General features: G+C 34.4%; 9 protein-coding genes across 23 annotated transcripts; 4 read left to right on the top strand and 5 right to left on the bottom strand.

The window, feature by feature from the left end:
* The first annotated feature begins 4,566 nt into the window (after positions 1 to 4,566).
* On the top strand, positions 4,567 to 8,339 carry LOC108330103 (protein Asterix). 2 transcript variants are annotated; one of them, XM_052877181.1, is made up of 3 exons: positions 4,567 to 4,777; positions 4,876 to 4,976; positions 5,075 to 5,114. In XM_052877181.1, exons 1-3 carry the CDS (start codon positions 4,637 to 4,639, stop codon positions 5,091 to 5,093), a joined length of 261 nt encoding a protein of 86 aa, XP_052733141.1. In that variant the 5' UTR covers positions 4,567 to 4,636; the 3' UTR covers positions 5,094 to 5,114. The 2 variants fall into 2 exon arrangements, with proteins under 2 accessions (XP_052733141.1, XP_017420084.1); XM_017564595.2 differs by lacking the exon at positions 5,075 to 5,114 and adding an exon at positions 8,110 to 8,339 and having other exon boundaries at positions 4,568 to 4,777.
* Positions 8,340 to 15,965: 7,626 nt separating this feature from the next.
* Positions 15,966 to 48,465, bottom strand: LOC108331620 (pre-mRNA-splicing factor ATP-dependent RNA helicase DEAH1). Of its 4 annotated transcripts, XM_017566429.2 has the most exons (29): positions 48,336 to 48,465; positions 48,099 to 48,241; positions 45,885 to 45,989; positions 45,645 to 45,772; positions 45,323 to 45,523; positions 45,137 to 45,208; positions 44,587 to 44,673; positions 43,763 to 43,796; positions 42,208 to 42,262; positions 41,169 to 41,228; positions 40,939 to 41,010; positions 40,302 to 40,365; positions 39,871 to 39,950; positions 39,681 to 39,748; positions 39,554 to 39,611; positions 36,839 to 36,896; positions 36,694 to 36,762; positions 36,125 to 36,193; positions 35,877 to 35,966; positions 35,407 to 35,493; positions 35,082 to 35,197; positions 34,934 to 35,000; positions 33,114 to 34,154; positions 32,808 to 32,870; positions 32,010 to 32,133; positions 31,831 to 31,931; positions 17,828 to 17,890; positions 17,668 to 17,740; positions 15,966 to 16,345 (listed from the first exon to the last, which is right to left on the bottom strand). In XM_017566429.2, exons 3-29 carry the CDS (start codon positions 45,982 to 45,984, stop codon positions 16,293 to 16,295), a joined length of 3,153 nt encoding a protein of 1,050 aa, XP_017421918.1. In that variant the 5' UTR covers positions 45,985 to 45,989; positions 48,099 to 48,241; positions 48,336 to 48,465; the 3' UTR covers positions 15,966 to 16,292. The 4 variants fall into 4 exon arrangements, with proteins under 4 accessions (XP_017421918.1, XP_052733139.1, XP_017421919.1 ...); XM_052877179.1 differs by lacking the exons at positions 48,099 to 48,241; positions 48,336 to 48,465 and adding an exon at positions 46,974 to 46,994; XM_017566430.2 differs by lacking the exons at positions 45,645 to 45,772; positions 45,885 to 45,989; positions 48,099 to 48,241; positions 48,336 to 48,465 and having other exon boundaries at positions 45,275 to 45,412.
* Positions 48,466 to 56,635: 8,170 nt separating this feature from the next.
* On the bottom strand, positions 56,636 to 59,414 carry LOC108330017 (uncharacterized). Of its 11 annotated transcripts, XR_008248643.1 has the most exons (5): positions 58,491 to 59,232; positions 57,972 to 58,313; positions 57,625 to 57,653; positions 57,385 to 57,430; positions 56,636 to 57,158 (listed from the first exon to the last, which is right to left on the bottom strand). XR_008248643.1 is itself a non-coding variant. In XM_017564460.2 (3 exons), the coding sequence occupies exons 1-3, from the start codon at positions 58,806 to 58,808 to the stop codon at positions 57,154 to 57,156; spliced, it is 369 nt and encodes a 122-aa protein (XP_017419949.1). In that variant the 5' UTR covers positions 58,809 to 59,232; the 3' UTR covers positions 56,636 to 57,153. The 11 variants fall into 11 exon arrangements, 3 of the variants coding, with proteins under 3 accessions (XP_017419949.1, XP_017419947.1, XP_017419948.1); XR_008248638.1 differs by adding an exon at positions 59,343 to 59,414 and having other exon boundaries at positions 57,385 to 58,313; positions 58,491 to 59,140; XR_008248639.1 differs by adding an exon at positions 59,240 to 59,259 and having other exon boundaries at positions 57,385 to 58,313; positions 58,491 to 59,140.
* A 6,006-nt stretch (positions 59,415 to 65,420) lies between these two features.
* LOC108332192 (plant intracellular Ras-group-related LRR protein 7) lies at positions 65,421 to 76,226 on the top strand. The gene is made up of 9 exons (XM_017567374.2): positions 65,421 to 65,754; positions 66,360 to 66,429; positions 66,586 to 66,632; positions 67,458 to 67,566; positions 67,677 to 67,762; positions 68,325 to 68,415; positions 73,863 to 73,948; positions 75,627 to 75,713; positions 75,804 to 76,226. The coding sequence occupies exons 1-9, from the start codon at positions 65,656 to 65,658 to the stop codon at positions 75,915 to 75,917; spliced, it is 789 nt and encodes a 262-aa protein (XP_017422863.1). The 5' UTR covers positions 65,421 to 65,655; the 3' UTR covers positions 75,918 to 76,226.
* A 10,683-nt stretch (positions 76,227 to 86,909) lies between these two features.
* On the top strand, positions 86,910 to 90,627 carry LOC108331910 (uncharacterized). The gene is made up of 3 exons (XM_017566915.2): positions 86,910 to 87,654; positions 88,464 to 88,620; positions 89,068 to 90,627. Exons 2-3 carry the CDS (start codon positions 88,470 to 88,472, stop codon positions 90,489 to 90,491), a joined length of 1,575 nt encoding a protein of 524 aa, XP_017422404.1. The 5' UTR covers positions 86,910 to 87,654; positions 88,464 to 88,469; the 3' UTR covers positions 90,492 to 90,627.
* Positions 90,628 to 99,098: 8,471 nt separating this feature from the next.
* LOC108329901 (uncharacterized) lies at positions 99,099 to 101,985 on the bottom strand. The gene is made up of 3 exons (XM_017564280.2): positions 101,547 to 101,985; positions 101,402 to 101,425; positions 99,099 to 99,658 (listed from the first exon to the last, which is right to left on the bottom strand). The coding sequence occupies exons 1-3, from the start codon at positions 101,752 to 101,754 to the stop codon at positions 99,357 to 99,359; spliced, it is 534 nt and encodes a 177-aa protein (XP_017419769.1). The 5' UTR covers positions 101,755 to 101,985; the 3' UTR covers positions 99,099 to 99,356.
* A 13,338-nt stretch (positions 101,986 to 115,323) lies between these two features.
* Positions 115,324 to 131,829, top strand: LOC108331476 (FIP1[V]-like protein). Its single transcript, XM_017566181.2, has 9 exons — positions 115,324 to 116,184; positions 117,468 to 117,721; positions 119,597 to 119,723; positions 119,800 to 119,868; positions 119,978 to 120,124; positions 120,340 to 120,441; positions 121,177 to 121,523; positions 127,432 to 129,049; positions 130,597 to 131,829. Exons 1-9 carry the CDS (start codon positions 115,450 to 115,452, stop codon positions 131,164 to 131,166), a joined length of 3,969 nt encoding a protein of 1,322 aa, XP_017421670.1. The 5' UTR covers positions 115,324 to 115,449; the 3' UTR covers positions 131,167 to 131,829.
* A 1,465-nt stretch (positions 131,830 to 133,294) lies between these two features.
* Positions 133,295 to 134,858, bottom strand: LOC108330587 (temperature-induced lipocalin-1). The gene is made up of 2 exons (XM_017565078.2): positions 134,373 to 134,858; positions 133,295 to 133,701 (listed from the first exon to the last, which is right to left on the bottom strand). Exons 1-2 carry the CDS (start codon positions 134,742 to 134,744, stop codon positions 133,516 to 133,518), a joined length of 558 nt encoding a protein of 185 aa, XP_017420567.1. The 5' UTR covers positions 134,745 to 134,858; the 3' UTR covers positions 133,295 to 133,515.
* Positions 134,859 to 137,597: 2,739 nt separating this feature from the next.
* On the bottom strand, positions 137,598 to 138,612 carry LOC108330192 (temperature-induced lipocalin-1). The gene is made up of 2 exons (XM_017564697.2): positions 138,107 to 138,612; positions 137,598 to 137,926 (listed from the first exon to the last, which is right to left on the bottom strand). The coding sequence occupies exons 1-2, from the start codon at positions 138,476 to 138,478 to the stop codon at positions 137,741 to 137,743; spliced, it is 558 nt and encodes a 185-aa protein (XP_017420186.2). The 5' UTR covers positions 138,479 to 138,612; the 3' UTR covers positions 137,598 to 137,740.
* Positions 138,613 to 144,179: the final 5,567 nt, after the last annotated feature.

Below are 144,179 nucleotides of genomic sequence, written 5' to 3'. Positions count from 1 at the left end.
AGAAAACACTGCAGCTCAACAATTAAAACACGGAAGGAAGACAATGTATATGCGTCCTCAGCGATTTTTACAATCTAATCATCCATATCGAAGGTTAAAGAAAACATTCAATGGAGAACAAGAGAAAAACAATGCACTCATTCCACTTACTGGACTTGAAGTTCTTGAAAAAGTTAATAGAGTACATCATGTATTTGGGAAAACGTCCAAGAAGTCTTCTGTAACGACCCCTTGGAAGAAGAAATCAATATTCTTTGATCTTTCATATTGGTCAAAGTTAGATGTTAGACATTCCATAGATGTCATGCATATAGAGAATAATGTTTGTGGTAGCTTGATTGGTACACTACTAAACATCCAGGGAAAAACAAAAGATGGAATGAATGCGCGTTTGGATTTGGTTGACATGAAGATCCGAGAAGAGTTAGCACCAAGAGAGATTGATAAACGTACTTATTTGCCCCCTGCATGTTACACAATGTCCAAACAAGAGAAGATAAGTTTTTGTCTTTGTTTAAAGAGTATCAAGGTACCACAAGGATACTCTTCAAATATTAAGAGCTTAGTGTGAATGCAGGACTTAAAGCCTGTTGGACTCAAGTATCGCGATTGCCACATCTTAATGCAACAATTGTTACCGGTGGCAATTCGTGGAATTTTGCCCAAAAAAGTTAAGCAGACCATAACTCAATTGTGCTCATTTTTCTCGTCAATTTGTAGTAAAGTCATCGATCCTACAAAGTTCGATGAACTTCAAAGCGACATTATCATCATCATGTGTCAGCACGAAATTTTTTTCCCTCCATCCTTTTAAGTCCTTCGTCGCCTGGCCTAGACATTTGGTTGGTGATGTATCTGATCCCCCGGTAAACACTTCTACTATATACTTCTCAATTTTAATATTTACTTCTAATTGACATCATAACATAACCATTTTTTCATGTAACAACAGATAGGTCAAGAGGGAAGTCCTACACCGAAGAAGACTCATTTATCTGAGGACGACCCTCTTGGTGCGTTAGACGAGCTTGCTAAAATCATTTCAGATGCGCCGATGATTGTACAGTAGGATTCTACAACATTTGGAAGAGAAGCTTAGATCCCATTGTACTTGCATCAGCAAGATGTTAGGGAACTTGTGTCGGGGAGAGAAGAAATTATTATTACACTCATTCAGCTGTGGATGATGTAAGTTTATGAGAACTTTTTTATATAATTCTTTTTTATCAAGTTACTTATATCAGATTATTTCTTCATTTTAGGTATATGTTTGATGTCAGTAACAAGAAGGAGTTCAATGATGTATATGGGTTTATTGACCCTTCTATGACTCATGAAAGAAATAAATTTGATGATATCCAAACATACATCACCACCTGTTTTGAAATGGGGAAGGAGATATATTTTCTCCCGTATATACTTGGGTAAGTGAAGTTTGTTAACTTTAAAGTTTCATTTATTAATTTTGGTATATGACAATTAAGTTATTACCAATTTCAAGCGACATTGTCAGCTACTTGTGATCTCCATACCGGAGAACACTTCTATCTAGTTTTGTTCATTGCACAAGTCTCCTCCCAGCCCTCTTAGACATGTAGTAGATTGGTAAGAACCTCAATATTTCAACTTTCTTTATTATATAAATGTATGCTAAAACAAGTTTTTTTAATAGTTCCCTTGCAACACATATGATGTTATCTGGGAGATCTACTGCTACAGCTAAAAAGCTTGCATGGGTTGCCCTTAAGGTTTGGTATTTAGTCCATACTTTGTTACATTTTTTTCCATTCCAATGATGTTACTTAACATTTTATAATTATGATGATATATTGTAGTATAATAGACAAACAGGGTCATATGAATGTGGTTACTACGTCATGTTTTGGATGATGACCATTACTCGTGCACATTACACCAGTGAATGGCAAACGGTAATATTTAGGTTTGAATTTTATTTTCTCTATAGTTTAGATTTCATATACACTAATTAAAATCATTGTGTTTTATGCAGAGATTCAATATGACTGCTCTAATTCTAGAGAAGTCACTTTAACTCGTGAGGAAAACACTAGCTAAATATGTCATTCAATTATATAATAGTATGTAGTAGATATTAGGATATAGTAAGTTCTATGTTTATGTTTCTAAGTTGTTTTATGCTTTTGTACATTATTATTAGTTTAACTTTGTACATTGCATTGATTTATGCTTCAAAGTTGATTTATGATTACATTGGATTGATTTATGCTTCTAAAAAGTTGATTTATGATTACATCGAATGTATTTATGTTTTAATACAATTTTCATTCAAAATATACGCTTCTGGGTTATTTTGGACTGTTCTAGCTGTAAAATTATGTGCAGGTCTGTTTCTGCAGTTGGGAATGTAACAAAAACAGACCTGATTTAAAAAAAAAAATAGGGGAATATGCCTCGGTTGAGACCATAACCGAGACAGAAAACCTCCTATGGCCTCGGTTAAGGTCACAACCGAAACAGAAAGGCTGGCGGATGAAAAAAAAAACAAAAAAGGACTCTACTGCCTCGGTTCAGAGGGAACCGAGGCATAAAGTCCTGCGAAAAAAAATTAAAAAAATTAAAACATCTACTCCATCGGTTAACGTTGAACCGATGCAAAATCCTACCCTTTTATGCCTCGGTTCAGAGACTTTTTGCCTCGCCTTGATATGCCTCGGTCAGGAACCGCTGCCTATTGGCGAAAGTAACCGTTGTCGTTTCCTCTTACTACACTAGTGTTACAAGTTAATTTTGTATGGTTGAGATAGATTTAAAGTTTACTTCTTAACATGATATCATAATCCCGAGTAAAAATTTATCATAGTGAAGTTTGTTGCTTATTGAATTTTTTGTTTCACCCACTATTGGGTCATTGTCGTACCACCCATTAATATTTAGTTTTACGTTCAAGATGTATATGTCTCGACGTGATAGGGTGTGATTGAAGTCCCACACTGACTAGTGATAAGCCCAATTTACAATATATAAGCAGGTGCAAACCTCACTTTACAAGGCATGTAATAAGTGGGTTCAAACCTCACTTTAGAAGTCAGGTAAGGTTGAGTTAGATTTAAAGTCATTTTCTTAACATTTAGAAAGAACAATTACCTTGTGTTTGGATGAAAAATTTCAATAATTACAATAAATTAAAATAAGGCAATTTAATTTCGAATTTAAGGCAAACTCAACTCTATCTTGAGCCTGAGTTGAGTTAGCTCGACCTTCGATCTAGGACGACTCGTCTCGACTTTCGATCTGGTCGACTCCCGAAGATTTAAGTGGGGCCAGCTCATGTGAGGCACATGCTAACTTGGCTCAATCTTTAGCCTAAATTGACTTGACTCGACCTTCGGTCCAGGATGACTCGTTTTGACCTTCAGCTCAGGCCGACTTGACTTGACCTTCGATCTGGAAGACTCGTTTCGATCGTCGACTCGACTAACTCGTCTCGATTGTCAGTTTTACCTAACTCGTCTCAATCGTCATCATAAGCTGACTCAGCTTGTCCTTTTGTCCTAGACCAACTCAACTCGATCTTCGTTTCAAACTAACTCAGTTCAACTTTCATCCTAGGTCAACTCATCTCAACCTTCGTCTTAGGTCGACTTGTCTCGAACATCACAAACAGAATGGTAAGAGAGTGGAAAGGAGTAGAATTTCAAATTTTTTATACTTTTCAAGGTATTTGAAAATTTTCTATTTTATTCATTTGAATTACATTTCAAAATTTCTTAAATTTAAATTTATTTTTAATTACGTTATTCAAACAAATTATTTTAGTTCATTTTTTATTTATTTTTAAGTAAATAAATTATCTTTTTAAATTACCTCGAACAAACATAAGGGATGCATGAAAACAAAATTTGTACTGTTATAAGAACTTGATTTTTTATCCGGAGATTGAAAAATCTTATCATATCATTGTTTAAAAATAAAAGTTCAATATATTATAGAATTGTACAATTATAAAACTTTTAAAAGAACTTATTCATCCCATTATGTAGTAAAAATTTAACTTACATAAAATCTTTCTTACATTAATCCAACTAATTATATAATTTTAAGTTTTTATTTTTATTTTTATTAATACATATTTACAAATTATGATCATATTTTTATAGCTCTTATTAGAATTGTCAATATTTAGAATTAGTTACTACGATAAAAGAAATAAAAATTAACTTTCTTTAATTATTATTAAAAAAATGTTATTAAATTTATAAAAGAATATTCACAAGAAAATACTTATAAAATAAACATTTTAAAAAAAACATTTTTTTTATTACAAATAGTTAATTGAGTTAAAAAAATTATTATAGTATTTAACAAATAAAATTATTTATATTGATAAATATAATTATACTCAATATATATATATATATATATATATATATATATATATATATATATATATATATATATATATATATATATATATCCTTCTTTAATAGGTAAGATAAGAGATAAAATTACAGATTAATTAATGAAATAATTTTTGTAATATAATCCTTTATATATTGCAGATTTCGCACTATAAATATTAAAACAATAAGTAAAAGAAAATTTACTGAGAAACTCGTCAACACCTGTCTCTGGCTTTCGAAGAGAGAAATCGGAGATGTCATCGCACACTAACGATCCCCGTCAGCCATCGGCGGCGAGACCCTACGTGGCACCGCAGATTGCACCGCAGGACCTGCCGATCGATTACGCCGGATTCATCGCCGTCATATTTGGCGTCGGCGGCGTTATGTTTAGGGTTTGTATTTGAAGCACCTCTTCGCCATCGATCTCACTGCAGAATTTTCGTTTCGATGCGTTAACACTTTTTTCTTATTGTGTTATTTGTGAAATCAGTACAAACTGAGCTCCTGGCTGGCACTCATATTCTGCGCGCAATCCGTAGCGAACATGCGGAATGTCGAGAACGATCTCAAACAAGTTATGATGGCTATGATGTGAGTTTCTTCGTTTTCCTCTATTTGAATTCCCGTTTTCTTTTATTTTAAGTGATTTGTTCGTGGATCTGATTGTGTGAGCTGTTCTTTTAAAATAGAAGCATAGCAAAAGGTTGAATAAATGTTCTTGGATTTGGGAGGTAGTGTATTTTCCACCGTTTCATATTTTTTTTTTCAAGTTTCTGAATTACATATAGACTTAGGGCTCGAAATAATAGGTACATGCGTTCTTAAGGGTACGGAATCAGGAAAAAAATGTAGGCAAAATCAACGAAGTCAGATTTGGAGGCTTAGGGCGTGATGAATAGGAAATTGAAATCGGCAGTAAGGATCTTTCCCTTCCTTTTTTTGGAAGTTAGTATTCTTTTACTCATTTGTTCCAGAAGTGTCAGTAGTATAATCGAATGAAACTTTTATTTTTATAAGGTTCAGTGTCGATTATCCTTGAAGACAGGAACCTGCTAAATAGATGACACTCAATATTAGCCTTTGTTAGGGATTGGATCATAATGAGAGGATTGATGTTTAATGTAGAATTCTAAATGTTCGACAAGCTAATTGATTACATTAATCTGGCCTCTGATATCTGAACCGTTCGCTTGATGACATTAATTTGTCAGCGTTTATTCGTCTCACCAATCCATCTACTTCTAAAATAAAACTAAAAGGACGGATCACCATGGATAGTGAACCACCAACCATCCCACATGCTTTATAATCCATTGGATCAGCATGAGATATTCCAAAATTCATTGGTTGGACATAGAGAGAATGAGTCTGAGACTCAAAGGCTATTTGGGAGTAAGAATGTGTATAAATATCGAACATTATTTTCAAAAAATATTTTAAAACAATAAAATACAACATAGTTTTTCTTTTTTTTATCAAACGAGTCATGGATGATGAATTGCATTTTTCTTTTTTCATTTTACTGATTACAAATTTTAGATGTTTTAATTATGTATGTTTTACAATGCATTTCAATTCAATTCAAAATGCATCTTAATAAAATGTTTGGGTGTTTTATAGAGAAGGAGAAGAATCGCTCATAATGGAATAGAACATGTTGATCTATTGTTTGGTTGCTTATTTTTTTTTGTCAAGGAACGGGACTAGGATTTTCTCCCTTTCCATTCCGCCCCCTTCTGTAACTTAACTCCACAACTGTGTTTAAGTATGTTTTCCCTTTCATCCTCTATTGCTCACCCTATTTCCAGCTTTCCAAACATAGCCCTCAACAAACAACAAGGACACGACAACCTTATTTCACTAGATAGGTTATATGAATAACAGCCTATTGGGCTTTATCAAAAAATCATATTTTCATGAATTTTATCCATCATGAGATCCTATTTCATAACTTCTTTCAATGTCATTTTTGTTTCCCTCTACTCGTTATATACAGAAGACAAGCTTCTGGTTTTTTTCTTTCAATTCTTCAGGGCACTCCCAACCTTTTTCATTCAATAGATTCCTTTTACTGCAGAATTTTTTACTTTAGTGGAGTATATGCTTTGCCCCAATCATAGATTAAGTAAATGTTGAATCTTGTTCAGTCGAGTAGATAGGACAGCTACTTCTCACAGGTGATTCCTTCACCTGAAATAGTTATAGGATTGCTGACCAAATCATTTAAGTGCATCGTAATCTTGGTCATTATTTTTAACTGCTTACTATGTAGGTATTCCTATCAAGTAACAATGTTCTTGTGTATGGATTGTTAAAAAGTAACCAATATTATATGTGGTTTGTAACGTCCCTGAAACTTTCTGAAGCATGTTTCAACTCTTACAAGGTTTTTCTCTTTTGTTCTGCTTGTATCTGTTGTACTGCGTGCAAGTTCTTCATGTTCTTACTATAAACCCTGATGTCTCAATTATGTAACATTTAAGGCTTATACAACTAAAGATTGACTTAAAAAATGGCTGGCCCTTGAATTTGTTTCCTAAGTTTGAGACTTCTCTCATGACATGCCTAAATACCTAGCAACACAGAACAGTAGTTAGAGATGGAGAGCACATGTTTAAGGGGGTATTTGAAGTACATAGAGATTTTGGACGGAAATGTCGAAGTATAAGACAGGTAACTTTACATCTGGATAAATGAGTATATATGGATAGCGTTTACTAGTTTTAGGAATGTTTTTCAGAATTCAAATAATGGGAGAAAGAATGTCCGGTATAAAGAAGTGGGGACTGAAAGCCAATAGTCGGGTAGAAAATTACTTGCATTCCCATGTCATGGTAAAACTGCATGTCTTTCCATTATGACAGGGTTAAAAGTCAATGAAAACATGAGAATGGTACTTTTCGAGAAAGAAAAAATGCCCCAAAGATGTTGTGAAAACTCGTTTAAAATATTGAGGATGTTGTGTTGTTTGCTTTTTTGGAGAATAGTTTAACATTCTTTGGAATAAATGCAACCATAGAGCTTAGGAAACTGGTAGGATAGTAATGTCATTTTGCTTTTCTTTGGAGCTAGCATTAGATGGAAGTGTCGTCATAGTTGTGGTTCATCAATTAGGCTTATAGGTTCAAGTCTCCTTAAAACTCTATGGACAGGAAATCCTCTTCAAGATAGGTCCCGGAAAATAATCTGTAAAATGTTATTGAAAAATGTTAAATTGTTGTTTACTGAGTTATTTTACGTTGACAAAAAACTGCTAAAGTTTGATAACTTGTTCCCGCACAAAAAATACATTGCATAATAACCTTTTTTGTTCTGTTTTGATTTTTCACTGCACACATAGAATAGAGGCAAAGGTTTTGGATATATATATTTTATGATAAGAATTTTGCCTGTAAGAATGGTGAATCTAATCTTTTATACCACCATACTAATATACTAAACACAACAGTTTGGTTACTTGCACCTTTTTAGAAGTATATGATTTGGGTATGGCTGAAATTCTCCAAAGGTTTAACTTGCTTTAGTATTCTAAAAAGCAAGTGATAGTATATTAGCAGTTACATGCACACATAGAAAGACATGTGATTTGCAGCATTTTATTTTTCTTCATTCTTCTGTGGCAACGTGAACATAAAATAGTTTGTCCTCAATTTTCATCTATTATAAATTTCGACAGGTTTTCCTGAGTTTAAAATTATTGACTTGATGTTAATCTGAACCTCAGGTTTTCTCTAATGGGATTGATAACAAACTACTTTGGACCTCCCAGACCCGGCAAACAAAGCTGAAATCTCAAGATTTTGAGGTAGAAATACGCCATTTTTTTAAGTGAGGGAAGTTTAAGTTATTCAGTGTTTCCCTTTTCATTATGTCGTCTGTATTAAAGATGCTTGCCAAGTCTGGATAATTTGACGTTTTTCTGATTATATATTAAAAAGATAGTTTACTATGGAATCGAGAGCTACAACATTTTGCACATTTGTTTTTCTAAACATGATTTTAAAAATTAGTTTCAAATGAAATGACTTACATTTTAAATACATTCGTGACTTTTGTATATAATCTCATTCTCGACCAAAAGAAAAAGTCTTATATATATTATTGTGTTCCTTTGATGAGAAATTTTAAAGAAAAAATAAATTTTATTATTTTATAAAAGTAAATGGATTAGTGTATGAAATGATTCAACTTACCAAATTTGCCTTTTTCCTTTTAAAGTTTTTTTGCTTCATTTTATTTGGTTAGAGTGTCGTGAACTTGATTAAAATTCATATTATTGGCTTCATTATATTGTTAGCTTAATTAAGATTTCATATCATAATTTTAAAATTTACCAATAAATAACTTTAATATTTCTCATAATTAGGATTTTCTCGATTAATATCAAATTTAAGAATTGTAGACAAGAAAGAAACAAAACTATGAATTGAAATTGAGAATAAAAGAAACGAAACTATAAATTGAAATTAAGAATTAAAGAAACAAAACCATGAATTGAAATTAACAATAAAAGTAACAAGGTACATGCAGCAGCAAACTAAGGCAAATTTCAATCAAATGGAAGTACACTGATTCTTGCTTCAATAAATGACTTTTACATTATTGAATGAGCTTTTTAAAAATGTTTAATCAATACGATTGTTTCTATTTTTGTGGAATTGTTTTAAATAAGTCATTGTATTTTATTGGATCTCAGTTAGGTTCTTATTTTTATAAAATTAACTTAATTAAAACCTTACCGTTAATTGGAGTAGACAACGTTAAAATTTCTATTGATTGACTTGGTTAGTGCGCAATTTTTATGAAGTGACACGGGTGGAATTTATTTTATTTTAAGTTTTAAATAAAACATAGACGTGTTGACTCCGGTGACTCCTTGCCACGCTCTAGGGGATCGACTTCGATGGTTCACCGTTGCTACAATCGGTGGTTGTCTAAACCCAGTTTCAATCTGTTGTCTCTAAGGAGTAAACATACTTTATCAGAATCAGACCCTTCTAAGTTCGAAGAAAACAAGGTTGGGTAAACTGGGTAAGATCACGGTGATGAAGATTGTGATTTCTTTGATCATATTGTTTGTGGGTATAGCGATTTTGGTGGTTATCCATGTCTGCATAGTGGGGAGAGTCTTCAGAGGGAACAATACTGATGAAGAAGGTACTCAACAGGGGCAGAACATGAGTGGTATGAAAAGAATGTTGGGTGAAGACAACATTAGTGACCTCAAAAACCTTCCTTGCTTTGTGTATGACGAGGCAGAAGCAGCATCAGCAGAGAGAAGAGGTGCAGCAGCCCCGTCGATTGTGTTGTTTGCTTAGAGAGTTTCAAGGTTGGTGATTTATGCAGGTTGTTGCCCAATTGCAATCACACCTTCCATCTACACTGTATAGACTCGCGGATTCTCCACACACCCATCTGTCCCATTTGCAAAACATGGGTTCTAATTCAAAGACCTTTTGCTAATCAAGAACAAAAACCTCAAGAAAAATCCCAACTCCTCCAATCGCAACATCAAAAAAATCAAGAAAAAAACCCATCGCAACATCAAAAAAATCAAGAACAAAATCCCCAAAGGAAAAATCCCAAATTTAGAAACCCTAATACCCAATTTCAACATCAGAACGCAAGAAGCAAAAACCCCAATTTGCAGGAATAAATTTCAAAACCTCCAAAATTCTCAAATTTCCAATTCCGAAAATCTTAATCCCCAAATTCCCAAAACACGACAATCATCAGATCTTCTTCTTTGCGGCTCAATGTGCAAGAAACACAACATAAAACACGACAGTAGAACCCTATGAATCCACCATCGTTCATGCCGGATCGCACCACCATGAAGACATCATCGAACCCAGACCTCAAAGTAAAGATAGAAGAAAGGTGTTTTCTCCTTCCTGCGGAGCCGCAACAATACCAAGAAAAAGAAAGAAGAATGGTTCTCTACAAGCCGAAGTCAATCTCCCTGGAGCGCAGCGAGGAGTCGCCGGAGTCAGGTCTATGTTGTATTTAAAGTTTAAAATAAAATAAATTCCACCTAAGGCAAGTGTTATGTTATTAAAAATTGCGCGCAAGCCAACCCGCATAAATTTTAAGGTCGTCTAGTCCAATTAATGAAAAAGTTTTGATTAAATCAATTTTACAAAAACACGAACCTAATCGAGCTCAAATTTTATTTGAGATAATTTGGGATATCCAAAATGATTAAACCATTTAAAAAAGGAAAATGTTATTTGGACAACGAAATTTTGACACACATTTAACAACGTCACGTGTCAGCTCTGCATTGGATAAATAATTTGAAAATAAAACAGAGAAAGGGTTACGGGGTGAGGGGTATTTTGGGATTTCCAGGGTAAAATTTAAAGAATTGAGTTTGGGCGGTTTAGGGTGGGAAAGAAGTTCGTTCAACCCTTCCATATTGTGTCTCGCTCTCTCGCTCTGTCGTTCGTCTTCGAAGCTTCCATCTTCGCTGTCGTTATCTCGCTCTCTCGCTCTATCATTTTTACTTTGTGTTAATCTCACTTATAATGACAAAAGTAGTGATTGAAAAATGAACGCAACATTATAATAAGAATTTGAAAAGTACGAGACCATTTTCAATAAAATTAATGGTAATTAATGGGAATGAGTTGATCAAATTCAGAGTGGGGAGATGGGTGTTGGTCATTGATGTAAACGCAAGAAGTGTGGAGTGACCCATGATGAGTAGGGGGACAAAGTAGTGCAAGGGATGAGTCAGAGTGTTGAAAAAATGGTCTGGTAATCGTTTACAGAATCCTGGTAAACGATTACCCGAGAGAAAATTGGATTTTGTACATAAAGTCCAACACAGGTAGTCAGCCAGGTGAACAGGGGTCACCATTGGAAAAAAAGCTCAGTTTTAGGCACTTCTGCACCTGTCTGAGGCTGGTCCAGGTGTTTCAGTGGTGGGAGAGGGTGGTTGGTGATGTGATGTGAGTCCAAGGAGTGTGGGGTCACCCCTCATCAGTTGGAGGAGCAAGCTCTGCAAGGGATGAGTGAGGGTGTTCAAAAAAGGGTATGGTAATCGTTTACAGCATCCTGGTAAACGATTACCCGAGACAAAACTGGATTTTGTACAGAAAATCCAACACAGGTAGTCAGTCAGGTGAACAGGGGTCACCATTGGAAAAAAAGGTGACTTTTATGCAAATCTGCACCTGTCTGAGGCTGGTACAGGTGTTTCAGTGGTGGGAGAGGGTGGTTGGTGATGTGATGTGAGTCCAAGGACTGTGGGGTGACCCCTCATCAGTTGGAGGAGCAAGCTCTGCAAGGGATTTGTTGACCAAAAAACCTTACAAGTGAATTTAAGGGTCATTACTGGTTGGGAGGTTATGTTTGATGACCCCAAGAAGTGGGGAAGAAGTCATTCTTACTGAGGGGACCAAGTTGGACAAGTGCAGAGCTAATCTGCAGAAAAAACATTGTCGTAATCGTTTACAGTGGCCTCGTAAACGATTACACGAGAGAAATCACTGTTTTGTACAGAAAGTTGAACTGAAGTAGTCAATTGTAGTGTCCTGGGTGATCATTGGCAAAAACTGTTAATTTAAAGCACAAGTCCACTTGTATTTACTTGGTGTTGATGTTTGACTGGTGATAGAGGGTGGTAGGTGATGGGAGGTGACCCCAAGAAGTGGGAAAGAAGCCATTCTTACTGAAGGGACCAAGTTGGACAAGTGCAGACCCAATCTGCAGAAAAAACACTATGGTAATCGTTTACAGTATCCTTGTAATCGATTACAGTGTCAAAAAAGGTGTAAACTTGATTTCTAAGGCATAATTTGAAAGGTCTTTGAGTATAGATTCCAACAAAACAAGAATCAACTCATTTGGAGTTCGGTGGAGAAAGTTATGAGCAAAAGAACAAGCAAAGGTTAGAGTTGGCAAAAATATATGAAACGCTAACTTGAAAGAATAAACTGTACCAACTCAGATGTCCAAAAATTACAAATTAGTATTCATTGGAAAGATTTTTGAGTCTAGTTTCTAATAAAAAAAGAATCACATCATTTGGAAGTCGGTGGGAAAAGTTATCAGTAAAATAGCCAGCAAAGGTCAAAGTTGACAGCATGTTATCTCACCCAAGTTGCTCATCTCATAAACATTGTTTTTTTCCTCCATCATGGGATGCCAAAACATCACTTCCCACCATTGAAACACCAGGACCAGCCTAAGAAAACTGCAAAAGTGCTTAAAACTCACCTTTTTGGCCAATGGTGACCCCAGTTCACCTGACTGAGTACTTGTGTTGGACTTTCTGTACAAAATCCAGTTTTGTCTCGGGTAATCGTTTACAGTGTCCTTGTAATCGATTACAGTGTCAAAAAAGGTGTAAACTTTATTTCTAAGGCATAATTTGAAAGGTCTTTGAGTATAGATTCCAACAAAACAAGAATCAACTCATTTGGAGTTCGATGGAGAAAGTTATGAGCAAAAGAACAAGGAAAGGTCAGAGTTGGCAAAAATATATGAAACGCTAACTTGAAAGAATAAACTGTACCAACTCAGATGTCCAAAAAATACAAATTAGTAGTCATTGGAAAGATTTTTGAGTCTAGTTTCTAATAAAAAAAGAATCACATCATTTGGAGGTCGGTGGGAAAAGTTATCAGTAAAATAGCCAGCAAAGGTCAAAGTTGACAGCATGTTATCTCACCCAAGTTGCTCATCTCATAAACATTGTTTTTTTCCTCCATCATGGGGTGCCAAAACATCACTTCCCACCATTGAAACACCAGGACCAGCCTAAGAAAACTGCAAAAGTGCTTAAAACTCACCTTTTTGGCCAATGGTGACCCCAGTTCACCTGACTGAGTACCTGTGTTGGACTTTCTGTACAAAATCCAGTTTTGTCTCGGGTAATCGTTTACAGGGATGCTGTAAACGATTACCAGACCCTTTTTTCAACACCCTCACTCATCCCTTGCAGAGCTTGCTCCTCCAACTGATCAGGGGTCACCCCACACTCCTTGGACTCACATCACATCACCAACCACCCTCTCCTACCACTGAAATTGTCCTTCAAATTAACTGGTTTTGACATTGGTCACCATGTTATCCAAAATGACCACTCAAACACCAACATCTTACAAACAAGCCTGCAACTTACGAGACAAAAAAAATGACCACATTCTGAAATCCACAAACTCACAACTCATAATAACAATGGTAGTGAATAAATAAAATATGAGACCAATTCAAACCAAAACTCAAATTTTATTTCATTGCACTAAATCGGATACATTAAACTTTGTTTTCTTAATCTATTTACAATTATTACAATTATCATTACTTTCCAAATAACATTTTCCATCAACTAAAATACACAGATCACTCATTTTTTATTCTAAGCACTACGGTTCCGGTGTATGGAGTCCTAAGTGCTCTTCCCTTGTAACGCCTTCGTGATCCAACCCTAACATACGTCTTCAAAGGTTGTTCATTTCCGTCAATGTCAGTAGGGGATACAAAACCAGTGTTCACAGATGGTTCTGTACGAGGCACACTTTGTCCAACGTCATCTTTATTTTGCCTTCTTGCCTTCTCTTCAGCCAATTGTGCCTCCAAATTTGCAACTCTCCTTTTAAGTTCTTCAATTAGAAATTTTTGTTCCTCTAAGGCACGCATAAAAGTTTCTCTGCGAATTCTTTTTTGTTTCTTCTTTCCTCTTGGTTTAGCATCCTTTCTCGTCTGTCAAGCGTTCGTTCAAAGTACATATATACTTTGTCGAAAAAGAGTGACGAACACTCAACTGCATAAACCAAAATAAATTGATCAAAACAACGAAACCCAATAACCCAAGAACCACAACACAAGGATACGAACCCCAAACCTTAACCCAAATCAAATAAGCATGCTACGATATGCCCAAACCGAATAACCAAGCTACGACATGGAATGGAAAATCACTTACCTTCGTCGGCGGACAATCGTCACCGGAACTTGCCATTCCGCACGATAACAGGAGACGAAACTGGCCGGAGACAACACCATGCAAATGGAACGAAGCGACACGAAACGCGACCTTCGACCTCTCAAGAGAACGGACCTTCGTTTCCAATGGAACAGAGAAAGGGGTATTTTAGGATTTTCACTCAAAATAAGGGTTACGGTCATAGGTTTTAAAAAAGAAATTTTTTTAAACAAACCAATCAGGTGACGACACGTGGCGTTGTCAAAATAGTGTTAAAAATGCGTTCTTGGAATATCGCGGTCCTTTAAAAAAATTAATAACATGAATCATTCATAGTACTACTTTATCGCCTTCTTCTATTTTATTTTTATTTTATTCAAAATTCTCAATTGCTTTATCAGGGCTTAACATTTGCAATGGTCCAGCCCGGTAAAAATGACAATAAGACAAGGGAATTGTTTTCTCAGTGCTTCACCCTTACCGTCCAACATCTCATCCTACGTCAACTTTTTAAAAATATTTATTTTTAATTTTAATAAATAATTTTATTCTTTTTCTTTTTTATTAAAGTCACAACGAGATTTCCAAATCTAATTTATAAGTTTTCTCAAATTTCATTTTTGGATTTAAAATTTAATAATAATTTAATTTAAAATTTTAATATTATTTAATATATGTTTATATCTTAATAATTATTAAAATATAATTTCTATTATTATAATAATATATTAAAATAATAATAATTAAAATAAAATAGTAATAATGAAAAAAAAATTGATTTAATATATTTAAATATATTTAAATATTAAATTAAATTAAACAATTATAAAATTTTAAATAAAAAAACAATTTTAAGATATCCAAATCGGTTAACTTACATTAACAATTTTTCTTTAAAATTTTGTTTTTTATTTAAAATTTAATAATTTTTAATCTAATTCAATATTTTAATATATTTTAATATATTTAAATATACTACATCTTATTTTTAATTATTATTTTTATTTATTTTTCTTTATTTCCATTATTATTATATTTATTTTAACTTTTCTAATAAAACTATTATAAAAATATAAATCATTTGATAATTATTAAAATATAAAATACTATAAATAATATTAAAATTTTAAATAAAAAACAATTTATTTTGCAGCAAATAAAGGATAAGAAATGGTTTAAATATTACGCACTGGAGCCATTTGTTGAAAGATACGTGGTCGCACAAGTCAATAAACCTAAATTCTCCATTATTGTATTATTGTAGTATAAGGACAACCTAGAGTCTAATCCGTAGACTTGATACTTTAAGATAGAATTGTAGAATTATAACTTATTTATTTAGTAAAACTAGGTGGGGAAAGAAAAATTAATTGGAATCTAAAAAGAAAAACTAAAAGAATTAATATCTAAGTAAAACTAATGAAAAAAAAAACAATACATGATATCTAATATAATGATACATATCATTCATCCATCTTGTTCCAGATATGGGGACAAAACATCTCAACCATAGACTGATAGGAAACTATTTGCTAGATCAAATGAATTTGTTCATGCTGCTTCCAAAATATTGTGTTACCGTTGTGAAATTCGTTAGTATCAAATAGCAATAACAAAATTGAAACAGAATTCACTTACAAAAAAAATGAAAAAACAACCTAACAGAGCAAAATTTGTTGGTAATTAGTAATGAAGTCAGCACAGGCATGGAGATACAACGCTATAGTACAATATGTACAGTACATATCCCATGATTATAATCTTTTGACATCTCAATTAGACTAATATGCCAAAAGTACCTAAAATATCATTACAAACAAAAAGAAGATACACCCCAGTATGATAAAAGTCCAACCTTATATAAGTTGGCATAGTCGTGTATCATTTAATCACTTCTGTGTACTCCTGTGGAAGACACGCCTAAACATATCCCATGTTTCAGAGACAATTTTTTCTTCTTCCAAAAGTGTCATTTATTTGTCCTCTTGTACCCGGCCTGCTCCTCGGGGCATTTTTTTCGAATACGCTGCCATAAAATTTGATTCAACTCAATAGCTATATGGCATAAATAACATTCTTATAACAATCAAGAAATTCAAAGTTGACTAATAATATGCTATATGCTACTTGAGCAAAATATTTTCCATAGGTCACAATTTGCATATAATTATCCTTTTTTCACTTTTGGATTAAATTTGAGTTTACTGACTAAAATCTTAAACAAAACGATAATTCACACCTCAGGCATTCTAATTATAAAAGAAAGGATTTGTCAAATAACTATTCATAAAGTTCAGCAAAATATATGTCAAATAAAACAAAATAATATCTAAAACAAACAGATTTAATATATCTTTGAAATAGTTTACTTTATTTTTTAATACTATGATAATATTTTATTATTGTTTATGGGTGAGTTTTTAATACTCTCTTGATGGAAAAAACTGGGAATGAAAAACCCCGCTGAATTTAATTGGGTCCATGAACCTAAAAAATAGCGAGAATTCTTGATTTCTCTCAATATCTCTCTCGATTCGAAAATCCAAGATTTGAATCGAGGTCCTTTCATCGAATCCTCCTAATTGCATTGATTTATCCGAAAGATTTCACTTCAATTGGAATTTGGTTATTCACCATGTACGAAGATTCCCGCTAAGCATTCATGGCTGAATGGTTAAAGCGCCCAACTCATAATTGACGAATTTGTAGGTTCAATTCCTACTGGATGCACGCCAATGGGACCCTCCCTCCAAAAAGTCTATCGGATTTTTGTTCAAGAATGAAATCTTATTGGATCGGTCTAGTTCACCCTTTGGAATCATATCACATCTTCGATAGGATGAAATAGGATGAATTGAGACCGTATTTTGTAAGTACATAATTATCTTGAATAAATTCACTATTTTTTTCTTTTCCGATCGCCTAAACCTAGTTTCTAGAAGGATGCTTTGTGTTAAACCTAGTTTCTAGGAACATATTCTAGAACCATCTAGTTTTCCCTCTCATTCACAGTATTTGATGTATCTCAAAAACTACTATAAATAAATATGAAAACCTAAGAGAAGGCAATACATACTCCCAAATTCATTCTAATTTATTTGTATTTTTCTCACGTACTACTAAACAGCTAAAGATGCATTAACAGTATGACAACCAATAAATTAGAATCATCATTATTAAAACATGTGGGATAACATCCACAAACTAATGGCAGGATCATAGCTAGAATCCAATAACAGGACTCTTTATGATATTTATAAAGAATACTTGATTAATGCTCAAAGGGGAAATGTTGTTAACTCCTTCTAAAAATATAATAGCAATATGAGAAAGAGAGAGAAAGCATACAGTCTTCAACATCCTTAAGCTGGTAATAGTGGGGCGCAATCTCCACCAACCACTCCGGCTTTAATTCTGTCACCTGAAACATGAGTATTCAGTTTCAGCTATTGTCAAATATCCATCGAAAAAAGTCATGAAACATGAAATAGGTAACAGTTGAAATTACCTGTCTCATATATTCCTTGGTTGTGAGTACTAGTTCATGGTATATAACCCATCTAGGAAGAACCTATAAGAGAAACCAAATGATGAAAGAAACAATTAGATCTTTTATACTGTTAGAATGTAATCAGCTATTACAGATTTGAGGAAATTAACCCCTACATAATATAGGAAATTAGGATGATCGATTCCTAATTATTAAGTGTTTTTATTATAATTGATTCTGTAAAATAGTATAAATACATACTGTGTTGATCTACATTAGATACACAATACATTCAAAACATATATAATTCTATATGGAATCAGTTGCGTAGGGTTCAGTCTTGGATATTTTTTTACAGGTGAACAATGGCCACTATGTGCTCGTGTCATCTATCACTGAGCCTATGGTGACCACTACAATCAAGACCATCTTTCTCTAGTGACCACCATGCTTAATTTGCCGCTCTGATCATGTTAGGAAGCTAAAAGTATATAAGAGGAGTAAGGACCGAACGGTATATACATTGATACCGAACGGTGGATATGAAAGGAGGAATAGAAGAGGAGGGCCGATCGGTAACGTTGAAGGCCGAGTGGAAATGTTGAAGTAATATCCGAACGGTAATGTGTTCACACCGAACGGTGTTGCATTGGAGGAGGGAGCTAATGACCGAACGGCTCAATAACAGGGAAGTTTGTTAGTTGTTCATAGAGAGAGAGTATAAATAATTTCAGAATAGGGGAAGAGGGATCATCATATATTTTCATTTTGGGTATAGACTGGCCATATTTGCCAGTGGAGGAGGATAGGCCTCTTTGGGGAAGATTATACTTGTATTTTCTTTCATGTTACAGAACCAATAATACATACATACATACTTTCATTTTTGTTGTTTGAGTATTTGAGTGAGAAGAGAAGGTAGATTTAGGTTACTCGTATAAAGTAACCTAACAATTGGTCCGACCTACCGGATCCAAATCGGAGGGAGAGCAAGATGGAAGGGAGGATTGGAGAACCGAATCGAAGGGAGAATGAGCGCGTTGGAGTTGGCGGGAGAAGAATTGAAGGCAGACAATATGGGCATTCGCCAAGACTTGAAAGAGTTGACGCGAGTGGTAGAGAGGTTGGCGCGAGATCTAGAACGGAATTCGGAAGGAAGTCAGGGGTCAATTAATGACAATCGGCGGAGGAGAAGAGAGAGCTCGGAGGGGAGAAGAGAGAGCTCGGAGGAAGAATTGGAGGACGACCAGAGAGACGCACCACCTAATTGGGTGAAACAGGTAGAATTACCCACTTTCGAAGGGCTCGACCCGATGGGATGGATTGCTCGAGCAGAGAAATTCTTCGAGATCCAAGGTGTAGGGGAAAAGGAGAAACTCTGATTGGCCTTTGTCTGCATGGAAGGCAGCGCCAACTACTGGTTTCGATTTTGGAAGACGAAGGTAACGGAACCCAAGTGGGAAGAATTTTGTGACGCTGTGGTGCGGCGGCTCGGTGGGAGAGAGCGGGGAACTGTGTTCGAAAAATTAGCATCGCTGCAACAACGAGGGTCTGTGGAGGATTATGTGACGGAGGCACAACTGATGGGTTATTTTATCGCAGGGCTACAGAATGACAATTGTAGCCAGATCAGACCTCACAATCCTAAAGACTTACTCACGACAATCGAGGTGGCGAGGGATGTAGAGGAAATCGGCAAGAGCACCAAAACAAATAGCGAGACAATGGACAGAAGTAATACAGGGTGGAGCAAGTATCAGGGAGGAGCAGGAACGGTGGCCAGATTTGAACCGTTCAAGGGGGGACAGAGTAGGACAAACGCTTCAAAGAATGTAAGTGCGCCAAAGAAGGAAAGCATTGGAGGCACGACGGCTTCGAGAAATGGTAGCAATTACCAGGGCGAGACTCGAGGGCGTGGAGTAAGGAATCTACCTTACCCAAAATATATTAAGAGGAGGGAGGGAGGTCGATGCTTCCACTGCGGCGGTCCATACAGCCCGGGGCATGGTTGTCCAAAGAGGAGTATGAGGGTGACCATTTTGGCGGAAGACGAGGAGGAAGAAGAAGGGGAGAACGAGTTAGAGAAGGAACCGGAGCCCATGAAGTTGTCCTATTTTTCAGTAGGGGGCCTCACTCAACCGAAAACTATGAAGCTACAAGGATGAGTGAATGAGAGAAGAGTCCTAGTATTAATTGACATCGGCGCGAGCCACAATTTTATTTCAAACCGATTGGTGGAGGAATTGGGATTGGAAGTAAGTAAGACACCACCTTACAAGGTGAGTCTGGCGGATGGGCAGAAAAAAATAGCTCAGGGATGCTGTAGGGGGGTCCCCTAGTTTTGGAAGGAATGGAAGTGAGAGAGAAATTCTACGTCTTTGACTTGGGAGGAGTAGAGGTGATTTTAGGGGTGGCATGGCTAGCAAGCCTGGGAGAAATTAAGGTAAACTGGGGAGAACTGACGATGCGATTTGCGTTAGAAGAACAGGAAGTAGAAATTCAGGGGAATCCAACATTGACATGTAAAGTGGTGACTCCTGAGGCACTGTTAAAGGAGAGGGAGATAGAAACCATGCCTCTAGTTTGGAGCTTAAGCCAAGCAGAAATGACTGAGGGAGACTGGGAAACAGAGAAAGTGGCACCAGTGCAGGAAGTGGGGTTGCAACATATTCTGGCAGATTTCAAGGGGGTGTTTCAAGAACCCCAAAGGTTGCCACCTGAGAGGAAAATAGACCATCGAATCCCATTGAAGGAAGATAGACTTCAAATTCAAATTAACTCATTACAGTTTGTGCGTGCAATGGAGGTTCTGTACACGAAGCTCCATGGACAAGTACACCGAAGTCAAGACTAAGAAACTATTTGATTGGGAACACCTTAACGAAGAACAGCTTAAATTCATCAATGGCTTGTTCGCTGCAGAAGAGGTCATAGAACAATTGAAGATCGAGAAGGAAGAGCTTCTTGGACAAGTCAATTATTTGAGAGTCGAGCTCACTTCGCTAAAGGTTGCTAAAGACAACCAGTTAGCGGACTATCAGATGCTTTTGAGGAAGGAAAGCCACCAAAATGAAACTCTTTCGGAAGAAGTGGAGAAATTGCAGCAGCTTTGCCAGGAAGGAGCATATCATGATTTGAATAATAGTAGAAGAATCGTAGCTGTAGATGATCAGTTTAAGGCTAAGTCTAATAAATCATATGTAAGAAGGACTAGAAAACGTATAGGACAGAATGCTTGGAAGGACGTAGCAAAGTTTATATCTTTTGAAAGTGATCCAGTTAATTATGTTGAGAGAGAGCCAATACACAATGCCTACAAGGAGATAGCATCTGGTATTCGGTTGGAGTGCAGTAGTGAGGCTAATGTTCTATCAGGCCTTGATTTACAAGAAACTGGACAGGGTGAAGGGCTTATTCCGGTTCTTTTGGAATATGCACTGGGAATGAAATTTTTCACTTATGGCCAAACTGGACGGATATGCCTTTCTGCACTATATCTATCAAGTGGCTACTCTTTCAATTTATCATGGATTTGCAAAGCCCTGAAAAGTGCTACAGCGAAGGAACCAGCAGCAGCCAAGGGAGGAGACACCCCAAGTCTTAATACAGAGCAAGAGGATGGTTTGGACTTCAACCTTGAGGACAAGGTTGATATTGAAGGGGAGGGTAATGTTAGGAAGCTAAAAGAATATAAGAGGAGTAAGGACCGAACGGTGGATATGAAAGGAGGAATAGAAGAGGAGGGTTGATCGGTAATGTTGAAAGCCGAGTGGAAATGTTGAAGTAATATCCGAACGGTAATGTGTTCACATCGAACGGTGTTGCATTGGAGGAGGGAGCTAATGACCGAACGGCTCAATAACAGGGAAGTTTGTTAGTTGTTCGTAGAGAGAGAGTATAAATAATTTCAGAATAGGGGAAGAGGGATCATCATATATTTTCATTTTGGGTATAGACTAGCCATATTTGCCAATGGAGGAGGATAGGCCACTTTGGGGAAGATTATACTTGTATTTTCTTTCACGTTACAAAATCAATAATACATACATACATACTTTCATTTGTGTTGTTTGAGTATTTGAGTGAGAAGAGAGGGTAGATTTAGGTTACTCGTATAAAGTAACCTAACATATCAGCTGATGCATGGACCCACAAACGGGGCCTCTTCTTGGCACATTCGTATCATGCGCCTGTCTCCACTTGCGTTTTTCTCACTATTCCAGCACAACCCACTTGCCAACATGCCCTTTGCCCCCTTCGTCAAACCCAAACACCCCTTTCTAAACCCATTTCAAGTACTTTTCCCATGGCTTCCGAAAGCTCACGCTCAAGTACCCCTTCTGTAGTTACTTTTACCACATTCCGCTGATTCCATGTGAAAAACTGATCTGGACTAGCAACTATAACTGTTGGGTTGCTGCTGTCCAGCTATGGTTTTAGGGTCAAGGTCGTGCCGACCACTTGACCAAACAAGCCAAAGATATTTCGTGTAATGATCAAGCCCAATGGATGCAAATTGATGATGTCAAATTGCAGCCTCAATAGCACACTTTTACTACTTGTTATAATGTTTGGAACAAAGCCAAGAGAGTATACTCCAACGATGTTCATCGCCTTTACATTGTTGTCTCCAACCTTATTATCACTATGAAGCTGGACAATCATGATATACTAACATATCTTGGTAAGCTCGATCACTTAATTGTTGATTTTGAGTCAATCTTGTCGTTTACTAATGATGTAGACAAACATATTGAACAACGTGGCAAGTTTTTTACGGTGCTTGCACTTGCTAAACTTCCTTCTGAGTTTGATTCTGTCCACAATCAAATCTTATCTGCCATGGTTGTTCCATCTTATGACACCTTTAGTGAACAATTACTTCGCCTCTCAGTTCCTCACATATTTGGTCATTCTCCTGCACCTCCAACTGATTCCTCTGCTTTTTACTCACTCTCAATCTTCCTACCATGGTGGACGAAGTGGAAATGGTGGTGGATATCGTGGTCAATGCACTTGTTGCAATTTTTGTCAATAGTATGGCCATACTAAGGCAGAATGTCGTACAAAGGCATGACAACAACACAAGACAACTAATATTGTTCAGGTCAATTCTTCAAAACCATCAGAATGTCGTACAAAGGCATGACAACAACACAAGACAGCTAATATAGTTCAGGTCAATTCTTCAAAACCATCAGGTTCCAATTTTCGTTGATGCCATTAATGAGTTTCTCCAATACAAGGCAGCCATGCAACTTACACAACATGTCATCATCGTTGCTCAGTCTGGTAATCATGTAGCCTGTATTTCTTAAACCTCCTTCCTTGGACCTTGGATTCTTGACTCTAGTGCCTCTGACCATATGTATGGCAACAAGTCCCTTTTCTCTCAACTGACTTATTTGGATTCTTTACCCTCTGTTACCATGGCACATGGCTTTAAAATAAAAGTTCACAGCATTAGCAAACACAACGTTCTTCTAATCTTACCCTAGATTTTGTGCTTTATATTCTCAAGTGTCCTTTCAATTTAATCTCCACAAGCAAGCTTACTCGCACCCAAAATTACTATGTTCTTTTTGCTAATAATTATGTTCTTGTTCAAGATCGGCGTACCAGACAAATGTTGGAGCATGACACAAGTCTTGAGGATTATACTATCTCTCAATCTGTCACACCAAACTCATGGCTGGTTTGAGCAAAGACACGTGAAAGACAGGGTGGATGTGGTTGTGTTGTGGTAGGAGTAATTTGTAAGCAACCTTTCCAACTCGTTACACCACTTGATAAGGTCCATAACAACGTGGACTTAATTTTCATTTGGTTTTCATGCTAAGGATTTAAATCTATATGGTTGAATCCTTAAGAAAACCCATTCCCCTTCATTATAAACCACATGACTCCTGTGTTTGTTAGCTTGAAGCTTCTTTTTCTCTTGGGCTTTGCACAAATTCTCTTTCAACTCTTTCAAAATCTCATCCCTTACTACCTTCATCTAATTAACACTTTCCACCTTGGATGGGATTGTTGTGCCTTTAAAAATGAGAGGAGGATCGCAACCATATACTTAAGATTGAAACTGTAAAATAATTCTAGAGGGCTTGATTGATCCCTCTCACAATCTTCTATTTATAAGAATAAATTGATACACAAATACATGATAAATAGGGTAACCCTAGACACAATATAATCATGATAAATAGGGTAATCCTAGACATAATATAATCATGATAAATAGGGTAACCCTTGACACACTATAATGATGATAAAATAGGATAAATATCCTAACACTCCCCCTCAAGCTGGAGCATACAAATTGTATGTACCAAGCTTGGAACAAATAAACTCAATCCGAGGACCCCTTAATGACTTGGTCAATACATCTGCGAGTTGATCGTTTGACCCAATAAACTCAGTACATATTTCTTTGGTCAACAACTTTTCACGAACAAAATGACAATCAATTTCTATATGTTTAGTCCTCTCGTGAAACACTGGATTTGATGCAATGTGGAGAGCAGCTTGATTGTCGCAATACATCTTCATAGTATGGATGTCACAAAATTTAACCTCTTGAAGGAATTGTTTCACCCATATAAGTTCACATGTTAGTGATGCCATTGCCCTATACTCGGCTTCCGCGGTTGATCGAGCTACTACATTCTGTTTCTTACTTTTCCATGAAATAATGTTTCCTCCCAGAAAAACACAATATCCTGTTGCAGACCGTCTATCAATAGGTGAACCTGCCCAATCTGCATCACAATACCCAGAGACATGAATGCTTCCTTTATCTTCATATAACAATCCTTGCCCGGGAGCCTTCTTTACATACCTTAGAATGCGAATGAGAGCATTCCAATGGTCAATACATGGAGCCTGCATGAACTGACTAACCACTCCAACTGCAAAGGATAGATCTGGCCTTGTAATAGTGAGATAAATCAGTTTGCCAACCAGCCTCCTATACCTCTCTGGATCGGAGAATAATTCACCTTCTTCTGTCCTTAATTTCTGGTTTGGGTCCATGGGACTGTCTACCGGTCTACAATCAATCATGCCTGTTTCTTGTAATATATCAAGAGCATACTTCCTTTGGGAGATTACAACTTCATCTTTTGATTGCGCTACTTCAATGCCTAAGAAATATTTGAGACTTCCAAGATCCTTGGTTTGAAAATGTCTACACAAGTACTCTTTTAGTTGAGATATTCCAACAGCATCATTTCCTGTAATGACAATATCATCAACATATACTATTAAGTAAACACATTTCCCGAGAGAAGAATGACAATAAAAAACTGAATGGTCTGCTTCACTGCGTTTTAGCCCAAATTTTTGAACAATGGAGCTAAACTTTCCAAACCAAGCACGTGGGGATTGCTTGAGGCCATATAGAGATCGATGCAATTTGCATACCATACCAGACTCCCCCTGAGCAACAAACCCTGGAGGTTGCTCCATATAAACTTCTTCCTCAAGATCACCATGTAGGAAGGCATTCTTGATATCCAATTGATGAAGTGGCCAGTGACGAATGGCTGCCATGGCAAAGAAGAGACGAATAGTAGTCATCTTGGCTACAGGAGAGAAAGTGTCACAATAATCAAGACCATAAACCTGAGTGTAACCTTTTGCAACAAGCCGAGCTTTGAGCCGATCAATTTCACCATCAGGGCCAACTTTAACTACATACACCCATCGACAACCAACCGCCTTTTTTCCTGGGGGAAGGGGCACCAGCTCCCAAGTATTACTGTGGTCAAGAGCCTGCATTTCTGCAATCATAGCTTGTCGCCATCTAGGATGATCAAGTGCTTCTTTCACATTCTTGGGTATAACAACAGAGGACACTGAGGATAAAAGAGAAAAATAGGAGGGCGACAATCGATGATAGCTTAGAAAATTATAAATGGGATGAGGGTTCCGAGTGGAACGAGTACCTTTTCTGAGGGCAATAGGCCATGCTGAATCATTTGCACCAGGAGGGGTGGGAGGAGGTGACGAGGGAGAAGAATCTGAAGTAGGAGATTCACCATTGTCTTGGGGAGGTGGACTATCCATTGGGGCCCTGTGTGGGATGATCTCAGTATGTGGAGAAACAGGTGTAGAAGGATTGTGATCATGACTGGGAATGACAGAGACAGTGGAGCTATTTGACTCAACCATTGGAATAGGAAGGACCTGCTGGAGGATAGAAACATCCTGAACAGATGGAGAGAAGTAAGGAGTCTGTTCAAAGAATGTGACATTGGCAGACATGTAATACTTCTTAGTTTCAGGAGAGTAACACCGATATCCTTTTTGAAGTCGAGAATAGCCTAAGAAGACACATTTGAGAGCGCGAGCGGAGAGTTTGTCTAGACCTGGAGACATGTCATGAACAAAACATACACAGCCAAACACTCGGGGAGATGTATGAAAGAGAGGATCATTAGGAAACAAAATGGAGAAAGGGACTTTATTATCAAGAGAGGAGGAGGGCATCCTATTAATAAGATAACATGCAGTTAAGATGGCATCCCCCCAGTGATGGACAGGAATATGGGCACCAAGCAAAAGGGTACGAGCAGTTTCAACCAAGTGTCTATTTTTTCGTTCTGCTATACCATTTTGTTGTGGTGTATGAGGACAAGTAGACTGATGTAAGATACCATGGGAACTCAAGATGGCAGAAAAGGAGGATGAAAAATACTCTTTGGCATTATCACTTCTTAATATTTTGATTACTTGACCAAATTGATTCTTGATTTCATTCAAAAAGGATGTAAAGATAGCTAACAATTCAGAACGATTTTTCATAAGATAAACCCAAGTACATCTTGAATATTCATCAATAAAGGTAACAAAATATCTATAACCAAAGGAGGAGATACGACTAGGTCCCCATATATCAGAATGGATGATGGAAAAACTAGAATTACATATTGATTGAGACCTTTTAGGAAAGGAAGATCTAACATGTTTTCCTAATTGACATGACTCACATTCTAAGGTTTGGAGACCACTAAGTTCAGGACACATCTTTTTTAATTTGGACAAATGAGGATGGCCAAGTCGATCATGTAGCACTTTAGGATTAAGAGCAGCAACACAAGACACCCTTGGACGAGATCCAAAATGGTATAATCCGCCAGCTTCATATCCTTCTCCAATCTGTCTCCCCGAACCACGCTCCTGTATAACAAAAGATTTATGATCAAAGGTTATTGAACAATTTAACATTTTAGTCAACTGGCTTAAGGAAATTAAATTAAAAGGACAATTAGGGACAAAAAGGACTGAGTTGAGATTGAGGGAGGGAGACAAAGAAACATGACCGACTCCTTTGGAAGAAGTTTTAGATCCATTTGCAAGGGTTATGAAATGAGGTTTTTCTCGAAAGGAAATAGATGAGAACAAAGAGGTATTACCAGAAATGTGATCAGAAGCACCTGAGTCAATTACCCATGAATTTTGACATTCCATAGATTGAGAAACGCAGGCTGTTGATGTATTGGGAGATTGAGATGGTTGTGCCAAGCTGTTAGACTTTAACCTTAAATACTCTTAATATTCATCCTCAGAAAACATAGAAGTAGAGGTTTCAGTTTTCAAAGTGGAAGTTTCAGTCTTCGAAATATTGGCGGTTTTGGAAGGGAAACCATGTAAGGAGTAGCAATTCTCTTGAGTATGACCCATCCTTTTACAATATGTGCATTGAGTACGTTCCTGACCTCCTCGTCCTCCTCCTCTAGTGCCACGTCCTCCTCTTCCTCGTGTGGCAACCATGACAGATGGTTCCACTAGTTCATGCGCTTCTTGAGTTTGAGATACCGGGACACGCAGAAGGCGAGTGGTCAATGTTTCCATAGAGGGGACCTCATGACTAGTTAGAAGTTGATCTCTGAGATGATCAAAATCGGGATGTAGGGCACGAAGGATCAACACCATATAGAATTTGTCTAGTTTCTTTTTTATATCCTCTAATGGATCTACTTCCAAAAACATCCTAAGTTCTTCGACAGCAGATTGGGCTTCAGTCATGAAGGACACCATATCATGGTCTGCCATTTTAAGAGATGCAAGTTTATTCGTAGTGTCATAGAGACGTTGAATATCGTTGGCATAAATGCTTTGGGCTTTCTTCCAAAAGGAGTGACAAGTTTTGAAAGCCCTCAAAGATACAAAAAGTTTGGGTTCCACTGATTGCCATAACAGGGCACACAACTGGAAATCTGCTTGTTTCCACTGATCAGCTTTTTCAGTAGGCACATGGCTTCCATCTCGCTCAAGGTGGTCATAATGCCCTTGGCCAAGGAACCACATTTCAACGGCAGCAGACCATGATAGATAATTTTTTCCATTTAGCTTCTCGGAGGTAATTGATGGACTTCCAGAGAAGGAAAGAGTACTGCCAGACGCCATTTCTGAAGAAGACGAATAGTACTAACGAAGAACAAGAAAACCCTAAGGGTTTAGACGAAGGAAACTTTGACAGTGATGGACGACGGTGGCCGGCAATGGCGGGCGGTGGCCGGCGGTGACGGTGGCCGGACGGTGGCCGGACGGTGGCCGGAGACGGTGGCCGGAGACGGTGGCCGGACGGTGGCCGGCGACGGCCGACGGTGGCCGACGGTTGACGGTGGCCGGCGGCGGGCAGCGGCAGGCAGCGGCGGGCGACAAAGAACTGTGGCGCCGGACAAATATATATTACGAGACAGAAACCAGAGCGGGATCGACCCGCTCTGATACCAACTTAAGATTGAAACTGTAAAATAATTCTAGAGGGCTTGATTGATCCCTCTCACAATCTTCTATTTATAAGAATAAATTGATACACAAATACATGATAAATAGGGTAACCCTAGACACAATATAATCATGATAAATAGGGTAATCCTAGACATAATATAATCATGATAAATAGGGTAACCCTTGACACACTATAATGATGATAAAATAGGATAAATATCCTAACACATATAAAACCTTGAATGGTTTCATCAAGGAAGAGGCGTTGTAGTTGGTGTTGAGCCAAAACTCAGCCTAAGGTAGCCAAGTGGGCCACTGTTTTGGTTGAGTTCCTGTCATGCACCTTAAATAGGTTTCGAGATAGCAATTCACAACCACCGTTTGGCCATCCAATTATGGGTGATAGGCAGTGGGTAGTTCAATTTAGTGCCTTCTTGTTTGAAAATCTCCTTCCAAAATTGGCTCAGAAAAACTGTATCTGTTTGAAACAATGGGTGAAGGAAATCCATGCAATCTGACAACTTCCTTTTCAAAAAGTTGAGCCACCTCCATTGCTGAATAAGGATGAGATAAAGCAAAAAAATGAGCGTACTTTGTGAATCTGTCCACCACCACAAAAATAGTGTCTTTTCCCTTTGCTCTTGGTAGACCTCCAATAAAATCCATGGAGACGTCTGGCCAGACTTGTGTTGGAATTGATAGGGGTTGCAATAACCCTGCAGGGGCAAAGGTTCTCTGAAACTTCACACTGCATAACAAAACTTTTTATCTATTTCCTCATGCCCTCCCAATATAAAACACCCGCGACTGGTTTAAGAGAATGAAAATAGCCATTAGGTCCTCCCATAGGTGTTTCATGCAACTCCTTAATAATTGTAGGAATTCAGGATGAATTATTAGACAACACTAATTTACCTTGGTAGTACAGTCTTCCTTTTCTAATCTCATAAAGAGGATGGGCATTAGGGTCTATCAACAAATTTGTCATGATACCACTTAATTTCTTATCTTTTCTCACCTTTTCTTCCCAACCTTCCCGTTCTTGGGGCTGCAAAATAGAGATGCTACCAATATAAGCAAATTTGGATAATGCATCAACGAGTGTTTTCTCTACTAGGTTATATCAGATTTCAAAATCAAATCCAATCAATTTAGTTGTCCATTTGAACTGCTCTTTTGTCAAGAGTTTCTGCTCAGTCAGAAATTTCAAACTTTTATGATCTGTTACAATCATGAAATGTGCCCCCAACAAATAACGTTTCCAATGATGCACTGCTTGCACAATAGCCATCAATTCCCTCTCGTAAATTGATTTGTTTTGGTCTCGTTCTGACAAAGGTTGACTCCAAAAGGCTAAGGGCCTACCATCTTGAAGGAGAACTGCACCCAATCCCTTGCTTGATGCATCTGTCTCAACCACATAAGGCTTAGAAAAATCTAGAACAGCCAAGGTTGTTAAAGTGACACTGCATCCTTTAAGATAGTAAAAGTTTATTGAGTCTCCTCAGTCAATTGAAACACATCCTTCCTCAATAGTTGTCTCAAAGATTTGGCAATGTTTCCATAATCTTGCACAAACCGCCTATAGTAACCCATGAGGCCCAAAAATCGACGTAAAGCAGTGGCATCTTATGGAGTTGGCCACTTCCACATGGAGTCGTCGAAGAATACTAGGACAAATTTCCATAGAAAAGGCCTTAGAACATCATTCATTAAGGATTGAAAAATAATTGGAGCATTTGTCAGCCTAAAAGGCATAACAAGACTTGAAGAGTTGAGGGAAGCTCAAAAGTCTTATTTTTCACTTAGAAAACCTGATACAACTTACTACTGTATTTATAGGAGACAGTAGTTTTGAAAAGTAAATGGGCAGGAAGCCCCTAACAAAACCCTAACATAAATATTAATAATAATAAAGACATTATACTTCATAACAAGGAACTCATAGTGACCTTCATGTTAGCAAAATGATGAAGATGAAGTTTTGATGATGTCCAAATCAAGTCATGAGCAATCAAAAACAAGATCATTTGAAGACTTGTATCATGTTGTAAATCTTTTGTAATAAAGTGTAATTTGTTGTATAGGTCTTAGATTTCTAGTGGTTGTTGATTCCTTGTAATAAGTCTTGTAAAAATTGTGTTTAGAGTCAAAACCGCACTGGAATAATTGATTAAATGGAGTGGTAATCGATTAGTTTTAATCAATTAACACTAGGAATAATCAATTATTATAGCAAAGTCTGAAAACTCAAAATGGCTCGGGAATAATCGATTAACAAAGGTTGTAATCGATTAACATCCATTGGAGTTTTTAACGGTCTTTAGCCGTTGGACTATCTTTCAAATAAGAATGGCTGAAAACAAAAATTAGGAGGTATCCATTGCTTAGTCTATAAATAGACTCTTATTTCTCATTCTAGGGCATCCAAAACACTTGAGAACTTGTGAATTGTCTGAACCACAACAGAAACTTGTATTCTTGTAAGGCTTGGGAAACTTGGGTGTTTGCAAAGCAATAGAGAGTACTGCTGCTGTGACTGAGGAAAAGCCAGATCATCCTTGCTGTGTCTAAGGAGGTTTTCTGAAGAAGGTGTCATGCTTTGTGTGTTGAAGGTGTCAAGAGAGGTGTATTCTAAACCTTTCAACTTGTATCTATGTGATTGTAAGTTTGTTTGGTTTTGTGACAGCGAATAGTTAGCCCTTGTTTTTGAGATTAGTAACTGGACGTAGGATTGGTAAGATTCAAATCAGTGTAAAATTATTTGTGCAAATTTCTCTCTTCCTTACTCTTTTACTTTGTTATTTTTATCTACTAAGTAAGTTTAATTGAGAGAAAATTTTAAAAGGCACAAGTTTTTGTAAGAAACCAATTCCCCTTGGTTTTTTGATAGTGAATAGTTAGTCCCTGTTTGTGAGATTAGTAATTGGACGTAGGATTGGTAAGATCCAAACCGGTATAAAATCATCTGTGCAAATTTCTCTCTTCCTTACTCTTTTACTTTGTTATTTTTATCTGCTAAGTAAGTTTAATTGAGAGAAAATTTTAAAAGGCACAAGTTTTTGTAAGAAACCAATTCCCCTGGTGTGATAGTGAATAGTTAGTCTCTGTTTTTGAGATTAGTAATTGGACGTAGGATTGGTAATATCTAAAGCAGTATAAAATCATCTCTGCAAATTTCTCTCTTCCTTACTCTTTTACTTTGTTATTTTTATCTGCTAAGTAAGCGGTCCAGTAAATCAACATACATTATCACTTATCAGCAACATACAATACCAAAATACCTCTGCCAGCCCTGCACTAGGATGTATGTGAACAGTCTGTGGATGTTTGATAGTTCGATAAGATCCATTCTTTTGGAGTCGAGCAGAGTGTGGGAAAAACCCTGCAGCAGTTAACGATTAGATTCAGTAAACTAAAAGAGTATCTGCAATGCAAGAAATTACCAGTTTTATAAGTTTACCGGAAGTAATAGATTTCTTGATGGCATCTAAATCACTTTCATTTGATATTAGTTCAATTTCAACCCTCTCTAAAAGACCTGCCAGTTGATCACGGATATCCCTTGCCCGTTTCATACTCCTTACCTGGAATCAAGATAAACACAAACAAACTAATAAACAAAAATCATTGCTAGGATGAACAAAAGATAAATAAATTCGAATAAAAGCATTTTTAATTGAGAATCATTGAGGAAATACTCCATTTATAGATCACAATGACAAGAGAACTAAATATAGGCATCAAAGTCACAAGCCTAAATTCAACAAGTTTTAAAATGCTCTTTTATAAAAAGAATACTACTATCAGCAGAAAAAAGTAAAAGGTAATAGTAGAAAGGATAAGAAAAAGCCAATCAATAAAAAGAAAACGATTAGTAATTACATCTTCTCAAAGCTATATCCACTCTATCTGCAAAAGAAAACCCTCTAAAGTAACTATTAACATGGCACATCACCACTCTCAATAATGAGAACATTGAGGTAGTATTTGGTACAATATTTTTTACACACTTCAATTTGTCAAAAAACTTAATGCTCGTCAAATGAACTAAAAAACTTAACCAAATTATATTTAGAACAAGTTAAATAAAGTATCATTTCTCCCCACCATTTTCACTCAATTCCTTAATTTTCTCAAATCACATTATCGCTACTTATCTTACTTAACAACGTATAAATGTGTATACTACTTTCTTCTAGCACTTCCACTAAATACGGACGGACACGCCAAATAATGGTTCGCAGTAAAAGGTCAATACCTGTATATAATTTTCATAACACCATTGCGTTGAATAATTGGTCTCCTTCCACGAATTATAGACCTGAGTGAAACAAAAATAATAAGGTCTAGTAAAAATTTAGAATGACCCACAAAGAACAATGTGGTCACCATGAACTCAACGGGTGATGCAGCACAGCTCACCGTCATGGTGGATGGCACAAGAAATATATCTAATCTATAATTAGATCAAATAATAGAGTCTAACATTTCACATAAAGGAAAAAATGCATATAGATAAAGTTGACAATCAACAAAATACAGAAAAAGTCAGCAGCAACGGAACCTTTAGCAATGCAATATGATCTCCAACATTTCCCGTATGAAAATTCATCCTTGCATTGTCTGCATGTACTTGTTTATCCTTTGGACGGTAAAATATTGAGTTTCCAACAGAAAGCATAGCAGCAATTGAAATGATATCATCTGAACACTTGAAGTTTTCTGAAGCCACTATCATTTTTGACAACATAGGATCAAGTGGAAACTCTGCCATCCGTCTACCGACCTTGGTTAACTCACCGAGCTTATTTAATGCACTTAATGCAAATAGAAGCTCCAAAGCTTTTAATAAGGCCTCAGCAGGGGGAGGATCCATAAAATCAAAGTTCAACAAATCATGAATACCAAGACTTTTTAAAGTCAAAACTACATTTGCAAGGTTAGTCCGCTGTATCTCAGGAACAGTGTTTTCCTCCAAATCATTGTGAAAATTATATGCGGTGTACAGTCGGAAGCACTTTCCAGGACCTGTTCTTCCAGAACGACCTGCCCTCTGATTGGCTGAAGCTTTTGATATGGGAGTTACTAGCAAAGATTCCATTCCTGTTCTAGGATTATAGCTTTTCATCTTAACGAATCCTGGATCAATCACATACTTGATCCCATCAATTGTCAATGACGTTTCGGCAATATTAGTTGCAAGTACCACCTTTCGTGCTCCTTCAGGAGTTGGTTCAAATATTTTAGCCTGTAATTCAGTTGGAAGATTGGCGTATATAGGGCATATTATTAACTCAGCAATTTTAGTCCCCAAGCCTCTAGTTCTATGCTTCAAGATTTCTTCTGCTGTTTCAATTTCTTCTTGTCCAGTAAGGAATACCAATATATCTCCAGGAGGTTGAGTGACATGGATTTGAAGCGAGGTGACAATAGCAGCATCCAAGTAGTCAGCCTCAGGAGCTTTCGTGTAGTTTATTTCAACAGGATATCGTCTCCCTGGAATTCTGAATATTGGCGCAGAATCAAAGTAATCACTGAATTTCTCAGCATCCAGTGTAGCACTTGATATCAGCAACTTGAGATCAGGCCGGAATCGAGCAATATCCTGTCACAAAAACAGAGAGTAGACAAGCAGTTTAGTCCTTGAAAGTGTATTGCTGATTGAACAATGATATTTAGTATTTAGGCACATTAATTAAAGAGAAAATTCCACCAGAAGTCGCCCAAAGAACTTTCAAGTACTCTGCTTACTTTTTTCCTACATGGCATTTGCTATATAACTTTAATATAATAGCTGCTCCTAAAAACATAATAAATGTTAACCATCAGACCCAATACAAAATACATTCCTAAATAACATAACTGAACCTAATTAAACAATACACACGTAACTTCATATTTTCAGCCAATAATTGTCCTATCTGCTCCAAATCCCATCAATAACACTGTCATACTAATTTTTTTAACCAAGAAAATTCCACTGAAAGTGCAGTCTGTCAACCACGTGAGTCAAATTCAGAAATATGACTTAAGTTACAATATAACATGTTTAGGGACCAAAATGATAACAAGTTTAACACTTAAATGAAACCATTATAAATTTCAAGGACTCATTTGAAATTTTCTTAGTTTCAAAAAATAATGTGACACTTATTGGGACCAAAATGATGATTTAGCCCAAAAATATTAAGTACACAGGAGGATATTGCAATGTAAAGAAAAACACTTGCAACAGACTCAACCAAATATATGCCCAAAGTGTCTTCAATATCAATAAAAATGCTTATTTTTCAAGGAATAGACTTCAAAACGTCTCAACGCTGAACCTGTTAGAATTATAAACAAGGCAAACAGATTTAGTTCAACACAGAATGTTCTGCTCACCTTTACTAATCCAAACAAAATATCCGTTGAGAGTGTTCTCTCGTGAGCCTCATCCACCATCACAACACTGCAACATTTGCAAACATAATAAGTAAACAATTATAATGAGTCTAACTAAACCCCAAATATGAATCCAAGAAAAGCTCACCTATAACTTGCTAGATCAGGCTCACCAAGAAATTCCCTCAGTAACATTCCATCAGTCATATATTTCAGAATGGTTTTCTCTGATGTACAATCTTCAAAACGGATGGAGTAACCAACCTAAAATTAAAAAAATTCAAATTAAACAATTAAAAGACTAAGACAAGTGAAAGAGAGATGTGCATAATCCACTTACATATTGACAAGAACTCAACATATAATGTGTATATCCATTTTCTAAAAATTGTTAAATCTTCACAGCAAATAAACTCTATAATATAATAACTACAGAAATAATGTTAAAATATTCAAAACTTAGGGCAGCTTACCTCATGTCCTAATTTAACACCCATTTCTTGAGAAACTCGGGCAGCAACACTCATAGCTGCAACACGCCGTGGCTGAGTACATGCAATCTGCAAAGAAAAATATAACCACCTTAGGTTTCGTCATTTTCAATGCCTACAATACAAAAGGTATGATACAATGTATGAAAAGTTACAAGTAATCATAATTGAATGACAGTCAAAATTAAATTATTAAACCATGGCCACTGTTCTTGAATTGTTTTTTTAGGAGTTATAGTAACATGCATGGAAAAATCAAACAGGTAACTACTTTTTCCCCAATATATAAACAATAGTTGACAAGGCCCACAAAACAAGAATAGAGAAAAATAAAACATCAGCAAAGAAGCACAGCATTGTCAATACTTGCACATTGCCAAAAAGAAGTATTAACAGGAGCATAAAATAAGGTTTTTAGATGTTGTAAGCACATGAATGCAATTGAATCACACCATTCCATGCTTTGTGTATCCAACTTCATGAAGATATTGGGGGATCTGTGTTGTCTTTCCAGAACCAGTTTCTCCAACAATTACAAGTACCTAAATAAAGAGAATATTCGAGTTTTAATTTGAATAGACACAATTGTATACAAGAAAATATTTACACAAAGGCAATGAATACAAATACAAAACAGATCATTGACAACAGAGATGAAATTCACTCGTATTCAGTAGAAAGGAATAGAAGGGGAAAATGCCTGGTGATCATGAATAGCTTGGAGCAATTCATCCCGATAGTGGTACATGGGTAACTTTTTCCTCTCCTCCTAAAAAAACAACAAAAAGGTGAATAATATAGTCTCGTTTCAAAAACTAACCCTGCCAAAAGATTGAGATTTTTAATTTTTAATCCTCAAGTTTGACTAACAGCCAACCTCCTTGTAACTTAATTTCTTTCTAAAGGAATTAAAATATAAATAGTATAATTGTTGTAATTATAGTATGAGGAAAATGATAACAGCATACCACTGTTTGATTCATATGGGTTCCATTAAGATTCAAAAGGAAGTTGTTAAACAGGGAATAGGATCCACAACATTAGTGGATCCAACAAGAATTTCACCCTATACTTCATACAGTTACATAGAAAAGCATGTTAGACATTTAATCGTTAAAGTTCCTCTTAAAATTAATCAGCTATTTTAAATATTTTATTTTCATTTATCTTAACTTCATATTAAATATTAAACAAGAAAAATGACTGGCAAGTCGGTGCCTCTCAATCTACTAGCAGCTAATAAAGTCATGAATAAATTCAAAAGGCTACCTGAAGTGCCTCCAAAGCTGACTTTGGTCTGGACTTTTCAAGAGAATCTTCCAGCTCTTCATAATCAAACTGCAAAGAGAGACTGGTTCAAACAAAAGAATATCACCACTAAATCCCATGAGTCCAGCTGCGTAAATCCACATACCTTATCTCCATCCATTACTGATGCCTTTATAAATTCAATCTGGTCCTCAAACACATACCTAAACAATTTATGAACAAGTTTAAATCAGTTACTTCTATACACAGGAATGGAGGTGATGAATAACACCCTACAATAAATCTAAATAATTAAAGAGATTAAATCACTCAGAAGGTGATAGAATTCTTAGGTAAAGAAATCAATCTTTCACTCCAACAGCACAAACACAGAATACTAGACAAAATGACTGAGATGGCTCGCCTCCAAAATGAGATGATGAACATTCAAAACACTCGCCACGAAGAAATATGTACTCATCTCAGGAATCTAGACACTAGGATTTCAGGATTAAAGCGGCACTTTAATAGTGACGCAAGTGATGATTTCTAGATCCTCTTTGTTTGTTTTGTTGTTTATCTTTATGATTGTATGCATCTTTTTTTTAAATTCAATAAAAAGTTGTTGTTCATTTCTTTTTCTTCTATGCATAATTTCTTTTTATTAAGGGGGAGCACATATTTTTTTCTTATGATCAAAAAGGGGAGAAGATAGTTTAAACTCTTTATTTCTTTATTTCTCTATTAATCTCTCCTTTCGTGAGTTGTGGTTGTTTCAGATTATTAAAAAGCTTTAAACTCAGGAGAATTTTTTATCATCATCAAAAAGGGGGAGAATGTTAGCAAAAATCAAAGATGAAGTTTTGATGATGAACAGATTTGCACAAGTCAAGATCCATAAAGACAAATTGAAGATCTCTGTATTTTATAATCAAAGTTGATGTAATAGTGCTCAAATATGTATTAGGGTTGATTCTTGTAATTTATATTTGATTTATTTACCGTTGAGAATCATCCACAAGCAGTTTCAATCGATTAAACCCAGTTTTAATCGATTAAAACGAGGCTGGCACTGAAAACCCAATTGCCCCTGTAATAATCGATTAAAGCTATTAATCGATTATTCCTGAGAATAATCGATTAACACTAGCCGTTGGGGGTTTCAGATTTGAAAAACTAGCCGTTGTACTCATTTTAATCGATTAATACTTGTGTTAATCGATTAAATGCGTTAGATGGCCCGTTTTCGAAGAATGGAAGGGTATTAGGCTGAGTCTATAAGATGTCTCACTCTTTATCTCAAAAAGAACTCTTCCCTTGTGCTAAAGACCTCTGAACTCTTTGAGAACTCTGTGAGATTGTTGAAGCTAAGGAAACTCTTGTCTGCAAAGTCCTGAAGTGCTACTGCGGTGACAGAGGAATAGCTTGTTCATCCTTGGTGTATCCGAGGAAGTGCCTGGAAGAGAATCATCCTTCGTGAAGCATTCGAAGGAGGTGGTCATCCTTTGTGAAGATTCAAAGGAAGTGTAAGTTCGTCTCTTGTGGTTTCAAGAGAGGTGGTATTTCTAATCTCTTACAAATTGTTTTTCTTTGTAATTAATATTTGTAACTGTTTTGTGTTAGTGAAAAAGGTTTATCTTGTTTGAGATAAGCGACTGGACGTAGGATCCGAGTGATCTGAACCAGGATAAAATCACCTGTGCAATTTTTCTCTTTCCCTTACTCTGTCATTTATATTTAATTATCTGCTCAGTAAGAAAAATTAAGAGAAAAATAATAAAAGGCACAATAAAAGTATATAACCAATTCACCCCCTTCTTGGTTTGTTCCACGCTAATAATTCCATTGCAGCGATTCTAACACCAATCCCGTGTTTCCCTCTTTCTTTCCTTTCATGACAGATTTTTCACTTCCTTTTGAGCCCCTTCCACGATTTATGCGTTCCTGCAGCATGTCTTTCTTTTCTTGGATGATTTCTCTTATGTCTTGCACACTGTCTTTTTTTTCTGTCATGGCTCTTCCTTGATTGTTGGCCCCTTTCTCCAAAGTATTTACTCTTTCTTCCATCACCTCCTCAGGCTCGTCCTTTGTTCCCCTTCTTTCCCCATACACCAACCCTTGACTGCCCTTCGAATTCCTGTCTAAATTCTTGGAGTTTGTCATAAAATCGCTAAACATCTCCTTGAGTTCTTGATGACCCTCTTTTAGTTCCTCTATCGCCCTTTCTACTGCGCTGATTCTTCCTTCCATTATTTTTCCTTTTCTGGATCCGACAAGTTGGACCAATTTGATAGAATTCTTTGGTAAAGAAATCAATCTTTCACTCCAACAGCACACACACAGAGAATATTGGACAAAAAGTCTATCTATTACTCTGATGAACAAGAATACAAATGTTCAGCATCCAACTCTCAAAGGAGCACTCTCCCTCCACAGGAACAACCTCCAATCTATACAACTAATATCAAAATACTCCCCCTGACACAAGACCTCCCTGTCTTCTTATAAAGGCCCCCCAACAAACTAACCAACTAACAACTCATTCCTAATTTGTTTCCTTCTATCCTACACACATTATATCCTATCACCTTATATCCCATGAGAAGGTCCATGAACTATTTAAGAATTTTTAATAGGTCCCTAAACTTCTTTTTTGTCAATTGGGTCCTTGATCATATAATTGTTTTTGACGGGATCCTTATGGTATAGTTTCATCTAACTACCATTTGTTTTGTTGATGGATAACTAACCACAGGAACCCAATTTGAATAATGTTAATGGACCTAATTGACGGAGATCCCTAATGCAACAATAAAGTTTCTAGAGATTGGATGGTCATCAGTCTGAATCTGGAAACTTGTTTCTAGATGAAGAAACTTACTGATAATCATCAGAGACTTGTTTTTTATTCTTTGAACCATACTTCAGCGTTGCCTTTCCTGAAAGATGTTATTCAGAACTTAGATAAAGAATAAGGACTTATGAGTAGAATAATGGAGAATGTCTACCAATTTGATGTTCCTCCCAAGCCTCTTGTTCAGCAAATGGATTCATTTTATCCTCAGCATTTGGATCCCTATAAAATAAAACAAAGCAAACAACATGAGAGGAAACACATGATAACTGGAATAATGAGAATAGACTAATAGCGTATATGTCATTCCAACTGGAATGGAGATCATTTGCCAAGTGAAATACCTGTAACGCTGCATAGCCACAGAAAACCTCTTCTCCTGATTAACACCACCTTCTCCATCATAAGCATCTGGCATTCTATACTGCAATTTCAGTAGAACATGAGAGTTGGACAAAAAAACACAGATGGATCAATTTAACTTATTGAGTGTCCAGATCCCTTTGTGTCAAGATCCCTTTGTCAGTTCCCAGATCCCAAAAGAATTAAACAGTCTGTCAGATAAAAGATCTTCACACCAACTTCCATTGTATTTTAGAACTACACAGCTTAGTCTTGGCAATAACTTGTAATACTCAATAGAAAGTTAAAGCGGAATAAACTGGCAAGCAACTTAAATTAAACTAATAAAAAAATTATTTCAACAATAATCAACAGTTAATAAATAACCAACCAGCATCACATTCTCATGAAGACAAATTAAATTATTATTTACCTCATTCACATTGTCAGCCTCCTCTGTGCGCTTCTTCACAAGTTCATAGATCTTTTTCTTGTACCTGGGGGCAATAAACAAAGCACATAAAAATTCTTTTGGTAATACAGAAACTATACACTCATGGAATACAAATTGATTATACATTTTCAGAACATACAGATTGAACATGAAAAATCAAAAATTTGATTAAATTTCAAAAAACTCTATAAGTACACTTTTGGTAAAAGAACATTTTTTAGTTTTCTAGAATTTTGGCATTTCCATAGTGAAGTGAGAGTCTCTTATCAAATCATCTAACATAATAATAAATTAAAGATTTAAATAAAAATAACACATAATGAAAACTTGTAGAAATATTCTAACCAATATTTTTTACTAACCAATCAGAATTTGGTCATTCCTAGGATTAATAATTCATAGGATTTGTAATTCTCAAGTATGAAAAGATTTCTCGGATATCAAATATCCCCTAAAGCAAGGACTATGGTAGAGACCAAAGCCGGGCATCGCATTTGCTTCACATGATTCAGTTGGTACAATCTTTAATTGAGAAAAAAAGAAATAAAAAACTGTCACATAGTACCACAAAACAAATTGAAGAGGAACTCAAGAAACCACCAAACAGATAGATTACCTCAGTTCACGATATTCTGCTTCCGAAAGCTTCACACCTTCAAACAGATATTGCTCATCTTCTATATCATCTCTGCGGTAACCAAGAAAAACTACTAAACTCAATGATAAAATAAATAACTAATACGATGCTAGCATGCCACAGCAAAGTAATGCAATCAAACTATAATTTATTTATTGACCAAAAATGTGACCTAACAAAGAACCTTAAGACACTTAGTTGCATCATACCTTAGTTCTTCTAATTTCTTTTCCTCCCTTTTCTTCAAGTATTCTTGCCTTGAAACCTTTCTGCAATGACAGTGGTGGAACTGTAAGTAACATGACATATTGTGCTAAACTTAAGTCATTTCAAACCAATAAATGGCAATTTATCCTTAAACAAGTCAAGGAAAGACAAAAACAACAATATGTGATCGGATACTTCAATATTTACCACACAAAATTCCATTGACAACATAAACCAAAATTTCAATATTTCATTAAATTTCATTCAGTTTTCCCCCTATCCATTTTACCCAAAATATCTACCATTCAATAATACAAGATAGCTCTCCAATTCCTTATGCAAATTTACCATACAAAATTCCCTTAAGGAAACCATAAGTTGAGCACAAAAAAGCAACCAAGAAATCAAATCAATCCCAAAGAAATTAAGTTTCAAAGGTTTTTCATTAGAAATGCATTCCTTTTGAGACACTACCAAATATCATTCAGAGCAACTTGGTATAGCACTTTATTTCCTCCGGTCAACAACACATCCAGACATAAACCAATTTCTTCATAGATATAACTTAATTACGTATGAAAAGCAATATGCATTTATAGATAATAATGAAATAAAATAATAAATATAACTAATTTTTGCAATAGTTTTTAAACTTCAAAATAATAATATATATAACAGATATGGTCTGAATATACAGATAAAAAAATTACAGTAATTTAAAATTGCTAGATATATCATACATAATCTAAACTTTGGCACTGAAGTGTTAAGTTGTTCATAGATTTCATATTATGTATTTATTAAAAGAACTTTTGCTAGATTTTCAGTTTTTCCGCCTTTTCTTCCTCAGTGACTAACCGGGATCTTAAACATCAAATTACCTGCTTGTAAGTGTCAATCGCTTAAACATTCCCAAAAATAAGAACACTTTCTTTTCGATTATTATCTTAACCACTACCCGGAAGATGGCAAACCTTGATGTTTTCTCATGTAAAAGACTACTCCCACACCCATGCAACACCCAAAAATGTAATAACAAACCTCAAAGCTTGAATATCCTCCGGCTCTGCAGCACTAGATCTTCGAATTGCCTCTTCTGTTAGAAAACAGATTGAACCAAGATTACAAAACAAGCATATAGAAATCTTTAAACTATAAAGATAAAGAGAAGCATTGAGCTGAAACCATGTTTATATAATAGCATGGATAGTTTTTTCATATTGAGAAAAAGAAGTCAAGGCAATAAATAGACGAGATTTGATATCCTTATTGACAAACATAACCTTAAACCCTAAACCCTTACTTTGGTAATTATAAATGTTAGATATCTTAGATATGTCTACTTAATAGTATATGTTGATGACATCTTACAGACAATGACAACCATGGCAGTTTCCAGATGAAATAACATCTTTGTCACCATTGTCAGACCAAAGATCTTGGAAAACTCAGATATTTCTTGGGTATTGAGGTGGCACAATCCAACAATGGTATTGTTATATCTCAAAGGAAGTACACATTGGATATTTTGAAGGAAACTGAATTGATAAATTCAAAATTTGTTGACACACCCATGGATCCTAATACCAACCTCCTAACAAATCAGAGGGAGCCTATGTTAGATCCTAAGCAATATAGAAGATTAGTTGGAAAATTGAATTATCTTACCGTTACTCGTCTTGACATTTCCTTTGTAGCCAGTGTGGTAAACCAATTTCTTAATTCCCCACGTAAAGATCATGGGAGTGCAAAATTCATATATTAAAGTACATTAAAAGATCTCCTAGAAAATGGTTGTTATATCGTTCCAATAACTATACAAAAGTTGTTTGTTATTCATATGCTGATTGAGCGGGATCACCTTCTAATAGAAGATCTACTTCTGAATATTGTGTCTCCATTGGTTGTAAATTGATTTCTTGGAAAAGCAAGAAAAAAAGTGTGGTGGGAAGATCTAGTGCAAAAGCATAATAGAGCTAGGGCCTCAGGCACTTGTAAACTTGTTTAGCTTAAGCAATTGCTTAAAGAGTTAAAATTTAGAAATGTCACTTAAATGACACTTATATGTGACAATCAAGTTGCTCTTCATATTAGTTCTAATCTTGTATTTCATAAGAGGACCAAACATATTGCGATTGATTGTTATTTCATTCAAGAAAAGGTATCCAAAGATATTAAGACTGAGTTCATTAACTCAAGTGATTAGTAAGCATATAATTTTACTAAATATTTACGGGGACTGAGAATTAATTATATTTGTAACAAGCTTGGTACATACAATTTATATGTACCAACTTGGGGAAGTGTTAGATATTTTGGATTATTACATATCTTAGATATCTTATATTTATCTCTTGTCTTAGTTACTTAACTTTTGTTAAGTTTTATCTTTAGTTTGTATTTTGAGCTTAGTCCATATTTGCTTTATTATAAATAAAGTGGCCTATGTGTATTTTCTATACAAGGGAGATTAATTCCAAACACAGTTTTTCACTGTCTTCAATAATAACAAAGTTAATGTATATAAACATGCATGAAATCACATGGATCGTATTTGTACATAGCAATAAGTTTAACAAACAAACAATAAACATACCTTCCTCCTTTCGTGATAATTTATGTTCAGTCAACTGAAAATCATGAAACAATTCAAACAATTAGAAGGCAATAACAGATAAAGCCAAAAAAATAGTACATTAGATAAGTGTGCACGGAAATAGGTATATGTGCTTCTAATAAAAGCATCAACATATTCTTCAATAATAACATTATTTAAAATAACGACTAAGCTATAAGTATTAACCAAATTGCATTAAAGAAAGATAATAGCACAAGTAATTCTAGCCTTTACTGGGTGTTTCTATGCCTTTACATATGCCATGCACACGTCTACTGTGTACACTTTCTTTGGCTCAACGAACATGGCCAGTTAAGGGGAGGGCAGGACAATCTTATATGTGGATAGAATGGACAATTTGTTGCCAATTTAAAACAGAAAGTTTGAATATTTTTGCTTCTTGATGGCCCTTTGGCCTTTGAGGAATCCTTGATTGGGTTTTCCTTGTCAATAAAACTTCATTCATAAAATAAAAAAAGGAAAAAAAGAAAACAAAAACAAAAAAGATAATATTTTATCAAACAACAAATAAAAAAGTTTATAAAAATATAAAATACTATTTTTTATATAAAATAATGCACATTGTTATCCATATACCTCAATTTTCCTCATTACTTCCAACAATTTTTCTTCTTTTATCTATAACAAAGAATTCATGCAGATACTATCTAACACCATAAGTTAGTAATAGTAGTATTAGCCCATGATAATACTGATAATAATAATAATAATGAATAAAGATAATCATTAAAAGAGTAAAGAACAAGTACACATAACCAAATCAATTGAACATTGACAAGTACCTTCCGCGTCCCAGCTGCATCTCGATCTCTCATATGCTGCTCTAATTCCTCCTTCTCTCTTTGATCTTTCAACCTTTCTTCTTCAGACTGTATGCAAATAAACAAGAAATTACATCGAGACAAGAGATGGACAATAATAGTAATAACAATAAATAATGCTTTTGAAAAATGTAATGAAACACTGTATACACAGGAAAGTTTTTTAAACAAAAGACCCTTTGACAAGATTAAATAGACCATAGAAAATCTAGTTTTCTTTTGAATACACAAATCATATGCAAGACAGGCAATAATAGCTTGGTCGCATCAAGTCATATGGATCAAAACATCACTCAGTAAGGGATCTAATTACCCAAAACAAGACCACAAACCACTGACAAATAGAGTTGGATATGCAGTGGGAAAAATAAAAGCTAGCTGACAGTCAGCCATAACATTAATCAAACAAGTGGAAATGACAGAAATTTCATTATCAGTAACAAAGTTTCTCATGCACAGGCAAACTTAGATATTTATCCGGGAGGCGGGGAGCAGAATACTGAGAAAGTACCTCCGAATCATTATCATCATCGGAGGAAGTTCTTCTCTTCACTTGTCTCTCACTTTCCTTTTTCAAAATCACCTGCAGGATTGCATTTGGTCAAAACAATTCACATGCTGTTAGAAGAACCATCAGTTAGCTACTTACCATGGCAAGAAATATGAAAATGAATCTAATAGGTTATGAGCAAATTGCCTCATCGTCGTGGTCATCTTGAACTTCAGTTTTCTTCCTGAAACGCTTTTTTTTGTGATTGTCAAGCTTTCCAGATGCAGTAGTAGTTATTGAAGATTTATCCACAGATTCATCATCACTATCGTCATCAGCCTTCAAAATTGTGTAAGTCTTCTGCTTCCTGGCCAACATTGCAGCTTCTCTCTCTTGTTTTTGATATTGCTGATAGAGAATGGAAGAGTATCAATAGGCAGCGGATACTAGAGATTTTAAAAAAAAAAAGGGTTTGCTACATGAACACTATGGCAGTATATTTCACTGCACCTTAGAAAAAAAAACTCACATTTAAACCAGATGACTTGCGAGGAACTCTTGAGTAAATTTCTTCCGCAAATGCAAGAGTGTCCATTGATGAGATCCCAAACTCCACTAGCTTGCCCACCAAATCAGCTGGTGAAGTAGCTTGTTTGGCTGCAACACCAAAAAAGTGATTGCCAAAATAAGGCGCATGAATCGCTGACATGATTTCCAAACTGACTATAGAAGAATTTTCAAGGAGCATAAATGAAATTAGATGAAATACTTAGTCCAATCATGTACTGTACGACTGTGGGCTGAGAATATCCCAGTAGGGACATTAATTTATCTGATACCCATGTCTTTAGACTATCATCACCCCCCATTGTTACTGCAAGAACATAAAAATACAATAAATTAGCCGAGTTTTGGAGTACATGGTTAGAGAAAATGAAAAGAGTCTAAGATGCCCATCACCGTAAACAGAACTTGATCAATAGTTGCAGACACAATAAAGAATGTAACATATATGCAATCTTTGCAACAAGTGCTAGTGTTAAAAATGTCACGCAAAATAGAATACTTCGGAGTTTTTTTTATTCAGAGTAAACCGTAAACAAACTGTCTATTAAAAACTTTTTGCTGTATGTTTCTGCAACGTTCAGAGGGAAGCAATGTCAACAAAAGAAAATGTGACTCACAACAACATTTTAAATGTAAGAAGTCAACTCCAAACCTCTGGTACTTTTCTTCTTCATATCTTAATCTTCTACACACAAAAAACAATTTAAATGCCAGTGTTCAGCATTCCCATAAGTTTTAAACAATTTTAAAATTCTTAATGGGTTTTGCCCTAATTTAACTTGGGTTCAATATGTCACCACAGCTGAAACATTCAGGATCACGCATGGTTCTCATGGTTCTAGCTCCACTCACCCTGACCCATTCAAACAACAACACAACCCAAAAATCCTTGCTCACAGACCCCTACACTTATCCACAATCACGCATACCAACACATACCGAGGTATTCAACATCATTAACCATCTCACCCAACCATAATACATCACTCTCACACAATTCAATCATAAATTCACACAACTCAGAACTAATCCGTGCACAACTCATAAACAACAAGCATAACTCGCAACCATATGCATAACTAAAAAAACAGCATACATACTTCAGCCAAAGAAACAAAGGTCTCAACTCAAACAACAACCTTGCAACCTTAAACAACAAACCAAATACTCCTAACAGCTCTTTAAAACTGCAACATAATTCGTGATTCAAACTCATAACACACATTCCATCTTAACATACAAAAAAAAAAACAAATAATAATAATAATCTGAAAATACTTAAACACTTAACCGCAGCTATTTACAACCAACTCTATCCATTTTAAAAATACGAATTCAAAACAGGTGCTGAAAATTTGCCAAAAATCACAATCCATCCACATGCTCGGTATATATATATATAAAAAAAAAACACACACACACACACACAGCATTCTTTTTAAAAAACTGCACCGTACCAAATTCAACCTTAAAACCATTATTGACGCATACACTATGTCCTTATCTTTTTTTCTCAAGCTTATCTACCATTCACGTGCCTATGCTCCCTCCAATATAAACACCAAACCACAACTTATAGGCTCAAAGCAATCCATATATATATATATATATATATATATATATATATATATATATATATATATATATATATATATATATATATATATATATATATATACACATATATTCAGCAATGCATGTTCAGGACTTACACCATAAAATTTTCTTAGCAGAATTACAGTTGTACCATGACTATTTCTAGAACTAGTTTTCAAAATATACACTTTTTAACACCCAAAAATCTCATTGCACTAAGACCCAATTGATGTGTCATCTTCCAGGGAAAATATCCAAAGAACCTACCAATTAAAAAAACCAAAGAAATTACATTCAACCACTGCATATTCAAACCTTAAACTTAAATTCTTGCTATCCAAAATCATCACTCCACGAACCTATTTCCATGCACCAACTTTCAAAATTTATCCACGCCAGACTTTTTATAGTGCTGGAACAACCAATAATAAGTTCAAAACAGTCCATAAAACACTGCACCATAGCCATCTATATGCATAAGCTCTCACAGAAGATATCCAAGGACATAACTAATTAAAATACCAATTACATAACCAAAACAACCCATAAAACACTGCACATTCAAGTCCTTATAACATAAAACATCAATTTTATTTTAATTGACTCAACATAAATATGCCACTGCTCCAGACTTATTCATGCCCAGCTACCGCCATTCATGCGTTAATTTTTTTTCTTTTTAAAACCATATAAGAGAACCTAATTTTATATGCACTAAAACACCAACTTTTCCCAAAAAGGATGCCAAACAAAATAATTATCATCACGTATCATACATTCAGCCAACAATTACAACTCAAGTAAAGTTAGCACCCCATACCTTGGCCGACTCTACTCTCCTTGCTCTACCCAAGGTTTCGCAACACAGTTTAAACCCCTTCCGAATCACGTTCCTGCTGCACAGACGAAACAATCACCCCCTTTTCCACAACTGCCGCACTCAATCACTGCATCAAATAGGAACTGAAAAAGCAATTGAAAGGATGAAAATGTTTCTCAATACACACAATGCATCAAATAGGAACTGAAAAATAATGAAAGGGATGAAAATGTTTACCAGACCGCAGAGAGAAAAGACGCGTGCGAGAAAGAGAGAAGTTCCACAGAGAACGAGAGGAGGGTTCGGAAGCACCGGATCCTCACGAGTAGTTCCAACCTTAGTTTTTTCTTCTGTGACCTTACACCAATTCTCTTCCTAATTTATATAACTTTTAATATATAATTAAAGAAACAAATTTGTATATCTGAAATTAAAATTTAAAAATAAAAAATCTCTTTCTAACTAATAGTAATATAATCTCATAGGTGTCATGTGATAATGATATAAAATATAAAATATGAAAGGAAATAAAAACTTGTTACATATTTAACAAATTAATATGTCATTTAATTATAATATAAAACGATACTTATAATATTAATATATTGTGGAATTAAACTATTATTATTTGATTATATATTTTGTTAATATATAATAACATAATCAATATAATATAAATAATTAAAAAAACACTGAAATTGATTTTTAAACTGATTTACATCATGGAAACGTGACCTTAAATAATTGATCATAAAATATTACTAATGATTACATTACTTGTAGATAATATATTATATTAAAAAATATAAGGAAGATGGGTTGTGATTTTCTTAAAAGATCTAATAAATAAGATTATTTTTCAAAATTAAAAGCAAATACCCAATAACACCTAACTGTTCACTGTTCTCAAGAGCAATGGTATGCTTTCTCAAATTTAAAAAATATTCATCTATGCAACGCTTTCTTTTAATTTTATATTTAATAAAGTTGATATAATATATAAATAAAAAATTTAAGAATTGTCTAGATTGTTTTAATAAATTTTTTGATAATACAATAATATATTTATACTATTAAAGTTATAGCTACCATATTGTCAAAAAAATTAAATTGGAAGATTTATAAAATAAGGGAGAAAGAAAATTAAAAAATGAATGAATAATGAAATATTTTAAAAAGAAAATAAATGATAGAATAATGTAACATCCCACAAACACAAAATCTCACACTTGGAATTTCATAATTTATACATATAAACATTACATTTATGGATTTATGGTAACATCCCGTAATTTTCACACTTAAAAATTCATAATTGATATATGAATTTTACATATTTTACGCTCATATTTGAAAATGCTTAATCATAACTTGAGTTCTTCTATCTCTCCCTTTTTGGGCACTGAGTCAGACGACGTTCCTTCATCTGCTCCCGTGTAACGAATTATACGATCATCGCACATACCCAAACACAAACACAAACAAGTAGGGTGAGCTAACATGCAACCAATCATTTATGAAATATGCATATTTACTTTAATGCACTCAACACACCTCATATAATAATTATGTCGGACACACTCATACCCTCATACAACAATCGTATCCTAGATACTCATCTATTACTTTGATACACTTAACAGACACTCCTTCTACAATACCCAATAGTAACTCCTTCCACAATACTCAATAGACACTTATCCCAACGATATGTTGATGAGCGATACAACGGGAGGTTTTGCACTTGTGATGTCATTCTTAGTCCCCTCACTATGTCCAAAACCGGCACATAGATCAGGACATCCTACCCTCCATACCATCCACAAGGTTAGTCCCCTCACTATGTCCTAAATCGGCACATAGATCAGGACCTCCTGCCCCTCTCACCACATAATTCATCATTCTCTACTTGAGACTGAATGATTATTAGAGTATCAGGATAACCTCCAACTTCATGACCCTCAACATCAACATATACGCACATACCATGTCATTACAAAATCTCTCCACGAAACTCATATCATGCTCACATTCCTCAACTCATATTATACCATTACGAAATCTCCCCATAATCCTCATACACATACCATGACATTACAGAATCTCTCCGCGAGACTCATACCATACTCACATTCCTCGACTCATATTATACCCTTACGAAATCTTCCCGTAATACTCATACATGTTCAGATGCATAAATTCAAATCCAATAAAATCCAATCATTTCAGAAATCATACAAACTGAATATATTCCAACAAGATATATTACACGATAATTTAACAGTACATAATCTGTACAACAAGATTTAAGTTAAAAACCTGTCGAGTAGACTTCCAGGAAAGAGAGGTGCGTCACAATGGACAACTTAAGTACCAAGTCTTTCCTTAGCCAAAGTGTTCCTCAACTAGTTTTTAACAAATTTCTTATTAACAAATTCAAATCAACAGCGTATAATACTAACACCGAAATTCAATATAGATAGGCATACAGTAAGCATTAATAGTATTCACACAAAATTTCAAGACATGCATACTAATAAACAATACTAAATCATATTATAAAAGCATAGAAAGGTTAGCTCCCCTACCTCTTCTCCAGAATTATTTTCTCACTAGAAGTTGTTCCCCGAAAACTCTTCAGAATCTCTACAACCAAAATTTCTTCCTAACTCTTTCTTCTCTAAATTTCAAGATTTCTCTCTTGATTCTTCCTCTCTTTGTGCAAAATAGTCTCCCCCTTCATGGCTATTTATAGTCCAAAAATTTTACTATTCATCAATTTTTCTAATATTATTTTATTATATAAATTTCTTAATCAGCACTTACTTAATGGATTCCTTAATAATGTCTTCAAATCTGATCCTAATTCCTTCCATGCTAAGGAATTCTTATCCTTTCATTTTTATTTTTTTTTTACTATTCACTTGTTGCTATTCACTATTCACTTTTTTTTTATTCAATTTTCTTAAAAAAATCCTAAATAAGTTATCAAAATTTGAACCTCTCCTTCTAAATTACTATAACTTTATATCCAAAATTTACATTTTTCTATCCATTAAAATTATTATTACTAATTGCTAAAATTTACTATTATAAATATTTTTCATGAGTCTTACATGTGACCCGTCAAGCTTTTTAGTTGTCAACTCATTCATAAGAGTTCTTACAATAGACTTGTCAGTTATGTCTGATTGTGAGTACTCCTTGATCATTTTTATAAATTTCTTTGCGTTTTTTATTTTAGGCATAAAAGGCTTTATATTCTCTGTCATGGGCATGCGTATCAAGCTTAGGGACAACCTATTACACCTATGTCAAGCCTCTTAAAGAGACTTCTCATCACTTGTACTGGTCTCCGAAATGGCTATGAGCATTTCATCCATAATAATACTCACATCCAAGTCTAACACATCAGTTGCAACTGAATTTGTTTTGACCAATCAACATAATTTAGCCCATTAAACTCAACCACATTGTTGCTCAAACCTAATAAATTCATGAAAGCTAGAAACAACATACAAGCTCATACATTAATATTTTGATAAAATTAATGGATTCAAAAAAAATATACACTAGTCATGCATTAAGTTCACATTTGAGTGACACTTAAACTAATAGGTAATCATATAAGTCATTCATTTAAGTTCACCTATGGGTGATGCTTAAATTGACAAAATCCATACAATCTATAATTATACTTAAGTTTATGTGTATGTTATTGTTAAATATACAGACATATTTACTAAGTATATCATAAGTTTCACTTTAATATCACTAATTATAAGCAATGCTTCTCTTTTGGATAATCCATAAAAACTTTATAACAATAACTTTCAATTAACCTATAAACTAGTTAATATATTTATAATCTAACATCTTTATATTAAGATTAATTGTCATAATACAACTTCACTTTGAAATTAGACTACATAATAGTACACACTGTCCATACATGCTAAAATGAATTCCAAATTAATTATCTTCAAAACACTCGTAACAGCAAAATATATATATATATATATATATATATATATATATATATATATATATATATATATATATATATATATATATATATATATATATATATAATATCATGCACTCTCCTCTTCTTTTCGTGCTTCCTGTCACCTACTAATATCCTTTTCTTTTCTTTTTTTATATATGAAAATGGAAGTTTATGTTTTGTCTCTGTGAGTATTTATAGATTCTAGGATTTGTGTTTTGCATAGGGTGTACTTTCTGGTTGTGTACCCAAAAATCCAATTTCATCGTTGAATGCCATAAGGAGAATTTTGTATGTCGACCCAATTGTGCCAAGTTTAATTATGAAAACTTTAATTCAATGCACAGTCAAAATATATGCCATCCTTATTAAAATATTGCATATCACAATTCACATGCAATTAAATTTCGAAAACAAAAAACACTACTCTTATGGAATATCATAAAATCCAGTAACATATGATTTCAGTGGTCAAAAATTCAATAATTTTAATTAAATGAAAATATATAAAGTCTTGAATTTAATGATTTTCACGATATTCTTATATACATAATAATGAAGAAAAAAACTTAATAGATTTATTACAAAATTTTTTAATCAATATTTTCTTTTCTCTTGTTTCTTTTAGATGATTTTTTAATGATATAGAAATTACGGGTTAGAAAGTTTCTTTCACTGTTTTTCTATATTTTTAAAAGATGTAACTATTGTTGTATCATTTTAGAAAACATAATCCTTTCTAACAGAAGTAAAACTATCTTTATTTTATAAACTTTAATAAAATACTAAAAGGCCTTTTGAAGTGAGAAGATAAAAATTAATTTTAATAACTTTAAAATAATTCTTATAATTTTAAAGTTATATTTTAAATTACATAAAGTTATATTTTAAATTACATCTATCGAGGAAGAATGAGATTTGAAGGACAACTAGTGAAAAGTTGGTGATCTAGAAGAAAACTTTAGAGAATTCATTCCATTCAAATGTCGTTTCACGGCAAAAGTCATGAATATTCTCTGCTTCAAATTAGTGAAGATAAACGAAGATATATATGTATGAAATCCTAAATTTAGGAGAAACATATTAAATAATCTCTAATATTTTAATGAAGACATATATTCCGAAACAATTGAAGAGATCCTCCTCAAGACAGGTCATCTAGGAAAATATCTCTAATATGTTATTGAAAAATATTTACTGTTATATTACGTTGACAAAAGATATTATGTTTTGTGATTTAGCATATAGAATATAATGTTGTTTGGATGAGAGTTTTAAAAGAAAAAGAATTTTTATAATTTTATAAAAGTAATTGGATTAGTTAATGAAATCTTTCAAGTTAGCAAATCTATTTTTTCTTTTAAAATTTTTTAGCTTCATTTTGTTTTGTCAGTGTCGTTAACTTGATTAAAATTCATATTGTTGGCTTAATTAAGATTTGAGATCAGAATTTTAAAATTATTTATCGATAAATACCGTTACTATTTTTTATTGATAAATGTTGTAAAAAAAATTCATAATAAAATCTATCATATTTTAAGTTTTTTAGTTAACATTAATTAACGATTATTTTTTCATACATTTAAAATACCTTTTCTTTAATTTATACATTTTTTTACCTAATATTAATATTTTTTTTTCTATTAATATTACTTCTTTTTTTTGTCAAATTTTAAGATATTTTATTGGTAAGTAAAAATTATTATTTTTATTATTACAATTATTTATTAATTAAAATTTTCTCGATTAATATTATTAAATTATTAACCGGATACAAGAAAGAAACAAAACTATGAATTGAAATTAACAATAAAAAGGAACAAGATACATGCAACAAAATAAGCCAAAATTCAATCAAAAAATTATTTTTTCATTCAATTAATGACTATTATATCACATGAGATAGAGATAATCTCAACCACTTGATTTAAGATCATTTTGGCTTACATGTCAAGATATACTAATGAAAAAAAGAGATTTTATAACGACTTATTATGATAGATGACTTGATGGAATCCTGCCTGACGTACTTTTATTAGTGTCCTTTTTTTGTATTTTTACATTTTATTATATACGAGTATCAGCTTGCAAGGAGCATGTGTTATTATAAATACTCAGTTCCTCTCTTGTATTTTGGCACTTTTGAGAATAATGAGAATTAAGTTTTCTGAATCAGAAACTATTCTCTCTTGAAAGTCAGGCAAAAGAGTCCAAAGACTTCCTCTAACCACCTTCCATGCACACTACCTCCATTTTCCTTTTCTTTGATTTTCACGGTGCTTCACCTTATTTCTCTCCCCTCCATAACGTAGCTTCTCCACCACTTCGCTTCAGCTTTGTGGCATGCGCGTCAACAGAGCCATTTCTACCTTGTGCACGCGTCATCCACGCCTCACCAACATCCTTTTACACGTTGCTGCTCATTCAACCACATTCATTTTCCATATTTCAGAAATCATATCTTCTTCATTCCCGAGCTAATTCCTTCAACCTCAAATCTCTCACTCGCGTCTTTACTTCACAAAACCACATCTCCATTTTATTTCTCTCATGCGAGCCAAGTCTTTCTCTCTCGTGAAGGTACTGCTCTGAACCCTTTTTTCCCTCTCCACTTCATCTTTTTGTCATTTTCCTCTGATTAAACCACTTGTCTACCGATTAAAACCCGTTCCATCGCGAGTTCTTCATTTTTCACCGATTGATTTTGATTTCTACCGTTTAAAACACATTTCCACCAATTGATCTTCGATTTCCACCGATTGATCTTCGATTTCCACCGATCAATCTTCATTTTGAACCGATTAATGAATTCATTTTAGGGTTTCTCTGTCAACCTAGGGTTTTAGGGTTCTTCAAGTTGAATCCTCTCCGTTTTTGGAGTGTTTCTTGTTTCCTAGGGTTTTCTCGAGTTCTCGTCATCATTTTCATCATTCTGATGCGTATTACTCGTCGGAGGAAGCTTTTAAGGTGTTACATCGCGCCTTCGGTCACTTATCGGAGCCGCTCTTCCATCATGACTACTACCTATTATAATAAGCTGACTCATGGTATTTTCGTAATAAAGTAAAGGTTATTATGACGTACTTTGAGAGACCTAGGTGGACGTGTTGAAAATTGAAATTATGTTCAAAATTTATTATAGTAGATGTAAGAAAACATGTCATAATAGGTCTTATCACGACGGTTAATTCACTACCTATCATAATAAATTAGACGCAGTAACATTTTTGTAATAAAGTTCAAAACTTATTATGACAGATAGTAAACCACCTATCATAAAATATGAAAATCTCTAATTTCTTCCTCCCTTTACGTTCTTTTCATTTTCACGCGTCCTCTTCACAAATATTTTAAGCGCTCTCTTTTTTAGTTTATCTTTGTTTCTCTCATTGACGTTATGTTTCTCTTCTCTTAGGTTCACGCTCTCCTCACATTGTCAAATTAAATTAAGATAATGATTAAAATATATTAAAAAATTATTAAACAAAGTTAATCAAAATAATTAATCATGTAGACCAGTATAAATTAATTACATTATATTATTACAATATTTATTATTATTTGACGTATTGGATTGATTTGAACAACATTAAAATATCTTTTGCAAACACATTTTGAGTTCGTCTTTAAGAAGATGTAGACATGAGACATCTCAACTTAGAAGAAGTTTTTACAAATTATATTTGATCTGGTGAAAAGAATTTTAATGAATGAGCTTATAATAACATAAAGCATTTAGCCCATTATTTTATCACAATTCTCAAATTTTCTTTTAAGGCTTAACCTTTGCAAAATTGTTCAGTCTAGTAAAAATGACAATAAGATAATATTAAGATGGCAGAATCAAGGAAATAATTTACCAAAGTGTAGCCTTCTAATTCTTAGAACGAACTAAACTCCAATGAACAAATGATATGCTCCCTCTTGCTTGTTAGGATTATGAGTCAAGACTTATAGGAAATCAAGTTGGGATATTACTTTTAAATAATGTGTAAACTATATTTTTTCAATTGAGTTTTTTACAATTTTTTTTATTGATGTATGTAATAATTATTTTTTAATTAACAAAATCAAAGTTATTTTCTTATATTAGTTCATTTGAATTTTTTTTTCTAAGATAGGAAAACGTTTAGATAATATTAATTAGTATTGTAACTTAAATGGCGATGGGATATCAAACCAAAAAATAAGAATTAAAATTAAAATACTGATTTTGAAATTATTAATGTAGTTTATTCTGAAAAATTATAAAGTTAATGTCAATGAAAATCGAATTTTAAATTCAATAGTGAATTATATTTAAGAAATGTATTAACATCTTACCATCCAAAAATGATAACTTTAATTAAATATGTCAAATTTATGTAATTTTAAAAAATGTTTAATTTTATAAAAAATAGTAAGCAAAAATATTTCAAACAAACAAAATTATTTTTGACTTTTGGGCCACAAACCCTCATCCAACCTCTTCTCATTTTAAAAGAGAAATCAATTTTTTTTGATAAATTTAGGTATAAAGATAACCTTTGAATTTTGTAATGGCAACTTTATGAATACTAATAATGACAACATTGTCCACATAAACTAACACGACTAGTTGTACAATTTTTTTTTTCTTAAAATGAACAAGGAGTGATTTGATTGAGAGTGTTGGAACACGTATTGATCAAGAGCATTTGAGAGTTTAGCAAACCAACACTAAAGAGCTTGACGAAGGCCATAAATGAACTTGTAGAGACGACACACCATACCAATCTGAGACACCAAGAATCCTGGAGGCCACTTACTTGGTTTCCTCTAGATCTCGCCACTTACTTGGTTTCCTCTAGATCTCTGAAGAAAAGCATTATGGACATCCATTTGATGGAGTTCCCAGTCTTTGGCTATAACAACTGCTAACATTGTTCAAATGATGATCATATTTGCCACTAAGGCAAAGGTCTCGTCGTAGTCAATCCCTATAACTTGATGATTTCCCAAGGCAATTAATTGTGCTTTAAAGCATGAATCAGAGTGATATTTGATTTTGTAAATCCACTTGCAGACCCATCAGCCTTTAACATAAATAATTTAGTTTAGTCATACTTCCATTAAAAAAATAGGAGAACGGCCAGCCTTTATATAAGTGTTGGTCAGGTTTAAGCATTTAAATATAACAAGAGTAAACAAAATCTGCATCTTATTATGACAAATTTGAACCATAATTGTGCAAGGCAAAACAATATAAAAAGATGTCCACCGAAATTGTTCCAGCTTAAAATAAATGGTATGAACAATTACCAGAGATGGTTGGAGTTGCCATGCAATACAAAGGGTATTCATCAACCTGAACAAGTGAAGTATTAGATAATGACATTCTCACAGTCAACCGCATTACATTGATAAAAACATAAGATAAAGCTTTCAATAATTACAAAGAAGAAAAACAAGAATTAGAATATAATGAAAAGAAAGTTCAGAAAGTCCTTCAAACACCAAAATAATAAAACAAGCTACTCTAAGCAAATAATGATGTTTCACCATTGCTATTCTTTGACCATTCTCGCCACCTACATAGACCACATGTGATTTTCTTGTATATTGTCAGCAGTTCCAACAGACAAACCATGATGTCATAATTGCATAAAAACGTTTTAAATTAAAAATATTGATACTATAAGTTATAATGAAATAGTAATTATAAATATATGATAAAAATATATATTTACAATTATTGTAATATGGTCATTATGTGTATGAAAAGTGTAAAGCACAACATAAAAAGAGTGGAAGAAAAATAAACTAATTAGTAAAGTATTGACATTCTTGAATAAATCATGTTTCAAATTGGGGAATGTAATATTGCAAATAGAAAGGTTGATAAATACTCATAGGGACAGTGAATAAACGCCTCGGTCTTAATTTGATGCTTCATTTCATAGCCTGCACCTCTGGCCTTTGATGCAACCAAACCTTTAATGTCATTCTGGATTCTCCTTGTCCACAAAATCCATCAAATGCTTCACTTCCAAGATATGCTGCAAAAGCAATTAGACGAAAGTACTGCTCCAAGTACTCAGCACCACGATTCAATGCCACCCTCCTTACCCTAGGCTCAACATGTTGTTGACTGAATACTTTTATATACTGCAAGACTGCAAGATATTCTCTGCAGTTATAATTGAGGTTGACACCATCTAATTGTGAAAAACTTTACATCCTTTAAGATCCTGCAGAGGATCAGGCATCCACTGAGGTGTACAATTTTCATGATCCAATCAATCATTTTCCACAAGCAGAACTTAAAATCCTTCAGAGGAATTATAAACATCTAAGTAACACTGATGATCAAATGATGTGATATATGTTAAAATTATATATACAGACAGCAGGAACCTATTGTTTACCTGAGGAAGTAGTGGATCGTGAATATATCGTTTCTCAACTTCACCGTATATTGGTTGGTATCTGTTGATGAACCTTGATAGAATCCTCTGATAGAAACATTTTTTTCCCAAATCACCACTTATCAGACCCATTTGATTCATCAACCACATGTTCCTCCCACTCACAGGCACCGATCCCCAACCAATCAACTTCCCAACACCCTTGGAACTCAAAACCCCTTTCGCAACCCTAATCTTCGCATCCCTAAAGGGAACCAAACACTTCTCCCTGGCGAAGCTAGCACATTTGTCCTTAGCCACGACGAAACAATCCGCCATTTCCTGCACTTCGCACTCCTCTCGTTCCTTCAGATCGTGAAGTGTGAGGTCCGCCAGAGCCTTCCACCACGTAGGCTTACAGTTCCTGGAAGCGCTGACGGCACATCCGATCCTCGCTCCCTCCTCGCATTGCTCAACGATTTTGCGCTCACAGGCAACGAACGAAGACGCCCACGCGCGCAATCCCTAAAGGCGAGCACGCTCAACTATTTCTGGAAACTCAAGCGACAATGACGAGCCACGGGGCGAACGATGCACACTCAGTAACGAAGGACGAAGGGCGAAGGATAAATAATCAATCAATTTCCAAAAGTGAAATGAAGAAGAAAGACCTGTGAAAGGAAAAAGAGCTTGTGAAATGAAGAAGAACTTAATTGAAGAATAAGCACAAATGCAGGAAGAAGAGTCTGTGAAATGAAGAAGAACTTAACTGAAGAAGAAGCACAAATGAGCGAGGGGGATATATTTAACATTTGCTTTACTAAACCGCCGGAAATTTATTTCAAAAAATAAAAATCAAACTTAATTGCTCACCAAAACCGCCGGAAAGTTGGAGAGTTCTCAAACCACCCGAAGATAAACCTCCAATATATTATGTTATTTTTATACTGATGCGGCAAAGTAAGAAAAATTCAATCATGTTTTTTCAATCAATAAATGACTATTGTATCATATGTGATAGAGATAAATCTCAATCACTTTGATTTAAGATCATCTTGGCCTATATATATTCGGTGAAGTAAGAAAAGAGATTTTATGACGCAAGAAAAGAGATTTTATGACGCCTTATTATAACATATGAAATTCATCTGTTATGAGCTGATAGGTGGTAATTTCATAATAAAAGTAAATATTATTATGATGTTCTTTGCGATAACTGTAGATAAACGTAGTGATAAAGTTAAAATTATGTTAAAAATTTATTATGATAAATGTAAAAAAACATGTCATAATAGGTCTTATTATGACGGTTAGTTAACTACCTATAATAATAAATTGGAAGTAGTGACATTTTTATAATAAAGTTCAAATTATGACAGATAGTAAACCTTCTATCATAAAATATGAAAATCTCTAATTTCTTCTTCTTTATATGTTCTCTTCATTTTCACTTGTCATCTTCACAAATATTTTTCATGCTCTCTTTCTTAGTTTATCTTCGTTGCTTTCATTGACGTTGTGCTTCTTTTCTCTTGGGTTCGTATTCTCCTCACATTGTCAAATTAAATTAAGATATTATTAGAAAAAGTTAATCAAAATAATTAATCAGGTGGATCAAAATAAATTAATTACATTATATTATTACAACATTTCTTATTATTTGACATATTTGATTGGTTTGAACAACATTAAAATATCTTTTTGCCGACACATTTTGAGTCCATCTTTAAGAAGACATAGACCAGAGTCATACGTACCATCCAAAAATTATAACTTTAATTAAATATGTCAAATTTATGTAATTTTAAAAAATGTTTAATATTTTCAAAAATAATAAGCAAAAATACTTCAAACAAACAATTTTTATTTCTTTATTTTTGAGCCACAAACCCTCATCCCTGCCTTTTCTCATTTAAAATGAGAAATCATAATTTTTTTGGGTAAATCTATTTAGAAAATTGTTTGAAAGATATTGAATTTATAATTTTAAATTTTTGATATTTTTTTATATTTTAAAATTATTTAAAAATAAAACTATTTTTATTTAGTTTTGTTGAAAAATGGTTTGAATACCGAACATACAATGCATGCTACCGCACATATATCTAAAGTTATCAAAAAGAGTTTTGCAATTGAGGCCAAATTGGGCCATACCAAGATATCCAACACGCAAAAAATATTCATCGGACAGTGATAAGCCTAAATGAATGAAAATATCTAGTGGCAAACAACGTACTTGTGACGGGTTAAACAACATATTTCACACACGATTATTGCAGACATTTTTTATACTGTTTTTTCTATAACATGGACAATTTCTATTGAGAAAGAGAAATCAATCCAATAAAAAGAGGAGAGAGATTTGATATCTCTAATAAGAAGAGAGTAGAACAATACACATTATTTTGACATGTCTAGTTATAAAGATATGATATTGATATGTTGTAACTATAATATATCATAATATGCTAAATTATATGCAGTATGATTTTTGATTATAATATGTGAATATATATAAGGAAAAGGAAATTAATCTAGGATTACCATTAAGACTACAATCACCTAATTGGCATCCATAAACCACAATTTGTCAAATTTGTCCTCTAACAAAGGAGACACAATGATAATGGTAAGATATGAGATCTACAAATAACACGTAGTGCAACACGTCAATGCTCTTCTCATGGTTGTTGCATACATTGAAATAGGAGGTAAACACTATATAATAATTCAGGCCTGGTAAATCACAAGTAAATAAGGTGTCCAACTAAGCATCAATACTAACTCAGGTAAGAGAGAAGATCGTCATTAGCCAATGTCAAATGATGGTTTTCTTCAATGGGAGTGGAAATGGGTTTTGCCCAAAGGAATCACGCTTCAGTTATGATGTCCAACGCATACTTCCATTGGCATAAGAAAAGTCTTGCATAAGACTGGGCAATTTACACCCCAATGAAGTATTTTAATTTACCTAAGTCCTTCATATGGAAACATTGATGAAGATAACCTTTGAATTTTGCAATGGTTGTTCCATGATTACCAACAATGACAAGATCGTTCGCATAAACTAACATAACTAGTTGTACAATTTCTTTCTGAAAAATGAATAAGGAGTGATTGAGAGTGTTGGAACCCTATTCATCAAAAGCATTTGAGAGTTTAGCAAACCAACATTGAAGAGCCTGACGAAGGCCATAAATGGACTTGCGAAGACGACACACCATACCAATCTAAGACACCAAGAATCTCGGAGGCAGTTTCATGTACACAGTTTCCTCTAGATCTCCTTGAAGAAAAGCATTATTGAAATCCATTTGATAGATTTCCCAGTTTTGGGCTATAGCAACTACCAACTGCCCGAATGGTGACCATCTTTGCCACTAGGACAAAGGTCTCGTCGTAGTCAATCCCTTCGACTTGGTGATTTCCCAAGACAACTAATTCTACTTTAAAGCATTCAATACTCCCATCAGAGTGATATTTTATTTTATAAATCCACTTGCATCCCAAAGACTTTTTCCCTACTGGTAAATGGGTAATATCCAATGTGTCATTACTTTGGAAGGCATTGATTTCACTAGTTATTGCATCTCTCCACCGAACATCTCGAACGACTTCAGAAAAATGTACAGACTCTCACTCTTAGAGAAAAGCTGTAAAAAAGATTCCATGTTGCAAGTGGAGAATTTATCACAACTCAAATAATATGTCAATGAATAGGAGATACATGAGGAAGCTGAATGTGGAGTGAGGATTGAGGACCCGATTGGGATGATGGTGTTAGTGACATAATCGCGAAGCTTCACTGATGATTGTCGTACACGATGACCTCTCCCGAGTGGGGCGAGATAACATGTATATTGTTAACCTCTTGCTCTATCGTCAAATTGGAAGTTTGTTCTGATGAAGAAACGCTCTAGGACGGGGACTCTTGTTCAGGGTACGTATCTTAGCCCCTGACCTCAATTGGGGCCACTTCCTCAGTCATTGGATTATTTTCACCAATCTTCACAATGTATACAACATCATTATTTTCTTTCCCAACATTGATAGAGGGAAATTATACTTCTGAAGGTTCTCTATTACCGAGAGAGGAAAATAAGAATTCATGTTCAACAAACTAGACATCTCTCGAAACCCAAAAGACTTCTCTTTCCAAATTAAACAATTTCCATCCCTTTTTGTTCATCCGAATACCCAACAAACACACTCTCACGACTTCTACTTGCAAATTTATCACCCTTCCTATCTTAGTTACGTGCATAACACAAGCATCCAAACACTCACAAATGGTCAAAGGTGGGCGGCTTCCCATTCACTATTTCATATGGAGTTCTTCCTTGGAGAATTGTTGAAGGTATGCAATCGATCAGGTAACTTGCGGTCAAAATGCATTCACCTAGAATTTGAGAGGAAGTTGTCCTTAAAACCGTAGAGCACGTGCTACATTTAGAATGTGTGATGTTTTCGCTCGACTCTTCCATTTTGTTGAGGTGTTCCAGTGCATGAGCTTTGATGGAGTATCCAATGTAGCTGGAATATTGTTGAAGACACATAACTCTGTTCCATTGTCACTTCGTATCATTTTGACTTGTTTCTTGTATTATCGTTCTATTAAAGCGATGAAATTCATTAAAGTCTGTGACACAACTTTCTTATTGCTCAATAGGTATATTCACACATCTCGTGAACAATCATCAACCATGGTTAGAAAGTAAGACGCACCACAAAACGATGGAGTTTTGTGTGGATCCCATAAATCACAATGTATTAAATAAAAAATGATGGACACTTGATAATCACTTAAAAAAAATTTAATCCCACTTTGCTTCGATCTCTCACACACTTCACACATTCTATTTTTATCCTTATCACTATGTCCATTGAACATATTAAGAACCTTTTCAAAAATTTGGTAAGCATGATGTCTCATTCTTTTGTATAAAATCTCAAGTTAACTTTCTGTGTTGATCTGATAAGCCTTTATGTTACTCGCACCACAAAACCAATATAATCCATTTTTCTGTTCACATGCTCCAATTAGTCCTCGAAATGTGGTCTTGCATTGCACAAAACCTATCAGTAAAATGCACTATACATTTTGATTCATCTATCAATTGTGATATTGAAATCAATTACAATTTAACTTCAAAACATATAGAACATTTTCAAGCTTTAATCCTCCATCAAGGAAAATCGATCCTTCTTTGTTTGCCATCACTAATTCACCATTTGACAGTCCCATAGGGCATTTTCCAAAGTTCGACTCTCCCACAAGTTATATAGTGTTCCTGTCATATGGTTAGAGACACCACTGTCAATAATCCACAAGTCACATGGTTTCTTACCGATCATCCTTTCACTCGTATTTGCCTTGTGAGAATTCAACATGGCTGCCAAGGTTTGCCACTGCTCAATACTCAATCTCGCTACTTCTTGATTTCTGGTGTTTGGCTTCACGTCACTACTACATGTACTAGTATGTGCCATATTAACACGAAGTGTTCCTTCTCTTCCTTAGAAGAACCATGTCCTTTGTTGATTTCTTCTGCCACTTTTGTTTTCATTTTTAGCCTTTCTCCCCACCAATTTGGATAACCAATGATCTCGAAGCAATTGTCCTTGTCATGTCTAATCATTCCACAATGTGTGCATATAACTGCTTTTTCTTTTGCTTTTTGCGCAACTTGCTTTTAGTCTCTGTTTTCACAGCCATTCCCACGATCATTCCTTGCTTTCCTTTGGACCTAGTGATTGTTCTCACCCTTTATTCTTGCACCATGGTGATATATACCCAATTTAATGAGGGTAATGCATTTGTTGCCAAAACATTTGACCGTGTTGTTTTATAGCTTTCATGATCTAGCTCCATTAATAATTGATGGACACTTTCTTCTTCTCTTCGTTTCTCAAGTTTGGTAACAATATTACACTTGCATCCACCACTTGTACACTGTGGTATTTGCTCATAATTTTCCAGTTCATCCCACAATATTTTTAGCTTCCCATAATAGGAAACCATTGTCATTCCTTGTTGTTTACATTTTGTCAATTCTGACTTTAGTTGTTGGATTCTTGGTCCATTCACAATCGATAATCGTTCCTTTATGTCATCCTAGATGTCCTTTGCGTTTTCTATGTAGGCAATAGTGGAACACAAATTAGGTTCAATGGTGTTTAGTATCCAAGACACAAGCTTCCATTGAATTGTCCACCAATCTTTCATCTTGGATGCGTCTATTTTTGGTTTCGTATGAGTCTCATCTATGAAACCTCATTTTCTTCGAGCTCGCAAAAAGATCTTCACTGTCTTAGCCCATTCCTCGTAGTTTTCTCCTTTTAGTTGCACCTATGTAATCACATTTCCATGATTATCATTGACACTAAGATCGTAGGACAAGAATGTTTCTTTCACTTCTTTGATTTCAATACTCTCTCATTCCTTTGTCATTTCAACTATGTAGCTATGTTATTAGAGAATGAGATATCATAAATTTGACTCTAATAACATGCCAAATTATATGCAAAGTATGATATTTTATTGATTATAATATGTTAATATATACAAGGAAAAGAAAATCAATTGAGACTACCATTAAAGCTATAATCACGTGATTGGCATCCACAAACCACTAAAAACTGAGATACAATTATAATAGTAAAACATGAGACCTACATATAAGATTTTATTATAAGTTCATAATAAAATATGTAAGATACTCATAACTATGTATTATTTGTAGGTAGGTTAGTATTCAACTCTTTAAAAAATATTGTGAGAATTAACTGTTGTTTTACTGGTTAAATTTAAGTGTACGAGTGTATAGCAACTAAACGTAAAAGATACCAACAACTTAACTGATCATCCTGCAAAGGCCAACCGAATGGATCCTCCGAGTGATTTAGGTTTAAATTACTTTTAATATCTTAACAGGCTGAACTCCTCAAACACAAGAAAAAGAAAAAAAAAATGAAAAAGAAAAAAAATGAAAAAGAAAATAGTATAAGAAAATAACATCACGTCATTTGTGAGCGAAGACCCAATCGAACACCACCCAGACACAACAGAGGTGGGTGGGACAACAAATCGCGAAGAATTGTTAGTATAGTGTCTCACCCTCGCAGAAACCTCCATCAATTTCCACAAACTCAAACAACGAATCGTTCTCCATTGCTAACCTAAAAAATGGGTTGTTTCTTGAGCAAAAACAGTGATACCAAAGCCAACAGGATCGCACGTTGGCGAGCCACTGGAATTGTTGCTTTGCGCGATTCCAAATTAAAGGCAATCAATTCTCTCTTTATCGTGTCTAATTGATTTTTCCCAATTGTACTTTTTTTTTCTTGTTTTTATTTATTTCTTTGTTAGTTGTGATGATGGGTGCATGCTGTGTTACATTTGAAACCTTGAAATGATGATAATGTTATGCTGTTGGCAAAGCCTCTACTGTTGACGTCTAAAGTTAATGACACTTACGTCACTGTTTATGATATTTTCTTCTTTTTACTGTGTTGTTTAAGCTTGGTACATTGAAATTTGAAACGATGAATGTTTAAGTTTTATGAGCTTTTTGTGTGTACTGGTTTGGTAGTGTCAGTTTGGAAACTTTGATTAGATAATCTGTTTAGTTGTTGTTTGAATTGTATTGTTTACATTGTGAAGCTATTTGAGGCGTTTTTTTTTGGTATGAATTGATTTTCAGAAAAGTGATGTTATACTGTTGGTGATACTTGCGAGACTCGTCAAAACATTTGACAGAGATCTGTTGCTTTTATTGAAAATTTGTGTGGACAATTTACTTTATCTCTTTTTGTGTATTTGTATTTGTATGCTTGCCCTTGTGTGTTTTTTCAGAACACGTTTACTTACAATGGAGCCTTTGCAAACAGACATTTCCAGATGAAATTATTAAGTTAGACACATCTGTTCGCACTCTTGACTTGACGCATAATCGAATAGATAAGTGGTTTTCCATTCTTCTATTATATTTACCTTACATTTTGGTTAAGATGTCATTCCTCTAAGTATATGGTTATTTTGACATGTAACAAAAGTGTGTTTTCTCTCTAAAAGGATTATTACTTTGTTGTTAACAATTCATTTTTTCCTCTGCAGTTGACATTCCTATGGAAATCAACAAGTTAATTAATATACAACGCATGGTAAGAACCAACTATTACTTTATGCAGCTATGCCAGATGCGATGGTAGCTTCTGTTGAGCATTTACTATAAACGTTTTTGGACTAAGATATTTTTTTATGGATTTTATCTGTCGTTTTTAAATAAATTAATAGGGTCAGTAAATTAAATAGGTTGTAAGAGAATTTGACATGATATTTTGTGGCCTTCTTTTCTCAATACTGGTATTACCAATTCGTTTTATTTTTCAGGCTTTAGCAACGTACTGCCAAATGATGTGTTCAAACATAATGGATAGTTATAAATCATGGTTGATTTTAAGATATATATATATATATATATATATATATATATATATATATATATATATATATATATATATATATATATATATACTATTTCTTGTCATTTCTTAATTACAAAACCTAGTAAAAACTAAACACTAATTATCTCTTGACTTTCTAATTGGTAGAACCTTAACAAGTTGCATATGTGCTTGTTTTACACCACTTATTGGACTTATAAACTAAAGGGACAAATAAAAATTATTAAGACCAAGTCAGACTGAAGTTTGTCTTCATTTCCACAACTCTGCATTGAACCCTGTCATTTTTTTTATTTCCCTTTGCAAGTACGGTTACTATTTAATTATTAAATTTTAATTTTTTTCTTTCACTTTGAAACTCATTTTCTTTTGACTGTGTTAGGACTCTGCTATCTTTCATTTATTTTTACCATAGTAGTATTTGGGTAGCCACTTCTTTAATGTTTTAAAAATAGGTAGAGTTATATAATAGAAAAGATTGATTAAAATACCATTTTAATTGAAGTTGCATTGACATCACAGGTATTAGCGGAGAACTTAATTGAGAGACTGCCAGTGAGTTTAGGCAAACTCCAATCTTTGAAACTGTTGAACCTGGATGGAAATCGAATTACTTCCTTACCTGATGAATGTAATCTTTAAGTAACTATTTAAAGTAAATATCGTTATTTATTTTCTTAGCATTTATTTAGTCTAACTTTTCTTTGTTTTTTATATTAATTCAATGTATTTTTTCTCTAGTGGACCAGTTAGTAAGGCTTGAACGCTTATCTGTCTCAAGGAATTTATTAGCATCCTTGCCAATGACTATTGGAAGTTTGAGAAATGTAATACATCTCGTAACCTAAATATCATTCAACTTTTTATGTTTTCTTCTTTTCCACGTGCTTAATGCATTTATACCTAGATATGATTATTTGCTTCATGATCATTCAATTTTGAAAATTTGCAATTATCCTTTGAGTGTAGACATTTCAAAAAGGTAGTTGTCTCCACTTCATACATGTATACATGTAAGAAACAATGTTATTTGTCATAATGAAAAAAAATTATATTTTATTGTGCCATCCGAAGTATGTTCTTGTCTATTTGTCAACTCTTCAAGTGAATAAATATAATTTTTTTTCTCTTGAAATCAGCTTAACTTCTGAACCTTGAATAATATTTAATTAAGACTTATAGAATTTAAGAACTCTGATCCAGACACACATATTGTAGTCTATTCCAATGCAGAATTTATGCTAGATAGACTTGTGATTTTGATTTGCACAGAGCTTGGTATAATTATGCACTCAAAGAAAAGAACTAAAAGAGTGGTTTGGCAGACTTTAATATGAAATGCTTACCTTATTTTAACATTAGAGGCTAATACATTGTTTAATATTGTAGTTGGTGCTTTTGAATGTGTCAAATAACAAGTTACAGTCCCTTCCGGAATCTGTTGGCAGTTGCTCCTCTTTGGAAGAGTTACAAGCAAATGGTATGTTTTATGTAGAAACAAATTGTTCATGTATGCATTTCCTGGACATTGTAATGGATATGTTTGCATATTGGCTTGTGCGTGTGTTTTCCTTACTTGTTCTTTTTCATGTGTTTCCTAAGCTAGAATTTTTTGTTTTTAGCCCAAAGAGGATCTGCCTTCATGATCTTTGTTTCTCTTCAATGGAAGTTTTTGTTTTAAGATTTGCTGAACTAGATTGCTTTTCATGTTTTCTTGATATTTCAGGTTATTTCTCTTATTTTACCTCTTATTTTGAAGTTGAAGTGTTTGGAGTCGTTGTGCTTTATAGTTTGTTTATGTTTGTTTTAGTTATTTTCAAGAATGATTACTTTTTTAAATATCTCTTAAGAGTTAGTCAACCCCCATCTCATGACTCCAAAATAAGTTAATCCAAACATGTGTAGTATAACTAAATCAATAGTAATTTTCGGGTTATATGTGGTTATAATTTCGAAACATGCTAATATTTCATGTTGGTAATATATCATAAAATTCTTTGTTAATATAATTTGGATCTTTAGAACAATCTACATTATGTTTTTATATGTTAGATATATTGCATTTTATGTTAATTATGGAAACATATCCCTATGTTAATTATGTTATTTTTACAAATTCATTTGTATTGTGGGCTTACCTATGTGTGTTATCAACATACGGGAGATTAACCTTATGCCTAGTTTTTCTCTATATTCAATATGGTATCTAGAGGTTAGGGTGTTTTGGCATTTTTTTTTTGTCGCCCCTGCCATTGCAATCGTTGCTGCTGCCACTGCCATCACGTCACCATCGGGTGGCCACACAGTTTTGATCGTTTCGACCATGCCGCAAGAATCACCACCATCGGAGGAGCCATGCTCTCTCATGCACCATTCAAAGCTATGCCACTGTCAGTTTTGCACCACGTTGCCACTCCTCTTCGGCAACGATCACCTGTGCTGACATCGCCTCTTCATCTTCTTTTTGGATCTGGCCTCATTGGTCCAATTAGACCTCTTTGGGTTTTTAAGGTTTTTTTTTCTCTTTCTCCATGGCGTCTTTTGCTGCCTCTTCTGATATCTCTTTTGCCACCAGTGTGTCTGACCCGTCAATCTATAGTAATTGTGTTAATGTGCAATTCTCCATTAATAAGTTACATGACACTAATTATGCGACTTGGGTGTCAGACATTAAATTTTGGCTTGAGAGTCAGGGGTATCTTGATCATCTTACTCAAAGAGTGACTGTTATTGCTCTGGTGAATTTTCCTGTTGGAAGAGAATTGATGCTTAGATATGCATGGTTCTCAAGAATACCATTCACTCTTTCTTAAAACAAATGTTTCATGCCTACGACACATGTTTTGCTGTCTAGGAACAAGCAAAATTATTATACAACAATGATACTCAATGTCTTTATGATGTTTGTCACAATCTTTTCAATGTTGTTGCTCATCAAAGACTTTATGACTAATTATTTGGGTAAAATTCATGCTCTTTTTAATGAATTTAATGAACTATGACCTCCTACCTCTACTCCTCCCAAGAAATAGAGCAACAATCAATGTTTTCCATGGTATTGGCTTTACACAGACTTGCTGACAAATATTCCATGTCCGTGATCAAATTTTGGGTTCCTTGTTGTACCGATATGCATGGTTCTCAAGAATATCATTCACTCTTTCTTAAAACAAATGTTTCATGCCTACGACACATGTTTTGCTGTCTAGGAACAAGCAAAATTATTATACAACAATGATACTCAATGTCTTTATGATGTTTGTCACAATCTTTTCAATGTTGTTGCTCATCAAAGACTTTATGACTAATTATTTGGGTAAAATTCATGCTCTTTTTAATGAATTTAATGAACTATGACCTCCCACCTCTACTCCTCCCAAGAAATAGAGCAACAATCAATGTTTTCCATGGTATTGGCTTTACACAGACTTGCTGACAAATATTCCATGTCCGTGATCAAATTTTGGGTTCCTTGTTGTACCCACATTTACTTCTACTTGTTCCATCATTTTGCGTGTGTCGAGTACACCCATCAATGATACACCTTCTATCGATGATTCCTCTGCTTTAGCATCTCAACATGATGATCGTAATCGCTCTTGCAAGCTAAGAAAAGGGCATCATCACAAGTGTGACCATTGTGACAAGCTAGGCCACAAGATTGACAGGTGTTACGCATTACATGGTCGTCCTCCTTGATATGTTACTGTTGCTCAGATTGATCCTCCCTCACAATCATCTATTGTGAATCCTCTTTGATCTAATACCACCGACAAATCTTCTCTCTTCTATGAATTTCTTAAATGGTGCTAGGATCGTCAACCTTCTAGTTCCACTGCTTTGGTTGCACGCACAGGACATCTTTTGTTGGTCTGACTCAATCTACATCTATTGGTCCATGGGTATCGACTCAGGAGCCATAGATCACATTAGTTGTAGCAAATCTTTGTTTTAGCTCATCTAGCTCATCTGGATAATTTACCTTCTATTACAATGGCTATTGGGTCTCGGTTTTAGCTCTTAGTGTTGGGATTGTTAACCTTTTTCCTTTTTTATCCATTGATTATGTTCTTTATGTCCCTAGATCTCTTTTTAATTTATTATCCATTAGTTGACATTGAATGTGAGTCTTGTGGTCTTCATCATTTCCACCCTTCTACACATGTTGGCACAGTTATGGAGTCTCCATCCTTCCTTCATGCTCATCTAGGTCATTCCAGTTTGGCCAAATTGCAATAACTTGTTACCCGGTTGTCCAAGTTATCTATCTAGTTTGGTGTGTGAGTCGTGTCAATTAGGGAAACATAGTCATAGTTCCTTTCCTAGTACTATCTCACAATGTGCTTCGTCTCCTTTTGCCTTAGTTCACTCTGACAACCTAGTCATGTTAAGTCTAATTTAAGTTTTCAATATTTTGTTACTTTTATTGACGATTATTTCATATGTACTTGGTTATTTTTAATGAAAAACCGTTCGGATTTATTTTATATCACTTGAGATTGAAACTGTAAAATAATTCTTGAGGGCTTGATTGATCCCTCTCATAATCTTCTATTTATAAGAATAAATTGATACAAGAGTACATGATAATTAGGGTAACTCTAGACACAATATAATCATGAAAAATAGGATAACCCTAAACACAATATAATCATGATAAATAGGGTAACCCTTGACACAATATAATGATGATAAATAGGGTAAATATCCTAACAATATCTTTCAAACATTTTATAATGAAATTAAAACTCAGTTTGGTATTTCTATTCGAACTTTGCGAAGTAATAATGATCCTGAATATCTTTCAAATTCTTTTAAACAATTTATGGTTTCTCATGACATTCTTCATCAAACTTCATGTGCTTATACACCTCAACAAAATGGAGTGGCTTGAGCGCAAAAATAGATATCTTATTGAAATAACTCGTACTCTTTTAATTAATGGTAGGTTCCTCAACATTGTTGGGGTGATGCTATTTTTACTACATGTTATCTTATTCATCGTATGCCATCATTGGTTTTAGATAACAAAATTCTTAATTCTATGTTGTACTCGTAATCCCTCTCCACATTATATTTCTTTGTGTTACCATAGATTATCTTCACCTTTTTATACCCACCTTTCGTCTGTTTCTTCTGTGTCCATTCCTAAATCTGTCAGTGTTGCCTTAGCCCATCCTAGTTGGCGTTAGGTCATACGAGATGAATTAAGTGTTCTTCAGAAGAGTGGAACTTGGGAGCATGTCCCATTACTGTTTGGAAAATTTGTTGTTGGTTGCAGGTGAGTTTTTGCTATCAAATTTGGTCCTTATGGTATTATTGATCGCCTCAAAGCTAGACTTGTGGCCAAATGTTACACAAATTTTTGGATTGGATTATGGTGACACTTTTTCTTCAGTGGCAAAGATGACTTTTGTTTGTTTATTTTTAGAGATGGCTGCTCTTCAACAACGACCTTTTTATTTACTGGATGTCAAATTTTTTTTCCTCAATAGAGATTTGCAAGAAGAAACTTATATGGAGCAACCCCAAGATTTGTTGCTCAAAGGGAGTCTTTTGGTTTGGTGTGTCGTCTTTGCAAATCTTTATATGGTCTAAAACAATCTCCTAGGGTTTGGTTTGGAAAATTTAGTGGCGTTGTTCAACAATTTGGTATGACTTGGAGTGAGGTAGATCATTTAGTCTTTTACCGTCACTCAAGCACTTGGATGTGTCTATTTCATTGTATATGTTGATGACATTGTTCTTACAAGTAGTGACCACCATCTCCTAGATGAAACAACACCCTTGCCACCATTTTTAGACCAAAGATATTGACAAACTCTGATATTTCTTGGGTATTGAGATAGCACAATACAATGATGATATTGTTCTATCTCAAAGAAAGTATGAATTGAATATTTTGGAGGAAACTGGGTTGATGAATTCAAAGTATGTTGACACACCCATGGATCCTAATACCAAATTCCTACCAAATCAAGGGAGCCTATTTCATATCTTGAGCAATATAGAAGATTGGTTGGAAAATTAAATTACCTTACAGTTACTCGTCGTGACATTTTCTTTGTCGTCGGTGTTGTAAGCCACTTTCTCATTTCCCCATGTGAAGATCATTGGAAGGAAATCATCCATATATTAAAGTACATTAAAGGATCTCTTGGAAATGGTTTATTATATGGTTCCAATAACCATACAAAGATTGTTTGCTATTTAGATGCTGATTGGGCATGGTCTCCTTCTAATAGAAGAACTATTTCCGGGTATTGTGTTTCCATTGGAGGTAACTAAATCCCTTGGAAGAGTAAGAAACAAAGTGTTGTGGCAAGATCTAGTGCAGAAGTAGAATATAGATCTATGGCCTCAGCCACTTGTGAACTTGTTTGGCTTAAACAATTGCTTAAAGAGTTACAATTTGGAGATGTCACTCAAATGACACTTATATGTGACAATCAAACTGTTCTTCATATCAACTCTAATTCTGTCTTTCACAAAAGGATCAAACACATTGAGACTGATTGTAATTTCATTTTAGAGAAGATTGTATCTGGAGACATCAAGACTGAGTTTGTAAACTTAAATGACCAGTTAGCATACATTTTCCCTAAGTCTTTATAGGGACTGCATATTAATTATATTTGTAACAAGCTTGGTACATATGATTTATATGTACCAGTTTGAGGGGGAATGTTAAATATATCGTGTTTTATGTTAATTAGGGAAACATGTCCCTATGTTAATTATGTTATTTTTACATATTCATTTATATTTTAGGCTTAGCCTCCATTCTCTTTATTATAAATACATTATCTTATGTATATTCTCAACACCAAGGAGGTTAACCCTATACCTAGCTTTTCTCTATATTCAATATTGTGTATATGTTGTGTTTGAATGAGGCTAATTCCAACCTTTTTCTTAACATTTCAGATAATCTTATAGAAGATCTTCCATCTTCCGTGTGCAATCTCTCTCACTTAAAGTCACTTTGCTTGGATAACAATAATGTTAAGCAGGTAGTTTTTTGTAATTTTGAATTCTAGGTTATGGACTTCTAGACTTGATTAAATGCATTTTACTGTTTCCATTTATAATAGTTTATTTATTTTGTGAGTGTGAATTGAATTTTTCTATGTTCTAAAATTGTATGGATATCTTCTAAGGACAATTCATCTATATTGTAAAAGCAAAAATTGGTCCGATAATGATTTCCTCTTTATCCTTAAATGTGTTTTGAAGCATTAACAAAACAACAGGAAAGATTTAGCTAAATTATATTAACTATTGAGTTCAACTAACGGAATTCATATGATGAAACTTGTAACATATCTACCTTTATATTAACAAAATGTTTTTAACATACATACCCAAAGAGACTAATTAAAAACTGATGAGTCAATATTAATTTTTGGGCTACATTATATGAGCAGGCATCATATGCATAAACTTTTTGAACCAAAAACATATAGAAAGAATATATAGCTAGCTTTTAAAAAAATAACAATCATCATTTGCCATGAATTAGGATTTGAGTTTCAAAAAATCAACTCTTCTATGGTATGCAGTGTTATCATAACTGAATAGGTCATTAACCCTATCAAGGTACTGGGTTAGAAGGTCACTGGTTGAACCAGTGGGTCTCTAACTAAACCTCTTGACCTGACACATCACTAAATATATAAATTTATATTACAAATATAGTACAAAATAGTTTTTGTTGTTTGCTTATTAAAAGGGTGACTTTGTGTGGTAGTTATATTGCCCTTAAACTGCCCTTGGGACTTTGATTTTGTCCTCTCTCAAACCATTTTATCTTCGTCATTAAAATATTTATGAGGTAGATCCAACGAGCTGCAGCAGATGTATGTAAGAGTGCAATGACAGCATGTGTAGAGAGAGCTTCAAACTGACCACCACATCACTACAAAACTGGAAGACTGTGAAGCACATGGCTGAGTGAAACTAATCAAGTCACTGAATTAATCTCAATTTTGATCTGGGTTGATATTAAGAGAAAGGCCCTATTAAAGGTTTACCAATGTAGGCTCAAAACTATTAAGCAGTAATGAAGGTAGTTAAAATTGAGGTTATGACCACGATCACTCAAAACTATACATGTGTGTGTATATATGTATGTATGTTGTACAATAATATTTTTTATGTAGTTGGAAGGATGTGTAAAATCGATGAGAGGTAGGCTTGTTCCTGTTTCTCTTTTGCATTGGTTTGCTTAAGGGTTTACTTCAATATTAGGAATATCCAGCTTCATTCCCACGGATATGCATGAGAAGTTATTCATTATTATGAGAACTATTTAGAGCCGATCAAGTGGTCGACTAACAATTGCCAAGTTGATATTCGGAAATGTAGCATTTTTTTAACCATACTTGTTAAATTCTACAGATAATTTTTAACGGTAGCTGCTAAATAGCAGTTTTGACTTTGAATTACATATGCCATACTAACTAGAATTTACGTTGGTGGGTTTGGACTATGGCATCATAGTTGTCCATCTTGTAGGTAATAAACTATTTTTACACAATGATACCTTTTCCATTTTTTTTTGTTTATAATTCATTCGCATTTGAATATTTTTGTTTGCCTCTTGAAAGCCCAAGCGTAACAAATTTATACTATAGCCAGTTTCCTTATATTTCAAATGTCTTGATGACGCTTTGGTTTCATTTCGGACAGGCTCCTCGGAATTTATTGAAAGATTGCAAAGCTCTTCAGAACATATCACTGCATGGTAATCCTATATCAATGGATCAATTGCAACAGGTATGATCTTGTTTCGTACTTTTTACCTTTTCAATGATAGAATCATAGGTTTAATTTTCAATACAATTGAACGATTGATGAATGATCTAGATGGAGGGGTTTCAAGAGTTTGAAGCAAGGAGGAAAAAGAAGTTTGACAAACAAATTGATTCAAATGTGATGATGATCGGTTCAAAAGGTCTTGATGAGGGTGTTGATTTATGATGTGGTCAGGCTTGCTGAGACCACTAACAATGAGGAGGAGCTTTTGGATTGGTTTGGAATACTTGGTTTTTTACTCATGCCTTTTCTTTCACATATGAAACAAGTGTGTTGATATTCCTGTCACATTGTATGTGATTCTGTGTCATTATCCTGCGCCAGTTCCTTGTTTGCCTGCAAATATAATAGCTTCAACAACAAAAGTAATACTATTCCTTCGATATAGTGTTGAAGATGTTGTTTGCTTTCTTTTTTGCCAAGAATAAAAATTGTCTCATCTAATAATGCCTCTGAATTATAAGGCTTCTTACTGTTAATGATCTACGAAAAATAATTAAGTGAGCCTTTGGGAAATTGTCATTGATCCATGTTTGCTTCAATGCATGCTTATCAAACTCTAGAGTTAATTTGTTTTCAGACTTGGCTTCCGAGTTAACTCGTTATCTGTGTAAACTCAATAGAATCAATTGTGAAATCGGTAAGATAGTGTAGAATCGCGAGTTTGGAGTGATTGTGCAAACTTGAAAGTTATATATTTAATGAAATACATCAAAATTAGTGACAATAATTTAAGTATTTATGTTTTATAATATTTATTTTTATGAATAATATAAATATAAATTTTATTTATTTAAAGTTATATAATTTTGTAGTTTTATTTGAATTAAGATATTATTTATATAATTTTTTTCATCTGAAATAAATTCTTACGAGTTGAACTCTCGTAAATTTACGTAAACTTTTGAATTTAATAACCTTACTTCAATGTCTTGGTGACTGGGTAAGAATAGGAAGATTCTTCTACTTAGACAATGAAGTCACAGGAAAAAATATTGTAATTTATATTATGTGAAGGCTGGCTGTGGGGAATGCTTCCGAGCTTGTTAAATGAGAAAGAAAAAGAATGCGTTGCCGAAAAAAACTTTTGAGAAGTTATTTCTGAAACATATTTTTCATGTATATTGGAAAATTTATTCTGGAAAATTCATTTTGAAATAATCATTTTGAAATAATCATCTTGAAATAATCATCGCAAAAGGTATTATAAACATTTTGGAAAAGTTGTTCAAGAAATATTGTTCCAAAAAAAATGTTCTAGATACATTTTGGAAAACTAGTTTTGCAAATTCGTTCAAGAAATTCATTTCGAAAATTTCATTCACGAAAACCTTATTCTAAGAAATTCTGTTTCAAAAATCATATTTTGAAATTCTGGAAAGCTTATTCTGAAAAATTTCTAGAACATGATTTTATGAAGGATAATGGCCATTTTGAAAATGGGGGTGCGTAAAGAAATTGTGGGGTTGTAGGAAGAAAAAGCCACAGTTTCATGCTTCATCAAAATTTGCTTCAGCCTCACCTTGAATAATGAACATGAAACAACTAATCAATTGGCATATGAATGTGTGCTATATTTAGTCTTACAATAGTAAACGTCGAATTGCAAGCAATACTTTTCGAATATGATTCAATTCAACATATCTTAAAATTTTGATCAATTGCTGTTAAACAACAAAACATAAATTTTGAAAAAATTTCATCTATATGACAATTTTTCTAAAAGACAAATCATGTCATTTTTCCATCTTGTAGGAAATTTTTCAATGAAAAATTAAATATTATTAAACTCACTAAGTTTATAAAGAAACTTAGTTGGGATTTTTTTAGGAATATTTCAAAAACAAAAGGAGAAATATTCTTAATTTTCATGGTGGGTGTTACAAGAGGTAATGGGTTAAATATATGATTAATCATGTTTTTGGTGCATTAACTATTAAGCAATTTTAGTTTTATTTCTTCTTTCATGATTTAGTTAGCTTCTTATCCTTTTAAAATTTATGGAATCAACTATTAATGAGAAACAACTAATGTTTTCTTTGAAATGACTAATGATAATTTATATCAACATGACAGGTGGAAAATTATTTAATTTAAAAAATATTTTTTATTTTCCATTTCATTTTCTTTTTCATGTATACCAACTCTACACTTCCTCCATTTCGAGTACCATTATCCTACATTTATGGCCCACATGAAACCAATCTTTTTGCAAACTATCACACAGTTGTTGTGCTGTATGAAGTGTTGGGCAACGTTGCTGACATTCAACAATAATATTCAGGTATAACAGAATATGTGGGTGCACGAAATGAATGTTCAACAACAAATAAAAATCATAAACAAAAATAGTAGTGGAAAACAATAATTGGGGTTAAAACAACAATGAATGGCCTAGTCTATTAAACCTCCATCTCTTTTTCTCTCACGAGGAAGAGCTTCCTCCCACTCATGGCAGCTTCACATCTTCTCTCCATCTCTAAATTGTGACCAACAATGGGGGACAAAAAATATTGTTGCTACCTACTATAGTCGTCGCACAACCTCATTGTCGTCAGCACCAACAACACCAACTATATCACTAACACTAAACTTTCCTCTTTCTATGTGAGTGTTTCCCTTGTTCCCCTCTAGATTGCAAACACAACATGCAACAACCATTCTCTAGATTTGTTTTTCATCCTTCGACGAAACACTGTTGTAACACCCCAAATTTCTATAGGATATTACGAGTAGTAAAACAAAATTTTAAATTTAACATCTGATACCCATAATTAAAACTTTATTTTTGATTTAACATAAGTATAATCTTAAACTTACAAACCATAAACACAGTCTTCACAAGTTAACATGAATATGGATTTACAAATCTTAAACAACATAGTTTTCGGATACAAATTTATTTTTATCAAAAAGTCCCGGAAAGTTTTTCCCAAGATATCTCTCGTCTCTATGCATGTCTAACTGCATCTACAACATCATATGCTTACGTATAACAACACGAGTTATACGATCATTGCACAAACAAATAAGAGTGAGCTAACCATACAATCATTAAACAAATTCACCCTATATTCAATCATATATCATTACAATTTATACACACAATTATTTCGATGCTATTAATTCACTTCATTATATCTTTTACTTTTTGTAACATATCCTCCTGTGACTCCTCTCAAAGTTATCCTTCTCGTTTCCATACTCCCTACAAGTATACCATGCTTACTCCTGAAGTCTTATGGTCAAACCACTCTATGCCTGCTTCCTTAAACCTTACAACTATATTATACTTTCCTCTCTGAAGCTTTATGATCAGACAACTCTTTGTCCGCTTTCATAAGCCTCTTAGGTCACTCTACTTAAACTAAAAGCCCCATAGTGGAAATCAAACGTACTACTCCCGAATGTACAATTACGATAATAAAGACTTATACTCATTTCATAGCTAACAATTCCTTATATTCACTTAGCACTATAAGAAAATCAATTAATCATATCATCTCATCCACCTAACTCAATCATATTCATTCATTAACCATAAATTGGTAATAACCCATTTTCATCACGCAAACATGTCAATACCCAAAATTTATAATAAATAAATCATACATATACCTATTGACAAGATAAATATCATACTCTTCTTATAATCTTAACTTACTCATAACAAGTACAACCTCAACATAATTTTACCAATCGAAGGTTATGGATCAAGAATCTAAATTAGTATCACGTTACATAGAAGTTTATTCTTAGTACATGTCTCACATTGAAGATCTGAACGGGTAAATTAAATCATAATATATCTAGAATCTATGGTAAAATTTTCATTTTGATCTTACAGTTACTAAAGTGAAAATCTTAAATTCTGCAGTGTTGAGATCCTTAATAAACACGACATAATTTCCATAAATATTTAATCAAAAATCTGAACGATCAAGGTGAATCAATATGCCGTAGGAACTATAAATTCAAATTTCAGATGAATCTAACGGTTGATTTGGTAGAAAGTGAGATTTTACCCAGACAACTCGAGGAAAGTATTCTAGTGATTTCAAGCTCTATTCAAAATGAGAAATTAATTTCTCTAAGTACAAACATCCAATTAAAAATTCTGGTGGTCAAAGTATAGTAATATATATAAAGAATCATACATTAATATTTCAACTTAATCTAACAATAAACGAAGTGGGGATTGAAATTTTATCGAGGTAACTTTGAGATAGAAATAAAGTGATGGTCATTTTAATCAAAATTACGAAATTTCTTCCTCTAGGTATTGACCTCAAATTAAAAATCATGACGGTCAAAGTAAATTACTATGTCTTATGAATCATATATAAAATTTTCGGATTGATCTAACGGTAGACTAAGTGAGAATTAAGATTTTACTAAGGTAACTTAGAAAATAGAAAAATAAGGAAAACATAATCAAAGAAACCTAAACTTCACAATTCGACTAAGTATCTATCCCAATATCTTTATAGCTCACATATTTAGAATAATAATCACAGTTTATTTGAAATTCACATTGTTAATTATCTTAACATAAAAAACTTATTTTCCACTTTTGAAATAAAGTGAAAGCTTGTTGAGTAGACTTACAGGAAAACGAGGCTCTCTCAATTGACAACTTAAGTACATTGTCTTTCCTTAGCCAAAGTGTTACCCAACCAACTTTCACAAATTTTACATTATTATCATCCCAAGGCATCGATCTAACAAAGAACATAGGATGATAAAAAATAATTAACACATACTTATAATATTAACATTTACACATTCACATATTCAATACAAGATCACATACAATTTACATCACCTAAGTTCACATAGAAAAACAATAGTACGAATAATTCCCTTTACACCACAACAATATTAGACCATCAATGCTTATTACAAAATAAGAATTGAGAAATGTTAGCTCCTCTTACCTGATTCTCTTTTCTTCTTGGATGAAGAGCACCACTTTAGAAGCTCTTTCTACCTTCTATATAACTCAGATTCTAGCCCTAAAATCTTCTTATTTGCTACTAAACCCTTGCTCACTTTTACTTTCTTCATGAAAAACTTCATTTTCTCATCTTATTTATAGTTGAAGTTAGGGTTACTATAGCAATACTACATTTTTATTGCAGCAACACGTTTTATGAGGTATTTTTACTATTGCATTGTATGTATTTTAACTATAGCATCGTACGTATTTTTTTTGTAGTTGTAAAGATATTTTACTGTAGCATAATACAAATTTTTCTAAAAAAAAAATATCTTCTTAAATATAACTATTTTTCAAGGTCTTAGAAAGTTATTGCTTCCCCTACTTATAAACAAGAGCGTCGCTAGTGCCACTAGTGACCACCGCAACACCGCTTCCCCCTTTTTCTATTGACTCCCTATTGCTTTCTGATTTGTGATAATGATGTGTTTGATTAGATATGTCATGAAGGTGAATTGATTCAGGAAGAAGATGAATTTGATTTAAGTTGAGAGTAGTGTTGGCGTGAAGATTTTAAGAGCCAAGAGTGAAGAGTTGGTTGTGTGGGAGGGTTGGTGATGCATGTTGGGCAATGGAGGCAGAGAAGGGACACTTAGATGTGAGCTTAGATGCTGGGTGGTAATGTGCGGGGGATAAGCCTTGGTTTAGAAAGAAGAAAAAGATGAAGTGGAAAATAAAACATATTTTTTATTTGAAACGTACACGTGTCTGGAGGATGTCATACATTGTTAGTCAAGTCAGAAAAAAGTTAATGGCATTGGTCATGAAGGACTAAATTTGAGTCTTTCTAAAAGAACATGAGTGAAAATGGATCAATGTTTGATAGAGAGACGAAAACCAAAATCGCTTGATAGTTTAAGGACCAAAACCATATTTAATTTATGTGTGTGTGTGTGTGTGTGAACAAATGCCACAAATCTTTCTCTTTGCAAATATATGTTATCTTAGACGATATGAAGAAATTATCTAAAAATAACCTCCTGAGGTTTTTCTAGCTCGTAAATGACCTTGGTGGAAGGTAATATAACCAGTCCTCAGCAGGGTCTTGCAAGGAAAAAGGAAATGGTTTAAGATTTATGTGCTCCTCAAGAACTATAGTTGGTCTCATGGTGGTGCAAATGATGTGAAATCCCTTGAGATTTTTATGTGGATCTTTACCTGGAAAACTACACAATCTTGGGAAAAGATGAATTAAACTAGATTTTAATTAATGTTGTAAATCTAAATTAGGATATTAGATAGGCTAAAAACTATAGTTGGACAAGGTATGAAGATGTTTCTCTGATAAACATAAGACTATGATTGGAGATATAGGATTGAGGCCAAGTTACTTTAGAGATTTCAGGTTGTTCTTGGCAAGGTTTAAGTGATGAAGATATAAGGATGAAAGATTATCAAGAACACACAAAGAATGAATGTGGAATTAACAAGATGATAAGAAAGATGACAAAAGTAAATGGAATAAGGGTAAGGTAGAGTGGTAACTATGACTTTTTTACCATTCTAGTTTAATTTCAATATGAAATTATAAATTTTTTACAAGTATTAAAAAAATTGAGTTTGGACAAGTTGTGCCAAGTTGGCATAACTTCAAAACGAAAAAGTCATACCATATTGAAACAACTTTACTATAGATGAACTCAAGTTATGTCATATTGACACAACTTGTTAAAATTTGATTTAAAAAAGAAAAAACTTGCACCTCTCTTATAGTTTCAAATTACACTAAAATGATAACAAACCTAGTGATTACCTTACTAAATGTATATAACCAAATAATTAACTATAAACTTTAAGAATCTCTTAAAACATTTTTTCTAATAGCTTGAAAACAAGAAGCAAATGTTATTTAGGAAAAACAATTCACAATCAACATATAAAAGTCTCTTCAAAATTTTAAATGTGTTGTTTTTTACAAGGCATGGATGGGTGACCTCATTTTATAAGACAAAAAGTCAAATGCTATTTACTTAAATTGAGATACAAGATTCTATTTTACGCATAAAAATTAGGATTAACTATTCTGCCTTAAATTAACCTTATTCTAATATAAAAAAAATGGTTTAACTTATACCTTTCAAGTTATTGTTTTTATACGGTAGACTCTCATCTATTTTTTTATATATATGCATTTTTTTTAATCTTAGAATGTTCTTCAAACTTTATTTAAATATTCTAATTCCAAAATCACATCATATTTGTTCTCGAATATAGTGGTTCATACCTAAAACCTTCTTCTAATGTAATAAAATATTAATTAATTATTTTAATATTCTATACAATTTTGTAAATTCAATCTAATTCATAACTACTTTCTATATGATATTGAAGTAATTAAATCTAAAACCTACAATCAATCTCATTTTACTATATACATAACATCACTTTTAGTTTTAAACTGGACGAAGACAAATTCTACTACTTTTAAAAAGTGAGTTTTAAGCCTAACTCAACCCTACAAAACCGGCTTGTAAGGTGAGGTTTGCACCTTACTTATATATATATATTATAATTTGGTCTTATCTCTAGTCGATGTGGGACTTTCAACACACCCCCTTCACGCTGAGGTATAGACATATCGTGTGTGATAGTAGAAATTGGGTGGTCCGATAACGGCCCGATAGCGGGTGGAAAAGAAGAATATAATGTCCACTTAGAACTCGCTAGGATATGCTCTAACCATGACTCTGATACCATGTTAGAAAGTGGGTTTTAAGCCTAACTCAACCCTACAAGCTAGTTTTGTGGGGTTAAGTTAGGCTTAAAGTCCACTTCTAACATGGTATCAGAGCCATAGTTTGAGCCTATCCTAGCGAGATCTATGTGGGCATTATGTTTCTATTCCACCCGTTATCGAGTCGCTATCGGACCACCCATTAATTTCTACTATCACGCACGAGATGTCTATACCTCGACGTGAAGGAGGTGTGTTGGAAGTCTCACGTCATAAGGCCAAATTATAATATATAAGTGAGGTGCAAACCTCACCTTACAAGCCGGTTTTGTGGGGTTGAGTTATGCCTAAAACCCACTTATAAACTATGCATTGGTCTTATCTGTAGTCGATGTGGGACTTCCAACACACCCCTTCATGCCGAGGTATAGACATTTCTGTTTACACCCGCTATCGGGACGTTATTGGACCACCCAATTTCTACTATCACGCACGAGATATTGAAAGTGAGTTTAAGCCTAACTCAACTCCACAAAACCGGCTTGAAGGGTGAGGTTTGCACCCACTTATAAACTATGAATTGACCTTATCTCTAGTTGATGTGGGACTTCCAACACCCCCCTTCACACCGAGGTATAGACATCTCGTGCGTGATAATAGAAATTGGGTGGTCCGAAGCGGCCCGATAGCGGGTGGAATAAAAACAGAAATGCCCACTTAGAACTCGCTAGGATAGGCTCTAACCATGGCTTTGATACCATATTAGAAATGGACTTTTTTGGATTTGAGATTAGGTGATAATCCATGTATTAGAAAGCAAGTATCAATGGTGTGGTTTGTCCTGCCATAGTGAGTGCATTGTCGAGGTGCACCAAACCTTCCCCTGAGGAACGAGCCTGAGAACCTTGATAATGAGCCTGAGAACCTTGATATGAAGATCTTCCCCGACCATAATCATTGGCAGGAGAGGGTTTACCTTTGCCATTGAAGGTAGAAAAAGAAGGTTTAGATTGAGAAACTTGTGACGCCATGACTAGAGGTTGAGAAAGAATTCCTTATTATAATTTCGCTCATGTTGAATTATGATCGAAAATTTTTTGGGTAAAGAAGGCAATGGATCCATGAGAAGGATCTGAGAGCGAACAACAGAGTAATTATTATTCAAGTCTCTAAGAAAACAAAGAACACAATCATTTTCACGATATTCCTTCATTGTTTTAGAAACAACACAACAAGAAGCAGAAGATTGGCATTCAGGAATAGGGCGAAAATTGCAAAGTTTATCCCAGAGTTGAGGAATGTGACTATGTCGGAGAATTATTATAAGAAGGAACTACTGTAGACGAATCTATTGTAACGTTGTGGACTCTTTTGAGACTTTCTCAAGAGCAAATTCATGGTCTATTGACACTTCTTCCTCAATCTAATCCCACAGTTCCACATTCTACCAATCTATTGAGCTCTCATAATGCTTCCACTTCTTCTCAAGCTCAAGGTAATATCTATTCCCAATGGATTCTAGACACATGTGCTACTGATCATATATCCAATTCTTTGTCTCATTTTATTTCTTATCATAGAATCTCACCAATTACAATATCACTACCCAACAAGAACTCTTCATTTGCTCATTTTTCTGACATAGTTTCACTTAGCCCACACCTTACTTTACATAATGTCTTGTTTGTTCCTAATTTTTCTGTCAATCTTATTTCGGTCACAAAGTTAACTAAATCTCTATCTTGTAAACTTAACATTTTTGAATTTTCCTGTGAAATACAGGACAAGTCAACCCTGTAGATGATTGGGAAAGCGGAAGAAAGAGATGGCTTGTATGTCATGATAGTTCTTGCAACCACACCCCTTGGTTCACCAACTGCTATTACTTCTGAGAATTCTATTGCTTGTTCTACAATAAGACATAACCCACAAAATCGGCTTGTAAGGTGAGGTTTGCACCTCACTTATATATTATAATTTGGCCTTATATCTAGTTGATGTGGGACTTCCAACACACCCCCTTCACGCCGAGGCATAGACATCTCGTGCGTGATAGTAGAAATTAGGTGGTTCGATAACGACCCAATAGCGGGTGAAATATAGGAATAGAATGTCCACTTAGAACTCGCTAGGATAGGCTCTAACCATGACTCTGATACCATATTAGAAAGTGGATTTTTAAGCCTAACTCAACCCCACAAAACCGGCTTGTAAGGTGAGGTTTGCACCCCTTATATATTATAATTTGGCCTTATCTCTAGTCGACGTGGGACTTCCAACACCCCCCCTTCACGCCGAGGTATAAACATCTCGTGCGTGATAGTAGAAATTGGGTGGTCCAATAACGGCCCGATAGCGGGTGGAATAGAAATGCCCAAGAAACAAGAAATATCGCTAGGACAGGCTCCAACCATGGCTCTGATACCATGTTAGAAAGTGAGTTTTTAAGCCTAACTCAACCCCACAAAATCGGCTTGTAAGGTGAGGTTTGCACCCCTTATATATTATAATTTGACATTATCTCTAGTCGATGTGGGACTTAGCGGGTGGTACAATATGCCCAACAAACAACAAATATGGTATCAGAGCCATGGTTAGAGCCTATCCTAGCGAGTTCTAAGTGAACATTTTTTTTTCCATCAGTTGTCGGACCGCTATCGGACCACCCATTAATTTCTACTATCACGCACGAGATGTCTATACCTCAGTATGAAGGGAGTGTGTTGGAAGTCTCACATCGACTAAAGATAAGACCAATTTATAATATATAAATGAGGTGCAAAACTCACCTTACAAGTCAGTTTTTTGGGATTGAGTTAAACTCACTTTCTAATAACTACATTACCCTTCATGGTTTCAAATTTCATTGTTCTTGTTTCTATTATCCCTCCCTTGTCAACATCCTTCTTTTCTCCCTTTCTGTTTCCGTACTAAATATTCAACATTACAACCTTGTTAAGCATAAATAGACAAAAAGAAAAAAAAACATATCAAACCTATTTTTCATTTTAAGGCATTTTTCATGTTGAAAAACATGATTCTAGATGTAGAATTAATTGTGTATAAATAAAGGTAATAAAATTCTGATAAATACAAACATAATTTTTTCTTAAAATAAAAAAAAGGCCCAAAAGAAATATACAAGTGTCGTGTGCAAAACAAAAACAATTACAATTAAAAATATGAATGATAGGGCGGTGTTAGAAATGAAGAAGAAGAGAATAAATATAAAATATTTGTTTTATATATAAGTTAAAAATAAAAATAAAAAATAAGAAAATAAATAAAGGGCCCTTTGATTATTGTCCCCAGATTCCCCCACCCACAAAATTCACGTTGGCCCATAAAAGGGAAAGTCAGAAAAGAAAACACAAAATGATCCTTTGAGAGAATGCCACGTGTCAGATGAGGCTTGAGCAATGATAATTATGATTCGGAATCTACCCTCAAACTCGTTCCCACACTGTCCCATATATACCGCACTCGCATCCCTCACACCTCAAACGCAAACCAAACAAACACCAGGGGTATTTCCTATAATTCACACACAACCATACGGTGTCGTTTCTTCCTTTTATTCCTTTCCCGCACCAACCAAAAAAAAAAAAGTTAACCCTAGCTTTTCCGTTTTCGTCTTTAGCCGCGTTTTTTTTTCCGATCTTGATTTCTTTTCCTTTCTCCCTCGATTCCTCCCCCAATTTTGCCGCCATCCCTCCAATCGACCCGCCCTTCGCCTATTTCTTCATTTTCTGCGCCGACCGGTCCCAATTTTGGCCTTATCGCTTGACGGGATCCGTTTTTAGGGTTTCCGTGGAGGAATATTCTGGATCTGTTTTTCACCTTACGGGATCTGGAAGGGGAAATTTTTCTATTCGATTTGGGTTCTGGGTCTTTGTTGTCTCGTTCGTTTTCTGCGGTTTTTGTAAATTATTTTCGACGCATGTTTGATTTGGGTGCGATCCTTCTGAAACCTGGTCTGGGTTGTTAGATCTTGTGTCGGGTAATTCGGTTCGGTTCGAATCGTAATACTTGTCCGTCGTTCTAGCTGGATTTGGAAAGATCTAGGGTTAGGGTTTTCTCAAATTGGGGCTTTTTGTTGTTTTGCTTAATTCCTTTAGGGAAACTTCAATTCCTTGAACAATTAGGATTCTCCTGTTTGATTACGTTCAATTAGAGCTCTCAATTGTCCGATTCATCCCTGCATATAATTTGAAGGAGACTGGTGTAAGGTATGATAGATAAATTATTATTGTTGTTATTTTTATTATTGGTGACAATTATTGTTTGTGTTTGCATGTTATGGAAATTTCATGCATTTATAAGGTGGCAATTTATTTTTATTTTTCTAGTCAAAATTTTGTCAGTGATCTGAGTTTCTGTGTTTTTGGAGTAAATAATGTCAGTATACCGATTTGTCCCTAAATGTTGCAATTGTCAATGGTGTTCACTGGGCTCTGATTGTACAAGTAAATGTTGCGTTGGTTACTAGGGCCACTAGCCTTTTACGAATGTGTGATATAAATTGTAGTTACAGTGATTTAAATACAAGGCATTCTTATTCAGGACCGGGGTTCAACATCTAGTGTTCTATTTACGCCTTGCAATGTTGTTGTTGTTGTACGATGTCTTATTGCTATTAAATATTTGTTAAGTAGACCTGGATTTTTTATTTGGAGAAGCATTCTACAATATGTTTTTGTCATTTGATTTTGCAGCCAGCAATTGTGTACAGGTTATTTGTTTTTAACACAGTACAACCTACTGGTGAATGAAGTTCTGAATTAATTTTAGTATTTAAGCATGATGAGTTTCCATGGTCAGTGTCAATTACTGATATATGTTGAAGATGTTTAATTTAATGTTTAGTAACAGTTTTGACCTTGTTTTTGTTTAAAAATATTCAATGTTATATTGCATGCATCATCCCTCATTGTAAATGGTTACATCATGATCTTTTTGGCCTATTTTTCTGGTTGTTATAAGCTTTTATTCTGATTAATATCTGTTGTCTTATTCTTTGTTGAATCCTGGCCTGCAGGTAATCATGGTGCAGAAGCGTTCTTTTGATGCTGATGAAATACTTGAGGGATCTTTCAAACACCCAAAACATGCAGGACCCAGCCATGAGCTCTTTTCATTATCAGAATCTGTCTTTCCCGATGATGATTACCATACCCAAATGCCAAAACCTTCGGGTGGGTGTTTAGTTGATGGTCTCTCCAATATTGAGCATCAGCTGTATATTTGAAATTAAAAAATGAGCATTTTCACGAGTTTCAAGCTTGTGCTTTAGTAACTTGAGATAATACTGTAGCTCAACTCCACTCTATTAGTGAAACCGTTTACAATACATGTTTGAGCTTCAGAGTTTATAGTTATTCAACTTTCTTAATTTTTATATCTTTTGTCCCACATTTTTTGGGTGATTTCATTATATTTCCTAGTAGGATAGAGAGTATTGTCAATATGTTTTATTGTTTATTGTGTGGTAGTTTAAAATTTAGTATCATTCATCTATTACTGCTTGAACCAGGAAATGGGAGAATTGAAGGACTGTTTTGGGTTTTTTCTAATAATGCCTTTTAGTTTTTATTTTAGATTTCACCGAATACATTTTGATATGACTGCATTATAACTTGTAGAGGATGGCTGTACACAAGTTAATAGTGAAGGTGTTGAGAAGGTCGAAAGTGGAAGTTTTGGTGAACTTGCTATAGAGGCTGGGAACTCTGGAACAAGCTTTCCTGTTATAGATATTCCTGCTTCTTCATGGGCCACTAGTAGCACAGCTGATGATCTCCATCTAGAACCACCCTTACATCTTTCCCTTTTTCCAGAGTATTTTAGTCCAGAGCGACCAATAAGGACACTGACTCGCTATGAGGACATTTATTCCATACTTCTGGAACACTCTCCTCGCAAACCTGTATCTGTTGGAGCTAATCATCAAGCCGATGTTCCAGCTTGGGATTTTTTGGGGGCCAGTAATAGATCAAATGCCTCAGCTTCTGTTTCAGATACAGACTTTACTGTTGGGGACAGGGAAGAAACTGAGGAAAGACTGTTGGGGACCTGTGTCATTCCCTTGCCGCAAATGGAATTATCTAGTAATGACGATGAAGTTGGCAAGGGAAGAACTGAGTGTGACTGTGAAGATCAGGGATCCATGAGATGTGTTAGACAACATATTGCAGAAGAAAGAGATAAACTTGTAAAAACCTTTGGGCCTGAGAAATTCACTGAATTGGGCTTCACTAACATGGGGGAACAAGTGGCAGAAAAATGGAGTGCTGAGGATGAGCAATTATTTCATGAGGTTGTTTTCAATAATCCAGCATCCCTTGACAAGAATTTCTGGAACTATCTTTCTATTGCTTTTCCTTCACGAACCAAAAAGGAAATAGTGAGTTACTACTTTAATGTCTTTATGCTTCGAAGGAGGGCAGAACAGAACAGGAATGACCTATTAAACATTGACAGTGATAATGATGAATGGCAAGGTAGTGACAGCAATGATATTGCAACTCGAGAGGAAGATGAGGACTCTGTTGCTGAGTCCCCGGTATGTCAAGATGAGTCTTGTATGGCTGACTGCCTAGATAATGATTTGCAAACCTATGATGAGTATGCTGCTGATGAACCCTGTGAAGCTAATGAAACAGTGGATTTTATTACTAGTAGGAACATTGATGATGATTCCAAATACGATCCTGTAGAAGAGATGCCTCACTCTGGTGGTTCCCCTCTAATTCAACCTCAGGATCAACCTGTTTGGCAGGATTCGTGTGATGAAAAAGTTAAAGATGATTCATGCACTTCTTCCGACGCAGGAGTTGCCTCACGGCAGACTAAGGTGAATACGGAAAATGGGGATCATTGGTGTGGTAACTATAATGGAGTAAGCAATGGTTACAACCAAGGATATGTTTTGGAGCCTTGTGATGCAAAAGTGTGGGATACTGGCTTTGTGTCATGCTCTAAGAATAAGATTGACTTTTTACCAACATGCAACATGATAGAAGAGGTTTTTGGTGATGGACGAAGGCAAGACATGAGAAGAGCTTGAAGTGGATCTCAGTTTGCTAAGTGTGATGGCACTTCGATTTTTCCTTTGTATATTTGACATAAGATTCAAAAAGTAGCCTTCATTGTAAAATAGTGTTTTGGAAGGTAATTTAATCTTTCTGAGTTATGTCGTCTCATATTCTTCTCAAGTCCTTCTGCAACTGTAAAATTTTCTTATTCCTTAATTTATGATAGTTTCCACTTTGGGGTGGGGTATAAGATTCGAGGGAGGAAATTCTTGGTCGAAAAGAAAATCAATTATGATGCAAGAGTTCCTGTTTTATCATGTAATTTGGCATTATTTTATCGTCAATGAAAATTCTCATTTGTATATTTTTGCATTCCGTTCATACAATTGAAACTTAGTGGAAAAGTTATGGATAGTAACTCATTTTATGTTTCTAACTTACCTTTCCATATTCGTATTTTAAAGTGTATTGATGCGAACACTTCTGAGTTTACTCCACATATAATCTGGAAGTTTAACTTTATTTTCATAATTTTAATTCTTTTATTTATTATACATTAGACAACATAGTCTTTTCATCGTTGTTCGGGTCCATCATTACCTTATGTGATCGGTTTGTTGGGTTACTCATTGGATGATACAATGTATATTACTATACATAAAACAATTTTGGTATTTTTAACTTGAGTTTAAATTTATTTAATAAAAAAGGTTGAAAATATATCTGAAATACTTCAATACAATGTAATTTTGTAATTTAAATTTAATGATTTCATTACAATAAAGTATTGAAATCTTTAATATAAAAATTGCCTAATGCAGTTTTATAAACAAGATTAAGAAACCAATATTATATATATATATATATATATATATATATTACAAAATTAAAAAATTGAATCAGATCAACTTGATTAATCATATTATTGATCCAATACAATAAATCAAGTCAACCATATGTTCAGCCTTCACTGTAATTTAAAAAGAGAAACAGACAAAAAAAATATTGTTGAGAACATTTATATAGTTTTCTTAAATAAAAAAATAAGATGGGCTGAACTTTTTTCCATATAGAATGATTTTACCATATAGACTGATCTTAAAGATAATAAAATAGTATTTTTTTTTTAATAAATCTTTTATTCTCATTTATCAATTATCATTTTAAGAATTTATAAAGGCTCTAAAGTGTATTTTAATTTTATAGAGCTAAAACTTAGCATAATTTTACTAGTATTATGTATATAGTTGTGCGCCTGTACATACACATAACAGATTAAAATACTTTTCCTAATCGCATTTAGAGTAACTCAAGCATGTAGCTTACAAGTCTTAAGGTGAAGTCCACTTTCCATTATTTTTCTAAGAAATTTCATTGATAGAGGCCACTTCCAATACAATGAACAAAGTACATAGGTTCTATTTTTCACTCTTCTTTCAAATAGTCTTATAAATGAAATTCATCATTTTTCACTCGGTATAATTAATTAAGTAGAGATTAGTATTTCTATTATTCTTTCATAAAGATTCATGGACAAAAATCACTCTCCACAATTCTTCGAAAGAGTTTTACAAATAAATTTAATAGTGAAGATCATTGCTGAGTTCACCCTACACATTCATAATTCCAAATAATCATATAAATTACAAAAGAGAACACTACTATTGTTTAACGTGAAAAAATCCTATCAATGTGAGAAATGAAAACCCACAACACAAATCAACCAATCAAGTTTCACTAAGATCAACTATGGATACAAGAGAATAAAAATCACAAATAAATGGTTACAACCAGCCAATAAATCAAATCAATAATACTCTTAAATTTGAAGAACAAGAAAAAGAAATCTAAAATAGAACAATTATGCGAGACTTATTTTTCAAGCTCAAGCCCTGCAATCGAAAATCTTAATGGTCAAAGTGAAGAACCACATGCCACAAATCAGTTGCCAAAATTTTAGTTTGATACAACAATGAAGGAAAGAGAAATGAAAACTTTACCGGTTTGAAAAAAAAAGGTGATGCCTAGAACCTTACACTTGACTAAATTAAATCAATTCTTCTTAATTTGTTCCAAAAGTAAGATAGTACCATCCTTAAATATTTAAGCAACAATACAAAATTCTAATTTTTACCTATCAAGCGATTAAACTCTAAATTACACCAAATCCATCAAAATCACAAACTATAAACACATCTAAAATATAAAATCTTCACACATTCCTCAAATCAATTGTGTTTTAACACTCAAAAATGATAGTATGAATAACAACACTATATACAAGAGAAAAAAACACAGCTAGCTCCTCTTATAATCCTACTAGTCATATCTACATACATACAATCAAGAAAGAAAATAAGAATGCTAGTTCTCCTTTCTGAATTCAACGTACGTATAAAATTTACTTAAAAAATTTCATGTTGTTTTAATTCATTCCTACTTTATCTTGACAATTATTTCTCATTCTTCTCTTAAGTTTTACTTAAAAAGATTTTCTCTAAAAAGCCCTAATCCTCTTCCACACTTTCCTCTCCCACACTTCTCATATAATAAAAATTGTTTTCTAGGATATATCTCCCCTATCTTTATTACTTATTCTATCTCTTAGAAAATTGTTTTAAATTTATTGTATATAGCCATAATGACACACATAATAAATCTTATATCTTATTAATAAAATTATTTAAAGAATAACATCATATATATATATAAAAGTCGTTTATAATATAATAACCACTTTATATATCTCTTATAGAATTTGTTTAACATCTTAATAATTATTCACCAAATATTTTATTTTTTAAAATATCTTTTAAACAACACAAATTTATTATATAATTAAAAAACTATTTTATCTCTTAAAAAATCTTCTAAATTTGATATATGATTTTATTCTAAAAAAATATTTTAAATAAAATAAATATTTTAAATTAATAAATCATTAGATATCTTATCATAACTTTTTAAATAAATATTTTTAAAATAATTAACAAACTATTTTATCTTTCATCATAATGTAACATCTCAATTTGTATAACATTCAACTATCATGAGATTTGTCACACCTTCAATATTACAAACCAGTCAACTCAAAGAAAACCTATAAGTTGTTATTACATATATCTATAAATAACTTATAATAGCAAAAGATATACAAGATTGTACACAACTATGAGATATTACACAACTATGAGATATTACACTTAACTAAAAGTGTAATAGGTCTTCCAAAACTAAAACACGACATCATACTCTACGCCTCAATTCCTTCTTCTCCCAACAGTTGCTCACCAGAGTCATCCCTTAAGCTCACACTATTAAGGTGATCATTGCAAAAGAGAAGAAACAAAACAGACAAACAAACACAGAGAAGAAATGGTAAGCTAATCTTATAAAAGAAATTCAAGTCATGCAATTACAATTTAGCATACAACGCATTTTACTTTTAAACCAAAACAACCCAAGCATATAAATAGATTTTAGACTTGACCATCCATATACATGAATTATGATTGAGATATAGCGGGTTCTACACTTGTTGTGGCCTCGACTACTCTAGAGAGCCAATGGGTTTTATCATACCACACACAAGGTTAGTTCATTAACACCTTAGACTGAGGTAAATCTCCTAGACTATGACCTCTTGCTACTCTCACCTTATGTCGCATTCATCTCTACTTGAGAATGAATGACCATTAGAGTGTCAAGATAACCCTTAAGGATAAACTCCTACAATAATGGCACTACCGTGAAATCTCTACATGAGAGTCATGGAATTACATCCATCTATCATGCACATGATCAAGACATAATAATCATCATCATCATCAAAACATCATACATGTGTGAACAATTACCATACATATTAATATTTAATATTTCATTTCATGAAGCATCATGCATATCATCACATTCATCCACCATAAACACATACATACACATATTCACAAACTATAAATATCCATTTTCTTATGAGATAATCGATTATCAGGTCTGATAATCGAATATTCCATAGAGTTTTAAGCAAATACAATAATATCTACTGAAATAATCGATTATCAGACTTGATAATCCATTATCTCAGAATACCTATTACAATAATAGATTATCAAGTTTGATAATTGATTATTTTAGAGAACTAATATGCAAAGATATAATTTTGACTGAAAAAATCAATTATCAGGTCTGATAATCAATTATTTCTGTCAGTTTTTTACAACAATATGATTTTTGGATTTGGTTGCACCTAATCCCCATCCAAATGAACAAAATGGTATCCTTGACACTGGGAATGATTCAAGAACATGCTTATATCCAATTTGAATACCATTTTGTTTATTTGGTCAAAATTACGTTGCACCAAATCAAAATCACAATTTAAAACTCAAGATATCATATTTTTCAAGTTACAAATCATACTTTGGTGTACAAAGTGGATAGACAAGTCTTAAAACACCTACGGACAGACTATAAACACCAAGCTTACTCCTACATTAAATGATGGAAGCTACTCCAGGATGTGCAGAAGAAGCTCCACAACTCAGAGAATTGGCAGCGGATGAAAGGAAACAGTGGAGGTTCAGAGTGCACTCAAGGTGTTTGTGAAATTGTCTGGTGGTGTTGAATGACTGTGTTTGGTAGAGGTCTAGCTCAGTAGGCTTTCCAAAGGGGAAAGAAGCTAGAGGAGGTGCTAGATAACAAAGCACAGAGGTGAACTTGAGAGTAATAGTTGGAAATTGGCAGCATTTCTTTACTTCAATTCAAGTTATTCTTACAATGGATTGAGGTTCTCTTTTATAGATGAAGAGATGCCTTCAAACGTGCCTAGCAAGCTATTGGAAATGTAAGAGAGACGTGCTGGAGAAGCTATACGGACTAAGCTGCATGTTCCATGTGCACAACATTGAAAACGTGCTCAAAAGAGATGAAACTACATTGTTGCTTTATGTTTCATATATAACATGTGCTTCAAACTTGGACATTGGTGAGTGGCAGCGGCTGCAAGCTTCTTTGGCTGCTTGGTTATGCTTCCAAGCCTTATTATTGTCCTACAAAACAATGTAGATATATTTAGTAAAGTAATCATTCTAAGACTTAGAAAGAAAAGAACTTTTGTTTATTCAACTTCCCTTTCTTAGTCTTAAGTTGATACTTCTTAGGATGGAAAGTCCCTAAAGGGGTTGCCATCATTAAACCCTTTAGAATTTCACTTATCAAGATCCTTTTTTTAGACTTAAACTAACCTATAACTCTACCTATTTTCTACTTCCCAATTTAACATGAGATTTTGGGTTAACTAAGTTTCTAGAAAAGTTTTAAATGTCCTAAAAATAGACTCCAAACATCAGTTATCTCTCCCAAGTCACTCTTTTAGAAATCCACCTATCAAACCTCCAAATTAGACCAATAACTAGTCCAACAACACTCATTTTTAATACTTTCATTTCTACATAAGTTTTTCTATCTAATTAAATTCCAATTAGCGACATCAAAGTCCAAACAATTATTAATTCACAAGCATACACAATAATATTCATCAACACACAAACCTTCACTCATCAAGATATAAACATCACTCAACAATCATCTCAATTTGTAATAGGTTCAACCAAAAATCAATCTCACAATCTATCAAATATAAATGCATACTTAACATAAAATTAAAGCAAATATTACCTTCTCTTACCTGTTTGAAGATCATAGACTCTATAGAACCCTCAGACATCTCCCACAGATCAAAGAATACTAACTACACTTACAAACAATAAAATCATGATCAGGATACACCATTAGAACCACTGATCAGTAGAGAGTCTTATAGAATACTCAAATGATACATGCAAAAACATTATTACTTGCATGCCAAGGAAACGAGACAGACCAAAGAAAAAGGATAGAAACTAACTTACTCATTCAGAGAAACTGATCGGGTAAACTTAAAGATCTCATCGCGGTGGTCCCTGATCTTCAAACAAATAAAAGTAGAAGAAAAACTCAGAGTGATGTGAGAGAACTCTAGAAAAGTAGTTTATAGAGAGATGATGTGCTTTAAAATAATGAAACTCGTTTATAATGAAACTATTTATATTAAAACCATTCAATATTAAAATAATCGAGTTTCATTATTTTTAAACTATTACTCTGTTCTGAAATACCAACTTTTAGGTCTTTACCCCTAATATGTTTTTAACAAAATAAACATTCTAAATTAAATAGTTAACAAACCAATAATTCTTTTAAATTAAATAATTACCATACCATTTATTTTTAAAAAATGAATAAAATAATTTTCAAATTATATAACTTATAAATTATTTTATCTCTTATTGAAAATATCTATTTAACCTTATTTATTTATTTTCTTAATTATTATAAATTTTCGGGATCATACAAATTCAACATTAGAAAGAAATTGGTTTGCCAGGAACAAATTATTTAAAGTTGTGAAATAAAAAATGGGTAAGTTCCATACATCTTTTTGCATTTTATCATGAAGAAAATAAGATTTTGAATTCTACAAACATAATTGTTTATTTGGTATTGGATAATCCCTTCTCCTATGGTTTTAGTGCTATCAAAACTGACTATTCAGTCTAACCTAATTCGACCCACCACAAATTGGAGCCATAAAAACTAGAACATGGTCTGGCTCACCACAAATTAATGGGTTAAATGAATTGGCTCACTAGCTCACTTAATGACAATTACTTTTTAATTTAAAAAAAAAATATTTTTTTTCTAATTCAAATCTAAATAAATTTCAATCGAAAATGATGTTAAATTCCAAATACAATTCAAAATATAAAAATATATATTACAATCCAAAATCATCTTAAACTCCAAATATAATCCAAAAGCAAAATTAGATGAAAGGTTCTTTCTCGCTCTCTCTCTTTTTCTTTTGAAGATTCTTTGTGAAAGGTATTTCTTTCTCGATCTCTCTCTTTTTCTTTACCTCTCACTTTCTCTTTTTCTTTTTCTTTTTCTTGAGGCTTTTCATACCTCTTTGGACTACCCTCCCTCTTAGGATCTGTCCTATAGTCGGAGGTGGTAGGGTAGTTCCTTTTAGTGGAAGCTTTTCTTCTAATTTGTTCTTTCACTCTCACACATAGCTGCACAAAATCATTGAGATCTAAATAAGGTAAAAGTTCTACCTTATCTCTTATCTCATAGTTAAGACCGCTTTGGAACTTAGCTATGGTGAATCTCTCTTCCTCTTTTATCCCAGCTCTTAACATGAGTAATTCTAACTTTTGTCGGTATTCCTCAACACTCATGTTTCTTTGTTGAAGTCGATGGAGCTTGTCCATGACTTCTCTAGCATAATAGGCCGGGACATGCCTTCTGTGTAAGGTTGCTTTCAATTCATTCCAATATTGGATGGTGTAGTCGCCATGCATCTTTTGATCTCTTATGATGGATGTCCACCAATAGAGGGCTGCTCCTTGAAAGGTCAAAGTAGCTAAGGTCACTCGCCTCCTATCATCTATGTGGTAGCACTCAAAAATCTGTTCGACCTTCATCTCCTACTCAAAGTATTCTTCTACATTGTCTCTTCCATAGAAGGGTGGAAGGTCAAGTTTAGGTTCCACATGATGGTCTCTATGGTTATGATGACGCCTAGGAGGGCGTTGATAGTGATCATAAGGGTGATAACTATGGTGATCACTATGTTGGGAATGATCATCATGAATTGACGAGCCGACTCGGTTCACTACGGGTTAAACCCGGGTGAACCGAATTCTTAGTGGATCAGATTTAAAATTGACTCGTATAAAAATTTTAATTTTTTTTTCATCCGAATCCTACCGGAACTCATGGTGGATCATATTAACTCACATATTTGAATCCATTTTTTTAGCGCACTGTCTTATTTTATATTGTCTCAACTAGACTTTACACTTTTTATTTTTAAGTTTATATTGTTATGCTAACTTTAATGTTAATAAAAATAAATTATTAAATTAATGAAAATAATAATTTATTAATAATAGAAATAAGTAATAATATGCAAATCATCTTTGAAAAATATTTTTTTTATATTATTTTTCTCCATCGAACAATTTTCTTTTTATTGTATTTTACCTATTTTTCTTTCACCAAACAACTTTAATTTATGCCTACTTCTCACCTATTTTCCCCTCTTTAGTCTAGAACGTCTTAGCATATTTCCAAAATCCATTAACTTTTGTTTAAATTAAATTGCAAATAAAGTGATTTATGTGTTTATATTATTGTTTTCATAAAATTGAACATAACATTTCACCGCCAATACCGAATCTACATTTTCTTTTCAATTTTTCCCCAAATAATTTTAAGAACCATTTTAATTGTTCTCATTTCTTTGACAGCCTAAAATGTAATTAAGTGAAAATTCAAGGAAATTTCTTCATGCATCCTATCATTTTGGATTTTATTTTCCAAAACTCACTAAATCAATTCCGGAAACATTTTTTTGAAAGACACTAATCAGACACCCACCACTCCTATTCTGGAAAAACATTTTCAAAATTGATTTAAATAAAATTCAGAATGATGGGTGCAGGAAGAAATTTGATAGGGAGCAAGAAGAAACAACCAATATCCAAGTGCTTAAAAAACTGTAAGTAATGGCCCAAAAACAACTGGAGAGAGAGTAATTTACTTCAAACCAGAGCTAAATATAGGGTATAAAAATAATCAAGTCGATGAACATGAGTTATAACCTTGGTAACAGACTAATTATCTGACATAAAATTTGTTTGATACTAGCATATAAGGGATACAGTTACAAACACAGTAAGGATATCAATTTTAACCTAAATTGGTGGACAAACCAAGCATTTTGCTTGTATTCTTGTGTAAAACCATAATCATGATTATAGCCATAAAGAATATAAATAACAAAACTTATGCAGTTATTCTGCTTCCCAACCCATTTGACGAGCACGTCGCTCCCACACCGCAGTTATCTTTCTCTCCTTGATGAGTATGGCCTCAGCTCGTTCTCTTGCCTGCTCACATGTTTCAGTTGCAGCAATACATTTGTCAGCCTCTCTCTGATACTGAGATGCCACTCTTCTTGCTTCAGCCAAAGTTATGTTCATGTGCCGGGTGTTTGCCTCAGTAACAGACTCTTGCAACTTCAACTCTTCGCTTAGAAGGTCCACAAACTGCTTCTCCATCTCCTCCTTTAGATCCGGGTCATTACTTCCACAATCTGTTTATCAGCATAAATGATTTTATTCACATGCACTATGCAGTCACCAGTACCAAAATTAGTAACAAGTTTGAGCATGATAGTGTCAAGAACGTGATTAGTAGCTGCCATACTCTTTATACTCATCATGACACTGATTACAAATAAGAAATTTGAGAAAATGTGAATTTAGATTTCCTATTTAAAAGCAATAGCACCTCCTCACCGGCCTGATTATATTAGAGTCTTAGTACTTAATGTTGTATAGTTTTTACTCGTCTTTAATTTAATCACTATCTTTTTTTAAATCAGTTCTCCTATTCTCAGATGTTTTGAAATTAATTCCTTCTGCTAATATAGTCCATATAAGCCATTTTACATTGATCGACAGAGCATTTAAAGAAGCACCTACCAAATTAAAAAAAGGTGCACATAATTTGGTGAAATTGGCCTTTTCAATAAAGAAGTAATATATAGACAAAAGAAATTTCCACCAGGTTAGCCAGATGAAAGTGTTATGACAGAAAATGACAAAGGGAACTATTTCAACAATTTTTTAAGTGTGAAGACTGATTTAAAAAGAAAAAAAAAATGTTAACGAACTAAAACTTTAATTTAACCTTCAGGTCTTTAATTATCCAAACATGAAAAACAAATTAGCAAGAAAAAAGAGTCACGCCTGAACTTGAGCCAAGAGATCAAATCACATGGCATAAAGGTCTAGCTAAGAACCTAAAAACTTAGTAAAGGTCTGTGGTATGGTACCACACGGATACAGGGATGCAGAAAATTCATCAAAAATCAAGTCACAACTTAGATGCAACTGTTTACACATAAAAAATGCTGTAAAACAAACAGAATAGAAGAGGATATGATACTTCAATGAAGTGAATGAAACGTTAACAGAATAACAGATGTGATGTGTGAAGCTAGAGAGCATGGAAGAGCAGCAATATTGCAGGATAAACAAGTGCAAAAAGTGAAAAGCAAAAACCGTAAAAATTATGATGTGTGATATGAGAAACCCAAAACACATGTTTGAGAGAAGAAAGTTCCCTATATCCCTTTCCCATTAGGGTTGAATATGAATATCTCCTACCTTAGTCTGATATGCCATATCTTCGAGTGGTTAGTCATATCAGAGCCATATGTATCTATCTAGGCATATTGTATGTGCATAGCTATTGGATACATGTACGACACTGACATTTTGCCAATTTTGAAGTACTTGGTCGATCTAAGTTATTCCTGCTCTTAATAGTCAGCTCTTGACAATTGTTCATGTGATCGTAGCTTCATTTAACAACAGTGTTTTTTGTTGTTAGTTTGCATGCTTAGACACTCTCAGAATTTGAATTTATCCTAACAAACTAAAATAAAATAAACTTCTTCATAAATTAAAACTAGTTTATGCCTACAGTAATCTGTAGAAGCTCAATATTGTCCTTCTCTAGCATTTTATTTCTTTAACAAACGCATAAACTAGTTTTAACAAAATGGAATTTCATCCTTTTCTTCCAATTCATTTCATCTAAAGGAGAAGTTTCTTCAAACATATCATATCCCTCAACCATGTAAGATCTCGGAATCACCATTGTTTCAAAATCCAACATCTAACTCAGAACAGAAAATACGAGAGCGAAAACCAAATGAAAAAAAGAAGATATTTTGCTAGTAAAGACGATAATCAGATCATAAAAACCATAGTAAAGATAATAAAAGAGAAACCATATAAAAATGAAAAAGTAGAGGAGAAACTCAAACCTGAGACAGAGAGATTCGCCAATCCTGTGCATACCCAAAAAGAAACAAATCAGCAAACAATTGGTGGGTATCTTTTTCATTCATTCATTAATTAAAAACGCGTTTTTGATTTGCATGATCTGAAGAAAAAGCAAAAGGTACAAACCAGGAGCGAGTTGGAATAGCGATAGTGGGGGAGGGCAGTTGCAGAGGCAAGGAGGGCAAGAGAATTTGTTGTGGGAATTGCGGAGAGAGATGGCGTTCTTGAATCGCCAGTAGAGCGCAGGCCCACACACTCCCAAGGCGGAAACCACCGCGAACACCACCAAACACCCCCTCAACCAACCACCAGAATCAGATCTCCCCCGTGACATATCTCTCCGACAAGAAACACAGATCTGATCCAAACCAATTCACACTATTCACAGTAATGATTTTATTTCCCACTGCACAGCAGAAGGAAGAACTAGTAATAATAATAATAACAATAATTATAGTAATAACGTTGTTGGACCCAAATCCACCTTTAATGTTGTAAGTGCGTTTTGCCCGATTGAAGAAGTCGCAAGTACACTGCGCGTGTCTCTTTCATCATACACTGTCTTCCAACATGTTTCTTTTTAATTATTTTACTTTCACTGCTTTTTCATATGTTTGGGATAATGCCCACTTTAGTTAGCAAACCACTATCAAACTGTTGCTAATTATAACTAACATCTTCTCCTTTCAATCCCTTTCTTTTAATGGTTCATCAAAAAAATGTGTTCAAATCCTAAGTTAAGTAAGTGTGTAAAATATAATTTTATGTAATTAGATATAGACATTAGATGTAGTCTCATAATTAATTAATAAAGTTTTAAAATTCTGCACTTTCTATTTATGCAAAATCTTATAAAATTTGGGGGCTTAATGTCAGTCGGTTCATTTGTTTGTTCAATTTTGATTTGCAAAGTGAAGTAGGACAAACTGATGCACATATAGTTTGTAGATTAATATATATAATATGTATAATTAAAGGTTTGCATGTGGATTGACCCACATAAATTTAAATTATAAAATATTTTTCATAACTTTTTAATTTTAAATTTGAGTACTTTATAAAATAAGATTTTACTACAAATCAACAATTTAAAAAAAAACCTTCATGATAATCATTTACTATTTAATAAGTAAACATATGAAAAAACAAATTAAGTGGACAATGAAATAAAATGTAGAGTTGTACTTAAAAAAATATGATATTAATGAAAAAAATGAGTTAAAATATTTAATCATATTCAATATACAAATCATACTACAAAACATTAATATTAATAATAATAATAATAATAATAAAATAATAATAAAAATTAATGTTGGTTGATAGATGAGATGAGTCTATACAAGCTGAGAAGCTTAAATATCTAATCCACCTTATAAATTTGTACAAGTTTTAGACCAACCCACATGACTTGCCTCATAGTCTTTAATGAAGATAAGACGTATTTAGCAAAAAAATGATATGAAAATATCACACAATGTAAATGTTATAAGACCAAATAAGTCTTATAAAAGAAGAAGACCAAGATCTAAATAAAAGTGCAAGTCAAGTAGATTAGACATTGTTTACAAGTAATACAAAATTATTGTTATGATTTACAATCTTCTAATATTTGCCAAGTTGACCAATGATATAAATAGGATTAGAGAGAAATAAGGGTGCAAAGGAGAAAATTTTTTTTTTTATTTTAAAAAGAAAAGAAAAAAAAACTAGAGCCCAAGAACTCGGCCCAAGGGTTCTTCAGTAGAAACTTTAGGGGTTCTTTCCCAAGCCTCACATTCACTCAGAAACTAGGAGTCCTAGAAATCCTCTTCCAAACGCAGCCAAGGAAGGGATTTGACTCCTCCGCCTGCACACTGCCGCCTTCGCCAAACCGGTCGCTGCTAGTCGCCGCCCAAGCCGTCGCCAGCTCCACCGCCCACCGCTGGGACCATTGTGGGTCACCGCTCTAGCTCTTCCTCTCTTTTTTCTTCGCTTCATGCATGAGAGGGAAGCTTCACCTCCTGCTTTCATCGACAAAACAAGGGGCCGCAAAAAGCCGCCGCCAACCACCATAGTCGGTGCCGCCCTCGGCCCAGCCTCTCCTGGCCACTTCAGCGTGAGAGAAACTCGTCCCTCCTTGTCAGTCGTCGTTTGAGCGAGCCCGGCCATCGCAAAGCGCCACCAACACCATAGATCACGGCCAAGGCTACCGTGACTTGCAATCAGGGAAAACCCTTTCCTCTTCTTCGTATTCGTGGTCGTCGCCACCAAGGGCTACGGGTTCGACACTCAGTTCGCCGATTGGGGAAGCCCCAACCGTAACGCCTTAAAGTAATGGCAGAAGAAGGTTCGAAAAAAAAACAAATTTCTTAGCTCCTACTTCTAACGATGCCGAAGGGAGTATCAAGCTGGACCGTGTTCAAGATTGAAGAAAAGTTTATGGGTTTGTTTAGTGTGTGCCTATTGCTTAGGGGTCAACTCCTTTGTTGGTGGCTTGAGATGAACAGAGGCAAGGATTCCATCATCTGACTTGGTTTGTGGTTACTGTAATTGATTCAGGGTGTTTGGGTTAGTTCTTTTTCTTGTAGAAAAATGGCATTGGGGATCTTGGTAGTATAAGTCAAGGTTGATGATGGTAAGGGTATTGTATATGAGGGACATCACTTTACAGGTTTGTGGTGAAGTGTGTTTTTTTTGCTAGTATGAATGAATGCCAAACAGTATGCGAAAGCAAATCATGTATATCGAGTGTCAAACAGAATGAAGAGGAGAAGATGACGAGGACATGCATACAAGCTCGGAATATTCGATAACAATCATACATAAGCAGCAGAGTACAAAGGTATTCTAACAACGATTATAAATAAAATGCAATAAGCTTAGTTGTTTACCTCTTGGAGCTCCCTTACTATGGCTGCTATGACAGGATGAATGAGGCTGGTATTGGAGGTCAAGGAGTCAAGAGCTCTCTCCTAAGTTGCGATGGTCCGATGTTGGTGGTGATGGGAAAGGTGGTAGAGGTAGTGAGTAAGTGGTTTTTTTTTAGGTGCAGGACTGAATGGAGGGGAGAGGATGACAAGTTATGATTAATGAGGATTTTCTTTTATGGTGAGCGGTGTAGTGATTTTTTTATTGTGAGAATTTGGTTTTGTGATCAAAAAGTGAGAATCGGTGATGGGAAACGTGGTGGAGGTTCAAAAGTCAGTGATTGATGGAGAAATTGGTTTTTAGAAATAGATGGATCTGTTGAGTGACCGGAGGAATGGTTGGTTCCAATGCAGATGTTAAGGTCAGAGGGCACCTGCCACTCGCACTGCCATCCAGCTACCCTATTTCCTATTTCCTTTCTCCTGCTCCTCACCGCCAAACAAGGCATTTCCACTTGTGGTAATAAGACAAAGATAGTGTAGGTCACTGAGCAAAAGATCTCTATCCAAAAATGGGAGATAACGTAAAGATTTGAAAAAGCTGATAGTATTGTTCACGACAACTGTAATCTGTGTTGTCATGGTGCGCTCCTCCGTGATTGAAAAATTCCATCTCCAGGGGTCCATCTGTTAAATCCATAGAGGGAGTAAAATGGGCGTGAATGATGATGGTGTTTCCGGCTCCTTTTCATTCATTTTTTTTAGTAATCTTTTTTTTTCTTTTTTTTCCTTTTTTTTGGTTTTTCTTTTCTCTTTCTTTGTTTTTTCGTTTTCTCTTTTTCTTACTGTGATAGCAGGCAACTGTACTTCGACTTCCATTAGACTCAACAAATGTCCATACTTCTTCTTGAAGGCTTCTCTCTTTATGGTCTTTAGTCTTTTGCCTAAGTTTATCAGCCCTATCAAGTTTCCACCATGAGTCCTTAGGCGCGGTTTCTTTCTTAAAACGGCAGAGCCAGTCTGTTATGTAGCACCGGATCTTGCATCAACTTCCATCTGGTATGAAATCAAGTGAATACCTGTGATTTCCCCTTAAACCGGCATGTTACCAAATGATGAATGAACACGATGATGATAATATAACAAAGTAAAAACAACATGACTAACAAAAAAATGCATGCACAGTATGAAAATGCAATGTCATTATTTTCAAAAAAGAACAAACAGTGTGAGAGTTATAGGAATATACATTTCTCCCTTTGTGCCCTAATAGAGGTTCAATGCTTCGGATTCAAGGTCAAGTATATGTAATCTCACAAGGATGGTTCCCTGAACCTAAAGATCAATGGTTACTAGAGCTGTGGCCCCCTTTCATAGCATCTCCACAACAGTCGAGTAATCAACTAGGTGTGAAGACACAAATGAAGAGAACAAACTCTAGTTGGGGTTCTCACGATAGCCAAACAGGAAGTATGTCCCAAGTGGCACCGCTACACAACCCCTCTAATTCTAAGTTACTCTCAGACCCGGGTATAGGGTCTCACTCATGATATGCATTGTGCGTGTGTGAAGGGAGAATGCAAATGCACCCAAACCCTCACCTACAAAACAATCAGAAAATTCCCAAACAGATATAAACATGTTTTCTATCATAGGGTTCAATATAGAACAATCAAAACAACTCACATGCAATTATTCCAAGTACCAATCATAGAAAAAGAAAAAGGGAAGGAAAACATAAAGCAAAATCACATCGAATTCGCGCATCGAATTAAATGGCTTGAATCTCTGAACTCCCCAGTGGAGTCGTCATATGTCGCAACCGGAATCGCGACGGGACGACGATCCAAAAAGAGACTTTTGAAAAAGAGATTGGAGTCGCCACCATAGTTTATTCTAGAAAACTACGGAAAAACCATAAAATAATAAGGCATGGTCTATGAAAACCAGATTCTAGGTTCGGGAGTCGGTTACGCGTAGGGAAGGTGTTAACACCCTACATCGCCTGCCCCTATTTGATAAGTTTGTTTGGGAAATTATTGAGAAAATTTATCTGGAAAAGATTTGGATTTTTGGGAAGTGAAGATTTTATATTTTTTGTATTTGAGAAAAGGAAGGTGATGAGTACTAGGCCGACGCGGACGGTCACGCGAGTATTCATATCGTTAAAACATTATTTTTGTTATTTTTAAATATTCTTTAAAGAAAGAGAAAGGGTATATAGCACTAGGACGACGCGAGCGGTCACATGAGTGTTTAACCTTTAAAACACATTTTTGCTATTTTTAAATATTTTTTGAAAGAAAGAGGAAATGTTTTTAGCACAAGGACGACGCGAGCGGTCACATTGTGCTTAACCTTTAAAACATATTTTTGTATCTTTATTTTGTAGCTTTTATGTATTTTCCATGTATTATTATATATTCCTAAAAGTGTAAACATAAAAATGAAATAAAATCCTAAGAAAGAAGAAAGAAAAAAAAATAAAAAAATAAAAATTAAAACGAAAAATGGAAGACATAAAAAAAGATTGAAAATTAAAAAGAAAAAGCCCAAAATGTTAATGGAGAGGTTAAAACAAAGAAAAAGGGGGGCCAGGATGAGAAACAAGGGTGCAAAGGAGAATTTTTTTTTTTTTAAAAAAAAATAAAAAGAAAAGAAAAATAAAACTGGAGCCCAAGAACCTGACCCAAGAGTTCTTCAGCAAAAACTTTAGGGGTTCTTTCCCAAGCCTCACATTTACTCAGAAACTCAGAGTCCTAGAGTCCCTTTTCCAAACGCAGCCAAGGAAGGGATTTCTCTCCTCCGCCTACACGCTGCCACCTCTCCTCCACCGCCCACCGTCGGGACCATCGTTGGTCGCCGCTCCAGCCCTTCCTCTCTTTTCTCTTCGCTTCGTGCATGAGAGGGAAGCTTCACCTCCCGCTTTCATCGACAGAACACGGGGCCGCAAAAAGCTATCGCCAACCACCATAGCCGGTGCCGCCCTCGGGCCAGCCTCTTCTGGCCACTCCAGCGTAAGAGAAACTCGTCCCTCCCAGTCAGCCGTCGTTTGAGCGAGCCCGGCCATCGCAAAGCGCCACCAACACCACGGGTCACGGCCAAGGCCACCGTGAGTCGCAATCAGGGAAAACCTTTTCCTCCTCTTCGTATTCATGGTCGCCGCCACCAAGGGCTACAGGTTCGACACTCAGTTCGCCGATTGGGGAAGCCCCAACCGTAACGCCTTAAAGCAATGGGAGAAGAAGGTTAAAAAAAACAAATTTCTTATCTCCTACTTCTAACGATGCCAAAGGGAGTGTCAAGCTGGACCGTGTTCAAGATTGAAGAAGATTTTATGGGTTTGTTTAGTGTGTGCCTATTGCTTAGGGGTCAACTCCTTTGTTGGTGGCTTGAGATGAACAAAGGCAAGGATTCCATCATCTGACTTGGTTTGTGGTTACTGTAATTGATTCAGGGTGTTTGGGTTAGTTCTTTTTCTTGCAGAAAAATGGCATTGGGGATCTCAGTAATATAAGTCAAGGTTGATGATGATACGGGGATTGTGTATGGGGGACATCAGTTTGTTGGTTTGTGGTGAAGCGTGTTTTTGTTGCTAGGATGAATGAATGCCAAATAGTATGCGAAAGCAAATCATGTATATCGAGTGTCGAACAGAATGGAGAGGAGAAGATGACGAGGACATGCATACAAGCTCGGAATATTCGATAACGATCATACATAAGCAGCAGAGTACAAAGGTATTCTAACAATGATTATAAATAAAATGCAATAAGTTTAGTTGTTTACCTCTTGGAGCTCCCTTACTATGGTTGTTGTGACAAGATGAATGAGGCTGGTACTAGAGGTCAAGGAGTTAAGAGCTCTCTCCTAAGTTGCGATGGTCCGGTGTTGGTGGTGATGGGAAAGGTGGTAGAGGTAGTAAGTGAGTGGTTTTTTTTTCTTTGTGTTTTTTTTTAGGTGCTGGACCGAATGGAGGGGAGAGGATGGCGAGTTATGATGAATGGGATTTTCTTTTGTGGTGAGCGGTGTAGTGATTTTTTGATTGTGAGAATTTGGTTTTGTGATCAGAAATTGAGAATCGGTGATGGGAAACGTGGTGGAGGTTCGGAAGTCAGTAATTGATGGAGGAATTGGTTTTTAGAAATAGATGGATCTGTTGAGTGACCAGAGGAATGGTTGGTTCCAATTTTTTTCTTTGTAGATGCTAAGGTCAGAGGGCACCTGCCACTCGCACTGCCATCCAGCCACCCTATTTCCTATTTCCTTTCTCCTGCTCCTCACCGCCAAACAAGGCATTTCCACTTGTGGTAATAAGCCAAAGATAGTGTAGTTCACTGAGCAAAAGATCTCCATCCAAAAATGGGAGATAACGTAAAGATTTGAAAAAACTAATAGTATTGTTCACGACAAGTGTAATCACGGTGCGCTCCTCCGTGATTGAAAAATCCATCTCCAGGGGTCCATCTGTTAAATCCATAGAGGGAGTAAAATAGGCGTAAATGATGATGGTGTTGCGGGCACCTTTTCATTCATTTTTTTAGTATTCTTTTTTCTTGTTTTGTTTTTGTTTTTTTTTCTTTTTTCCTTTCTTTCTTTTTTCGTTTCCTTTTTTTTCCTTTTTTTTTCTTCTTTCCTTTTTTCTTTATTTTTTTTATCTTCTTTTTTTTACTTTTTTTTCATTCATTCATTTTCTTTTCTTCAAACTAAATAAAATTACTAAAATAAAAATAAAAAAGGACCTATTATTTAGTTGATCCTGACGAAATTGAGTGTTGACATCGGGTAAGGGTGTATAGGCATATTATATACTAACCTCGATGCCTTTCGGATGCACGAATCTCTTTCACCGCCTTTCTCTTTCAAGAATCACACCACACACAACACAACTACCACCAAAGTTGATCAAAATCACCACCAGTGTATCATCACTTTCATAAGGTAAGCACAAATAAGTGAAACAAAAAAAAAGTGAAGAAAATGCCACAACAGTAAAGAAAGTGATGGAATAGAAAAAGGGGTGCATGAAGGATTTATAAAAATAAGGGGGTTTAGGGTTATTAGACGTTGGAACATCGTTAAATAATCATTAAACTTAATTAAAATTTAATAAATGAAGGACAAAATTGTAAAATATGAGGTATAGGATGAGATGGGTGAGGTGCATGGGGCAATACTCCTCCAAAATTGGATGCTTCATATTACTTCATGGTGAAGTTTTCTTTGTGTGTACCTCAAGCATCATCTTCTTTATTTGAGCTATGGAAGCAAAATTTGAATCTTCTTGTAACCACCTTTAAATGCTCAATCTATAATTCTAAGGCTCAAGCTCATGACTCTGTTTCTTCTAAATCTCTACAAATTTATCCAAAAGTGCATTAATTTACCACACATGTTTATAGCCAAATGCTTTTGTTGAATTCCTAAATAATAAAGGGAAAAATCTCATTTATATAATAGAATATAATAAGATAAGTGCTAAAATGCTTATGAATTATGAGTAAAATAAGAACTTATCACAATTCCCCTTTTTAGACCTTTGGTGTCCTCAACAAAGCAAATGGATTTTAAAAATGATTAGGTATTGCAATTGGTTGGACTTAGAAGTTATGACTTGAGACTCTTAATAAACACAAATACAGAAAAGCAACATGAAATGCAATGCATGCTCCTAATAGCCAAGTCAAACAAGGAGATGGCTTAGGGTAATCTATGTAGTAGAAGTCATCCAACAACTCATGAACATTGTGGATTTTCTCATCCTAGTCTTAGATGTGCCCATTACAAAAAGTGTGATGCTTATCTTGGACCACATTAAGCTCTTGAACCTAACTTAGAATAGTTCTTTCAAAGGGTGAATATGCAGGACCCCTATCTTCAGGTGGATTGTAATAACCAACTACATTGGTTCTACACCACTTGGTTCGACATCATCTTGGGAATTACCACTTGGACCAGCCTCACCATCATGATTTCCAATTGTTGCACTATCTCCTTCTGTTGTCCAACAATTGTTCACTTTTGTAATGTCTGTCTTGTGTAGATTAAGCCAGTATATATGATTATGTGTGTTAGTGGTCTCTTGCAACTCATCTTCCAAGTCAACCTTAAAGTACTTTATGAGTTTTGAGACGATTACAACATAGGAAAACGAAAATATGTTAACCTTTTTGCTTTCATCACGTGGTCATGTAGCACGATAGTCCAATCCACTTGAATCTTATTTTGGATGCAGTACTTGAGCACCAAATCTCCCTCATTTAAGCTTGAGTGGTTGCTTCAACGAGGCACCATCATCCATGTGACTATAAAGGCCAATAACCTTTCTTACACCTTGAGATCTTCAATATGAAAATTTTTAATTTCCCTACTAGACTTATGTAAATAATGAGAGTAATACTGGACTTGTTGAATTCTTCAACAATTTGTGTATCTTTTTTCCTCACTTGGATGCCTCTTTGCTTCAAACCAACCACTGCCTTTGAAACATCTTTCTTGATCTCCATTTTTATCCCTTTAACGCATGATTTAAGGATTCTATCAATGAACTGCAGGTTGGTGAATACCACTTTCACCAAATCTAGATAAATGTTTCTAGACAACTCCAAAAATGTCTTCAAACGTTGGTGCTTCAACAACTTCTACATGTTGTCAAAGTTCTTAGCCTTGAGCCATGAAAGATGCATAATTTTTGGGAATGTTGATATGCTTTATGATCATCTCATCCAGAAACACATAGAATTTGTCTTCATTTCCCTAAAACCAAGACTCCAATTTGTCATAGTGTTCATTTATTGAAGAATCAAGGGTAAGAGGTGTAAAATGTTCCTACTCTTACTGAACACGACGATATTAACATCTAGGCATGGTGATTTGGCTAACAAATGACTAAGAATAATGGATGCAAATGCTAGTTCATGAGTGCAGTATTTATAGATAAACACATTAAATGTAAAATCAATCAATTTATTTGTGTAGAATTAATTCTTTAATACAATCAATGCAATCAATATCATGTTTTAGTGGTTAGGATTTGAAGAATCATCATAAAACACTATAGTTCAAAGGGTTTTATAAGTGTATCAATCAATTAATATCATGTAAGATGCATGCACATTGGAAATATGTAGAAACCTTGCTTTATGGTCAAAGTAAAAACAAGAAACATTGGTTGATATAAAAAATTGTTGTAACAGATTATGTACCTTGTCACATGATGAGATTTTGACCAAGTCACCTATAAATTTATGACATACGCACATTAGGTTTTTGAACCAAAATAACACGCGTAACTATAAGATTAACATTCTAAAACTATTTTAAAGCATATTTTTCATATCCAATATTCCCAATTCAATTATCAACTTATTAAGTTTGTCACGAGCTAAAATTTCAGTAAACAAATCAACTAGTTGATTTTTAGTTTCAACAAACTTAATTTCATAATCACTTTTAACACACGATCTCTTATAAAGTGATGTCTTATTTCCATGTGCTTGGTTTTAGAGTGTTGTATAGGATTCATAGTCAAATTAATTGAACTTGCATTATCATAGTGAAAAGATACCTTTACCAACTTGACTCCATAATCTAGAAGTTAATGTTTCAACCAAAAAATTTGTGAAAAACAATACTCAACTGCAATGTATTCTGCCTCAATTGTGGAGAGAGTTCCACAAGTTTGCGTTTTGTTGTTCCATGAGATTAGATTTAAGCCAAGTAGGTGGCAAATTCCACTTGTGCTTTTCCTAACCAATTTACAACCAACAGAGTTAGAATTTGAAAACCACTCAAGTTGACTTTTGTGTTACCTAGATACCACTAACCAATATTGATTGTTTCTTTTCGATACTTTAGAATTCTCTTTACTACCTTATAGTGTGACTCCTTTAGATTGGATTAGAATCTTGCACATATACACACACTAAATTGTATATCGAGTCTACTTGTAGTTAGATAGAGCAAAGAACCAATCAACCCTCTGTATTTGGTTGCATTAATTGATTATGCAACTTCATATGAATCCATGTAGCAATTGGTGGCTATTGAAGTAGTAGTTTCCTTACAATTCTCCATTTTAAACTTTTTCAACAAGTCAAAACAATATTTTGACTGGCTTAAAAATGTTCCACATTCAAGTTATTTACCTTGCAGCCCCAAGAAATAAGTCAACTCACCCATCATAGGCATCCCAAATTCACCTTGCATAACTAAAAGAAAATCCTCATACAAAGAGTTATTATTGGAACCAAAGATTATGTCATAAACATACACTTGAACAAGTATCACATCTTTTTCATGTTTTCTAATAAAGATTGTTTAAAAGAAAATTTATTAGTCTCTCATACCATTGACGTGGTGTTTGTTTTAAACCATACAAGGCCTTTTTCAATTTGAAAACATGATTAATTAGGGTAAAGATAATTTTCGAAACCAGGTGACTATGATACAAATACTTCTTCATTTAAGAAACTATTCAAAAAAGCACTTGTAACATCCATTTAAAACAATTTAAAACTACACTTGCAAGAATATGCTAATAGCAACAACATACTTACCATTGAATGGTGCATTCATGATAGTATTCCAAATCCCTTGGTCAATAGATTTTATAAAAAGTTTCATGTATTTTCCAAAATTGGTAGTTCACACCACTAAACATAGGAGGCCTGTGAATAAAAGCACACCCTTAATAAAGGAAAACTTGTTTTCAAACATTTGAAAATTGTTTTGAGGATCAAACTTCCGTAATTTTCAAAAACCTACTCTTGGTAGGGGGGGGGGGGGGGGGGGAGTGAAGGGAGATGGGTGTTGAATTGGATGTTTTTCTTAAGAAAATATGTTTTGTTTTAAGTCTGTAAAAACATTTTAGTAAACATTTTAACTAATTAATGGATGTTCTTTTTAAGAAAATATGTTTTTTTCGAAGTCTGTAAAAACATTTTAGTAAACATTTTAACTAATTAAAATATCAGTTCAATACGTTAAAATTCTAATAATAAATTTACAATAATATTACTAAATATCTAAATTGCAAGTTTGATTAATTTGATTACCAAGATAAGCAACAATAATCATATATACACTGATGTATCAATTTGTTATGCAATCACGCAAGAATTATTATTAAAGATCAATTAAATTTGTTTTCTTCATAAAATATACTTGAAACAATAAAATGCAAAAAACTAACTCAGTGCAAACAAATTTTTATATTGGTTTACTCCAATAGAACTACATCCAAAGTATCAAGAAAACTTGAGCTTGACCTTTTAGTGACACAAGAAATTATAATATCTTTACAATTGAATTATTGTAAACACAAACCACACAAACCAATGAATCACATAATAAACACCAAACGCACACTAAGAAATCCTTTTGCAAACCTGAATTCACATCAGGATCAACACAGAAACACAAGAGAGATAAAACCTTAGGATTGACTCTTTGTAGCCAATCAAGGACCTTTCTTCAACACATAAATAAGGAGCAATCACAACTTCTAACTTCAGAAAAATTGATCAAGAACAACAGTAACACAATCTTCTTTAGAGATAATGAGCCTTTTTAGATTTCTAGAATGATTTTGGCGAAAATACTCCATCTCACATTCTCACACAAAAAAGACATGTTATATAGCTTGCAAACTGACATGTTTAACCAATTGAAAGTAATTCTCAATCGGTTGATTTCACTTAGTTAAGTGAAATGAGCTTATTGGTTGTTGTTTCATTTGATTGAACATGTTATTCATAACAACTGTATGTACAAACTATTTAACCTATGAAACATCATTTTAAGATATTAAATAACTATAAGACACAAACACGACTTCTATCCTAAGTCAAATTTACACATTATTTCCAAGCTTCATCATTCTCCAAGCTTCATCAAATCTTCAAGCATTATGATTCTTTTCGCCAATAATAGCTCATTGTTAAATATGTTTTTAGTTTTTATATTTGAATGCAAAAATGGATTTCGTCTATATTTCAAACTTTTATATAGTTTGGTTTTTGAAGTTTAAAAATTATAAATATAGTCATTACAATTTAACTGGATGAATTTTTTTTGAGGTGTTAAATAATACTTCAAGCTCACATTTGATGTGTTTATAATATTTGATAATTTCTAACTCAATGCCATTGTAAAACATCATTTGACACACACCAAAAATTGACGTAATTAAATTAAAAAAACTTATCCACTAGTTTTTTAAGTTTATAGACAAAAATATATTAAAGTTTATGATAAAACAAATTTGTTCTAAATTTAAAAATTAAAAACATGTTTAATTTTTTTATTAATTTAAACTTTAATCCCTAACACTAATATAACCAACACATTACACTATGTTAAAAAAAATTTAGACTGTCATGTTTCTCCATCGTAACCAAGTGATAAATGATTTTTCATCACACGATTATTGATAACTATAGAGGTTTGAGAAGGCCTTTTAATAGTTATACAATATTTGAATTGTTACAGTTAACGTATCAGTTTAACTATAAAATAGACCAATAATTATGCTAATGTCACATACACATACTAATGTACTAGTTTAATGAACATGTAAAAACATTGAATATGTATCTTTATCATTTTTCATTATATTTTTTCCATAAACTAAATCATAATTAAAATAAATTTTAATTTATTTAAATGAAATATCATATTAAAATATGAATCCCGAGGTGATATGGCTTGTGTTTATTATTAGTCAAGTGATGTCATGTGATATTTTCTAGTATGATTTTTATTTAATATATATACATTATAATAAATAATAAAATGCAGTACTTTAGATAAACAAAATAGTAAACCAGATATTAATTAAAAATTGAAGGTACAACTTCTTATACATTTTATCTATAATTTAACAGATTAATATGAAGAAAACTTTGTTCTGAGTTTATAATTTGTAAGAATTAAATTAAATGAATGTATGGTAATTATTTGATGTGTTATTGATGAAGAAAAAAATGCAGTTAGTGCATAATAGTAATTTGTAAAAGAACTATAATGGTGATTTAACCTAGGCAAACATGTAGCTGAGTCCACAGAACACCGAAGCTGTGGCATCAGTTGCCAAACCTACAAAACCCTCTCTTCAACATAGACGCACGCACTTTCTGTCTCTCTCTATCTCTCTCTGATTCAAACTCTGTTCTTCACCAATGGAAGACGACGACGAGTTCGGAGATTTATACACTGACGTTCTCCGCCCCTTCGCTTCGCCTTCATCCTCTGCGTCTCAACCGCATCAATCTTCTCCTGCACCTTCTTCCATCGATCTCAACCTCAACCTAAACGCCGCTCAGATCCCCGGGGATGCATCCATCGATATTTCCCCTGCATCCAACCAGCTTTCTCCCTCCGACACGCAAGAACCGCCTCCCGCTGCTGCCGAGGAGCCGACCAAAATTCCCGACGCGGAACCTCAGCCGGATTCAAACCTCGCCAGTGCAGACGCGGGAATTGATCCGATCGATAGGGACGTGAAATTCGACATCGAGGAGGAGGACGACGGTGGCGATGGCTCGCCGGTTATTCCAGGCCTGGCCGGTGAGGCACCGGCTGAAGAAGGCGGGGAGGGAGATGATTGGGATACCGATAGCGAGGATGATTTGAAGATAGTGTTGAATGAGAACAACCACATGGCCATGGAACGGGGAGGGATGGGGGAGGGTGACGAGGAAGAGGAAGATGGGGATGAAGAACTTGTGATTGTGGCAGGTGGTGATCCGAATCAGAGTGTGGAGGAGCAGGAGTGGGGCGAGAATGCGGCCCTGGCTGCTGGGGACGGTGAGAGGAAGGATGTCGCTGGCGAATTGGCCAAGGCTGGGGGTGCTGTGGCGCCGAAGATTGGGTATAGCAATCATGGATATCACCCCTTTCATTCCCAGTTTAAGGTCAGTGTTGATTAGAAGAGCATTACTTGTGTTCAGGTACATTGTAGTGTGAATAGAAGTGCAAAGTTGTGTGTTTGAAGTTTGTAGAATTGTAGTAGTAATTATACAGCTTGCTATAGGAAATTATTTTATTTGTCAAATGAACTTTGATGATTTGAAGTGCAAAACGAACTTCCTGTTCAGGTACATTGTAGTGTGAATTGAAGGAAAAATTGTATGTATGCAGTTGGTAGAATTGTAGTTGTAATTGTACAACTTCCTGTAGGAGATTATTTTATTTGTCAAATGAACTTTGATGATTTGCTATTGAATTTCCTAGCTTTATGTTTAAAAAATGCACAATTTTTTTACGGAAAGTTGAAAAATAAGAAATAAAGGAAAATGCTGAATGACCATGTCAAATAGTGTTGTTAATCTACGTTAAAAATGATGTGGTCATGATAATCTGGATGATTGTGTGTTGAAAATTCTACTGATCTTCTGTAACATTATATGTGAGTGTGATTCAAGTTAGTTTAATTTATTTGTCTTTTTGTTTAGGAAAATATTTTCTGCTTCTTTATGTCATTAAATTATTTAGCAGCTCTTCATGGATATTTGCGTATATGTTTTTTACTAGTTCGTGCATGTTGTGGTACTCAGTCTGTTGTAGTATACTATCTAAAGTCTAGGTTCAAAGACTGCACGAGCTTAGTCAAATGTTTGTGCAATGATAATATTATTTGTTGTGTGGGTAAAATTCTGTTTGGTGTCTACACTTGGAACTTTGACCACCTTTTTTGTTGTGACCTATTCTGGTGGGGTCATGTTAAAAATTTAATGCTTGTATGTATTGCTTTCATCTTTAGATCTTTTGAACTAAAATTGACTTCTGGGTTCATCTTAGTCTTTGGATATATGTAATCAGAGAAACTAGTTTTGGCTGGATGCTGTTTTTTTGGTAAATCATTAGCACAGTTAATGGAAGTGGGGATACTGAAATCAAAGGCTAGGGCATGCCACAAGCCCTGATGGAATTTGTGGCTTTACAAATTGCCTATCAAGGGGTATTGATGATAGCTTGAATTGAACTTGGCCTATCAAGTAAAGTTCTTTGATCTTAACAAGTGGGATTGGTTTTTCTTTGCAATTTATAATGAAAGGAAGAATCTAGCTGCATTTTTTCAAGACATTTGGATCTTTCATCTATTGTTGATTTCATGATAGTTCTTGATTCTCTTATGGATATATGATAAATGGTGGCTTAGTGAAATGGAAAATCTAATTATTTTGTTGTTGCACAGTATCAGTATGTTAGGCCTGGTGCAACACTAATGCCTGGAGCTACTTCTTCTGCTCCAGGTGGGGCTCCTGGTCAGATTCGTCCACTTGCTAACATGGCTGGTCGAGGTAGAGGGGACTGGAGACCACCTGGACTAAAAGTGCCTGCTGCTATGCAAAAAGGTTTTCATGGAGGTCCTGGATTACCTGGTTGGGGCAGTGGTACTGCAGGGCGCGGTTTTGGTGGTGGATTGGAATTCACACTTCCCTCTCACAAGTAATTTTAAATTTTCCTGAACTAACTTTTATTTTTAGTTGTATTAGATCCCTATATTTGAATTTGTTAGATCGATATAGTTGATAGTTAGAGTGCAACTCTTTTTTACTTAAAAACACCATGATATAATCTCCTCTTCAGTCATTGCTATGCTTTGATACCAGTGGTTGGATAAAGTGTTTATCACTAATTCAAAAAGTATAGTTGATAGTCTACATAGGAGCGTAATATCCAAATGCTACGCATTGATTGTCACTTGATCCATTTGACCTCTGCACAGTACAATTGATGTCATTTACTATAAAAGTGATTTAAAGTAGCTTACTTTAGGGGAATAGTCACATCTTTTTGCTATAAACTTCCCGACAGCTTTTTTAATTAAAACATTAATTATTTCCTATGACATAAGGATTGCAAAGTGGAAGTCCCTTTTTTGAGTGGACTAGTATTATTGCAATATAGTTGAGAGGTGTCTAGAATCCTAGACAATAGTTACCGAAAGAGATTTGAATTGTGAATAGTTTTTCATGTATTTTGAATCATGAATCGAGACTTATTATGAATAGTAAGATTTATGATAAATAAACTTTTGTAGCCTAAGAGCTAAAATAACAAGATCCTTAAACAACCACTCATTCTTTATAGAAAAAAAATAATATAACAAATGTAACACCCCAAAAGATAAAGGATAGCATTAAACTATCACCTAGGCGAGGGTATGGACAAAATTACATGCGAAATAGATTCTACTTTAAACATAAAGCATTTATATAATGCTTTATGAAAACAATATAAAGTGGGTCTGAAATTCCTTCCCAAAAACCCATATTAATCATTATCTACAAACACCTTCTGAAAATAGTATATCTATTGATGTCTTCCGAAAGACCCATGTCAAACATTCTTTATCATAGACTAACACCTAGCCTACTTTAGTACCTCAGGTATGCAAACCTCAATTGCATAGATGAAGACAAGTTTATTTACATCCATATCCATACCTCAACATGTGTTTTGAAGATACGATAACTTTTCTTTCAACTTCTTATCATCTGATGTCTTAATTTATGTGACTTAGATTATGAATAAAGTTAGGGATCTATGTTACAATATAGATTTTATATTGACCTCAACTTTCATACATTTCATTCTTGTATATCATGACATGCTCAACATATATTCATATTCATATATATTCCAACTCGATCATCTTTCTTCCTTCATCATACAAAATTTTCATCATTCATAAACATGTCATTCACATTCATGTGACATGCATCTATTACAATTCACCTAAAGCCATTAATCATTCAAGCATACAATTCAATAATTTCTACACGAGCATAACATAAATATTTAGAAAAACTAGGAAAAATCACTTGAATATGGACGTACCACTCACACTGAGACACAGAAGTATTGCTACACCTTTCATCCTCAAGAGCAATACTAATGAGTTAAACCATTCTCCATGACCCTAATCTTGCCAATGATGCATCAACATTCATAATTCCAAAGATAGAGTTAAACCATTCTCCATGACCCTAATCTTGCCAATGATGCATCAACATTCATAATTCCAAAGATAGAGTTATCACTCTCTATTTCCAACAGCCTGTCACTTTTTTCTTTTCTTTTTGTGGTTTATCTACTTCATTGTATACAAATATATTTGCTCACTCCTACACTTTATTAATATAGCAGTGCACTTTCTTTTGGATAACCGTTTACTCTAAAAACTGCCTTGCTGATAAAGAAACCTTTATGCATAGAGTTTGCCATTACACACCCCAATCCATTATTTTAACATTTATTACTAAATCTCTTTTATTTGTATTCGGGCCAGTACTTATATAAACCTGCCAATGTATTCAGGACTATATTTGATGTTGATATTGAGAATTTTGAGGACAAACCATGGAAATATCCAAATGTTGATACATCAGATTTTTTCAACTTCGGTTTGAATGAGGAGAGCTGGAAAGATTATTGCAAACAGCTGGTAAAATTATTAACATACTTCCAGCGTTCTCCACAAATTATGGTAGACTGAAAAACCTTTTCATTTTTCTTTTTAGGAGCAATTACGCTTGGAGTCTACAATGCAAAGCAAGATACGTGTTTATGAGAGTGGTCGAACAGAGCAGGTAGAGGAGCTGTTGTATTTTAAAATTAGTTTTTTTCCTTGTCAATTTCCCAAGATGTTTTTGTATTGATTATGTTATGAAATTAATCATCTATTTGATTTCATTCCAGGAGTATGATCCAGACTTACCCCCTGAATTAGCTGCAGCTACTGGTATACACGATGTTCCTGTTGAAAATGCAAATTCTCAAAAGTCCGATGTCAGACAAAGTGATGTTATGAAAGGTTCTGGCACTGGACGCGTGCGACCACCACTAGTATGTATTTGTCTAAATATTTGTTTTGTAAGAAAATTATTGACAAGATACTTGTGTTTATTGCAATTCTCTCATAGTGCCTGATATACCTGCTTTTCGTATGCTTATTGGGCTTCTTTTTGTTTGTTGATTTAGCACATAATGTCTTTGTTAGGTAGTTTTCCCTTTATTTATCTAATTCTGTCTCTTGGCTTGCACATATTTCTTTCGCACAGCCAACTGGAAGAGCAATACAGGTGGAAGGTGGTTATGGGGACCGGCTTCCTTCTATTGATACCCGTCCTCCCCGAGTCCGTGATTCAGATGCAATCATTGAGGTATTTTATGATTGTCTTATAAGGCATATGTGTTGCCTGGATAACTCTTTTTTATCAGTATAACTGTCATAAGGGGCTCACCCTGCCCATTAGGCCTAGACCACTTTGTAAACTGCCTGGCCGTATCCTATTCACTTAACATTTAATCTAAAAGTTATTGGTATGACGAAACCAACCATATGTGTTGTATACATAACACTTTTTTATCTATGCAGTATAGCCATCATAAGGGGCTGATCATGCCCATTAGGCCTCATCCACTTTGTAAACGACCTGGCTATATCCTATTACTAAACATTTAATCTAAAAGTTATTGGTCTGACTATACCAACCATGGGTTGATGGGTAAAAAATGATTGACCCACCTAGATGTAAATTAATTGTTTTTAAAATAAATAAAAAATATCATTTTTTGATTTTTTATATATTTACCTAAAACAAGACATGAAAATTAAGACTCCATAACTAAAAATTAAAGATTCCCTATAATACATCATTTCATCCATTGCCTCCAATTTTTCACATAAAAACAATGAATTAAAGAATTCAAGTTTTAATTTAACATTATTTTTGCAATTAGGTGTTTTTTTTTTCTCTTTTCAAGCGGGTTAGTGGGTCAGTCCGCTCTCCACTAAGGTGGGTTGGGTCCAATTCTGTGACCTGTTGTACAATTTATCTCCATTTTGGCCCACGGGGTTGTTCACATTTTTACAGCTCTAATATTTTTGTGTGCAGATTGTTTTACAGGATACAGAAGATGACCATTCCTCTGCCGGATTTGCTCAAGATCCACCTGATGCTGGAGAACCCCATAGAGAGGATTTTAGAGAAGACCATGTAGCTGGAGACGAAATTCCAAGGTTGGAGCCAGAGTATTTTGATGGTTTCCCACAGGATTATGGTGGTCGAAAGAAGGAGCTTCCAGGAAGAAGAATGCCATTTATAAATTCCAGTCCTGCAAACACGGCTAATGGGGATGAAAAATTGTCATTCCCACAGGAAGAACCAATTGAGTACTCTGGTTCTAGGGGCCAAAATCATAGGTCCTATGGTGGCAATTTTAGCTCCTCTCATGATGAAAGGTACTGGAGTGTGAATATTCCATAGCAATAATTTAAAATGTCAACATTTATCTGTATGCTTATATTTTCCCCTCTGCTTTACTTTGTTATCATATACTTGAGATAAAAATATGTTCTTGAGGTCTTAAAAGACACCTCTCATGTTCTGTTATTAATATAGATAAAGAGTTGATACAATAGAGAGATAGAAGGTCAAGTCACTGTCCTAGACTGCTAGGTACAATTATTAGAGATAACCCAACACACTACTCCCTATTTTAGTCCTACTGACTACACTAACAAGTAGACTTAGTAATTATTCTAACACTCCCCCTCAAGCTGGAGCATACAGATTGTATGTACCAAGCTTGGAACAAATAAACTCGATCCGAGGTCCCCTTAATGACTTAGTCAACACATCTGCGAGTTGGTCATTTGATCCAACAAACTCGGTACATATTTCTTTTGACAATAACTTTTCCCGAACAAAATGACAATCAATTTCTATATGCTTAGTCCTCTCGTGAAACACTGGATTTGATGCAATGTGAAGAGCAGCTTGGTTATCACAATACATCTTCATACTCTGGATGCCACAGAAGCTAAGCTCTTGAAGGAACTGTTTCACCCATATAAGTTCACATGTTAGTGACGCCATTGCCCTATATTCAACTTCCGCTGTTGATCGAGCCACTACATTCTGTTTCTTACTTTTCCATGAGATAATGTTTCCTCCAAGAAAAACACAATATCCAGTAGTAGATCGTCTATCAATAGGAGAATCTGTCCAATCGGCATCACAATATCCTGATACCTGAAGGCTTCCTTTTTCTTCATATAACAGTCCTTGCCCGGGAGCCTTTTTCAGATACCTTAGAATGCGAATGATAGCATTCCAATGGCCAACACATGGAGCTTGCATGAACTGACTAACCACCCCAACAACAAAAGATAGATCTGGCCTTGTAATAGTGAGATAGATTAGTTTTCCAACTAGCCTCCTATATCTCTCCGGATCGGAGAATAACTCATCTTCTTCTATTGTTAATTTTTGATTTGGGTCCATGGGACTCTCAACCGGTCTACAATCAATCATGCCTGTTTCTTGCAAAATATCCAGAGCATACTTCCTTTGGGAGATTACAACTCCATCTTTTGACTGAGCTACTTCAATGCCTAAGAAGTATTTGAGGCTTCCAAGATCCTTGGTTTGGAAATGTCTACACAAGTACTCCTTCAATTGAGATATTCCAGCAGTATCATTCCTTGTAATAACGATATCATCAACATATACAATTAAGTAAACACATTTCCCGAGAGACGAGTGATAATAAAAGACTGAATGATCTACTTCACTGCGTTTTAGCCCAAATTTCTGAACAATGGAGCTGAATTTTCCAAACCAAGCACGTGGTGATTGCTTGAGCCCATATAAAGATCGGTGCAATTTGCAAACCATACCAGACTCCCCCTGAGCAACAAACCCAGGAGGTTGCTCCATATAAACTTCCTCCTCAAGATCACCATGGAGAAAGGCATTCTTGATATCCAATTGATGAAATGGTCAATGAAGAATTGCTGCCATTGCAAAGAACAGACGAATGGTAGTCATCTTGGCCACGGGAGAAAATGTGTCACAATAATCAAGGCCATACACCTGAGTGTACCCTTTTGCAACTAGCCGGGCTTTGAGTCGACCAATGTCACCATTAGGGCCAACGTTAATTGCAAATACCCATCGACAACCAACAGTCTTTTTGCCCGGGGGAAGTGGCACAAGCTCCCAAGTATTATTGTGGTCAAGAGCGTGCATTTCAGCAATCATGGCTTGTCGCCATCCAAGATGATCAAGTGTTTCTTTCACATTTTTGGGTATAACCACAGAGGACACTGAGGATAAAAGGGAATAAAAGGAGGGCGACAATCTGTGATAACTAAGAAAATTATAAATGGGATGAGGGTTCCGAGTGGAACGAGTACCTTTTCTGAGAGCAATGGGCCAACCAGAATCATCTTCACCAGGATGCGTGGCAGGAGGCGATGAGGGAGAAGAATCTGAAGGAGGAGATCCACCATTTTCTAGAAGAGGACTACCCATTAGGGTACTGTGTCGGAAGATATCAATATGTGGAGAGGGAGGTTCGGGAGGACCTTGAGCATGACTTGGATTGACAGTGACATTAGATATATTGGACTCAACTACGGGAAGAGGAAGGACCTGTTGGAGGATATGGACATCTTGAACAGATGGAGAGAAGAAAGGTGTCTGTTCAAAGAATGTAACATTGGCAGACATGTAGTACTTCTTGGTTTCAGGAGAGTAACACCGGTACCCTTTTTGAAGCTGAGAATAGCCCAAAAAGACACATTTAATCGCACGAGTGGAGAGCTTGTCTAGCCCCGGAGAAATGTCGTGAACAAAACATACACAACCAAAAACTCGAGGAGGGGTGTGAAAGAGAGGATCATTGGGAAAGAGAATGGAGAAAGGGACTTTATTATTGAGAGAGGAGGAGGGCATCCTATTAATAAGAAAACAGGCGGTTAAAATGGCATCCCCTAGTGATGGACAGGTATACGGGCACCAAGCAAAAGGGTACGAGCAGTTTCAACTAAGTGTCTATTTTTTCTTTCGGCTATACCATTTTGCTGGGGTGTATGAGGACAAGTGGACTGATGCAAAATACCATGGGAGCTAAGGATTGCAGAAAAATTGGATGAGAAATACTCTCTAGCATTATCACTTCTTAAGATTTTAATCACTTGACCAAATTGGTTCTTGATTTCATTCAAAAAGGATGTGAAGATGGGTAACAATTCAGAGCGATCTTTCATTAGATAAACCCAAGTACATCAAGAATACTCATCAATAAAGGTAACAAAGTACCTAAAACCAAAAGAAGAGACGCGACTAGGTCCCCAGAATGAATAATAGAAAAACTAGAATTACACATTGATTGAGACTTTTTAGGAAAGACAGATCTAACATGTTTTCCTAGTTGACAAGACTCACATTCTAAAGTCTGAAGACCACTAAGTTCAGGACACATCTTTTTTAACTTTGACAAGTGAGGGTGGCCAAATCGGTCATGTAACACTTTAGGGGAAAGAGCTGCAACACAAGATACTAGTGGACGAGATCCAAAATGGTATAAACCTCCAGCTTCATATCCTTCTCCAATCTGTCTCCCCGAGCCACGCTCCTGTATAACAAAAGATTTTGAATTGAAAGTTATTGAACAATGTAACATTTTGGTTAACTGACTTAAGGAAATTAAATTGAATGGACAATTAGGGACAAAAAGAACAGATTTCAGAGTTAGAGAGGGAGACAGGGAGACTTGACCGACTCCCTTTCTTGGAGGGAAAGGGTTGAGAACAATGAGGTATTACCAGAGATGTGATCAGAAGTACCCGAGTCAATTACCCATGAATTTTGACCTTCCATGGATTGAGAAATGCAAGCTGTGGATGTACTTGGGGATTGAGATGATTGCGCCAAGCTGTTAGACTTTAATCGCAGATACTCTTGATACTCTTCCTCAGTGAACTTGGAGTTGGAAGTGGTAGTTTCAGCCTTAGAGATATTGGCTGTTTTTGAAGGAAAACCATGTAAGGAGTAGCAGTTTTCTTGGGTGTGACCCATCCTCTTACAGTAAGTGCACTGTGGACGTCCCCTACCTCCACGTCCTCCTCCTCTAGTGCCCCGTCCTCCTCTTCCCCGCGTAGCAACCATGACAGATGGTTCCATTGTTTCAGGAGCTTCCTGAGATTGAGGCACTGGAACACGAAGAAGACGTGTGGTCAAGGCTTCCAAGGAAGGGACCTCATGACTTGTCAGAAGTTGATCTCTGATATGATTCAATTCAGGGTGTAAAGCACGGAGGATCATCACCATGTAATACTTGTCAAGCTTCTTCTTGATGTCTTCCAAAGATTCCACTTCCAAGAACATTCTCTCAACTCTTCCACAGCTGCTTGGGCTTCAGTCATGAAGGAGACCATATCATGGTCTGTCATTTTGAGACATGCAAGCTTGTTTGCTGTATCATAGAGACGTTGAATATCATTAGCATAAATGCTTTGAGCTTTCTTCCAAAAAGAGTGACATGTTTTGAAGGCTCTAAGAGATATCAAAAGTCGGGGTTCCACAGATTGCCACAATAGGGCAGACAATTGGAAATCTGCTTGTTTCCATTGTTCAGCTTTTTCAGAAGGTACTTGGCTTCCATCCTGCTCAAGGTGGTCATAATGTCCTTGACCGAGAAACCACATTTCCAGCACACCAAGAGAGGTAATTCTTTTCGTTTAGTTTTTCAGAAGTAATTGAGGGACTTCCAGAGAAAGAAAGAACACTTCCAGACGCCATTGTTGATAAAAATAGGAGAGGAACCAGAAAGGAGCCAGAAAACCGAGAGGAACTAGAAAACCCTAGGGGTTTCTTAGGGTTTTCTTCAAGGGGAGCTTCTGGACCTCACTGAAGTAGGGTTTTGAGGGGCAGAGCAGAGAGAGGAGGTCCAGGCGACGACTATGGAGGTGTCGCGGTGACTTTTCGGCGGCTAGAGGGCGGCGCGTGAGCTGTACGCGCCTGTTCGCAGTGCACAAAGAAGCGGCGCATGGGGAAGAATCAGACGCCGGCACCGGTGGGGTTGGTTGTCGCGTGAAGAGGCGAACCAGATCCAGTGGTCGTCGGATGGAACAGTGACGGTGGACGGTGGCGGACAGATGCGAGATGGCAGAGAACCAAGTTGAAGAGCTTCAAACTGCAGTTGACAGCTGCAGACAAAGGCAAAACAACCGCGGACGGCGGCAATGGGCACCAGACAGATGCAAACAACAATGACAATGCTGGTGGACCACTTAGGACAAAAACCAGAGCAGGATGAACCTGCTCTGATACCATATTAGTAGTGGACTTTAAGCCTAATTCAACTCCACAAAACCGGCTTGTAGGGTGAGGTTTGCACGCACTTATAAACTAAGAATTGGCCTTATCTCTAGTCGATGTGGGACTTCCAACATACCTCCTTCACGTCGAGGTATAGACATCTCGTGCGTGATAGTAGAAATTGGGTGGTCCGATAACGGTCCGATAGCGGGTAGAATAGAATGTCCACTTAGAACTTGCTAGGATAGGCTCTAACCATGACTCTGATACCAACTTGAGATAAAAATATGTTCTTGAGGGCTTAAAAGACATCTCTCATGTTCTGTTATTTATATAGATAAAGAGTTGATACAATAGAGAGATAGAAGGTCAAGTCATTGTCCTAGACTGCTAGGTACAATGATTAGAGATAACCCAACACACTACCCCCTATTTTAGTCCTACTGACTACACTAACAAGTAGACTTAGTAATTATTCTAACACATATCTTATTCATTTGATAAGCATCCATAAATCAATAAACTTTCTCATTAAATTTAAGACACTTAGAAATGTATCCCATACTGAGGCCTTTCTGTGAAAATTAGGTTTGTATGCTAATGTATCATGAACTAGAGGAGATATAAATACCAGGATTTATTGATGCCAACGATAGTTATAATTGGTAAGGAATTTTCTAAACCAGGACAGAAAACTTATAATGGTATGAACAAGGCATGAACATGGCGTAAATAATAATGAAACATTTTCTTGGAAAACAAGTAATATTATAATACTACTACTAAAATACCACAAATGAAAAAGAAAAGCAGTTTTTCTTGTTTTAAAAGTATATCAAAGAACACAAGATATTTTCCTTTTTGTTAGATACTGAGATACATTCTCTTGCTCTAAGGATTTTTTTTAATCATGTTTCATTTTATTAAAAATACGAGTTTAATTTTTTCCATTGAATTTTTTAGTAAGCTGGGGTGTCTGGACCTAATAGGCTTGTTAATCTTTATGGGAAATCATGAATATTGTTATTTTTGTATTTACAGGAAGATGCAAAGAAGAGTGCGTGGTCAGTCTCCTCCTAGTACTCCTATTCAAGAATTAGCAGCTGATAATAAAAAAGAAGAGTCGGTTGAAAGCATGGAAGGTAAACATAATACACTTTCATCCCCTGTCATTAAAAACGTACGGGAGTCCAGTATAGAAGACAAAGATAACGAACTTGAGGACACTGGGACAGCTGATGGAAGTTCCAAATTGGAAAAGGAGGAAACAGTAGACAAAGTAGAAACCCTTGAGGATGGGGTGGCAAAGAGACAGAAATTAACATCCCGAGTTGAGCAACATTTGCTGGATGATGTTGATGATTGGGAGGACTCAAAAGCTGCAAAAAGTAGTGATAACAGCAAAGCAAGATCAGCAAGCAGCAGGGATAACCATAAGCGGCGGGAAGGTTTTGAAGAAGAAGTAGTTCAGGATCCACGATCAGCACATCATAGTAGCATCAGACAGCACCCGGATGAAATTGAGCAGGGATTTTATAGAAGAGAGCATGATGCCAAGCAAGAACCTGAACGAAATCGCATGATAATTAAAGGTAGAGAGAGACCATACACTTACAAGGACCGGCATCTTAGCTTAGGTCCTCAGTTGCACACAAATACTGATGGATTTGATGGACAAAAAGAAAGGGAAAATTCTGACATGGATTGGGCACGGAGAGATGATGATCTCTATAGCAGAAGGGTTAGAAATGATGAACCAAGAAAGAGGGATAGGGCTAAGGTTCGAGAAAATGAGAGAAATGACAAAGAAGATAACATTCATTCTAGAAAACTATTGGATAATGGTAGCTACAGGGTTTCGTATGAAAAGGATGTTGGTTATAGAGACTCAAGACATAGGGAAAGAGATGACGGCTTGAGGATGAGGTATGAAGGTGTGGAGGATTACCATGGCAAGAGGAGGAAGGATGAGGAATATCTTAGGAGGGAGCATATTGACAAAGAAGAAATTCTTCATGGCTACAGGGAAAATGCTAGTCGGCGCAGGAGAGAAAGAGATGAAGCTTTGGATCCACGAAAGAGGGATGACCTGCAAAGAACTAGAGATAACCCTGATGATCAATATGCTGCTAGGCAGAAAGATGAGGCATGGGTATTGAGGGAGAGGGGTGATAGGCAGAGAGATAGGGAGGATTGGCATCGGATGAAACAATCCCATGAAGAACTCCTACCTAAGCGTGAGAGAGAAGAAGGGCGGAGTTCTGTAAGAAGTGGGCGAGGAGCTGAAGAAAAAGCATGGGTTGGTCATGTTAGGGCTAAAGATGAACATAAACTTTCTGAGAAGGAATACCAATCCAGAGAAGCAATGCGTCACAATGATCAATTGAAGAGAAGGGACCGAATTCAGGATGAAAGTCCACATCATAAGGGCCGTGACGATGTGTCTGTGCGCGGCAATCAATATACTACTGAGGAAAGGCGATCTAGGCAGGAAAGGTCAAGTAGTCGTAGTGATCGTGTTGCTAATGCTTCAGATAACCAAAAAGTTAAGCATAGAGAAGGCTCAAGGAAAAGCAAAGAACGTGATGTTAGTGACCCTAATAGTTTAGGCGTGTCCAAGAGAAATCAAGAAAATCAAAGTGGTCCAACCAATGAGAAGGTATGCACACTTGCATGTAGAACGTGAAACTATAAGGAGAGTAAAACAATCTTTTTACATGAAATTAAGTATTCTCTATATGTGACTCTTAGAATCACAAAGGTCTAGAATTATGTTGAGTTTGCAATTTACTGACCGGTAATATTATAAGTGTTGTTTCGAGCTACATAATGTATGCAATGGCACTCTTGACCATGAATAACTAACTAGCTTTTTCATTTTCATTATTCATCCCCATTTTCATATGTTGGGAGGAGGTAGAAATTCAAGAGATATGCCCTTTCAAGGCATGATTTTCTTTCTTTTTTTGGTCTGACTAGGATTGCCAACTTTGAAGATTCAACTTCTGGAAAGTAGTTAGGTGGCTTTTAAACATAATGTATATTGAGGTTTATTAAATCCATCCATTGTTAATTGGAATTTACTACATACTCCATTATGGGATCCATTCTTAAGTATCTTGACAGTTAATGACAAGCTTTTTTCTTAAAATTATTGTGTATAATCATGTTGTTTATCTTGATGTTTGGATGAGAGATTGCTTTTGTGATCCTATTCGATTGCACTAAAAATATCATCTTTGTGACTGGTGATTGGAAGAAATCTTGTTATTATAATATATATTTTAGTCTTGATTTCTCAGAACAGTATTATTATCATTATTACTACAGATGCTGATTTTTTATTCATAAGTAACTAGAGTTGATTAAAGAGGACTGTGTTGACCATTTGGTAATTGGGATAAGCCGTGCTGAAACTTGTGGCATGTATTAACAAATCAAACGTGTTAGTTCTTGGTTGTTACCTGGAAATAATTTTCTACTTAGGAGATACCATAAAATGCCGTTGCTAGAAATTTATAATGGAGCATCCGATCTTATATAAAAATATCAGTGTTATCTTTTTATCAATGTAGATGATTTTCCCTGACAAGGCTTGTTTTGTTTATTTGCCTGCAATTGAATCTAAGAATCACTTTTGAATTGAGTTCACAATTAATTGCATTTAGCGGATGTTAATATTGTTAGTAGTAAGGTCTACAGAATTTAGAGTGTATCTAAAATACAAAATTTCAGTCTTGTATTTATAAAACAAATAGTACTATTAGTGTAATTAGACGAAATATCCTTCAAATCACACTTCATTTTTATTCTCATGAGAATTGGTGGGAAAAGGTAAATTCACAAGGTAACATTGGAAAGTTATATTCTAACCCAGTTATCTCTTATCTGTTATATTATCACATTGGTGAGTATAATGAATTGAAGCTCGCATACATAATTGTAAAATCATGGAATCCTGTGAGGAATATTGTGATCTTAGCAACCCTGAGTAGCAGGGATCTTTTTGAGACCTCACTCACTAGGAAAAATTGATTTTTATTTTAACTACATTTTTCCATAGACTGTCCCTGTCTCCTGAACAATAAAGTTATTGTGGAATGCTCTTCGATGTGTTGTTCTGCCTGTTGCTGATGTTGGAAAACTATGATCGTTCATTAGATGTATGCTCTTGTTTTCTATAATTGTTAGTTTCTATTTGTGAAGGGCTTGAAAGGATCTGGTGACGAAGACCGTGCTGAGCATGATATTCTAGGGCACCACTCATCCAAAAAACAGCGGGAAGACATTTCCTCAGATGATGAACAGCTAGATTCTCGCCGAGGACGTTCTAAATTAGAACGCTGGACAAGCCATAAAGAAAGAGATTTCAGTATCAACAACAAATCCTCTTCTTCGTTGAAGTTCAAAGACATTGATAAGGATAATAATAACAACAACGGTGGATCTTCTGAAGATGGGAAACCTGCGGATGATCCTGCTAAAACTGTCGATGTTAATAACCAACATCTCTTGTCGGCTGAAGCAAGGGATTCTGCAGATATGGAGAATAAGGATGCTGATCCAAAAGAAATGGGAGATCGGCACCTTGATACAGTTGAGAGGTTGAAAAAGCGTAGCGAAAGGTTCAAGCTCCCTATGCCAAGTGAAAAAGAGGCCATAGTCATCAAGAAGTTAGAAAGTGAACCTCTCCCTTCTGCCAAAACTGAAAATCCAGTAGATTCAGAAGTCAAACAAGAACGACCTGCCCGAAAAAGAAGATGGGTCACTAACTGAATAAGAAGTTTTCAGCTTGGCCTGATTTTTTTTATAATTCGAAAACCCTGCAAGCCCAGCCATGCTTAGCAGCATATCTATTGAATGTTGAAAAAGGGCATATACAGGATTTGTGACAATTTGTACTTGGAGTAATGTCATCTTGTAACCTTACTACCTATACATTCAACGTACACTGTATATATACAAGTAAATTGTAAAACATGAACTGCCAGTACAGGTGGGACATATTTTCAGTGTCCAAATATGGCTCTTACCCAGATCATCTGGGTAACAATTATTATTGGTCAACGTGACATTCAGAAACCATTGGCATGGTTGGTGGGGCATTGAGCCTGATACTGGCACCTTCCACTTCAGATCAAAAGGGTCAAAGCTTTTGGAAAACGTCTTGGTGAAGGGCTACCCGAAGAGATGCATGCTGTCTGCTTCTCAAATGTGTTTTCTTAAATTGAATTAAATAGATGGCATGAATTATTTTCGTTGTTGTAGACTCTGTAGGCAAGTGTGGATTACTATTTCTTCTTCTACCTTTAAATTTTACGCGGGAATCCTTGAATACTAGCGATGAGCCTTTGTTGTATCTAGAGATCAAATGACTTACAGTTTAGAGGTTAGGAATTTCAACAAGTAATGAAAGAAAGTAAAAGCGTATATATTATCTTTTTGCTCAAATGCACATTTGGTTCTTCAAGTATGAAATCGATCTTTCCAAGTTTCGACACAGTGATGCAAATGATGATACGTGAGAAACATAAATGGCGTTAAATAGGTGAAGAAGTTGTGAAATGTACGCTTGTTTACATTAATTGGCCCAAACATAACACTATATGTATGAATTTGATGCTTGGTTTACCTAGTTTAAAATATACCTTGTGCTTTTAGTTTTCTAGAAAATAAAAGTGTTAAAATCTCTTTAGAAAATTGTTTTAAATAATCATGTTATTGGATTGATTCCAGACTTATGAACATTTAGATTCAAGTGTTTTGTGATTTGTAAACACTATTGGATTTTCAATTAGGATTTGAGTTCAACATTTAGAAATAAAAAAGAATAAAAGTATTTGAAATTATGAAATGTTTTAGACAATTCAAGCTTAAAGTTTGTAACATTGTTTATTTGAAATTGGATCACATTATTGGGAATTGATAAATTGTTTCTTCACTTTGTCTAGGCTTTGTCTCCAATAATTTATATGTTTTGGTTTATTTTCTTTAGTGTAACCATGAATCTTGTTGTAATTGATTATTATAAGAGGTAATCAATTAAAATGTTCAAAAAATCTCTTAAAATACTTTTGAAAAACCTCAATAACCTTTTCTTAAATTTATGGTGATTTATGCTATCAGAAAATAGATAGAAAAATTTCTCTACATGCATAATTCAAAGATATCAAACAAAAAAGCTATATAACACACATTAGAATTGATTATCTTCATAATAAAAACATCTTCAAGTAATGATCCTTCAAGCATTAGTCTTGATCTCGATCAATTTGATCAGCAACCTAACTTCTAAAATCTATGTAATTGAAAATACATCCAGGCCTTTTGTATTTGTTGATGAACTTTCTTAAAGTGTGCAATTGAGGCATAATGTAGAATCTTAACCTACAATTGCAATTCAACAGAAGTACACTGAAACTAAAGTATTCAACTCCATAAATTTGTGAGTTTTTGACACTACAAAAATTAAAAACAATGAGTTATCTTGGTGAGTAAAGAGATGTTTCTTATTTTTATACTTTTTGTAATTCTTTGGAAACTTTATCAAACATTTTCAATTTGTTAAACATTTTCAAGAGGCTCAGTACCAAGTTTTAAACTACATTTAGAATTCAGTAAGTTATAATAAAATAAAATAAAATTGAAGTAATCAATTCCTTAAATGTGTTTGTCCTTGAAACACCAAGAGATTACTAAGACAGGAGCAAAACGTTTCCTTTGGGAGCAATGAGAAGTTCGTTTTCTACATGACTGTTTCCAACTTCTAATGAATTAGGACTAACACAAAAATAGGTTTTCATGTCTCCAAATTTAAGTCCGAAATAAGCAGTGACATTATTATAAAATTTAGAGTTATTTTGGAGTTTGATTTGCTTACTTACATACGAGTTAGTCCTCCATGTTTTCTTAACTTCAACCTTATAGCTGAAATAACATCATCAAAATATTCACACACCAAAGTTTATGTACAGATCAGAGAGCAACCAAACACACACATCCATGCTAAAGAGGGATTCAATCTATCAGAATACACTCTACATGAAATTCAAATTTAAACGTATATATATATATATATATATATATATATATATATATATATATATATATATATATATATAAAGTCTATTTGCCAAAAAGAGATTTGATCCACCAAATGCCTTTGTTGTCTTGGGATCCTTCTTCTGCCTCTGGTGGCGGATCACTCTGTGGAGTCTTCTGGAGTTTGCTCACATCATATCCTTCTGAAATAGCATTCTGAACAAGTTGATTGTAGATAGCATCATCCATATTGGTTTGTCTGCATAAAATCTACCATTCATAATTCACCAACGTTAGCTCAGCAAAATCAAATTAACACAAACCTTTTTAAACTAACCTCAACACCATTAGTAACACATAACTTTCAACTTATCACTATCAGTTTTGCAGTAACATTCTGAATTGGTAAAGCTTCAAAACAAGAATAAGCTATTTCCCATTCTTCTAATATTTATCTAAAGATAAAAAAACATAAATCTGTGACGAAACTTTATCCTCATTGTTTGTCTTTCAAATACAAAACCACCTTTAAGCACAAAACCCTCTGTCATAGAAGTATATGTTCATTCTCCTTTTGACTAATACTGTCCAATATTAAACACATTTTTTTCTTCCTAATATGGATTTTGAAGAAACTAGTTACCAAGCAAATCATGGAAAAAAAAAGAGGTCGATGAACATTATCGTTTTCGCTTTTACATTTGAAGATCAGCCTAAGATCATCACAATAACCACAAAAATATAATATAGAAACTTCAAATCTAAAGAAAAATCACAGGAGTTTTGTAAAGTTAAATACAAACTTAAAATGATTCGTACCATAAACTTAATATAGTTACTAACACCATATGACGATATATAATTTTCGATCAGCAGAACACAGTAGAAAAACAGAGACAACAAAAAATAAATAGCAACAGAAGTTAAATAGGTTTACTTACCCAAAGGCATTTCCTGCTTGGTTGGCCGATCAAAGCATACTGATAATCGTCATCAAGGAAGAGGACCCAGTAGTCCCCAACGACAGGGATGATGGGCAAGAAAGGTGGAACATAAAATCTTACCTTTAACTTGGCTTCATCAGATTTTGGGTCTGCCTTGTAAGCAGTACCCTCTATGTAGCCTCTCTTTCCACCACTCCATGTCTCGTTCAGCACATGCACAGTACCATCTTCGTTAAGGGTATATGTGGCTCTGCTGTTCTCACCATCCTTTGGCTGAAAACGCGAAGGGAATGAGGCAATCTCATACCATCGACCCATGTACCTTTTCAAGTCCACACCCTTCACAACTTTCATCTCTTCCTTCGCCATTACCACCTTGAACTGGGAAATGACACAACTCACAGATTAAACAAACGATGATCTTCTGGGTACTCTCAAGTTGTGGCCTTTTATGAGGTTTCTGATAAGTGTGTCTATGCATATATACAACTTAGGAAACTTGTTTAACAATTCTAGAATAAGCCTACACATAATATCTATAATTATTGTAGTGGCTATGATTGAATCACTTTTTATATAAGTATTTTTAGGAAAAGATAAGACGTTAATCATGGTAACTTTAATTGGTAGTTAATGTTGTCTATGGAAATTTTGTTTAAATTTTATGAATTTATATGCCACAATTTAAAATATTTATTTTTGTCTCTCATGTATGATGCCATCAACTGTATTAGAAGCTTATTTAGAACAGTTTAAGGTGAAAAATTGACATGATAGATATTAATTTTGTTTAAATAATAATATTTATCACTATTATGTTATTTAAAGTGTGTGTAAACAAAAGACTTTGCTAACTAAATTGTGGGTTTCAAATTTATGTCCTTTTTTTTTCTTTTATAGTGTCTATTTGGAATCTTGGAAAATACAGCCTCTTTATATTTTGTGGTAATATTCAAAAGTAGGCATGTGTAACCTTAACTTTTATTTTGAAATGTTTATTTTCATTTTAAAATAAATTTTCATTTATTTAAACTAGACCTTAACATTATAAATTGGCTTTTAAAATTATACCAGTATGTATAGACAGCAACAACAAAAAAAACAAATGGTTAAGAGGTTAGTTTTTTCTTTTCAAATATAAAAGAATAAATTAGATGAATTTATTTCTAAGAATATAGATTAGCAAATAATGACAGAAAAAGTAGATATTTTCTTGTCTGTAGACCACATTTTTTATAGAATAAACAAAGGAATGGGCTAAGAAAATCGTGGAAGTGTTTGGACCACGTATTCCATCAGATAGAACTTTCTAGTATTCTCAAAGGCTTCCTTCTCTCTTTCAATTATTTCTGCTCTTTATTAATTTTAAATCCTGTAATTGTTTTCTTTTCCATTTTAAGAAAAAAAAAAGGTCAAGAGTGTTTTTCTATGTGCTCATTTTAATTATTCTCAGTAGATAAAAAATAATACAAATATTTTCATATTTTTCTAAAAAGAATTATTTATTAATTAGGGTTTTATTCTTATAATAAAATATTAGAATATTACTTTACATTGAAGTTGAAGTTACCCGAAACACAATTTGTATCAGCTTTTATCAGCAAATTGTTTTATACGACGGTTTCAAAAAATTCAATTGACATTTTCTGTTTTTCATTTATTACTATATTATCATTTTCTTTCTAATATAATTTTACAATAAAAAATTTATAATGAATTTAAATATAATGTCATTTTTAATAATGATAATATAATTTATTTTCTTTATCAAACACAAGAAAAATAAAATACAAATTTCATAAACTTATATATTAAAATTTTATAATGTCACATTAAACATTAATAATATTAATACTTAACAGTTATTATGGACATAATATTCATATTTTTTTCCATGTTCAAAAATAATTTAAGCAGTAAGTAAGTTTAGGGAAAAGGTTAACTAAGATCAGTGTTAATATGTGTTATTTATATTTTACGATTCTAAATTTTTTAAACGCTAAAATATTTCAATTTCATATGTTTAATACTTTTAAAATATTTATTCTTTTTGAGAAGTCTTGAAATAAAATTTCGCATCCAATTTCTAAACACTATTGGGTTTTCAATTAGGATTTGAGTTCAACATTTAGAAATGCAAAAGAATAAAAGTATTTGAAATTATGAAATTTTACAGACAATTCAAACTTAAAATTTATAACATTATGTATTTATTATATCCATATGTTAACTTGACGAATTATAGTATCCATACTTATAGATAACCTAGTACCTCTTAGTCTCTATTTTACTAAAATACCATCTTTTATTTTTATTAATATATATATATATATATATATATATATATATATATATATATATATATATATATATATATATATATTAATAAAAATAGTGAGTGACCAAGTTCACATCTCGTCTTAATTTTTTTATAAATTTTTACATAGATCTTTTTAAGATTTTAATAACTATACATTTTTTATAACTTATGTCATTTTTATATATTTTAATATAATTTTTTAAGGTTAAAATATTTTATTAAATATTTTTACATTTTTTTATAAATATCTACAGATATTAAAAAAATATGTAAATATCCACTTATATGCATGAATATGAAAACAAGTATAAAACAAATATTTATCTAACGAAGCTACTATCTATATCCATTCCCTACCCACTCCCGGGACATTCCTAATCAATCTGATATAAATTCGATATAAGTAAAAGAAATTTCTTTACAATCCATACATTGTCTAACCTAAATTTTTATTTTTTTAAGAAAACAATTATAATTTACGTCAAAGTATTAATAACTAATGTAACTTAACATCAGGAACTTTCTCTTCTAACATAAAATTATATCAGATATTAACTCCGATACAAAATTTACATTTTTAACATTAACAATAATCTTTTTACGTTGTAAAAGACAAAAAAAAAATAGCAAACGTAAAAAATCTTATTTATGGTAATATATTTAACTGAGATTTAATGTGTAGTATTTATCTATAACTAGCTATAATTCAATTTAATAAAAATATTCTTTTGTAAATAAGATGGACTAATTACTCATGTTCAGAAATATTGAAGTTTAAAATTAAAATTAAGCATGGTTTGAGTAATTTCTTATAAAGATCAATTTTTCCTTGCTAAGACGCTACTGAGAGTTGAAAAACTATGATTGATACCATAACTTCTGCAAAGGTCTAGAAAATTCACTTTTGAAATTCTCCATCATCATTTGTATTCTTGAATACAAAATTTATATTTTAAATAATACATTACAAAAACACAAAAGTATGTATATAGATAAAATTTATATTTAAAATAATACATTTTAAACGTATGTATATAGATAAAGTCTATTTGCCAAAAAGGGATTTGATCCACCAAATGCCTTTGTTGTCTTGGGATCCTTCTTCTGCCTCTGGTGGCGGATCACTCTGTGGAGTCTTCTGGAGTTTGCTCACATCATATCCTTCTGAAATAGCTTTCTGAACAAGTTGATTGTAGATAGCATCATCCATATTGGTTTGTCTGCATAAAATCTACCATTCATAATTCACCAACGTTAGCTCACCAAAATCAAATTAACACAAACCTTTTTAAACTAACCTCAACACCATTACACCAGCTCCGTGTTATGAAACTTTACAAGATAGAACACAGTAGAAAACAGAGACAACAAAAAACATAGATAGCAACAAAAGTTAAATAGGTTTACTCACCCAAAGATATTTCCTGGTTGGTTCGCCGATCAAAGCATACTGATAATCGTCATCAAGGAAGAGGACCCAGTAGTTCCCAACGACAGGGATGATGGGCAAGAAAGGTGGAACATAAAATTTTACCTTTAACTTGGCTTCATCAGATTTTGGGTCTGCCTTGTAAGCACTACCTTCTATGGAGCTTCTCTTTCCATCAGACCAAGTTTCGTTGAGCACATGCACAGTCCCATCGGTATTAAGGGTATATGTGGCTCTTGTGTTCACACCATTCCTTGGCTGAAAAAACGAAGGGAATGAAGCAATCTCGTACCATCGACCCATGTACCTTTTCAACTCCACACCCTTCACAACTTCCATCTCTTTCTTCTCCATTACCACCTTAAACTGGGAAATAATAACACAACACACAGATCAAACAAACCACGATTTTCTGGGTACTCTCAAGTTCTGCCCTTTTATATATGAGGTTTCTGATAAGTGTGTCTATGCATATATACAACATAGGAAACTTGTTTGACAATTCTAGAATAAGCCTACACATAATATGTATAATTATTCTAGTGGCTATGATTGAATCACTTTTTTTATAAGTATTTTTACGAAAAGAAAAGACCTTAATCATGATAACTTTAATTGATAGTTAATTTTGTTTAAATTTTTTGAATTTATATATGTCACGATTTAAAATATTTATTTTTGTCTCTCATGTATGATGCCATAAAGTTTATTAGAAGCTTATTTAGAACAGTTTAGCGTGAAAAATTGGCATGATAGATATTTATTTTGTTTAAATAGTAATATTTATCACTATTATGTTATTTAAAGTGTGTGTAAACAAAAGACTTTGCGGGTTTCAAATTTGTGTCCTTTTTTATTTCTTTTTATAGTGTTGGTTTGGAATCTGAAAATACAACTTCATTAAATTTTCTAGTAATATCCAAAAGTAGTGATGTGTAAGCTTAACTTTTATTTGAAATGTTTATTTTTATTTTAAAATAAATTTTCATTTAATTAAACTAGACCTTAACATTATAAATCGGCTTTTAAAATTAGGGTTAAATATATTTTTATTCTTTAAACTATTAAGCGAATTTGTTTTTAGTTTTTTTTTTAAACTAAGTTATATTTTGATCTTTCTTTTTAAAGAAACTATAATTTTTGTTCTTCAAATCCAACAACGTTAAAAAAGATGAAAGTGACTAACTGTGAAATTGCACAATTTTTTTTTCTGATATTGAGTCAGTTTTTCTCAACTTTTCTCCCTCTCTTTTCCTCGTCTCCTTCCTTCCATCTTCCACTCCCTCCATCATCTTCACCAAATCCTCCATTATCTTCTTTAAATCCTTCAAACAAAGAAATTCATCACCACCATTGCAATCACTATTTTTGCCTCTCTCAACCCAACCTTTCCACCCAGTATCCCTATTTTGTTCCTCAACTCAAAACAAAAGGAGTGAAATCGCTTTTGTTTCAAATATAAAAGGTTAAATTTTTTTTCAAATATAAAAGAATAAATTTGACGAATTTATTTCTTAGAATATAGTTTAGCAAATAATAGCAGAAAAAGTAGATATTTTCTTCTCTGTATACCAGATTTTTTTAGAATAAACAAAAGGATTGGGCTAAGAAACTCGTGGAAGTGTTTGGACCACATATTCCATAACATAGAACTTTCTAGTATTCTAAAAGGCTTTGTTCTCTCTTTCAATTATTTTTGCTCTTTATTAATTTTAAATCCTATAATTGTTTTATTTTCCATTTAAAAAAAAGAAGGTAAAGAGTGTTTTTCTATGTGGTTATTTTAATTATTCTCAGTAGATAAAAAATAATACAATATATTCATGTTTTTCTTAAAAAATATTTATTAATCAGGGTTTTATTCTTATAATAAAAGGTTAGAATGTCACTTCACATTTAAGTATAAGTAAGTTACCCTAAACACAATCGGCATCAGTTTTTTACTTGCATATTGTTTTATTACAGTTTGCTCAATTCTGATGAGGATATTTTTAATTTTTAATTAAATAAATCAAAACTATTCTTTTATGAATAAACTATTAATTTAATAAATTTATAATTCTTTTGGGAAGGATTAGAGATATAATAAACTTATAGTATACAAGTGATAATCTCTTACCTTGGATTAGAATTAGTATTAATGTCATCATAACTTGTTAGAGTTTTACTTAAGAATTGAAGACTCATGTCACCGTTATTAATTCTCAAAAATCTCTTATAACATTTGCAAATTATATTATGCTTTTCTTGTGAGAAAAATGCTGAATGTTGTATAGTTTTCAACTTGGTATTCTCCTCTCAGAAGAGACATTCTTAATTTTCTGGAATCATATAATTTTAATGTAACATTTGGATAGTTTGGAAAATGCCAAACTTAAACCGACTGTAGTAGCTTTAAGGGCAAGAGATAAGGCTTAAGGGGCAAGAAATAGCTTTGAACTAATAGGTCCATTTCAAGTGTGTATGCTTGGAACTAAAGACAAGCCTTAGTGCAAAAAGGAAGAAACTTTCATTTTTGTTTCCTAAAAAATTGATATTATTTTGCTCCAATATGCATAGGGGTGGATTTAATTTAGATGGGTAATTTTGGTCTTTTTAATTTGGATGAGTGGTATTGGTAGAGATTGAAAATGAACAATTTTTTTTTATCTTTTGTTTATAATCTTTGGATTATATGCAAGGTAAGAGTGTTGGTGTGTAGAAGAAAATGAAACTCTTTTATTTGCAATTTGTAAAGAATGGACTTTATACTTTGAATAATATAGAGACTAAAATTATGTCTAGTTTAAAAAATATTACTTCGATCCCAAAATTAATGATCAAGACTACACATGTATATATTAATATTTTGTAATTACTTAGTATGGAGACCAATCAAAAGATAGGATTCGGTCTGAGTCTTAACAAGATATATAGTCCCTAGCTTTAGGCTCTTAAGTTTAGAGGTTGAATGTAACATCCCAAAAATTCTCCCTTTAAAAGAATTCAAAATTTAAAATATTGTAATAATACAATTACATTGACACCATGTAACCTCAAACTTAAATCTAAACATATAACTTAAGTTCAGATCTAACTATAACTATAACATTGAATCCCTCTAAGTTGTTCTTCCATCTCTTCCTTCATTTGCACAGGATCCCGCGACAATCCTTCATCTGCTCCCGTATAACAAATACGTTGTACGATCATCGCAAAAATATGATTTTTCCGATACATGCACAAAAAAGTAAGGGTGAGCTAACATACAACACATCATTGATAAAACATGCATAATTACTTTGATATAAACATCATATAATATTTATGTCATACATCCTCATATACTATCATATCACAATTCTTACTAGACACTCATCCGGATGATACGTTGATGAGCGGTCACGGGAGGTTATACACTTGTGATGACTTCAAATTTTTCTTACAAATACACTTCCAAAATACTCCATACCATTCACAAGGTTGGTCCCCTCACTATGTCCAAAACCGGTACATAGACCAGGACCTCCTGCTCCTCTCACCACATAATTCATCCTTCTCTACTTGAGACTGAATGAAATATTAGAGTATCAAGATAACCTCCAACTACGGGACCCTCAACATCAACATATACACTAATACTATAACATTTCAGAATCTCTCCATGAGATTCATACCATACTCATATTTCTCCATTCCCTTATACAATTACAAAACCTCTCCATAATACTCATATCATGAGCAATGCACAATCTCATATTAACATCATAAAATGCATTCCTTACAGTTATTATCACATCTCATACATTCACACATATCACATTACAACATATATTCCAACCTTTATACACATAATTCCATTCAAATTCAGAATCTAAAACTATTTGTATAATACATTTGAACGAACACTATTCACCGAAATCAACTGAACAGGACGAACGCTAATGGCCGAACGCTACTGGACGAACGCTAATGGCCGAACGCTACTGACAACGCTACTGACAACGCTACTGGACGAACGCTAACGGTCGAACGCTACTAACAACGCTACTGGGCGAACACTACAGGACAACACTAATGGTCGAACGCTACTTGTCGAACGTTACATGGACAGACGCTCTGAGACCGAACGCTATCAGCCGAGTGCCATCTATCAAACACTATTTGATTGGGTCAAATTTGGAACGAACGCTAGGAAATCATGTACTATTGGGCCGAACGCTAAAACTCTGAACCTTGACCGAACAGTATTAGAACGAACACTGAGAGATCAAACACTAGGCAGGACGCTCAAAACCGAACACCCTATTGACCTCAATACTGTTTGGACGAGCGCTCAACGATTAACCTCCATTAAGACGAACGCTCTCTATGACGAGTACTACCCGAGGACAAACATCATCGAGAACGACCGTTCCATATGAACGATCACTAACCATAAACATCACCAAGATCGAACGCTCACTATGGACGCTCACTAACTCAAAACGTTATCAAGATCGAGCGTTCACTAACACATAATATGACCGAACGCTTCAGATTGAAGCCTAAGACTAAGTGATCAAGATCGTACGCTAACAATCACTAACAGATTTCGAGACCGATCGCTTAAGATTCAAACTTTAGAATATCCGATTAAGGACGAACGCTCTCTACAACCTATGGACGTTCGCTATTGAGACTGTACGCTCAAGTTTGTTACCCAAGAATACCAATTTAAGAACGAGCATTTATACTCACTAATCCACTAAGGACGAACGTTTAAATCACTAACGCTATGCAGTTTGAACGAAGGTCTGTTATATTTCTAAGAGGACGAACGCGAACGCTCGATTCCTTAAATCACGCACTATACGAACGAACGTTCTAAGTTGGCTGATTCGGGCGGACACTCAGAATAATTACTGAACGATCAGAAATTGGACGACTGGTCGAGCACTGTTGGAACGAACGCTCACTATCACTTATGGACGAACGCTCACTATAACACTTATGGACGAACGCTCACTATAACACTTATGGACGAACGCTCACTGATACAATTAAGGACGAACGCTCACTGATAAGGACGAACGCTCACTGATACAATTAAGGACGAACGCTCACTGATAAGGACGAACGCTCACTGATACAATTAAGGACGAACGCTCACTGATACAATTGAGGACGAACGCTCACTGATAAGGACGAACGCTCACTGATACAATTAAGGACGAACGCTCACTGATACAATTGAGGACGAACGCTCGACCCATTCCTGCCGACCACTAATTGGTCGAGCAACTTAGACGAACGTCCAATTTTGAAGCACTAAAATTGGACGCTCGCGCGTTTCTGCAGAATTCTGCAGAATCGTGTTTTCCAGTAACCCAGAAACCCCAAATTCTCATTTCCAAAATTCCCAGATTTGCAAGAGTATAGTTATACAATCACTCATACGGATTCATAGCAAAGAAAGATACTCTAAACACAAAATTATTCATCAAACAATAGTACGATTTCAAACATATTATTTCCACAATCTATAGAAGAAGGTCTAGCTCCCCTTACCTGGTTTTCTCCAAGCACCATGTCCACTACCCGCAACCCCATATCTCAGACTAGCACCTTCACCTCCTCCAGCTTCTTCCATCACCATAACCACCCCTTTTTGCTCCATCTCCGCCAAACCAGCCACCGCGACCCAACCTCCGATCCTGTCTGCTCCCCTCGACGTCTCTGCACCGTGTCTGACTAACTGGCTGTTGCTCACCACTGCGATCCCGCCTCCGCGTCACTGCTTCTTCGATCCATCCACGGGCAACCCAGGGAGGGTTTTCGCCTCCGCCGCACCTGCATATGGGCCACTGATTTGGGCCGTGTGTGAATGATGATGGTCGAGGGGTGAGAGGAATCGAGACTGGATTATGGTTGAAGGGGGGGATGTTAGAGATGGAGAAGAAAAAGGATGAAGATGGGGTGATGAGCAGAGAGGAGTCAGTGTCCCCATTGATGGAATGGTGCGTCCAGTAATAATACTTCCCATAATGCACTCCAATTATTGCATTCTAATAATGCAATGGGTGGTTGATTGCCA

This window comes from Vigna angularis, chromosome 4 (assembly GCF_016808095.1).
Source record: "Vigna angularis cultivar LongXiaoDou No.4 chromosome 4, ASM1680809v1, whole genome shotgun sequence".
In the NCBI taxonomy this organism is placed as follows: domain Eukaryota; kingdom Viridiplantae; phylum Streptophyta; class Magnoliopsida; order Fabales; family Fabaceae; genus Vigna; species Vigna angularis.
The sequence above is the reverse complement of the archived record's forward strand: the minus strand, read 5'-3'. Positions and strand labels throughout refer to the sequence as shown.

What these genes read in the sequence shown, in the direction of transcription:
- LOC108330103 (XM_017564595.2), top strand. Translation starts at nt 4,637, where the DNA reads ATGTCATCGCACACTAACGATCCCCGTCAGCCATCGGCGGCGAGACCC. An exon ending in TCGGCGGCGTTATGTTTAGG is followed by an intron (nt 4,778 to 4,875) that starts GTTTGTATTTGA and finishes TTGTGAAATCAG; the next exon opens with TACAAACTGAGCTCCTGGCT. An exon ending in CAAGTTATGATGGCTATGAT is followed by an intron (nt 4,977 to 8,109) that starts GTGAGTTTCTTC and finishes TCTGAACCTCAG; the next exon opens with GTTTTCTCTAATGGGATTGA.
- LOC108331620 (XM_017566429.2), bottom strand. Translation starts at nt 45,984, where the DNA reads ATGGGGGGTGATGATAGTCTAAAGACATGGGTATCAGATAAATTAATG. An exon ending in GTGGCTATGCAGCGTTACAG is followed by an intron (nt 39,749 to 39,870) that starts GTATTTCACTTG and finishes TTTATTTTATAG; the next exon opens with GGATCCAAATGCTGAGGATA. An exon ending in CTAGTGCAGGGCTGGCAGAG is followed by an intron (nt 17,891 to 31,830) that starts GTATTTTGGTAT and finishes TTTCTCTTATAG; the next exon opens with GTTCTTCCTAGATGGGTTAT.
- LOC108330017 (XM_017564458.2), bottom strand. Translation starts at nt 58,808, where the DNA reads ATGGCGGATTGTTTCGTCGTGGCTAAGGACAAATGTGCTAGCTTCGCC. An exon ending in ACGATCCACTACTTCCTCAG is followed by an intron (nt 58,394 to 58,490) that starts GTAAACAATAGG and finishes ATTCCTCTGAAG; the next exon opens with GATTTTAAGTTCTGCTTGTG.
- LOC108332192 (XM_017567374.2), top strand. Translation starts at nt 65,656, where the DNA reads ATGGGTTGTTTCTTGAGCAAAAACAGTGATACCAAAGCCAACAGGATC. An exon ending in CTTGACGCATAATCGAATAG is followed by an intron (nt 66,430 to 66,585) that starts ATAAGTGGTTTT and finishes TTTCCTCTGCAG; the next exon opens with TTGACATTCCTATGGAAATC. An exon ending in GGAAGAGTTACAAGCAAATG is followed by an intron (nt 68,416 to 73,862) that starts GTATGTTTTATG and finishes TTAACATTTCAG; the next exon opens with ATAATCTTATAGAAGATCTT.
- LOC108331910 (XM_017566915.2), top strand. Translation starts at nt 88,470, where the DNA reads ATGGTGCAGAAGCGTTCTTTTGATGCTGATGAAATACTTGAGGGATCT. An exon ending in CCAAATGCCAAAACCTTCGG is followed by an intron (nt 88,621 to 89,067) that starts GTGGGTGTTTAG and finishes TATAACTTGTAG; the next exon opens with AGGATGGCTGTACACAAGTT.
- LOC108329901 (XM_017564280.2), bottom strand. Translation starts at nt 101,754, where the DNA reads ATGTCACGGGGGAGATCTGATTCTGGTGGTTGGTTGAGGGGGTGTTTG. An exon ending in GCTATTCCAACTCGCTCCTG is followed by an intron (nt 101,426 to 101,546) that starts GTTTGTACCTTT and finishes GGGTATGCACAG; the next exon opens with GATTGGCGAATCTCTCTGTC. An exon ending in GGCGAATCTCTCTGTCTCAG is followed by an intron (nt 99,659 to 101,401) that starts GTTTGAGTTTCT and finishes GCTGATAAACAG; the next exon opens with ATTGTGGAAGTAATGACCCG.
- LOC108331476 (XM_017566181.2), top strand. Translation starts at nt 115,450, where the DNA reads ATGGAAGACGACGACGAGTTCGGAGATTTATACACTGACGTTCTCCGC. An exon ending in CCTTTCATTCCCAGTTTAAG is followed by an intron (nt 116,185 to 117,467) that starts GTCAGTGTTGAT and finishes GTTGTTGCACAG; the next exon opens with TATCAGTATGTTAGGCCTGG. An exon ending in ATTCAGATGCAATCATTGAG is followed by an intron (nt 120,442 to 121,176) that starts GTATTTTATGAT and finishes TTTTGTGTGCAG; the next exon opens with ATTGTTTTACAGGATACAGA.
- LOC108330587 (XM_017565078.2), bottom strand. Translation starts at nt 134,744, where the DNA reads ATGGCGAAGGAAGAGATGAAAGTTGTGAAGGGTGTGGACTTGAAAAGG. An exon ending in CAAGCAGGAAATGCCTTTGG is followed by an intron (nt 133,702 to 134,372) that starts GTAAGTAAACCT and finishes TATGAATGGTAG; the next exon opens with ATTTTATGCAGACAAACCAA.
- LOC108330192 (XM_017564697.2), bottom strand. Translation starts at nt 138,478, where the DNA reads ATGGAGAAGAAAGAGATGGAAGTTGTGAAGGGTGTGGAGTTGAAAAGG. An exon ending in CAACCAGGAAATATCTTTGG is followed by an intron (nt 137,927 to 138,106) that starts GTGAGTAAACCT and finishes TATGAATGGTAG; the next exon opens with ATTTTATGCAGACAAACCAA.